This window comes from Pseudonaja textilis, chromosome 1, assembly GCF_049901715.1.
Source record: "Pseudonaja textilis isolate UNSWEBS1 chromosome 1, rPseTex1.2, whole genome shotgun sequence".
Classification (NCBI taxonomy): domain Eukaryota; kingdom Metazoa; phylum Chordata; class Lepidosauria; order Squamata; family Elapidae; genus Pseudonaja; species Pseudonaja textilis.
Window position 1 is genome coordinate 112,890,200 of NC_141990.1, and position 136,548 is coordinate 113,026,747.

At 39.0% G+C, this 136,548-nt stretch overlaps 1 long non-coding RNA gene across 1 annotated transcript; it reads right to left on the reverse strand.

Moving 5' to 3' along the window:
* Window positions 1-1,208: 1,208 nt before the first annotated feature.
* On the reverse strand, window positions 1,209-108,215 carry LOC148127773 (uncharacterized). The gene is made up of 3 exons (XR_015739827.1): window positions 108,089-108,215; window positions 38,173-38,399; window positions 1,209-1,468 (listed from the first exon to the last, which is right to left on the reverse strand). It is a non-coding gene; the product is annotated as an uncharacterized LOC148127773 (long non-coding RNA).
* Window positions 108,216-136,548: the final 28,333 nt, after the last annotated feature.

A 136,548-nucleotide genomic window follows, 5' to 3' on the forward strand; every position in this document is an offset into this window, starting at 1 on the left:
TGAAAGTAAGTCTCTTATGAATATTTTCAAGGTTTTGTTGTTGTTTTGTTATTAATTTTAAGACATTAAAATATATTTATTTTTCCTCAACTGATTCACAGAAAGAAAATTCCAGGGTTAAGAGAAAAGTAAGGAAGTAAAAACTATAGTCTACTATACTTTAGAAGTAGACCGATAACTTGATTTCCAATTACAATGGATGGTCTATCAAAATCTTCCAATCACAGAGCTTTAATGAAGGATATAATGCATGGAAAAATCCAGGCTCCTTGGTAATCTGGTCATACAGAAACTCAACAAGAGGTTTGGGGCAGTCACTTGGATTTAGATATGCCACTGGTTCTTACTTAGAAAATACTGGATGCTAGCTCCACATTCATCCTTCTGATTTTTTGCAGGTTTCTTTTTCTAAGGAAGGATTTATGTAGGCTACACTTTTCTAACAATTTTGTAACCCAGGCCCACACTAAACCTAAGGAAGAAAAAGAAAAGATATGATGAGATATTGAACATACCTATGAAGACATATTGTACTTATCCATTCGGAGTTTTACAAGTTCCTTTTAGTAGGGTCATCCTTATTTTGGACTGAAGATAATTTTAAGATCCATTGCCAAAATCTTCATATAAAATATTTTTTAAACAAAGTTACAGGGTTTAAACATTTTCATTCAAATGGAAAACTCATTCTTGCTTGAATTTGTTCATCTTAAGCTTGGCAGACCATGATTTTCTTGGAAGGATTAACTCTGCTTTCAAATCATATCTAGTCCTGGCAAGAAATAAAAAAGGTTATTTGTGTCTTCCTTTAAAATCTATAATGATAGTGTAGTTATTTGCGGTGGAGTGTATACCTATGGCATGTATTTATGTCATTGTATGAATGGACATTTTTGGAAAATGTAACATGATGAGATTACTTAAGCAGACTATATAGTGGAAAAAGTTGTGGAGGAAGATCTCAGCTTAAGCAGTATGTGGAAAAATTCCAAAATGAAGACCCCAAGAAGACTCCGCAAAGAGATAGCTTTTAAAACAAGGAATGGTTCCCAGATGAACTAAATAACATTCAAGTGGAAAAGCATCCAGTTGGATTGGAATATATTTCTACCTGGACAACCAGACATTGAGTTGGGCAGGTATATACAGGCATAAATCAACCAATTTTCCAGAAGCCAACAATAAAAATTGTAAACCTGTAATTGTTTTTTTTTTACATATCTTGAATCCATGGACATGATGCTAACATTTGCTGACACTCTACAGCCCTCCGTATATGGGTTCCAATAAAACAGAATATTTGTAGCTCAGGGTTGAACTGGGGAGTCTTTGGTGCTCTCTGAGCTTGATTGTTTTCTTACAAATGATTCATCATTTGACTAGGCAACATCTTCAGTGCAAGGGAATGTGGGGTTTATTCCTTGGTCTGTTAGCTTTTGCAACAGTATGGTTTTCCTCTGGTTAGTTCCTGGAATAAGAAGGGATGAATTGATTAGAGGAAGCAAAGGACAATTCAAAATGCAAATGCAAATGCAAAAAAACATTTGTCAAAACCTGGATGATTACTAGATGGGAGCAAAGAGTTAGATTTTCTATATTCCTTTGCTGTTATCTCATGGCCATTTACTTTTCTGCAGTCCAAATGTGATACGCCTTCTGATTGGCTGCAAAAGCCAATTTTGATACAGTACCACTGGTAGGGTGATATAACTGGGTTAGTAGCTGACTGGAAGAAATGGGGCATCTCTCATCTATCCCAGAAATTGTTGTGCAATTACCGTGCTTGACACATTGAATGTCTGGAGGAAACACAGGATATAAATCTAAATAAAAATTAGTCCATTCTATGGCTTCCAAGATGAAAGTGCAGGTTGTCAAAAGGATGCTGCTATCTTATTCAAAATCAATAAGCTATGAGAAATCAGCAAAGCATTGAGTTTGGTATAATATTCAGGATGGGATACATATTCACTAAATTCCTTGATTATTGACTATTCCTTAAAGGGGAAAAAAAAAGAAAAAAAAGAAACTCCATACCCCAGAACTCAGAAGGCACTCCGATGGAAATCTTCCTTGCAAAAGAGTGGCAACTAAAAATCAGCTTAATTGGTGGGCAATTGCATTTTAAGAACTGAGTCAAATTAACTATTTTAAAGCATGGAATGACTGCTAAACATAACAGATAATTCAATAGATGATGTTTCTCAATCTTGGCAACTTTAAGATTAGTAAAGCTGAACTCCTTCAGTTCCCAAGCCCACTGGCTGGACAATTCTGGGAGTTGAAGTCCACACTTCTTAAAGTTGTCAAGGTTGAAAAACATTGCTGTAGAGTCTAGACCACAGGGGACTTCAAATGTGACAGCTTTAAGACTTGTGGACTTTAACTCCCAGAATTCCTCCTCCAGTCATGTTAGCTCAGGAATTCTGGGAGTTGAAGTCCACAAGTCTTTAACTTGCCAAGTTTGAAGACCCTTGGTCTAGACATATATTGTGACATAATTACATGAATGACCTTTTCAAACTATATAATGACAAAAGGTGAAACAGCATAAAGCAATTTACTGATTGAGAAGGAAATACAAGCTGAGGAACAACCTGTGGTATATATACAGACCTCATCAGAGAAATGCATTCATGGTCTTTCTCAACAAACAAGGTAACTTCCTAAACTGCTTTTTTGGCTCTTGGTTTGCATATTATGCTTCATGTGAATATTGAATTAGCCCATTTTTAGAATGTGGCCTACAAAGAAGCCAAGTAGGCTAGGCTCACACAACCTTCTAAGGCATAAATAAAGAGAACCAAATTTAAAATAGCTAAGTTTTACAAAGGGTGCAAACACAGCAACTAGGTATTTAACTAACATATGTAGAACCCCAACCAATTGTCTGAGATTCTTGCCCTCATCCTGAGTCTGCATTAGTCACAATCGTATTCTAATAAAATTTTAATGAGTGGCACAAGAACATATCTTGAAATGATTCATGCATCTGAAAGAAAAGTCTGTTTTCTTTCTCCCTTATCTCTCAGAAAGTCTAGCTATAAACTAACCACAAACCCACTCCATTAGGAATTATTTAGAAGGATTGCTGAATATTTCCCACTCAAGCAGCCACTGCGTTTTTGTACTGCCCGTCCCATCAAAAAGAAAAAGCTCTAATTCTACACATAACCGATCTTTCTGCTACATTAAGATCCAAGAAAATATGGTCCCAAATGAGATCAGAAATTGTAATGTCAAGCTTCCTGGAGATCAGTGGATCAGTTGATACCATTCTTCCCCCACTCTACCTTACAAGAATTAGCAAAGATGAGAGGTTATTCATTTATCTAGGATGCTTTGAACACAGCTTACAGTACATGGCAAAACAGCAGACACACGAGCAATAGCTTATATTTTCTTTAAAAGAAAGAGTACATCCATTTGATGACACCAATAGTATGTGTTTAAATGGTGGTGTCTGGAAAGGTGTTAACTTTTCAGTAGAATTTCCCTTTGGCAGACATCTGTGGTCTATGGATTCCTCTGAAATTCCAAAGATTTTATGGGGGATAAAAGTCTTCTCAATTCTTCCGACTGTCAAAAGCAATTTCCATCTTGCCAAGCCTTCCAGAACTCACATTTATTTTCTCATAAACATTTTGAGTGCTTGAAAACTGGTTCAAATTAGCCTAGCAAGCTTGAAAGAAGCAGAATTTGATGATGCGATACAACAACTCTCTTGGGCTAATCGATAGACTGTAAGTGCTCTCTAGAGATTTGCAAAAGCTGTTACCTAGTTTACAGTGCATACCGATGCAGGTTTTATTTTGGTACAATGCATTTTAATTTTGTTAAACAATACTTTCAGCATACTCTTCTAATTTCTTTGAAAATGTTCTTTCAAAGAGATCCATATGGTGGGAAAGATAATGGGAATTCACCAAAGGTTTGTTTGTATTTAAGTAGCTGATTTTCAAGGAAGGGAGGATGAAACAAGCTACTGGTCACTGGAATAGCCTGACTGTACGAATCGTGCAATAGTAAAGAATCATAGTGATAATCATGTTGACTTTTTCCTTTGTGGTGGTACAACTAAGTCCAAAATTACTACCCCCCACCCAGTGGTGGGATTCAAATTTTTTCACTACCGGTTCTGTGGGTGGGGCCAGGTGGGCATGGCCAGATAGGCGTGGCCAGGTGGTCATGTGACTGGGTGGGCATGGCTATGTGGTCATGTGACTGGGGGTAAAAAGTCTTTTTTTTTCTTGTTTTCTTTCGCAGCAACCCCCACGCCTTGTTTTTGGCCTAGTGGGCCTCAGGGAAACCACCTGGCTGGTGAAAAAAGAAGCATTTTGAAGCCTCCTGAGGTAAGTACAATGCTGGGGGTGGGTGGGGGAATCAGCTTTGCCATGCAATTTAGATTAGCTACAAAGCAAGAAATCCAATGATTTCCCTGCTTTCCTGGCTAATCTAAATCACGTGGCACAGCTGATCGTTCCTTAGCTGATTGTCAGAAAGACCAATTTGGCCAAACCGATCACATTTTTTTTTTTTACTACTGGAGCCGAACCTGCAGCTTTTCACCTCCACCCTTACCTTTGTACAAAGTAAAAAAAAAAATCACAACACTGCACTAGTTCATAGTTTTGGTTGAATACAAAGTATGCAGGGCCAGCAGTGTGTTGCAGCTGCTCAAAGAACAAATGCATTTTTGGACTGCATCAACAGGGGTATAATGCAGAGATCATAAGAAGTTATAGTTCTGAGTGGTGCGGTGGCCTAGAGGTAGAGCTCTTGCCTCACAATCAGGAGGCTATGAGTTTGATCCTAGGTAGAGGCAGATATTTCTCTCTCAGGGGAACACTGAGTTTATATCTGCTGAATAAAACTCCGCATTGGCGACAGGAAGGGCATCTGGCTAGTAAATATTCAGCTCGATTCAATTGCTCAGACTCCACCCTGCAAGGGTTTAAGGGGTCGTTAAAAGAGAATGATAGGAAGTGATAGTTCTGCTCTGTGCTGCACTGGTCAGGCCACACCTGGAATATTCCATCGAATTTTGCTTGCCGCGATTCACAAAGGATGCTGAAGTACTGGAAAGAGTGCAGAGAAGATCAACAAAGATGATAATGGGATCAAAAGCTAAATCTTATAAACAGCATTTAAAAGGACTAGGTATGTTTAATCTAAAGAAAAGAAGGCTAAGGGGAGATATGATAGCAGTCTTCCACTACTTGAAATAAAGTAACTAAATTAGTAGACCAGCAAAATACTGTGGACATAATATATTTAGATTTCAGCAAGGCATTTGACAAAGTAGACCACAACCTATTTCTTAGAAAGCTAGAAAAATGTGGAATAGATAGCACCACCACTAGATGGACTTGCAACTGGCTGGCAAACCATACTCAATGAGTAGTCCTTAATGGGTCAAGTCTACATGGAGGGAAGTAAGCAGTGGGGTGCCACAGGGTTCTGTCTTAGGCTCAGTACTCTTCAATATCTTCATTAACGACTTAGATGAGGGAATAGAAGGGGAATTTACCAAATTTGCAGATGATAATAAGCTGGCAGGAATAGCTAACATCCAAGAAGATAGGCTCAAGATCCAGATGGATCTTGACAGACTAGGACACTGGGCCATATCTAACGAAATGAAATTCAATGTAGAGAAAAGTAAAGTCCTACACTTAGGCAAGAAAAACCAAAAGTACACATATAGACTGGGTGAAACCAGGCTCAATAGCAGTAACTGTGAGAAGGATCTTGGAGTCTTAGTGGACAACCAGCTAAATATGAGCCAGCAGTGTGCAGCAGCAGCCAAAAAAGCCAATGCAATCCTAAGTTGTATTAACAGAGGGATACAATCAAAATCAAGGGAAGTACTAATATCACTCTATAAAGCCTTAGAAAGACAACACCAAGAGTACTGCATCCAGTTCTGTTCACCACATTACAAAAAAGATGTTGAGATGCTAGAAGAAGTACAGAGAAGAGCAACCAGGATGATTAGGGGACTGGAGACTAAAACATGTGAAGAACCATTACAGGAACTGGGCTTGGCTAATCTGGTAAAGAGAAGGACCAGGGGAGACATGATAGCAGTCTTCCAATATTTGAGGGGCTGCCACAGAGAGGAAGGGGTCAAGCTATTTTCTAAAGTGGCTGTAGGCCAGACAAGGAATAATGGATGGAAACTGAACAAGGAGAGATTTAACCTGGAAATAAGGAGAAACTTTCTGACAGTGAGAACAATCAACCAATGGAACAGTTTGCCCTCGGAAGTTGTGGGAGCACCATCACTTGAGACTTTCAAGAAGAGATTGGACTGCCATTTGTTAGAAATGGTGTAGGGTCTCCCGCTTGGGTGTGGGGTTGGATTAGATGACCTACAAGGTCCATTCCAACTCTGATTAGGTTATCTGTTAAGGGAATTTTCTGACCAGGAAATCTATTAAGCTGTGAAACAGCCTGTCTCTTGGAATACTGGGTGCTCCATTACTGGAACCATTTAAGCAAAGGATGGAAAGCCATGTGTCTGGAAGGGTCTAAGGATTTAGGCTGTGGGAACAAGTTGGATGAGGAGAGCTACAAATATGCTGCCAACACTGATCCTATGAATTGCTCTGCCACTCTGTCATCCCATCGAGCCCACACCAGTAGTTTGATAATTAGAATATGCTAAAGCAATTTGTCAGTTGCTCCAGTGAATGTGGACAGCATTCCAATAATCTATTAAGGAAGGTACTTGGCTGAAAAATAAGATGTTAGCCTGCAAAGAATTGGTTTTTGACATGCTATTTTTAGATAATCGTTGCAGTCTTACCTCAGGATGTTTAGAAATGGATTTCTTTGGGATCTGTTTTAGGATTTTTCTGGGTATTTATATCAGGCTGACTGATCTGTAATTTATTTCTTTTCTCCTTTAAAGATGGGGATAATATTCAATTGTCTGATGTTGTACCTCTTCTTACTATATAATTTTACTATACAATTTTCTGATTTAATCCTTTGGTTTTATGAAATCTGCTTATTGTCAAGCACCTTCCTTTGTCTCTTCAACCTCTCACTTACTTTGATCAACTGTTTACATAACTAGACATCTGACACAGCTCCAATTTTATGATGGGATAACATTCACATACCTTTTACTAGGAACGCCTTTCCCTATTTTTCCCCAAGGCACAAGATAGTAGAGCAGCTGGGATCTTTTGATGACTAACGAGAAGATATAGATAACTGACAAATAACTTTATTTACCCTATCACACATTCTCATCCCCCCTTTTCTTTCTCTTGTGACTCACTGTTGGTCAAACATCTAGTTTAGTATCACTATAGAAAGATCGTCTATCATGAAAGAAATTAAACTTTGGTTTCAGATCTTTTGTACTCTGGCTAGTTGTTGGGCTGGTTGCCTTGCATAATTGATTAATATTATCACATTAAATGTTTACTTCATTAACCAGCATCCTTATTCTTTTGAGATCAGCTTTTCTAACTCTCAAAGTTTGTCTTTTTAATTTTAAGAGCTTATTAGAAGGGCCATGAAAACTGGACAGTGGGGCAGGGTGCTAATAGAGCACTGGTGAAGTTTATGTTGTTAAGAAAGTTTAAGAGCTTCATTTTTGCTACTTCTTATGTAGGGTCTTATGAGTTTCTTTTGTTTTAATTGGTTTGCCAATCAGAGTGCCTTTGCTAGATAGGCAGCCATATAAATATGATAAACAACTACATAAGCAGACCAACAAGATGTGGGCATGACTCCCTGAATAAGGGCTTCCTGAATTGTCTTTCATAGATGCTGGCTCTAACTGTTTTAGTCACCTTCTTTCCACAGTTATTTCATTCTCCAGGATTTCTGATTGAGCTCAAGCTTCAATTCCTCTTGCCCCTGGCTTTGGCAAGTGCTGTGGGGAAGACACTATTAGTTTACTAAATTTTGTTTACCAAATGTTGCCAAAATTTGTCTTTTTCGGTATTCCCGTCTCAAAAGGCTGCACGGGAACTTCTATTTGCAATGCTTTGGATGGTGGACACTTTGATACAACACAACGTGTTTCAAATTGAAGCAAATCACATTGCTTCTTTGCTTCATGGAAGAGATTTATTTAGTAAGAAAAGTTATCTGACTCACTTCTGTATTTCATGGCTCTGGATACTCTTTCTTGGAGACCCATTATTCTTTTTGTTTTCTATATGTGCCCTTTTCACTTTCGGCTCTTCACTAATCTTTGTGTCATTACATTGAATTTCTCTGCAGTTTTCTGTCCTGTTCCCTCCTAATCACATTGGAATTGTGTGGAGTGTGGTTTTTAAAATCTCCTTTTGAAAGAATTCCCACATCTTAAGCTCCTCCTCCTAGTAGCTTATCATGACATATTACTTACTTAACCTTTTCTTTGAGTTATTTAAATCCATTTCCTTTTAAATTTTTTTAAAAATTTGTTATTAAACATAAAAGTGCAATGTTTACATAGTGTGTTGTCTGGATACAGTTAATTTTGAGAATTAGAAATAATAGTAATAATAATAATATTCATAACATTCACATAATAATACTTGCTTATCCATTTTAGTGACTCTTCTATGTAATTAATTATTTCTTATGCTTTTAAATTTCTAATTTCTGTTTCTGCTAGTTAGCCATTGATAAAACAAATCGGTTTCTTCCTTCGGTTGCTTCCTTCTTTCTTCCTTCAGTTTCTTCCTTCTACTTAATTTTGAGGGTTAATCTATCCATTTCTGCACATTGTAATTTTTTTTTAAATTACATTTTCGTCTGCAGAGATTTCTTCACTCTTTCATTGTTGTACAAACAGAATTCTAGCTGTGGTTAACACGTGTAAAATTAAATATGTATTCCCTTTTATTGTATTTTTCTGGTAGTAAATCAACTTCCTTGAAGATGCATACTGGTCAATAATAGCTTTCTTCCAATGTTCCATGTACAAATGGTACATAGCATGGCCTCCAGTGGTGGGATTCAAATTCTTTTACTACCAGTTCTGTGGGTGTGGCTTGATGGGGTGGCATGGCCTGGTGGGCATGGCATGGCATAGCTTGGTAGGTGTGGCTTGGTGGGTGTGGCAGGAGAAGGAAACTGTAAAATCTCCATTCCCACTCCACTCCAGGGGAAGGATACTGCAAAATCCCATTCCCGCCCCACCCCACTAACCTGCTTTCCAGCTCCGTTCTCCTGCGCAGGGCAACAACAACAAAACAGATCCAGCCGATCAGCTGAGACTTGGGAGGTAGAGAATAGAAGGGGGTGGGGCCAATCAGAGGTGGTATTTGCCGGTTCTCTGAACTACTCAAAAATTTCACTATTGGTTCTCCAGAACTGGTCAAAACCTGCTGAACAGCACCTCTCATGGCCTTGCTACTTAAAGGACTGCCTACCTCCTATAGCATCTGCCTGGCCAATTCAATCTTGCATTATTGGCACTCTTCAGGTTTCTTCAATTAAACAACATCATATTTCAGTACCCTGGTAGTGTACCTTCTTGGTAGCTGCTTCTTGTCTCTGCATCAAGAGTCCTCACTAGGATCTGGATGGCCTTAATCGACTTTCTGTTGCTTAAGAGGGCCACGAGGACCTGCCTGTTTACTTAGGCATTTGATAGAGAAATAGAGACCCCTAACTTCATTCTATCTGGTCTATTGACTTGCCATCTTTTATGGATTTTATTTATTTTCTTTGATTATTGTGAGCCACACAGAGTTGTTGGGAGTCGGGTGGCATAATTAGCTAACATATTACTCTTGGCTAATATCACACCAGTGATAACTATGTACTTTTAGCAAAACATCTCATATCTTCCGCCATTCTTAAGTGATCATGATTTACAAAAGGCTCCTATTAATCTGTTACTACTATACTCTCTTTGAAGCTGTTCATGGAGCACCTTTAACTGGGCCCGGTGCACGAAGTGGTGGTGATAAACATATCACACAAACTTTAAAATTGCCCAGCAAATTAACTCAAATAAGAGTAAACTAACTTCTCCAGATTAACAAATTTGACCTATTGTCTTGCAACTATTAACATTAGTACTAAAAATTCATCTCACCCAGAGTCCACTGGTATTATGCATTTAAATACATACATACACACATACATACTATGTAATCTATGATCAAGTTTTTCTGAACAGATGCTGAAGACAGGCTATCAATGACTACTATACTGATAACTGTTGATTATATTAAATACTGATTGCTGGGCAGTGATAATGGAAGCTGCAGCAAAGATGGATAGGGAGATAGTTACCCTCCATTCTAGACATGTGAATATGAGATGGATGAGTCTAACTCAGTAGGATTTTTCCTTATGAAAAAAAGGCTCACAATAATAGAATCTGAGAAATCAAGGACAACTTACATCTTAAGATAGCACATTAAGATAGGCACATTCAATTACTATACATCTCATTGCCCAGATCACTGCTCCATATTCTTTGTGCTTTATTTTATTTTCATGTCATTTAATACCTCCACCACATTTTTTTTTCTTCAGGCAGGAAGTTCAGAGGCTGTCTATGTGCAGTTCAGCATCAAGTGAAGAGATGCCTGCAGTGTTTACATTGTTATTTCTATGATTGCAGCTAATACAATTTTTTCTCACTAGTAATGGGGATGTGGTGTCAGGACTCCACTGTTTTCCCCCACTCCCTTTCTGCTGGCAGCTACAGTATCTTTTTAGTTGACATATGGATTTTCTCCCATCGGTCTCATGGAACAGTTTTGAGCTGCAAGCCGTGACTTTTTCTGTTTTTCTCATTGCCCCACGGACTGCTGACCCCGGAGCCATTTTGGTCAGATGAGGTAATTTGGCTTTAGTCGCCTACTATGCTTGAAAGACATTTTAGCCTGCACCACAAAAGAATGACTCAGCAGGCACAATAGCAAGGGTTTCATCATGGCTGGAAAAAGTGAGGATCCTTGGTTATCTTCAAATGATACCATTTCCAAGTTTCCAAGGGATTTAGTTATCATTTTCCCTCCCTCCTCCCTGCCCCAAATTAAGCACACATTCAGTACGTTATTATGGTTAGTCACATTGTCAGCCAGATGTTTAGAGGGGATTTGGCATTTTTTCATCTATCTGTTGAGTCCTTCCCAAAGACCTGGGATAGACAGATTGTATCATCTGATGATATTAAAGGTATTGTGGCAGGATGTAAGCTATTCGAAGTAAAGCTGCCTTTGCAATTGACTGACGGAGATTTTGTCAATGCCGATGGTATGCAAGTAATGCTACAGATGTTTTGGGATTGCACTCAAGGCACCTATTACTATTGATACTATCTTTGCTTTCCTTTTTCACAGTCATTCTACTTCTATTTGCTGCTTTTTCTATTTTGTTATCTTCGTCAGTTCTTTCTCTTCTGCTGTCTCTAGGTACTGCAACTTCTAGTATCCATACTTGTCTTTCTTATCGACACTTAAATCTGGAGTGTGTCTGTTTGAATTCTAAAATCTTAGAGCACTTTAGTTTCTCCATCTTCTATTACTTTATCTATTTTGTAATAATTATACATACAACAATGTTTATACACAAGTTGCCAGTTCTTTAGCTACTCTTGGCTTTCACACACACCGAGTTCTTCCCAAGAATCTAGGATGTCCTCATTATTATTATTACTTGAAAAACCAAGATGCTTTCCAGTACTTGCAAAATATACTTTAAGCCTTCAGTTAATCCTCTGAACAGAAGCAGCTTTTCAGAAACAGCATTTAAAGTCTTTATGGTTACATCCTTTGCTGGAGGATTCTTCTATTCTCTCCTAAATAAATAAATAAGTGACAAATACCAGATATCTACAGCATTAGAATTAAGCTTTTATCACTAATTGCACAGAATTAAGTCATCACATGTCTTAGTACTGCAGGAAGGAGTCAGACCAACTGGAACTGAATATGGAGGGAACTGGATATTCTTGTGAGAGAAGATTGAGGAAGGATCTGATTATACTTTCCATTTGAGTACCTGCCTCTTACCCACCTTCATCTCTCATTTGTCAAATAAGAGGGTAAAGTACACTTGTCTATACTTTTGAAGGCATTTGCCCTATTTGCACACCTCTGTATATTCATTTATATACTTTTAGCAAAGAACTTTACTCCGTGTATGTATATATATCTAAAAATGCATATATTCGGGGGAAATGCTTCCTGAACTTGAATAACCCATAACTTGTATCGGTATAGACCGAATTCTACCAGAGATTATTGAAACTGGGTGAATCCTGATTCAGGGCAGATGGTTTGGCTTTCTAATCTAAAGAGACTTCTCAGCCTTATGACTCATTGATAGAATTAGTCATAAATAATTAAACCAGAGTGGTTGTGCTCTTCAAAATGGTTAAGGAAGTTCTTCATGACTTTAAGAAAAGATCAGCAACATCTGTGGGAATTTGCAGATCCCTTATGGTTCATTGAAATAGCACTGGGTTATAATATGTTTCCCACCATACTCCACATACACAGATTCCAGATGTTTTTATTGATTGCATTTCTATCCCATCTTTCTGTTTCTTCAACAAAGTGCTTGCAGCACAGCAGTGAAAAAAAATGCAACATAAATGTAGATGCTAATACAATTAAAATCAAATGGAAACAAAAAATAATAATTAGTGGTTTAGCCAAAGAGATTTGTTTTTACTATTTATTTAAATAGTGGGATTATGGGAAGGAGAAAAAACATCTCTCCCTAAGGAATGTGTTCCACAGTCATTGAGTCATGCAGGAGCAAGGATTTTCTTACTCATCAAATAGCTGACCTTGGCTTAAGTAGCCAGAAAAGTCCATAATAGAAGAGATGGTTCTCTGGTTAGTCAGATCTGTAGACATTAAAAACTTTAAAGGTCAACATCAATACACTAATTGTTCCCAGAAATCAATTAATAGCCACTACAAATGCAGGATTATATTATGCACCTCATCTGAGGACCAACAGCCCAACTACCACATATTGCATTTTACAGATACTTTTCAAGGCAAGTCCCACATATGACATGTAATAATCATGATAGATTATAACAAAAACGGGTTGTAACTAATCTATGGGCAGCTAACAATCAAGGAGTACCCAAATTCTGAACATGTTTCTACTGGGGGAGTATAAGACTATCGAGAGGAAACCACATCATAATTCCAGAATCAGCGTTATCCTTCAAAACAGCACATTGCCTTTGTCAGGTTTTGAAATCCAGAGATTGTTCTTCCCCATTATTGAGATTATACAACCTTCAAGTGTATTGATTGTTTTCTTCGAATTAGAACACAAGGAGTCATAGACTTGGCTGTCATCAACATTCCGATGGTATCCACTCCAAAGCTTTGAAAGGCTACTCTCGAGAGTTTCATGAGAAGACAGGGTAGAACACTGAGAGCCACCATATGTCATAGTTGTTGATGTCACACCACCTTCTGGACATGTCTCAACAAGGGATGGTTGGAAACACTGAAACACAGTCCCTCCCAAGCTCAAATTAGTCAGATGTCCCAGAAGGATTTTTTTAATTGATGGCATTAGAAGTTGCTGAGAGGTCCTAAATAATTAGCAGAGTTGCTGAGAGGTCCTAGAGGAGTCAGTATTACACACACACACACACACACACCACCCCCCAATATACACAGTTACATATAATATTTATTATTTAATTTAAATATTGTTAAGCCATTTCAATCATACAACCTAAGATGCCTATAACAATATATTTAAACAATACATCACTTGAATCCAAATAAATAAAATTACAACATTTTCAACAATATACTTCACTTAAAAATGAAAATGAAATTCACAACAACTGTGCAATATTTTATCTGCAATTTATATTCAAATAATGGTGTCATAACTCATTGATTGTTCAATCTCTTATTTGCAATCCTAAATCTCTGCAACAACTGCAAATCAAATCAAATCAAGATAATCCCCACTAAAATTGTTTGTTATTCAATAGTCTTTAAAAGACCAGCAAAGAGGACTTTGGGTTAGCAGAGTAATTGAACTAAGGTTTTTTTTAGAGACTAAGGAAGATGAAATAGGAAAAATGGCATAAGGCAAGAAAAATTTTGAAAATTACAGACCAATCTCTTTATGCTGCATCACCTGTAAAGTCATGGAATCAATTATTAACCAATCCATTATTCTCCACTTAGAGACAAACAACCTACTCTCTAATAAACAATTTGGTTTCAGAAAAAAAAACTATCCTGTAATCTGCAACTCTTACACTGCAAAAACATATGGACTACACAACTTGATCAGGGCAAAGCAAAAGATGAAATCTACATAGACTTCTGTAAAGCCTTTGATTCAGTGGTACACGGCAAACTACTCCTAAAACTAAAATCTTATGGTATCTCTGGACACCTGCATAACTGGATAGAAACATTCCTATCAAACAGACAACAAATAGTCAAAATTGGGAGCACCGTATCAAATTCTGTACCTGTCAACAGTGGTGTCCCTCAAGGCAGTGTTCTAGGACCAACTCTCTTCATACTCTACATAAATGACCTCTGTGATCATATTAAGAGCAACTGCATTCTCTTCGCTGTCTATGTAAAGCTATTCAACACCACAGACAATACTGCTACCCTTCAAAAAGACCTCGACTATGTATCAGAATGGTCAATCAAATGGCAACTTCAAATCTCAACAAATAAATGCTCTGTCTTATATATTGGCAAAAAAATTCAGAAAATAAAATACAGGCTGAATAGTCAAGACCTTGATCCAAACCTGATCTAAACTCTGTCAAGGATCTTGGAGTACTCATCTCTAATGATCTAAGTGCTAGAGCCCACTGTAACTATATAGCCAAAAAGACGTTAAGAGTTGTTAACCTAATCGTACGTAGCTTTTTCTCTGATAATATTACACTATTAACTAGAGCATACAAAACATTTGCTAGACCAATACTCGAATACAGCTCACCAGTCTGGAACCCACATTACGTATCTGATATTAACACAATTGAGAAAGTCCAGAAATATTTCACAAGAAGAGTTCTTCACTCCTCCACTCGTTGCAGAATACCTTATGCCACCAGACTCGAAATTCTAGACCTAGAAAACCTAGAACTACGCTGCCTAAGCAATTGACAAACCAAATAAGTAAGTAAATAAAAATACTCATTCCCTCTGGAGCATCATCCCTACAGAAATAAGATTGGGCCCCACTGTGACATTCTTTTGAAAGGCTCTGAAGTCCAGGTTTTCACCACTGGGCCTGAGGACCTCAAGGTAATATGAAGAGTTTGGTTTGATTGTTGTCACCAAGTGGGGTGATTGGCTTTGTATTGGGATTTTGTTTCTGTAAGCTATCCAGTGAGTTGTCACCATGAGTGAGTTGAGCTATACAAATTTCTTAATAAATAAACAAATCTCAATTTTTTTCCCTCTGACCTTATTTTCCGGTTTATTTCCTAAAAATAATATTTAAAATATTTTTTTTTTTTCCCCTTTTTTTTTTCCCCCCCCCCCCCCCCCCCCCTTTTTCCCCCCCCACACAAAAAAAAAAAAAACCAAAAAAACCACACCCCCCCCCCCAATCCCCCCCCCCCCCCTCCCCCCCCCCCCCCCACCCCTTTCCTAAAAATAGTGGTGTTTGATTCAGTTGGTGTGATTATGTGTTGCCAGAACATAGAATTAGAGGCTGACCTGCAAAGTCAGACACATAATAAGCCAACATTACCCTGGGAAAACATGGAGTTACTTAATACAAACCATGAAAGGGAATCTTTCTTGTACTCACCTGCACAGAGGTTCAATCATAGATTATCCAAGAGTTTGGATAAGACTTTCTGTAATCATCCCTTCTTATTTTTATTCAGTGGCTGTTGTGGAAAGTGATCTCTTATGTCAAGTGCAATTTTGCATAATTCTATCATAAAAAGCATCACTATTGTATGATACAAGATGAGGCCAGGCCAGTAATGAAGGAACCTGTCTGCTTCCGAGTCTGACAATGAAGATACTTAGCTTAAGATTGCTTGTAGCAGCTGTTGTCTCTTGTATGAGGTTTTCCCCACATATACTGGATATTGTTGGTGGAAGAGGAGATTCAGCTCTGGAAAGGTGCTCAACCGGCAGAACTTTGCAGGGTTTCAGATGAGCTCCTTCCTAGCCCAGTCTATGATTTCCCAATGCAAAACATCCATGGATACATGTGAAACCATATGGAGACAGAAATGTGGGCAGTGGCTTATTTCTATAGCTGGGATGAACTTGTTTTTATGGTCCCTCCCCCACCCAACATGTCAAGATACGTGGCTTGAAGTTTTTCCTGGGTGCCATTGTGCTATTGTTGTGCTCTTGTTGGTTTTTGATCTTGTGCTCACTTCCCAGAGTCACAAGTGGACAGCTATACAAACCAATATATTAGTTATTTTTCCCTTTTAGATGCCTGATATATTTTATCTTTCAGTCTAGCAGGGAAGGAGAACTTGGTCTCACAGAAGGACCAAATTATAAAAGCAAAATGATTTAGTTCCTAGTGTGTTAAGATATAATATGGTCCAAGTATGACATAGCATATTGTACAAACCCAGTGACTTGTGGTTTATTAAAAAAAACATAGTTAAATCATGACTCAATACAAGATATTTGAATCTATTGTATAAAATGCATCTTCCAAGGAGATGTATAGTAATACTGACTGAAATGTGCTCTGATAATTTTTTGAAATTAACTTTTCATGATATTTTAAACCAAGAACTGTCTTAATTCACCACTGATGGGTTTGCATAAAATGCTTTTGTATGGTCAACCACTGTGTACACAATAAGGCCATTTTTTTTGGTATTTCTGTGTCAAGATGAAACTCATATGTGGTTGCTTGCTTGTGGCTTAGTGTGTCATACAAATACAATCCATTCTCTTTTTTTCCAGTGAGCCTGGTGGTTGGTTGTGGTAGAAGTCTAGTAAAGAGAATCCTGGGAAATGCTATTCCAGGAGACTGAATTAGCATAAAATTTCTGAGTGACATAATTTTAGTCTTAGTTTATTTAGATTTGTCCCACTTAACATTTGGTTTGTTGTTTTTCTTTGAAGGCGTTGGTCCCTACAGTTAGAATAATGATGGGAATAATGTGTCATTTTTAGCTTAGATGTTCAAACTCAACTAAATATGATAGCATTTCTTCTCTATGGTAAAACTGAAAGATGGTGTAATCAATAAAGGAGAATATTTGTAGCTCGGAGTTGAAATGAGGGGTCCTTGGTGCTCTCATAGCTTAGTAATTTTCATGCAGATGTTTCATTAGCCAACTTGTTATCATCATCAGTGCTGTAATCACCAGAGGATGGGAGTCTGATTTTAGCACTAGCACTGATGATGTTATCTAGTTTGGGTAATGAAACATCTGGAAGTTCAGAGAGGACCAAGGATCCCTCAGTTTTGATTTTAAAACAACAAATTGCTGAGTTTGTACCAAGGCTCATAGTAGCCTTGGGAAAGAAATAGAAATTCTTATAAGAGATGAGTCCTACAGTTCTCAGTTCTGATTGGGGAATGACTCTCCTAGAATGCAGGGGCTGCATTCAGATGACAAAAGGACCAGATTGCAACCATTCTGGGGTAAACACTGGCTCCAGGGAGTTGGCAGCATAGAGCTATTGATGGTCTAGAGAACTACTGATGGCCTGAAGCAGTATACATAATGAATCTTTCTTCTCTTTTCTCCTGCAACAAACCTGTGAAGTAGGTTGGGCTGAGATGGACTGCCTGTCCAAAGTCCACCATGGCTGTGGTGAAAGTTGAGGGTTGAGTTTCCCTGAGGCGAGACAAATATCTCAACTACAATACCAGGTTGATAGATGGACATGTTCTTGAAGTGAGGATATCAATTAGCATGTCAAGTGTGGGAAATCAGGAGTCCAGGCAGTTCAAATGAATATAAAAGTTTGTTGCAAGCTTGAGCTATCTACAAGAGCCTTAACTACTAACAGACAAAACAAATTGGTGGTGGATAAGAATCAATGGATTTCAATACTGGCTGGACTTAAATCTCTTGTGGGCATGAAGGGACACTAATGACGTGTTTGATCCCTCCCTTGAGCTCAGCCTAGTCATCTTCTACATAATACTTGTGACTATAATCAAACTAAGCTTCTGTAAAATACACATCTACTGTTGATAATTGAAATCCTAGAGTATAGATTCTTGGGTTCCTTTTTCTTAACTGCTTTTCTAGCCACTTCACTGAAGTGGTTAGACAACACTTTTCTCCACTCTTCATGGGTGTATCAGGCAAATATTTAACAATATCAGCAACTAACCACCTCTCCTTTCCCTTCCTCTTTGCGGAGCCAGTTCCAGATAGCGTATTAATTTCCTTTTATCTTTTTCTGTCCATAGGTAGCCTTCTTTACTTTCTTGATCATAATGGCTGCTCAGAAATGAAAGCAGGGAGGAGAGAAGGCAAAAGAATATTTCTTTTTTTAAGACAGTGGATATATAAATGAACTGTCATAGTTAAAAATTACAGGAAGCAACTCACTTCCGGGTTGAGCCTCCTCGCTGACGGACCGTATATCGTAACTTTTTGCGGCTACGGTCCGTACACTTTTGTTGGAGAGCCCTGATCATCACGATTAGGGGCTGAAGATGCCTTGGAGTGGTGGTGGAGTAAAGGGAAGCCACAAGCCAGGTTGAGGGGAGCCGCATCTCCCCCCCGGGCTTGGTCTTCCCCCCCCCGAAGACGACTGCAGTGGTGGTTTAAAATGGCCACCCTGAAGAGGAGGACTCAGCTGGACTAAGATTTGTGCAGGAAGGAAAAAGAGGTGGATAACATCTGAACTGGGACAACTGGACAATACAACTAAACAAAAGTATCCCAGGATTAAGGTAACATGGAATTTTTAAGAAAAGAAAAGTGAACGGCGAAATTACAAAGGGACAGGAAAAAAAAATAAGAAAATATTTTTGACAGCTAAGCGGGGCTTCAAACCAGGAAAGGAAGAAGCCGGAACTAAAGATTTAACTAAATTAGACTAAAATATTTTGGCAATAAACAGGCATAAAACAAAGCTGGACTTAAGATTGTCAAAAAATAATAATAATAAAGTTTACAAATTGGAGACTGGACTGTGCTGGAATATTGAGGTTCAAAAAACCCTAAATAAAAAAAATAGGGGAAAAAGGTGAAGACTTTGTATAATGGAGAGTGCCACCATTTGACAAAAACTTGAGCTCAAACAAAAGGGAAAGCATCCTGTTTCTGAATGAACTTGTGTGGATATAATGTTAAAGAAATATTGAAACAAAGTAAGAATCTTAGAAAGTGAAAGCAGAACCAGAATAAAGAAAAAAGCAAGGAAAGACTGACTGTGGGATTGATCAATGTTTTTGGTATAGAATGGAATAATTGAGAATTTTAGAAAATTGAAAGAAGAAAGAAGGAAAGTAAAAGTGTTTTTTGTGAACTTTAATGATCATAAAATATAAGAGTGTGTAATGACAATATCTCTTCGGGAATTAAAAATGGAACTTAAAAATATGAGAGAATTACGACAGGAAAGAGGAGAATCACTTTGTTCTGTGTTAGAAAAAATGGAAATGGTGACTGAAGAACAAGAAGAAAGAGCTTCAGAGGAGGAGGAGTCAACTCAAGGAGAAGGCATTTTAAATAGACAATTAACACAAAGAACGCTACAAAGAAGTGGGGAAAGAAGGAAGGTTAAAAAGCTGAGATTTAAGAAGGCAATCAAAAGGGGGAATACCTGTGAAGTCAGGAAAGGCAGAAAGACCCAGCAGAAAAGGGGAAAGGAAGATATTAAGAAATAGAGGAATATAAACTGTAATGAGAAAAGATATGGGGAAAAGAGGGGGAGGAGAAGCAGTAAGAAACAGGTGCATGAAATAAAGAAATATGGAAATAGTAAAACTTTGAAAAGAAATTGTTTTTTCAGAGATAACGGTTGATGAATTAAAAAGAGGATTCTGCAGGGTGACAAGGGGTAATAAGAATATTTCTGCAGTTAAAAATATTTAGAAAATAGGGTAATATAGATACTGATAACTCTTATTAAAAATTAAGGGAGGAAAATATGCTGCAGAATCCAGATGAAAAGATGTAATGATTATTATTGTAGCTTCTTAAAAATAATGGTTTATTGGGAATCAAGATGAGGGAATAAAAGTATATTTTAACCATTGAGGTGTCACACTCAAAGCAGTAAAAGGGGGGGAAACCTATACTTGTTTTTTTTCTTTAATGTTAAAACTTGTATTAATCTAGAATTTATAAAACGAATCTGTAATGGAAAGGGAATATGACAGACTAAAGAACCAGTTAAATTAATAAGTTAATATAGACTATTAAAAGTAAGGAGAGACATTGGTAACCATTATATTATTATTATTATTATTATTATTATTATTATTATTATTATTAGGCAAACACATATTGTTTATCTTCATTTTTAAAATAAATATTAAAGGATTATATTTGAAATAATTGAAATGAAACAAAAAGATGTCTTGACTGAGATGAATGAAAGAGGTTAGAATTAATGTGTTTGTTTCTCTCCTTACTGAAAATTTGGAATGGAAAAGGTAATAATAGAATTAAATATGCATATATGAATGTATAATTGCTGTAACATTTGTATGTAAAAGTGATGACCTGGAAATATGTTGTCCACCAAAAAGAGACTTTTGTTTTTATGTGAAAAACTGAATAAAATTTGTTTAAAAAAAATTACAGGAGGCACCTCAAACATTGAAAATTACAATATTCATAAGGATCCCAATGCTGACTGGGGCCTCTTTCAGACAGCCATTCTTGTTACTTTCAACATAATCTTCTTAGAACCTTAGAATCTTCTTCTTAGAATCATTCTAATAATTCTATTAACCACAGTAAATTGTCTTAACCACAGCTGCACAGAAGTCCATCAGCTGACCACCAGTATTCCCTCCAGGAACCAATGGGGAAACTCAATGTTTACCTCTTTCTTTCCTTAGCTGTATTTGCTTGTTTGGTTAAAGCCAACAAACAACCACCCTCATTTCCAGCTGCTTCTCTCATTGCAAAGACAGGTTACAGCTTGGACGATTTGATTATGGACGACAGAAAGAAACTGGGAGGAAAGTTCTGCTAGAAAAGCCAATAAGGAAATGTCTACCATCAAAAGGTTAGAGACTTTAAAAAAAGTCATGTTTTGCAGTTTGTATTGAGCCCAACTGAGCTGGAAGTAAATTAGCTCCAAGGTTCTCCAGCAATGCCAAAGCCCTATGAGGTACTCCTCTGAGATTCAGCTAAGTCAACAGTGGTAGAATAAGGTTCCTGCAATATCTCACTGTGTGCAAAGCAATGAGGAAGTGGATGTCAGAATAAAATACATTTTATTAAGCAGGAGAGAGAAATAAATTGTTCCTTTGCTTCACTTATATACAAAGGTCCAGCTTTTCAGTGAGATTTTTTTTTCAGAGGTTCAATTCATTTCAGACCAGCATCTTGCTCTTGAATGGTCAATTTTAATATTTGGTTAGAAAAAGTCAACAAATGGTTATAACACTTCGACATTTAACTGGAAATAGTGTGGCAATAAATGTCTGTGGAATTAGTCCATTTTTAAAAGACCCACCACCCACCCCTCGGCTTTTTAAAAACCCAACTTTAACCTTCCATCTAAACATAATTGTGTTTGAAACTGCAAATGCATTTTTTAAAAAGAACCAACAAGTTTAATTGGAACATTGATTGACGTAGATATGATAAATGACAACAATATTAGACCAGGTCTTTAATGTAAGCAGATACGGGATCTTTAGGATGTCCCAGTTAAATTATGCATTGGTATAAACTCCCAGTGCATTTGAGGTAAACATTCTGATGAGAGAAGAGGGATCAAACAGGAGTCCCGCTCAGCCCTTGACAAACTGGAATGCTTGAGGGAAACCCTCTTCAAATCATAAGTCAACTTCTGAGTCAAATGAGGTGAGCAGCAATTACCCGTCCCAGACAGTAAGATTAGGTGTGTGAACCAATGATTCACCTTGGCAGAGACAGCAACTGAATTTTCCATTTACAAGGATATCCTGTTATTTTATGGCTTGATGACTGTGTTTACCTACAGCCACTATTTCTGGCTCTTCTCCAGAACCTGCTCCACAATGGGAAGTGAGAAGGGTGTAGAGCTGGCTGGGACAGAAACATAGGAAACATGGCTTTGAAGCCACAGATGAAGATGAAATGCTTCATCTTCTAATTTTGATCCTCACTTGTGAGGCAGATTTAACATACATACTTGTGTTTTTGACAGCCATTCTGTCCCCCACCCCACTTCAGATTCAATTGGCACATCCTGGCATACATTATACCTCTTCTTTGGTAATCATAAAGTAGGCTTTGGTAATCATGTACCCTGATGTTTTAGATTTTTGACTTCCATCAGTCAGGGGCAGGAGGCAGAATAGAAGATATTATTATCTCAAACATCTGGGGAGAACCAGGTGGTTAAAGATTTGTTTTTTGTTTTGTTTTTCTGACTCCTATATAAACGCTTCATTGCATGATGCCTCTGACTTTACAGTCTCCATCCAGCTAGCATCCTCCCAATTTTTTTTTCTACTCCCTGTTGAAGCTAACTGAATCTATGGTCATCACAACACTTTCTGGTGAGATTTTTAGTTTATGCAATATTTTAGACCGTTTTTCCTGTTCTTTCCTTGAAGGAGTCATTTACAAAGTGTCACCATTCAAAGGGGTGACATGGAAGAGAAAGGAATAGGATGAGGAGAGGGGGAAAATCAGATCTTAATTCTTGGTTACAAATGTCTTATACTTAATTTTCTGTGTGACAGAGAACAACAAGCAAACTTACTGCAGATTCTCTCTCTCTCTCTCTCTCCCCACTCTCCCTTTCTCCCTTTCCTTTCTCTCTCTTTTGCTCAGGTGAAACTAGTCTTCCAATGGGTAATAGTTTTTGATTCCCTGGGCACTGACATTGGTCAATCACTTATATCTCATTCAGGTAAAATTTAAATTATTCGAATGTTCCAAACTTGTTTAAAGTTCACCTGGTTTGAATTTCCCATTAATATATTTGAGTAAAAAAAAAACAATTTTCCAGTTTAAATCTTTGAGATGTAAGATTGTGTTATTTTCTAAGGCATAGGTATTCCTTAAAAAAAAAAAAAAGATTGTATGTTATATTTTAAATCAGGAGTCTCCAACCTTGGTAACTTTAAGCCTGGCAGACGTCAACTCCCAGAATTCTCCAGGCAGCAAAGGAGTTGACGTCTGCCAGGCTTAAAGTTACCAAGGTTGGAGACCCCTGCTTTAAATTAGACATTTAGTATTTTTATGATGTTACTAACAGACTAAAGAGATACAATTCTGAGTTTCTGACAGGTTTCAATGTACAAGTTCTAAAATATCACAAGCTTATCTGGAAGAAAGCCTAAACAACTGTGCATATTTAGTACTCACTGAAATTTAATTCCAGATCTATCCGCGAGAAGACCCTAACTTGCCAAAATCTGAGAAGAGTTCTTTCTTCTACAAACCTTTCCCAAAAAGAAGGACCACTTAAGAAAAATGTAAATTTGATCTTTTTCTGCCACTTCCTTTGTGGAACACAGTTCTCCATGCAGACGGTAAATAGATAACAATTTTCTGCGCAAAGATAGGTTTTCTTCCTGCATTCTCAGACCTGTAAGAAGCAATCTCTCCCTTTCTCTATCAATGAAAAAACGAAATTGTCGGTTCCTGTCTTCAGAATGTTCCTTTCTCCCAAGTAATCTATCTCACCAAAAGCATAAGGTAGACATAATAGTTCCTGAAATTTTTCATTTTATTATTATTTTTTTGTACAGGTCTGTTTGCTTCTCGTCAGCGCTGATTTTTTTTAATCTGCTATAGCTTCTAGATAATTCTTTTTTTGGTTAGAACTTCTTTCTCCTTCCTAAAAGAATATCACCAAATCAAGGATCACACAGTACAAAATGTGATATTATCATTATTCTGAGAAACATATGATATTTGTTTTGATGAATATGCTGGGAGAACAATGGATGTTCTTGGCCAATTGGATTATTGTGAGTTAGCTTACATGGACAAATTGTTTTTATTTCTCTTAGTGCTGTCTTGCCAACTTGCCAAATCAGAATGCTCCAATTTGCTTGAAGAAGAGTATGTATGTATGTATGTATGTATGTATGTATATGTGGATCTTTGGTTATTCAGGTTTTCTCCTGCTTAAAATTGGAAGTATTTTGGCAATGTTTTGACGAAATCTCATTCATTGTCTTCAGGCTTTTGTCTTTGGCTTTGTGCTTCTTGGAGTAATGTGAGCTTGCAGCTGTTTTCTCTTTTAACTGCCAGTGGGAGTGTGACTTGACTGGGTGGGGGTGTGTTCTTATTGGTTGGGGGCCTGGCTGTGATCTGATTGGTTGCGGGGTTGGCTGTGTTCTGATTGGATATATATATATATATTTTATATATACTCTGAGAAGCAAGAGCTGAAGACAGAGGCCTGATGATGATGAATGAGACTTCATCGAAACGTTGCCTAGATACTTTGAATCTTACGCGGGAGAAAACCCGAACAACCAAAGATCCACATACAAATACCCGCGAGAACCTCAGAATATATATATATATATATATATATGGATCTTTGGTTGTTCGGGTTTTCTCCCGCGTAAGATTTGAAGTATCTAGGCAACGTTTCGATGAAGTCTCATTCATCATCTTCAGGCTTCTGTCTCCGGCTCTGTGCTTCTCAGAGTAATGTGAGATTGCAGCTGCTTCCTCCTTTTAACTGCCAGTGGGGGTGGGACTTGATTGGGTGGGGGCTTGGCTGTGTTCTGATTGGGTGGGGGTGTGTTCTCATTGGTTGGGGGGTTAGCCGTGTTCTGATTGGTTGGAGGCGTGTTCTGTTCAGGTGGGGGCTTGGTTGTGCTCAGGTTAGTCTTAGTTGCTGGGGGATTTGAGCTGGTGAGTTGTCAGATGCCACCACCACACTTCCATGTAGAAAACAGACTCCCACCCATTCAGAAAATGAGACACGACCATGGACCAGAAGCTGCACTGCAGCTGCATCACTACCCACTTCAAACCCCTCTGAGCCATACATGAAGCAAACCGACACCCACTATGAAGATGCAGCAGGACCACGAACTAGAAGCCAAACAGCAAGATCACAACTCACCAGCTCAAATCCCCAGCAACTAAGACTAACCTGAGCACAACCAAGCCCCCACCTGAACAGAACACGCCTCCAACCAATCAGAACACGGCTAACCCCCAACCAATCAGAACACAGCCAAACCCCTACCAATGAGAACACACCCCCACCCAATCAGAACACAGCCAAGCCCCCACCCAATCAAGTCCCACCCCCACTGGCAGTTAAAAGGAGGAAGCAGCTGCAATCTCACATTACTCTGAGAAGCACAGAGCCGGAGACAGAAGCCTGAAGATGATGAATGAGACTTCATCGAAACGTTGCCTAGATACTTCGAATCTTACGTGGGAGAAAACCCGAACAACCAAAGATCCACATATAAATACCCGCGAGAACCTCAGAAAATATATATATATATATATATATATATTCTCTCTTCGGGATGTTTGAAATTTCTTTCCAATTTCTTTTGATAGCGCTTTTGAACTTAATGCATTGTTGGAAGTGATCGAGAATGCTAGTTTCTTGATTCCTGTTAACAGCTTTCCATCACCTTGAAGCTTCCCTGATTGCTCCCATTTCTAACTCTGAAAAAGTTTGAGAGGCGAAGATCTTTCAAGCTGCATTTAATTTGGGGGTGGGATGGTGGTGGGATTTAACTGAAGGATGGGAAGCCAAGAAAGCTACAGACTGCTAGAGAAAGAGTTGTAAGGTATTAAGATATTCATATTTTTATTTATGTATTTATTTGTCAAGCAAGTATTAGATAATAGGTATAAGTATATAAGCATGGTTATGAATACATGAAATGGATATGAATAAAAAAGAAACAATAGGACAGGCACGGTAGGCACGTTGGTACACTTATGCACGCCCCCTAATTCCTACTATTTGGCCATCTTACAGCTAAATAAGCGCAATGAAAAATTAATGAAAAATTCACTTATAATTTCTTTCCCTTTGAAAAGAATTTTCAAAAGAATTAGAAATAGCTGTTAAGAGAGAGATGTGCATAAAATCACACAACAATCCTAAAATAATCCACAAAGTAACACTATTTCACAGCCTGTATAAACACACGCCCTCCAACCACTTTCTTGATCATTTCAACAGGTAGTTCCATATTTTGGATATAGCGGTAGACACAACCTTTTTAGGTTAAACAGAAATACTGGTGCCAGAAGTAATTCCATAATATAACTTTTCCACAGCAATGTTTTAATTGCAGGGTTGGATTTGCTGGGGGAGCTAAAATTAGAAGTGGCTGAGTGGATTTTGATAGGAAGGGCAACATTTTCTCTTTTGTTTGAGGAAATTACATTCTTGGGAGAAATGTGAAACCAAGAGGACCAAAATGACTTTGTAATGTTTTCTTCAGCTATGGGATAGAGGAGGAGGAGGTTGTGCAAACCAAAGGCCATAGGCTTACAAAGATCTATTTATATACAGGGCAGACATTACAAAAGGGAAGTCTAGTTTAAAACAAAGCAGCATACTTTTCAACAAAAATGTTCTTCCAGATAGCTGTGTTCCCATCTGCAGAGCAGATAGCTGTTCCAATTGATAGCCGACTCAATATTGTCTTGAGTTAATCTAACCATTTCTGATTGTCCAGAAAATTGGAAAATGATGAGGCTGGGATATATGCATATCAGAAAACAATCAGCCAATTAAAAATGTATCTGAAACTATCCCCCAAATGTTGGAAATGCAATAAAGAAATTGGAACATATTATCACTTATGGTGGAATTGCGAAGAAGCCCAAATATATTGGTTGAAAATTAGAAATTGGATAGAAGAGATGTGTAAAATTAAAATAGAATTTAGACTTGAAATCTTTTTACTGGGAATCAATGTGGGAGATTACAATAAAGATGTAACATACTTAATAGCCCATGTCACTACTGCTGCAAGGTTAGCTTTTGCTCAAAGATGGAAAGGTAATGAAATGCCAGATGAGATGGAAATAATCAGGAAAATTTGGATGTGCACTGAAATGGACAAATTAACTCAAGAATTAAAAAATAAGACTGAATCTGATTATTATAAAATTTGGGAGAAGTTTTACCACTGGTTGAAAAAAAGAAGGAATAAGTGTATCAAAGATGACTAAAGTTTGTATATATATATAAACGAACACAATACCGAAGCCTGATGATGGCAGATGAGATTCTGCCGAAACGTTGCTACAACTTTAAAAGCACAACTATAATGACGTGGGAAAATACCTGAACAAAGCTGAATACCATGTATGTATGTATGTATGTATGTATGTATGTATGTATGTATGTATCTATGTATCTATGTATCTATGTATCTATGTATGGTATTCAGCTCTGTTCGGGTATTTTTCCACGTCATTATAGTTGTGCTTTTAAAGTTGTAGCGATGTTTCGGCAGAATCTCATCTGCCATCATCAGGCTTGTGTAGTGTGTTCATCTGTGAGTCAGGCTTTCACAGCCGTTTCTGTTTTAAATTTGGTGCTAGCCTACTCTGTGTTAGAATGGTTTTTTTATTCATCCTGATTGGTTGGGAGTCTTGGTCTGTATTTATTGGTCTTGGAGTTTGATGTGTTTTGCTTGATTGGTGTTTCTAATATCTTCTGTCTGTTTTGTAGCATATTTTTTGGTCTTGATTGGCTGGCAACATTGTGTTTCCTGTATTGGAGGCTTTTAGTGCGGCTTGGCTTAGAGTAAACGGATGGCTATCATTTATTAAGAAGCTAGGAGATATATATAAGTTTTCGCGGGTACTTACATGTATGGCATTCAGCTTTGTTCGGGTATTTTCCCACGTCATTGTAGTTGTGCTTTTAAAGTTGTAGCAACGTTTTGGCAGAATCTCATCTGCCATCATCAGGCTTCTGAACAAAGCTGAGTGCTGTATGTATGTGTGTATATATATATATATATTCTTAAGTTTTCGCGGGTACTTACATGTATGGCATTCAGCTTTGTTCGGGTATTTTCCCACGTCATTGTAGTTGTGCTTTTAAAGTTGTAGCAACATTTCAGCAGAATCTCATCTGCCATCATCTTATATCTTATTATATATATATAAACAATCAGCCAATTGGTGCTTGTCCCTTTGGGCCAATAGTTAAATATTGGGCTATGCCAGCAAATCAATGCTTGATTGAATTTTTGTTTGTTTGTCTCTTCCCATCATCTTCATGCTGAAATGTACTGCAAATGCTTTCCTTGCATTGTAAAAAAAATGCAGCTACTGTTTAAGGCTGACCAGGATAATTAACCAATTTTTTCATGCCTTGGATTCAGCAATAAGTTCCTTTTGAAGCCAGTACATTCTGTACATAGAAGAGTAAGCTGGATACAGTCTCTTCATGTACTTCATTATGCACTCAAGACAGAAAAATGCTTTTACTCCCAAAGAACATTTGTTTTAACAAAATGGCTTTTGTCATGAGCAGGAAAAGCTGGCAATAGCTCACTATGTTCTCCTGTACCTGATGATGATTTCATAGTTTAAGAAAGAGGAGGAATCCATCCTTAATGAATGTCTATCCCATGTAGGAGATTTCATATTTAACAAAATACATTTAGGGTTTGGGGCATACCCAGGCAAAATAATTCCAATTGCTTATCACACAATTTCCCCCCATGGCTTATTCCTTCCAAACATTTGTACTCTTTTCTGATTGTAGATTCTAGATGTGCAATGACACAACTCTGAACTGAACAAGGTTCTCTGCTGCTTTTCCAAAAAATTCCTGTGAAGCTGAAACAGATCTATTGTAATAATGGGGGTCTGTCTGATTTACTGATTGACACTTGGAACAACTAGTTTATCTCTATATTTTATACCTGATTGAAATGTTTAAACATTCATTATAAGTTCATAGGTTTAGGAGCGGACTTTCTTTTGCTTCATGGGCAAAGATCTAGGTCTATATCATAATATATATTTTAATTATGTTAGTAGTACTGGAAGTTGTGGCTATGAGAGCCTTTTTCCAGCTCTGGTGGCTCCACCATTGTGTCTTTCTCTGGAGCAGAAGATGCTGAAGTCAATGAGTCATGGTCTGGTCCTTAGGGCTGTCTCCCTGCTGACTAGTAGAGTTAATTCAGAAAAATGATATACAGGCAATCTTTGACTTACGATGGTTCATTTAGTGACTGTTTGAACTTATAATGGCACTAAAAAAAGTGACATTTTTCACACTTATGACCATTGCAGCACCGCCTTGATCATGTGATCAAAATCTAAATGCTTGGCAACTGACTCATATTTATGACTGTTACAATGTCTCAGGATCATGTGATCCCCTTTTGCAAACTTCTGACAAGGAAAGGCAATGGGGAAGCCAGATTCACTTAACAACTACATTACTAATTTAACAACTACAGTGATTCACTTAACAATTGGCAAGAAAAGTCATAAGAAAGTGACAAGAGAGGTTGTAAAATGAGGGCAAAACTCACTTAACAAATGTCTCACTTAGAACATAAATTTTGGGCTCAATTCTGGTTGTAAGTCAAGGACTGCATATCTATATCTATGTCTATATCTCTACATCTACATAACTATATTTATCTATCTATATCTATTTCATATCTCCCTCTCTCCCTCTCTCTCTCTCTCTCTCTCTCTCTCTCTCGGATTAGAACTTACTATTTCCTAGTTTCTAGGCCAGTATCTGACTCCCTAGAATCTTCCAGCCTCTATCCATAGGCTGGGAGTAGTAAGTGTTTAGTTTGGCAAGATTCTGTCTGCTACTTGAAAACAAATAAAGAACTGAACTCTGGCTGAACTGTTCCTCATTGTTTCTGGGATTGCTTTGACAGCCTTCCATATAAATTGGTATTTTAACTGCTATTAATTCAAAAATTATTATAAGGTCATCCTGAAAACTACATTTAGCCATGGTTGATTTAATCATGGTTTCATGGTTCATGTATCACAGTACGTCAAAACTAAATGAAGCACATTAAGACCATTTCTCCATTAGTGTCTCACAATGTCTTTTTATGTTACCCAAGAAGCAGTATAAAATCTGGTTAGATGTCTTTAAGAGATATTTGTAGCAATATTGAGATCCAGATAATGTACGTCTGAGGGTCACAAACCAGTTATCTGTAATAGTAAATCTTGGTAAATCCCTGATCATTTGACACAACCACCTAAATCTACTGGGTAGGAGAAATAGGGCTTTAACACCCTTTGCTGTTTTTAAGGAGGTTAAATAGTCAAGATGTAGAAATTGAAACAATTTCTTATCATTTAGCATTAATGAATGATGATTCAGGGCTCTGGTCTCCCTTTTGGGAAATTTTGGGAGATTAATCAATCTTACATGAGATAAACAAAATAAAAATAAAAAAGATAATGTAAAACAATATTCTTCTAGACTAGAAGTATTAAAATACCGACACTAAATGTGGAAAGAAATAGTTTTAAAACTATCAGATCATAATAAAACAGCAGTTTGCAAATTTCTTAAAAATCCAAAAGAAATGCAATAATTTGGACAGATCATAAATGAAGAGCCTTACCCTCCAAATCCTTAAAAGGACCAGACAACAAAGTATTACAAAGCACAAGGATATACTCAATAAAAGTGAATTGAATATGAAAATGAATTAAACAACTAAATTAAACAATTGTACAACCTGGATAGAGAGGAGACAATAGAATAGAATAGAATAGAATAGAATAGAATAGAATAGAATAGAATAGAATAGAATAGAATAGAATTCTTTATTGGCCAAGTGTGATTGGACACACAGGGAATTTGTGTGTCCAATGAGCATAACATAGAAAATAGAGATGAAAAACCTAATGTTAATTTCTGGCTGCATAAATTCATCTATTTCTTTAGAAACTGAGGACTTTCTGAAGCAAATGGTCCCCAGCTTCAGTTTTTGGATTCCTCTAACTCCTTATAGGTTTCTACATAATAGATCAAAGGGTCCATCAAAGGCTCCCTCTAACTTTTGTCCATGATTTCTCTGCCTATCTACACAGATTAAATTCCCAAGTAGCCTCAAGAGCTCTCAGTGAGAGTGCTAAGACCAGATGACTGCAAAGAAATATAATCCTTCCAACCCCCCATCCTATCAGAACTAATCCACTCCCCCAATCCTGCCAGAACCAATGAAGCTTCTTGAATGAGAAGCAAAACATCTTCTTCTTCACGGAAAAAACAGTCCAGCTGCCTCTTGAAAAAACACTTTTGAGGCAACTATGACCTGGATAACTGAGGATTTCCACAGTGTCTCTACCACACACTGTCTTCTATATACAGTATCTAGGAGAGAGATGGGCTGAGATAATTTGACTCTGGGCTTATGTTGTGGCAAACAGCCATCTCTCACTTGTGGGAGTGTGGGATTGTGAGTTTGAATCTCCAGGCTGGCATGAAGCTATGTTTACAACAATGTGGTCGTTTGTTAGGAAATCACCAATGTGTAAGCTCAGCCATCAAACCTGCAACGTGAATAATCTTTCACAGTGTTGTGACTGGCTCATGCGTAATGATCGTGGTTAGCATTTTGAAAAAGCTGTAATAGCATGGGCTGCCAGGATTCCTTTGGCTGTTTCAGAACACATGGCTGGGATGCAGCAGGATGGGGCAGTTGCCTCCAGGTTAAGCCCTGATTTGAGCCAAAATCTGGAGCGACTTCTTCTATCTGTCTTCCTGCTGCCCTTGATCATTAAAGATTTTAGAGTATTTAGATGCAGTGGTAGTCTTACGTTTATGTTCATTACTTTTTAGAAATGGTACCTTTTTGAAATGGTACCATTTTCCTAATTAATTTGGCTCTAGATTTCCTCTGGTTTGGAACAAGTTTTGGAATTTCAGAGTAGTTGATTGGAATCCATGGTGAGTTCTAAGAAAGCAGAAGCTCAGGTTAGATCTAGGGAAATATTTGTTCAGTATCAGAGGTTAGTGCCATCAATTGATGATTCCATAAATTGGCAGTTCCCAAGACTTGGTAAACTTACAGTGAAATGGGCTTATTTATTTATTTATTAACTGTCCTTAAATATTACATTTCGATTCTTACTATGTTACAATGCCCCTGATTATGACATCGAACATGTAAACAAGCTAAATCACTACTAATAAGGGCAACATCCTGCCCACACGCTTTTATCTTTCTTGGTGACTTCAATCTACCTCATATTAACTGGACCCTAAATGAATGTACAACTGAACCCATATATGCAACCTTCTACAATGCTGTTAAAAATCTGGGACTGGAACAACTAGTAACCAACAATACTAGGCTTAACAACTGCCTTGATCTCATCTTCTGCAATAGTTTGAATTCAATTTATGGAATACAAATTAAAGAATCCTTTTTCAACAGTGACCACAACATGATTGACTTTTGTCTCAACATACGTCCACACAAAAATCATCACAATGACATGATCCCCAATTATAACTTCAAAAAAGGCAACTATGATCTTATAGACAATGATCTCTCATCTCTTGATTGGCAATTTCTATTCACTGGATGCAATACTATTGAAGACCATTACAACATATTTTTACTTGAAATCAAAAGAGTCATCAAACTATATGTACCAACAACAACTCCCAAAACAAAACAAAAAAAAAGATTACCCATAACAATAAGGAAGCTTCAATCCAAAAAGAGATCACTCTGGCGGAAAAACAAACCTGGTCACGTTGCCAATTTCAAAAGCCGATACAAAAATTTATGCCACCAGATAAAGACTGGATGCACCAATTATCACATTAAACAGGAGGAAAATCTTCTATGCACCAATTCCACCCGAGCTTTCTACAATATTGTAAACAACAAACTAAAAGACTCAAGGTCTATCCCACCCCTAAAAAGACCTAATGGTAAAGACTGCAATGACGACACCATTAAAGCCAACCTCTTTAACACATTCTTTGGCTCAGTATTTGTAAACAGCAATGGATCATGCCCAGTATTTCCTAGTCAAACCACAGACAACTACAATGATCTAATACATATCGATTTTACAGAAGACAATGTTGAAAAAGCACTACGTAATCTAAAACCATCTCTATCTATTGGACCAGAGGGAATATGTGCCTACTTCTTAAAAAAGCTACCCACAGCCATAGCTGAACCTCTAAGCATAATCTTTGAAAAATCTTTCAGGACCAGTTCCTTGCCAAAACTATGGTCACAAGCCACGGCCATCCCCATCTTCAAAAAGGGAGACCCCAGCCTAGTTGAAAATTACAGACCAATCTCTTTATGCTGCATCACCTGTAAAGTCATGGAATCAATTATTAACCAATCCATCATCCTCCACTTAGAGACAAACAACCTACTCTCTAATAAACAATTTGGTTTCAGAAAAAAACTATCCTGTAATCTGCAACTCTTACACTGCAAAAACATATGGACTACACAACTCGATCAGGGCAAAGCAATAGACGCAATCTACATAGACTTCTGTAAAGCCTTTGATTCAGTGGTACATGACAAACTACTCCTAAAACTAAAATCTTATGGTATCTCTCGACACCTGCATAACTGGATAGAAGCATTCCTATCAAACAGACAACAAATGATCAAAATTGGGGGCATCCTATCAAATTCTGTACATGTCAACAGTGGTGTCCCCCAAGGCCATGTCCTGGGACCAACTCTCTTCATACTCTATATAAATGACGTCTGTGATCATATTAAGAGCAACTGCATTCTCTTCACTGACGATGTAAAGCTATTCAACATCACAGACAATATTGCTACTCTTCAAAAAGACCTCTACTATATATCAGAATGGTCAAACAAATGGAAACTTCAAATCTCAACAAATAAATGCTCTGTCTTACATATTGGAAAAAAAATCTTACATATTGTCTTACATATTGGAAATAAAATAAAATACAAGCTGAATAGTCAAAACCTTGTTGATGATCCAAACTCTGTCAAGGATCTTGGAGTACTCATCTCTAATGATCTAAGTGCCCACTGTAACTACATAGTCATAAAGGTATTAAGAGTTGTTAACCTAATCCTATGTAGCTTTTTCTCTGGTGATATCACACTACTAACTAGAGCATACAAAACATTTGCTAGACCAATACTCGAATATAGCTCACCAGTCTGGAACCCACATTATGTATCTGATATTAACACAGTTGAGAAAGTCCAGAAATATTTCACAAGAAGAGTTCTTCACTCCTCTACTCGTTGCAGAATACTTTATGCCACCAGACTTAATTCTAGACCTAGAAAACTTAGAACTACGCCGCCTTTGGTCCGATCTAAGTATAGTATATAAAATCATACATTGCAATGTCCTACCTGTCAATGAATACTTCATCTTCAACCATAACAATACAAGAGCACACAGTAGATACAAACTCAAGGTAAACTGCACCAAACTTGATTGCAGGAAATACGACTTCAGCAACAGAGGAGTCAATGTCTAGAATACTCTACCTGACTGTAGTTTCTTCCCCAAACCCCAAAAAACTTTAACCTTAGACTGTCTACTATTGACCTCACCCCTTTCCTAAGAGGTCTGTAGGGGGCATGTATAAGCACACCAACATGCCTATCATCGCTGTCCTATTGTTTCTTTTTATTTTTCTTATATGTACCCATTTCATTTACTCATAACTATGTTTATACCTATACCTATTGATTGACAAATAAATAAATAAATAAATATGATAAGTAAGATTCACACAACAGAAAAATCACTTCTGCAGATAGTAATTATATAACATAATCTACATTTGCTCTTAGATACATTCTAAATAAGCAGGAACATACCTTTCATCCTTATTTATTCAGCAATGAATGTTAAGTGGGACAATTTCTTCTAGGTTTATTCTGGGAATAAATACACTTTAAAACCTTGCAGCCACTCACACCCCACCCCGCCAAATAAGTATAGAGTTCATAAATTAATGCTATCATTTTTCTTATCAGCTTCTTTCTGGTAGTATAGTATCTTAAGTATAGCAGAGGATATTATATTCTACATCTCATTTACTCAAAGGACCCATTGATTATAAACAGACAAATACTATGGGACAGAAAATATTTTTAATCTCTGTGTTACGAGGAAGGGTCTTCTTAATTCTTTATCTACTTTAGTAAAAAATGGTAATTTCATCACAATCTCTCTCTAGGATTACTTTCCCTGATGGGATGGTCTCCAGAACTGTTTTCCATTTCTTGCCATCATTCTGACTTGGACCTATTATACTTGTAATCTAAATAGGTCAGGAGGCACCAGATTGACTTGAAGTCCTTCAGGACCTTGGACTTAGTGTCAAGTCAAGAAAAGGACTTGATGATTTCTTGATGGCCAAGGTTGGTAGAAGTTCAAGTCTAAAACCTCTTACGGCAGAGATGTCAAACTCACATCATCATGGCAGTGTAATGTGATGTATCATGACTCTTTACCCCTTCGCTAAGCCAGGCCTGGGTGTGGCCAGTATGTAATGCATCCAGACCACAGGCCAGGAGTTTGACATCTCTGTCTAATGGACACAAGTTTATCCGTCCTTGGAGTATTCTGCCCCGTTGTTCTTGGCATTAAAATGGTTGAGATGTAACAAACAAATGTGCAACGAAAGTGGCAACTTTTACAAGGACCTGCACTTAAAGCAGGAATGAATAACATTAAAATAATGTAGGGAAACATGGACCTTCCAATGTTGTTGAACTACAACTTGCATAATCAGCAATTGTTGGCCAAGCCAAGGGATGTAATATCTGGAAAGAATATCTGGAAACCCATAGGTTGTTAGGCACCTCTTAAACAAGTGCATGTAATTATCCAAAATCCTGATGAGATACAGAGATAATTTTTCCATCTATTGTGGACATAATCCAGAGTGAACTTTTGAAAAACCTGCTGAAATCTTTTGCCCAAGTTAGGGAACACAAGCACTGATGTATTGATGAAAAAATCTGGTTGGGTTACTCATCTCTATTTTTGAATACTGTTTTCAACAATTTGCAAAGAATGTGAGCTCTTTCCCCTCCCAAGATCCCTCGGTTCCTGTTTTAGTTTGCTTTTGTTTATTTTCCATCTGAGAATAGTCTCTGTCATAAGTGGGTAATAGGAACAAATTATAATAAATAAGGTCAACAGAATAATTTCCCTATCCCAGCCACCAATTTGTTCAGCCTTGTAAAAATTCTTTGCTACTTGGAACAGTGCTATTCAGAGGGGAACACTTTTTCTATTTAAAAAAACATCCCCTGGCTGATTTGTTGATGAAAATTGTGGACTCTGTGGGACTTTTGGAAAGCACACAGTTGTCTAGTACCAATAAACTTTGAAAAGAGCATGATGAGCCTAAACTCTTTTGGAGCAACAGAGATGAGTTTAGATGCAGGAGCCCTTCTTTTTTTGGCAGTATTTGAAGTAGGCAAAAGAAGAAAAATGCAGTAATTTTTAAAAGAAAATAATTTGTGAAAATTGTTGACAGAATCTAACATTCTCCCTTACATCCTGTATTACAGTTGTGCTTGCTTATTTAGCATCAAATCATCTTCCATTAATTTTTAAAATATACTGATTAGTTTTAGATCAGAAGGTGGCGGAAGAATTCTTTAGGGATGTTGTATTCCGCAATCTGAAGCTTCTAGCTATTATGGATAGTAACTTCCATTGTTTCCAGAAAGCACAGTCAATAATCTTATTATGCAGAATACCTCTTTTTGCCTAAATTCTAAAATAAAATAAAATAAAATAAAAATTTGGGGCTGCCATCCACAAGAGAGAAAAATCCTTAGTCCATTATAAAGGTGCTTGCTATCATTTCTCTTGGCTATGGAAGCTCTTCATAGTTCCTACACAGCCTGAAATTTTAGAGTAGACTATGCCTACGCTTACATTAACCCTTGTCTGCTTGCACATAAGCCATGTTACCATTTGGCAAACTGCCATCATTTCACCATTTAAGCTTCTTAACAACCTGCCTTATTTTGATTTTTAGAAATAAACTTGAAATCCAAGTTGTTGTTGGCTTCAGATTCTAAGCTGCAATTTGCAATTTTGACATTGGTTGGGTTCACACAGGTTATTAGGGATTGTTTTTTTTGTTTTATGTTTTACAATTCTCTCAAAGTCATCCAACTATCATGAGCAACAAAATGGATATTGCCACTAGAGGTGTTAGCATGTTCCAGTTTTATTTCATTCATTCCAATAGAATTTAGAAAGACCTGAATTAATATAGTGAAATATTAAGGCTGGATTGTAAGAATTCTCTATTTCTTTAAAAATGTTTTTATTGCAGTTTTCAAAAATACAAATCTCAATCATATTCTTAACAACATTTTGACATTGACAAATACATACATCCTACATACATTTATTATAATCATATTGATAATCTACTAAGGTCTCCTACTTTATTTACCATAATCCTTCTTCCTAATGTTTATATCTGTTTTTTAACCACTCATACCATTTATCCCATTTTGCATAATATTCAGAATCCCCCTTGTCTTTCATTTCCAATCTGAGCTTATCCATTTCAGCACATTCCAGTACCTTTTGTATAATCAAGTCTTCTGAGAGGATATTGGCTCTTTTCCATAATTGTGCGAAAGCTATTCTGGCTGCTGTCAAAATATGTAATATAATATACTTAATCTTTTTACTATATTGGCCTGTAATTATTCCTAGTAAAAAGAATTCCAGTTTGAGTTCAATTTCTTGTAGCCAGTTTTTTATTTTAACCCAATATTTCCTGATCTTGGGGCATAGCCATCACATGTGATAGAAGGTACCATATTTTTGTCCACATTTCCAACATTTTGGACTTGTGTTGGAGAACATCTTAGCCATGACTTGCAGATAAAGGGTTTTAATTATCAGTACCCTTATGAATAAGCATGGTGTCATTAGCAGTGCAAGAAAAGCATCTAGAATAGGGGATTCTGTTTCGCAGTTTAAAAGATAATGATTATTAAATACTGTAGGACAAACAAATAAAAAAGAACTCTCTAAGGTAGGATTTTGCAGTCAGAAGTTACTATACCTTTAATTTAGGTTTAATGACCATTTAGATTTAATGACCATACCTTTTACTGAATGATTGATTAGATGTCATCAAATTGTTTTGGATATCTAGCAATTGCAGAGATGCATTTTCTCCACGAAGATATTTTCATAACCAGGTCTTTCAGGTCTCTCAAAGGTGGAACTCATCAACCCCAGTAACTGAGTCCATCCACCATGGTTGCCCTTTTTTTCTCTTTCCTTCGACCTTTCCCAGTGTTCGAGCCTTCTCCAAAGAGGTTTGCGTGATCTGTACAAAATGGAATATTTCAGTCTGGCCATTTGTACCTTGAGTGAGAACTCTAATAGTGACATTAACTTTTACTTTTTACCATAGTAACAGATTGGAAGGGACCTTGGAGGTCTTCTAGTCCAACCCCCTGCTCAAGCAGGAAACCCTATAACATTTTAGACAAATGGTTATTCAATCTCTTCTTAGAAATCTCCAGTCTTGGAGCACCCACAACCACTTTTGTATAGTCTTGCTATTCAATACTTTTTCAGTGGAGTCAGAGTCTAGTGGATCTTTACCACAAGTGAACAAAATCCTGTTCAGTCATTCCTCAAACACACTTCAAGGATACTGAAGGACATTTACTATGTATTGCTACATTTACAAAGTTTACTTGGCTGTGTTTTTATCTTCAAAATTGATTATGGAGTTTTTTTTTTAATGTTCTGGTGAACAATAATATATCCTTTATGCAGTTTGTATAAATACTAAGAAATGGAAAAGTTTAGCACCAAAACAACAACAACAAAGTTTTGAATAGGCATTTTCCTTCTTATAATTTCAATACAGAAGATCATATACAACGATTCAAGGTGTGTCCTCTCTGTGCTGTTTTTGCACAGTTTCTCTAATTTGCACGAACTCGATCTGTTCCCTTTTCCAACGTGGTTGTTGGTTCAGTGGAGCTGAACTTTGATTCTTCAAATGAAAGGGTCCCCCCCCATGTTCTTTCCCCCCCTTTTGCTTAGTCTTTACTCTTCTATAACAGGAAAGAGTTAATAAACAGTAACACTCAAAAAAATAATAATAGACAAGGTGGATTGCAATGTGCACCATAAAAATCTGCTCCAGGAAATTGTTCAGGACATTTTGAAGGAATCGAAGAGTGCAGTGAAGAAAGAGAAAAACAAATTGATCCATTGTTTGGAGATCTGAAATAGTTGGGTTTTATTCCAACGGCAACTAGAGATTAAGTTGCATTTCTACCTTCAAGTATTTGATTAAACCTTTTCTAAAATATGAAACTGAGATTTTCTATATGACTATTAGCCTTTTTCAGGCATTGATCCTGATATCTGCTGAATGCATGATGACCTGCAGAAGTACATCTTGGGCATAGCTGTGTGTATAATGATAGGGCGAATGTGGAAAAAGGTTTCAAAAGTGTCCCAGGTATAATTTCAGCAATCTATGGCACAACTCCTTGCACAAGAAGAAAACTTCGCTTTCAGGATGTATTGCTATTCCTGCAACAGTCAAATTTATGGGACATTTTATGATATAGCAGTTAAGTAATAAAATAAATTACATTGCTCTCTGGGTATGCTATATATCATTTGCAGTATTTTATGTACATGAGATATTTAATTGGGACAATAATTTGTTTTCTTTCCAAATTTCCTTTTGCTTAATTGATCAACTTTTGTTCAGGCTGTATGGTTTTCACAACCCCACGTGCAGAGAGATAACGGGTTTCAGGCATCGTTTGGTTTTCTACTTCCCTTGTGGTCAAAGCAATTGAGGTAAAATGAATGTCAGTTAATTGAGAAACCTTTTTGGTCAACTGTCACAGGCTGGCTGAGCTCAGTTTATTAAGTCAGACTGTAACTGTAAGAATTCAGCAATCAGCATAAAGAATGGAGAGAGAACCATTGCTTATCCTCGCTCTGTTCTAGCTTTCCTGTCTTATATGCATACATCTTGAGCTGTGGTGGCGGAGTGATTAGAATGCAGTACTGCAGGCTACTTCTGCTATCACCAGCTGCCAACAGTTTGGCAGTTCGGGTCTCACCGGCTCAAGGTTGACTCAGTTTTCCATCCTTCTGAGGTTGGTAAAATGAGGAACCAGATTGTTGGGGGCAATATGCTGACTCTGTAAGCTGCTTAGGGAGGGCTGTGAAGCTCTGTGAAGTGGTATATAAGTCGAAGTGCTATTGCTATTGCTATCTTGTTTTCTTCTCATTCACACCCCATCCCTCATGATCCCACATCTTAAACTAGTAACATACTTCCAGGAGCATCTGCAGGAAGGGTCAACAGGACAAATTGGCATGCATGACTTGCCAATCAAAACAAATCAAATCAAGTTTATTACAGTCAAAGACCAGAGACCAGAACAAATAAAAACACTCAAATGAATATCCAGTTAAAAATCCTAGAATAAAATAATAATATCAAACAAAATTGATATTAAAATCACAATTTGGCATCCAGTCTGTCAGTTACTTATAGTCTAACTATACTATAATATCAACTCATAAACTGTGAAAGCCTGTAGTCATTAAATACTAAAGTGCAAAAAAAAAAGTAATGCAAAAGGGTTTGCTACATTAATTGTATAAAATAGCTATGGTGGATTAATCACATATTTCCGATGAATCACCAGTGCTGCTATGCCAGTTCCTTTTATCAGATGTGTGGTGTGTGCAATATATGTTTAAAAGTGATGTGTCAGGCACAAACAATCTGGCTCACATGGACAGAATTCAAGTTAACTACTTTATTATGTTCAGCCTGTAACACAGGAACCTTCCCAGTCTGGTTAGCATGCTCTTGGGAGTAATTGGATTAGGTTCCCAGGAATTCAAGGAAGGCTGTTTCTGGCCCTTTTACAGTTGTACAGTGATTCTAGACTAGCTCCACACTTGAGCCCTCTTCTCTGCCAGGCTGGGTTCTTCCCAACAGGATGAGTCTTCAATTGCTTGAGCAAACCTCTTGTTTTGATGCTATTGATCCTCTGCATATTTTAAGCCAAAAACACACAGGTGAAAACCCAAGGGCTTCATGGATTCCCAAAGGTCTTGAAGTGTATGTAACAATTTGTGTGTGTTTTTGAGTCAGCGAGATTAGCCACTGAAATCGAGCTGATTCCATTAACAAAAAAACAAAAAGCCTCATACCTAAATTGAATTATAGGTGATGGGAAACAACTGGGAAATCTCATGGATGTAGCCTGCACTGAAAAGAACATCTTGAAGAAAATGATGGCAAATAGTACTATGGTACTATTGTCAAAAGGTACTCCTCAATGTATGACCACAACTGAGCCCAAAATTTATGTTTCTATAAATTTATGTTGCCTCATTTTATGACCTTTTTTGCCACAATTGTTAAGTGAATCACAGCAGTTAAGTTAGTAACACGGTTATTAAGTAAATCTGGTGTAACCATTGACTTGCTAGTCAGAAGATCTCAAAAGAGGATCACATTATTTTGGGACATAAATATGAGTGACTCAGTTATGACTCATAAATAGGAGTTGCCAACGGTCTGAATTTCGATGATGTGACCACAGGGATGCTGCAACAGTTGTTAAGTATGAAAAATGGTCATAAGTCCCTTCTTTCAGTGATCTGGTAATTTTGAATGGTTACTAAATGAACTGTTATAAATTGAGGACTACCTGTATATGGATGTGCCTATGTGATTACCAGAAGTCAATCTTGACTCAAGGGAGACTTTCCATATTTTATTCAACAAAAATGGAATATGTAGTGTGACACGAAGAAATATCAGCAGACATAAGAAACCTCAAGGTTTATAAAAAAGCTAAAACTTCAAACTTTTACAGCCAGAAAATGCTGGCTGCCTGTTGTGTGTGAGGTAAACAAAAAAGAGGCAGGGAGAATACAGTCTCAAAACCGTACATTATTATTTCTTTGGACAAGAGCTCTTAGCTTCTGTACCACATTTTGATGCATCCTATTACTCTTAATCCTTTCTATGGCTTTGATTTACTTCAAAGACTTTTAGCCCTGAGTTTAATTTACCCAGTAATCTGTTAAAAAAAAAAAGTGAGTCATTTATATATTTTCATTCTGAGCACCATCATTGGATTTTCTTAATTTGGGAGTGAAGGTCTGAATGAATTCTTCTTCAATTCATTAATTGCTCGTTTCACAATTAAACAAACCATTTCCAGCCTAAATCAGATTTAGCCCTGCTAGACAAGTTCCACCTACATCTCATCCCTTTGGCTGGTCCACTTCAGGAAACACTTCCTTTTACACAGACTGACTTGATAAGGTGTATTTATTTGAGTGATCTTACACAGACGCTTCTCTCAAACAGTTATGTTAGGAAAGCAGGCACTGTCATTTAGCCCAACTAGATTGAATTAGTTTGTTGGGTGTACATACCAAAAGAATGGAAGGAATGACATTCCTGGTCAAAATGCAGTTCTAATTAATAAACGAGAATATTTGTACCTGAGGGTTGACATGAGAGATCCTTAATGCTCTCTGAGCTTCCTTGTTTTCTTGCAGACATTTCATTACCAAACTAGGTAACATCATCAGTGCACTGATAATGTTACCTAGCTTGGGTAATGAAACGTCTGCAAGAAAACAAGGAAGCTCAGAGAGAAGCAAGGACCCCTCATGGTTTTCATTATAGCTGTCCATAGATGAGAGACAGTTGTATTATGTAGCCACACCACAGCTAATGCCTTCCTTTAAGGAAGGCCAGAATAAGAAACTTTTGGCCCTCTAAATTTTCAGTTACATATGTGTGCAGTCAGGAGACCTGTTCTCCTTTTAACTCCAATTTATATCATGATTTTAAACATGGGATTTTGGCATATCCAAGTTGTTTCTTGCCTCTTTTCTAAGACTTTTCAAAGAATTGGACCTTATGTAGTCATCACTTTATTTAAATATTGAGACATGATGGCAGACAGATAGATGAATTCATATTTTCCCCCAAGTTTATCTATTACAGAGAACTTTGAAAACTTCAGAATAATTTATAAAATTAGAACATATCCTGCAGGCTAATTATTGGACAGAATTAATCACTGGATGAACCACAATCCAGAATTAATTACAGTAAAAATTCAGATCGTGATGGATGATGTACTAAAATTATACATTACTTATAAATGCTAAGTAAGAAGAGCCGTCTACTAACACGCTAATGCTAACCATATTGATTTAAATTCGAGCCATGTCATTCCAAGCCATTGTATTTAAGAAAGGAATGCATCACTATCTAAGTAGCATCAAGGGGATATAAGAGTATAATGTCTGTCTCATTGACTCATTAGCATTAATTGGTGCATTGTTTGCATAAACAAGGACCCAGAAATTGTTTGGCTGCATCCTCTTCTTATTCTTTTAAAAAGTCTTATTATGTCTCATTTTCATTGCTTAAAACAAGTCTGATATGCACTGGTCTCATTCAGTATTTTTCATATCCGTTTTATAAAGCAAGGATGGAGAAGACTTAAGAACATCTATAGCCAGAAGTACAAAGGGTATAAAAGGGCCATTGATGTTCTTTTATTTGTATATTATTATATAAATTAAAAATTAAATTATTATTACAAATTAAAGTATATTATGGAATTATTGAGTCTATCATCTGTACCTCTATAACTGTCTGGTTTGGTTCTGCAACCCAACAGGACAGACACAGACTTCAGAGGATAATTAGGACTGCAGAAAAAACAATTACTACCCACCTGCCTTCAGCTGAGGACCTTTATATTGCACGAGTCCAAAAGAGGGCTGTGAAAATATTTACATCACATCCCAGACATAAACTGTTTCAACTCCTTCCCTCAAAATGACACTATAGAGCACTGCACAAGGGCAGTTTTTCCCCGAAAGCCATCACTCTGCTAAACAAATAATTCCCTCAACACTGTTCAACTATTTACAAAGTGTACACTACTATTACTTTTAATCTTCTCACCATTCCTTCTCACCGCTCCCCTCCCACTTGACTGTTTCCTAGTATGATTTGATTGTTGGTTGTACCCTATGACTATTATTAAGTGTTGTACGTTATGATTCTTGATTCTTAATGAATTTACCTTTTCTTTATGTATACTGAGAGTATTTACACCAAGACAAATTCCTTGTGTGTCCAATCACACTTGGCCAATAAAGTATTCTATTCTATTCTATTCTATTCTATTCTATTCTATTCTATTCTATTCTAATCTTCCCATTTCCAATTTACCTTATATCATTACAATTATTAATTGGATGGACACCCACTCCTCCATCTCCCCTGAAGCAAGGCAAATGTATATAGTGTTTCCTCTTCCTATTTTACCTTTTCCTCATCAATCCTTTGAAGTAGGTAGGCTAAGAGGGAGAAGGGGGAGGGAGGGAGGGTGGGAGGGAGAGGGGGGACTGGCCCAACATTTGCCAAATAACTTCCATACCAAGGTCGATTTGAACTACGGTCCCTGATCCAGCTCCCTACCACTATACCAGATGGATTTTGCCACTACTTGCAAGTACTGTGTTCTTTTGTGAAGAGAGTGTTTCAAGAAGCACGACTATCCTAGCTAGGAACACTGTTTGGTTCAATCTGTAGTAACATCATGAACTGGTTGGATTGTTGGATTAGTCTTTTCCTGTATCTGAAACTAGGACATTTAGACATTGCTGATTTCAATCTCTCTCTCTCTCTTTCTCTCCTTCTATTTTTATTTTTATTTTCTGCCATTTATATGGCACCCGCTTCCCAAAAGGCTTGCAGCAGCTTACAATGCTACAGAAATAATAGAAAGAAAAAAGAAAATGAAAAAAAAAATGGTAACCAAAACCCAAGTCTAAGAACCATCACTTTCCACAGTCCCAAACTGAAGCGATGTAAGAAAGACTAGATTAGAAGACCACTTTGGTACTTTTTAGCTTTATGCTACAGGACAATTAACTACTTAACAGTGCCTTGACTGTATTAGCAGCAACCAAGCCCATCTATACTATTTTTTTTGAAAACACATAGACAGTTCCATGTATACCTATTTAATCATTTAAATAATTTATAACAAAATCCACCTTTTGAATTGATTTGCACTGAGAAATCAAAGGAAGCATCCAAACTATATTTTAAAATTAATAAAAGAAAACCCAAACCAACAGAAGTATCCAGGGAGTGGGATTAAAAAAAATCAAGATTGCAGCAATGTACACACACACACACACACACACACACACACACACTCTGTGTATATCCCTGACAGTTGGCCATCACCATTTAAAAACCGAAGCAGTAAAAATGACAGATTCAGCTAACATTTTAATGGGATACAGCTAAGGTTCTCCCTTGGTTTATCAATACGGCTACTGATGTCTCCCAGAATTGTCTTTTGTCATGTGGTAGCCATTTTGGGGATGAGCAACCCCAGTCTGGATGCCAGTGGTAGCTTAAGCACCCACAACCGTAGCTCAACGTAGTTCCCAGTTGTCCTGCTAGAATAATCATTTTGAGATAAAAGGAAAGGAGGCTACTGGCCATTCCTAGAGAGAGGATGTCACAGTTGGATTACAGTTGAGCAGATAGCCTCTGGTCCAGACAATATTTTAAGGTACAAGGTAGTTCCTGTTAGCAAAAACTGCCTGAAACCTACTTGGAAAAAAAAATGAGGCTAACTAATCTGACCAAAGAATTCCAGGGCCCTGCAGCTGAGAGATATCTTCCCTTGATAAAACCATTATCTGTTCAAAACAGACAACTGACAAAAGCTGAGCCTACACCTAAAACATTCAAATTACTTATTAGAGGGAGAGCAATCCTCCATGTAACTGACCCATATCACCTTTTTAAGCAGAAGAGGGAGGGGGTTTTCCTAGGCAATGATTGAAGTCCTATCTCAACTCAAGACAGCTTTCGATGTTACAGGACCAGCCGTCCCCTAATTGTATCTTTTCTACTTTGCTTTGAACAATTTATACATTCTGGAATATCACATCACCTGGAACAGTTGAACTTGTGGCATTAGATTTCCTTAGAAATGTGAGTAGTTGCAATTATTAAGCTTATTGGAATTTTTTTTTGTAAAAAAAACCTGTAGTGGAAAATTAATGGCCTGGATGATACTTAGCATACTTTGTGTATTATATCACAACAGTGATAATATCATTTCTAACCCTTGGATGCCATAAGTCATTGGAATAAGTATGGGGAAGTCTGTGGATAGTTTTTCAGCTACAAATCTATGACTTGGATTTCTTAGTTCTCTGCAGGAATTCAGAAGAAGGGAAGTAAAGTGCAAACCAAAAATATTTACTTAAACCACCCGCTTGAGATGCACACCTGTAATACTTTAGGTAATTGCTAAATCTATCCACCTGAATTTCTGAAATTCCAAGTGTAAAGTGGTAAACTCCTAATTTTGCATTACGATGCCCCTTTAATGTTGTGGGATTGGTTGTGGAGGTCAATCAGCTGTATTTCTTGGGAAGTGACAGAAGGCACTGTGATTTGGACATGATGGTCCAATTCAAGAGAGTCAGTGATGGGATTCGTTTTTTTTTTTACTACCGGTTCTGTGGGCATGGCTTGGTGGGCATGGCATGGGAAGGATACTGTAAAATCTCCAGTCCAAGGTGGTATTTGCTGGTTTTCCGAACTACTCAAAAGTTCCACTGTGCTGGCTGAGGAATTCTGGGAGTTGAAGTCCACAAGTCTTAAAGTTGCCACGTTTGGAGACCTCTGCCTTAAAGGCACAAGCCATCTCTTCTTTACATTTTCCCCTGTTAAATTTTGTACAGTTCATTTAGGCCCTCAGTTTTGAACCTTCTTTTTCTTCTTCTAAAATCTTAGCCACTCTTCCTAGTTTTGTGTCATCTGGCAGTGTGAGATCATTGTCAATCCTTTCCTCTTGATCATTAGCAAAACTGTTGAATGGCACAGATTGGAGGGCAGAGTCCCATAGCACTCCAGTTGATACTACTCCCTGGGCTGGTATGGAATTTATTTATGAATATTGTCTACTGTAGGTGCAGTTATTCAGTTAGTTATCCACCCATCAAAAAGTTTATCATCCAGCCCATATGTCAACATTAATGAGCATATCATAACAGATTTTCTTGAAAGCTTTGCTGAGATCTAAATACATAGTGTCCACAATATTTCCCTGAAACAGCTAAGCCCTCAAAGACAGAGATAATGTTAGCCTGCCAGGATTTATTTGTAACTCCCCCTGCCTATTTTTTTTTTTGCTGGCTTTTGTTAATTCATGCATTCCAAATGCTCACAAACATGTTGTTTAATCATCTACTAGAGGTCAATGCCCGGCATAGATATCAGGTCTATAGTTTCCCAAATTGGTCCTTTTTTTTGTTGTTGAAGGTAGGGACAATATTTGCTTTCCTTTAGTCTTCTGAGGCCTTGTCAGCTCTATCCTTTGGAACATAAGGCTTGCCACACATTGCCAAAGGAGACCAAAAGGCCTGTCTGATTCTAGTTACCTTCAGTATTAATAAGGCTGCATGATCTGATCTGCAAACCCCAGACAACCCCAGTGAAAATTTAGCATTTTTCTGGTCCTCTTTGTGATCATCTACTGGCTACCTGGGTTTGTGTGTGTGTGTGTGTCCGTCCGTGTCCCAAAGTTGCTTTTTCAGAGGCAACTGGACCTTCTGTTTTTCTTTGAAGACATTTCGCTTCTCATCCAAGAAGTTTCTTCAGTTCTGATGAGCTAAAGCTAAAGAAGCTTCTTGGATGAGAAGCAAAACGTCTTCAAAGAAAAACAACAACAAAGTCCAGTTGCCTCTTGGAAAAAACACCTTTGGGACAACCATGACTTGGATGACTGAGACTCTCCATAGACGTGTGTGTGTGTGTGTGTGTGTGTGTGTGTGTGTGTGTCTGAAATCATTATTTATTTATTTAAATATATGTATTTATGAGTTTTTGAACCCACCCATCTCCCTCGCATAGAGACTCTGGGTAGTGTGCAATAGAACACTTACAGTTAGTCCTCAATGTACGACCACAACTATGGCCACAAGCCCAAAATTTCCATTGCTAAGCAAGGCAGTTAAGTGAGTTTCCCCCCATTTTATGACCTTTCTTGCCACAGAGGTTAAGTGAACCACTGCAGTTGTTAAGTTAGCAACGGGGTTGTTAAAATTGAATCTGGAGTCCCCATTTCTTGTTAGAAGTTTAAAAAAACAATCACATGACTCTGGGATACTGCAAGTGCCATAAACACATGCCAATTGCCATGGGGATGCTGCAATGGTCATAATAGCAATAGCACTTAGACTTATATACTACTTTATAGTGCTTTACAGCCCTCTCTAAGTGGTTTACAGAGTCAGCATATTGCCCCCAACAATCTGTGTCCTCATTTTTACCCACCTCAAAAGGATGGAAGGCTGAGTGTTGAGGTAATTCTCCGTTAGGAGAATGAGCGCACACAGGGAGATGTAGTCAGAGTGGTGAAGAATAACACACAACCAGCACACAGATACACTGTATAGTAAAATGTAGGCTTTACTTCCAGTAAATGGCTAAGCAAAGTCCAACAGCTAGTCCAAGTCATACATGGTTATAGCAGTCAGTATTCAGTCCAGGGATAATCCAATAACAAAGTCCAGTATCAAAAACAATTCAGTAAAAGACTCACATCAAATCCAAGAATAACGATGATCAGCAACAGTCAATAAGGAAATGCAGGAACCAAAAACAGCAAACATTAACCAACTAGCAACTAGCAACACTCTCTGGGAAACCAGGTTTCTGGCTCCATCTTATGGCTATCCTGGTTTACATATTTCCAACCCATCTGTTAGGTGACTTACATTCCTAACACTGAGTCAACCTTGAGCCTTTTGAGACACGAACTGCCAAACCGAAGTCAGCTGGCAGTCAGCAGAAGTAGCCTGCAGTACTACATTCTAATCACTGCACCACTGTAGCTCTTAAGTGTGAAAAATGGCTAATTGACTTTTTTACACATATTTGCACATATCACTTATGATATGTGCAAATATATGTAAAAATGTCAATTAAAAAAATACAAATATATAATTCATTCAGAAGTTTTTAAAGACTGTAGCATAATTGAAACCAGAGGCTTTTGGAATTAATGGAAGGCAACTATAAAAAAGTAATGGAACTTTTTTTCTGTATATGACAACGGCAATGAGATTATTATATGTTCAACAGTGGAAAGGTGCTATATTGCCCACAATGGAGGAATGGTTAGTGAAGATGATGGAACTTGCAGAGACAAACCTACATTTATGGCTGACTGGAAATCCTGTATAGAGTTTTTGTATGGAAAAAAACCACTTATGACTTTTGGTTTCAATGATTGAAAAAAATGAGTAATTAAAAAGGTGAATTTTTTTTGCAATCATAAAATCAGAGATAACTTTGTACTCAAACTTGTATTTGCTGCAGAGGAAATTGGAAAGCTTTTAATTTTTTTATTTATCCCCTCTTTTCCTTTTCCTTTTCCTTTTTCTGTTTCTTTCTTTGTATCAGTTTCAATAAGATTGTGTGTGTGTGTGTGTGTGTGTGTGTGTGTGTGTGTGTAGAGAATGTAACATTGAAGTGTAAGGAATTATACCATTATTCTATTTCATCAACAGACCATCTCAGGGAGTTCTCAGACAATCGGTAGTCTGCACACCACAGTTTGGGAAGAACTGCATTAAAATGGAAAAGAAGTAGCTGTTTTCAAGATTGCTGGCAAAAGAAAATAATGGGATCATGTTTACTGGAGAGTCTTTCCTTGCAATAAGTTTTGCAAACTTTCAATAGCATGCTAATTGCCATTGCAATTTAATTAAAGAATAATAACTGTGGTAGAAAAGGCAGGTTGCTTCAAGAATACCAAGACAATGTGATTAGCTTTTGGCCCGTAGTTTGGGATGTCATACCACCACTGGAAGGAGATGATGAAAAGCACATGCAGGAAGTTTCTGGAAGTAATAAAACCCATAACTACTTGCACATGGTGACTGACCATTTGGAAATGAAGGCAAAGAGGCAACAAATGAGATTGTGTTTCTTTGAAGGAGTTTACCAGTTCATTATCCTCAGACAGTGATAGATCCAGCAGATGATATGACTGAATTGAAACTGCATGAAATTTCAGCCTTGGAGGACTAATACTAAGTGGAGAGAAAACTTCTATCAAGGAAATTGACATGTTTGAAGTTCTACTCAGATTTTATTTATTTATAATTTATTTTTATCCCTCTTTTATTATTTTTATAAACAACTCAAGATGGCAAACATACCCAATGTTCCCTATTTTCCCCAAATAACAACCCTGTGAGGTGGTTTGGGCTAAGAGACAGTGACTAGTTCAAAAGCAACCAGCCAGCTTTCATGCCAAAAGTGGGACTAGAACCAGTGGTAGTATTCAATTTTTTTTACTACCGGTTCTGAGGGTGTGGCTTGGTGGGCATTGCTTGGTGGGCATGGCAGGGGAAGGATACTGTAAAATCCCCATTCCCTCCCCACCCCACTAACCTGCTTTCCAGCTCCGTTCTCCTATGCAGGGCAACAAAAGAAGACCCAGCCGATCAGCTGGGACTTGGGAGGCAGAGAATAGATGGAAGTGGGGTCAACCAGAAGTGGTATTTACCGGTTCTCTGAACTACTCAAAATTTCCACTACTGGTTCTCCAGAACCTGTCAGAACTGGCTGAATACCACCTCTGACTAGAACCCAAGGTCGCCTGGTTTCTAGTCTGGTGCTTCAACCATTAGACCAATTGTCACTGTTGTTATTTTCACAGTACATTTCTGGTTTCACGACAGTGGGAAGAATTGGACTCTGCATTGGGACAATGTCTGTCTGAGGTAGGAACTGGATGTTTGCAACATATTACACTTACACCAAATAGTTTCAAGAAGCAATGGAGGGAAATTCATGAAGGAGAGAACCAACCTAGGAGAAATTTCCTGACAATTAGAACAATTAATGGAATGCAATGATCTGCCTCTAGAAGTTGTGGGTGCTCCAACACTGAAGGTTTTAAAGAAAAGATTGGACAACCATTTGTCTGAAATGGTATATAGGGTTTCCTGCTTGAGCAAGGGGTTGGAATAGAAGACCTCCAAAATCCCTTGCAACTCTATTATTATGTTTCAATATACTCTCTCCAAGAGGGTGGGATGGAAGTCATGTAAAACCTTGTAGAGGAAGGCATGGAATAGTGTAACATCCATACCTCTTTCCTCTGCGAACTTAGGAGAAGGTGGACTGTATGTACCATTCTGCTAGATTCTGGTCCATCAAGTGATTAGCAAGTTTTATTGTAGGTACTAGCAATAAACTTTACACAATGGACTTGGCAGCATTTTCCTGCATGTGTCTTCCAGAGTTTTGAACTTGCATCCAGACAATGTCTTTCTCCCCATGTCTAAATGATATTTAAAATATGCAGAAAATACTTCAGAACATCATCTACTTTTAAAAAATGGATGTTTAAATGCTTTAAAAATGTTTATTTTAATATTGTTTAGCATTGCTGTTTACCCTTTGGCAGAGAATCATTTGAAAAAGAGCTTTGGTAATTTAGGCAGAGAGCAGACAGGGGATTGTTGGAGGGAAAGGCCAAGATATCTGTAAAATGTATTGCTCTATTTTCCTTCTTTGAAAGCTGCTGGCATGTGACTCTTTCAAGCCAGGGCTTCAGTTGAAACAAGTTTTCTATGACCACAGACACGGTTTGCAGTGCCAGAGAATATGTGAAATAATAATTCAAAATGAACAGGCTTCCTTCAAATATTTGGAAGGACAACAAGACAGCTCCACAGATGTGGATTATAGTTTCTTGATTAGAACAGATGACTTGCAGATTTCAACACAATATTTCCCCTTTTTCTTTTATAAAATTATCTTTAGAAGTTATAGGGAAAGAAAGAAAGCACAGACAAGTTCAGGGAAATGCTGTGGTGCTTTCTGTGAGGCTTTCGTGGTGAGATGGGCACTGCTAACCTAGGCGCTACCTGCTGGAAGGGGGGCAGAGGCCATTCGAAGTCTGGACCGACCATAAAAATCTGGAGGCCCTTAGGACCCTGCAAAAACTATCACCCAAACAAGTCCTCTGGGCTCAATACTTCAACTGATTCAACTTCGTGCTGAAACACATCGGGGGAGAAACTTTCTGCCAGACGTCCTCTCCCGCAACCAAAAGTTCCCCCCTCCGGGATGTGTTTCATGTGCTGCATCTTGTAAAAATTCTGTTTTCGGGGCTCAGACGTTCATTTTTACCAGATTGTAACTATGTAGCCTCACAGTTAATTTTTTTTTTAAAAAAAATCTTTATTTATAAAAAAGTATGGTAGGGAGAGTTTCCCAAACTATCTTTGGATACAAGATGGGTCACAAATAAATTTCAAATAAAGTTGTCAGCGTTCTAGCAATCTACAAATCCAAACCCTACACCCATCATCACATCACATGCCCCAATCACCATCTGCCCCAACTTAAGACTTCCTCTACGTATGCGTAGAGAAAAGTAAAGTCCTACACTTAGGCAAGAAAAACCAAAAGTACATATATAGACTGGGTGAAACCAGGCTCAATAGCAGTAACTGTGAGAAGGATCTTGGAGTCTTAGTGGACAACCAGCTAAATATGAGCCAGCAGTGTGCAGCAGCCGCCGCCAAAAAAGCTAATGCAATCCTAAATTGTATTAACAGAGGGATATAATCAAGATCAAGGGAGGTACTAATACCACTCTATAAAGCCTTAGTAAGACCACACCTAAAGTACTGCATTCAGTTTTGTTCACCACATTATAAAAAAGGATGTTGAGACTCTAGAAAAAGTACAGAGAAGAGCAACCAGGATGATTAGGGGACTGGAGACTAAAACATACGAGGAACCATTAAGGAACTGGGCATGGCGAGTCTAGTGAAGAGAAGGACCAGGGGAGACATGATAGCAGTCTTCCAATATCTGAGGGGCTGCCACAAAGAGGAAGGGGTCAAGCTATTTTCTAAAGCATCCAAAGGCCAGACAAGGAATAATGGTTGGGAACTGAACAAGGAAAGATTTAACCTGGAAATAAGGAGAAACTTTCTGACAGTGAGAACAATCAACCAATGGAACAGCTTGCCCTCAGAAGTTGTGGGAGCGCCATCACTTGAGACTTTCAAGAAGAGATTGGACTACCATTTGTCAGAAATGGTGTAGGGTCTCCTGCTTGGGTGGGGGGTTGGACTAGATGACCTACAAGGTCCCTTCCAACTCTGATTATCTGTTATCTGCTATGCACACAACAGCATGACCTTGCACTACAAAAAGAATGTTATTTTGTCTAATTACATATACTCCAAGAGATTCCACCCTCCCACTTTCCTGGGCTCCAAATGTGGTAGCATGGTAGCATCCGGTTTCAATATGGCTTCCAAAGCTGACAAAAGTATTCTATGGGAATTTGGGAATCTCTCCCTGCCATACCTTTTTTTTTGCAAACTGTCTCAAAACCAGCCTTGGGCAAGGAAGTACAACTCCCTCCTAGCTGCTAAATTTTGAGGGGAGGGTTTTTAAACCATATATGCAACCTATACCCTTGGAGTGTGAAAGCTACATCTCTCCAGGTGTCTTTCAGCAATATCTCCATTAGACTGGATGAAGGAACTGAGGCATTGGAATTGAGCAGCTTGTGGAAGGACAGGAGTCTCCTGCTTTTATTGTAAATGGGAAAAGACTTTTCTCCTAAGGCAGTGGCAGCCAGCCCTTTTCATGTAACTGTTTTTATTTGAGTGCTTTTTAAAAAAATTAGATGTATTAGTATGTACAACTTCTCGTGCAAATTCGTTCCACGGATTAATTGTTCTCACTGTCAGGAAATTGCTCCTTAATTGGTTCCCTCTTTGATTAATTTTCATGTATTGCTTCTTGTTTTGCCTTCAGGTGCTTTGGAGAATAGCTTGATCCCCCCTTCTCTGTGGCAGCCCCTCAAGTGTTGGAAGACTGCGATCAGGTCTCCCCTAGTCCTTCTCTTCATTCAGTTAGATGTACCCAGCTCCTGCAAATGTTCATTGTATGTTTAGCCTCCAGTCCCCTAATCATCCTTGTTGCTTTTCTCTGCACTCTTTTTAGAATTTCAACATTTTTTTTTTTTTTTTTTGGTAATGTGGTGACCAAAATTGAATACAATATTCCATGCCTGGTCTTACCAAATCAGTATAAAGCGGTAGTAACACTTCTCGTGACCTTGATACTATCCCTCTGACGGAGTGGAAGAAAACATGCCTTGAGACGCCTTTTAGGTGTACAGCTGTAGTTCAGAGTTGCATCTATGAAAGGACAAGGCCAGGAAATGTAACGGAGTGGGAAACAGAATTTCCATAAACCATTTTTGTTTCAACTGGCTCCAACATAAGATGTCATGATGGGCTGAGTTTGCTCTTGATCTTTTCCTGCTAGTGGGCTTTGGTGTGTGCCTTTTCCAACAGGGCCGCCCTTGAAGAACAATTGCTACTTACAATTATATGTTTACCATTCTTCCAGTAAAAGGATATGCAGGCCAGGCCACAGGGGGGTGATGGAGTAGAGGAATTGGCCTCTGGCCAGAGTTTACGGCATAGGAATCTGTCTGGAGCTTAGAGCAGGGAGAGAGTAAGCTCTTCCTCAACTTGCACATTTTATGTTCAAGGCAATTTCGGAGCTCTCTGTACAAACACAGCACCTTCTTATTATCTGTTGCCAACTTGTACTTAGCATCATGATCTTAAAAAAAAAAAAAAAACTCCCCCAATGTTTTTTGGCAGTAAAGAGAAATGTCGAAGTCAATTGCTTTAAGTTAGTTCAGGTGTTAAAAAGGAAACACGCAAAAGCAACAAAGAACGAAGCCAGCGGAATCTTTCCTGTCCTGACTCTGCTGAAGCTGAACCCACCATGGGGGAAATCTGGACTGAATAGAAAACTGGCAGATGATTATTTCCATTGTAACCCCGGAGTGTGGATCAGTGGGCAAATGTCACAGCGCAAGACCATCTTAAATGCATATTTGCTTCCGAAGTCTACTTCACAGCACAGATTCTAGTTCTGCTCCCAATCAGGTTGCAACAAGTTGGCTGTCTGTCCGGCCTGGCCATTTCATGGGCTGCCCTGCTTAGTTCTGCAATACAGTTAGTTGGATCATTTCTTGAAGACTCAGCCATAGTTTGCAGAGACCGAATGGACTCGTGGAGATGTTTACTTCTTCATGGATATCGGACACCAGTCCACTCCACGCAAAGATACGTTTCTTCAGGGCTGGCATAACCATAGCAGGCAGGGCTCTCCCACTTTGGCAACTTTAAGCCTGGTGGATTTCAACTCCCAGAAGAGCTGAAGTCCACCAGGCTTAAAGTTGTCAAGGTGGGAGACACCTGATAACAGGCAACAACTGCCTTAGGCAGTAGGTGGTAGAAGCCGGGCAACAATGGCAAGAGTGTTGGGTGCTTGTTCTAACCTCCCAGATAATTCCCTTTCTGGTGGGGAGGAGGGACACAGCAGTTTATGCTGCACGGTTTATCAGGCCTACTGCCCTCATATGTATAGTAAGAGAGCTTTCTGTTGGTAGCATTTGATTAAATTCCAACTTCTATACGGGTAGTCCTCAACTTACAGCAGTCCCTTTAGTGACCTTCAAAGTTGCAACGGCACTGAAAAATGTGACTTATGACCATTTTTCACAGTTATGACCTTTGCAGCATCCCCATGATTATGTGATCAAAATTCAGATGTCTGCCAACTGGTTCATATTTATGACTTTTGATGTGGCCCAGGGTCACGTGATCAACTTTTGAGGTCTTCTGACAAGCAAAGTCAATGGGTAAACCAGGTTCACTTAACCACCGTTACTAACTTATCAACCGCAGTGATTAACTTAACAACTGGGGCAAGAAAGGTCGTAAAATGGGGCAAATCTGCTTAACTAACATCTTACTTAGCAACATAAATTTTGGGCTCAATTGTGGTCATAAGTTGAGGATTACCTGTATATGACATGGGGCTCAGGCAGCGCCTTATCCTTTGCTTGAAGCAATAACATATCTTGAGGAGTCTCTTCTTGCTTTCTTTTATGGTGATTGGATCAAACTTTCAAAATTTATCTGCCTGTATCCTAGAAAGCAGACTTGATTGATTCAATTCAGTCATTCATTCAATTTATAAGCCACTCATCTCACTATCCAAAGTTGATATTATGTAGAATTGATAAAATATGGCTCAAAGAGCTTTATATTGGATGCTCAATGCTTCCAAGCACCTTAAATTGTGTCCTTCATGTGTCTGCAGGATTGATGAATCCAATATTTCCTGTATGTGATTCTTTTTTTTCTTTTTTATTGCAGGTTCTTTGATCTCATTTAGGAATATTTGTTTTTGCTTTTGTTATGATGTAATTGAACAGCATTCCTATCCTTATGCTTATCCTCCACAAAACCTCATCTAATAAATTTATTTGGATGAAGGACCACTTGGAAAGCCTATGCTGACATTTTTGGAGAGGAAAAAAAACAGGTTTAAGATGTTTAAAAGAAAGAAAGAAGGAGCAACACTGCTTTGGTTTTTCCCTGCTTAAAATTACAGCTTGAAAAATGTCCTTTATGTTTAGTCTGGATAGATAGCATGGAAATGTTCACTTACTTTCAGGTTTGTGACTGTTATTCAAGAATAACTTCCAGACAGTGACAATTAGATTTATATACTTCTTTGATTTACTTCCTGTAGCTAAAAGCAGGAAATGACTGCCTTCAGGTACAGATCCACACAGTCAACATATTGTGTACTGTATATGGATTCTTTTTAAAAATTGGACTGGTAAAATCTTATGCCTACATCAGAATGACAGTCTGGGAAACTAACAGTCCCATCATGTATGAGAACAGTTTGGAAGCACACCTTTCTAGTGTGAATTGTGCATCTTTACCTGTGTTTTTTCAGGTTGGAAATCACCCCACTTTAATCCTCCATGTGTACATGAATACTGCTTTGAATACTGCATCCAGTTTTGGTCACTACACTACAAAAAAGATGTTGAGACTCTAGAAAGAGTGCAGAGAAGAGCAACCAAGATGATTAAGGGACTGGAGGCTAAAACATATGAAGAAGGGTTACAGGAATTGGGGATGTGAAGAGAAGGACCAGGGGAGGCACGATAGCAGTGTTCCGGTATTTGAGGGGCTGCCACAGAGAGGAGAAGGGGGTCAAGCTATTTTCCAAAGTACCCGAAGGCCAGATAAGGAATAATGGATGGAAACTGATCAAGGAGAGATTCAACCTAGAAATAAGGAGAAATTTTCTGACAGTGAGAACATGTGTTACATGGGATACGTTCAAGTGGGATGCACTAAGTCAATATGTGAGAATGGTTCCCTTTAAAGACAAATAAGTCCCTTTAAAGACAAACAAGTCCTACCAACTGTTGAGTAAGCAACAGTTGGTAGGATAGCAGCTTGATTGATCTCATGAGTCTGTACTGTGCTTCTTTCAATTTAGGACTGAATGTCCCATGGAAATAACACACTAGGCTAGTCTCAAGGGTATTGTTTCATAAATTGTGTCTTGCTCACAATGAGGTGACCATTTCACAAGGGGCAGGTGGCAGTATGTTTCTTTGAAAGCTACTAGCCAACAACTGAATATATTTATTTTAAAGAATTTGCAAAAACAGCCGCTCTCAAACTAGTGATTTGGGGTAGCTAACCATTCCTAAAGATATAAAATAAAGCAAAATAAAGTAATCACATACAGATAGTCCTAGACCTACAACCATTTGTTAAGTGGCCCTTTACAACAGCACTGAGAAAACTGACTTCACAGTTATGACAGTCATAGCAACCCCACAGTCTCATGACAGCTATTTGGGCATTTGATAACTGGCATTTATTTACAATGGTTGCAGAAATCCAGGGGACACATAATAGCCATTTGTGTCCTTCCCAGTTGATTTCCAACAGGCAAAGCTAAAGGGGGAGGCTGGATTCACTTAATGGCTTTGGTGATTTGCTTAATGACCATGGCAATTAAAAGTCATATAAAGTTGATGTGGTCACATGATAATTCACTTAACAACGATGTCGCTTAGCAATAGAAGTTCCGGACCCAATTGTGATCATACGTTGCCTGTACAATGCAATAGGGGCAAGACTCCAAACCTATCCCAACACATCTTAACTAACTAATACGCTGGAGCCAATACTTGGGCAAGCAGTCGGGAATCAAGGCCTCCTAGAAGGCTAACAGGATCAGGACCATCTGAATCTTAGGAGGAAGGTTGTTCTAGAATGCAGGCTGCTTCCTGGGTCCAACTACCTGATAGTTTTAAACAAGGAAGACCTGGAATTGGATCTTCTGAGATTGGTAGAAAACATCATGATAAATGGTCTCACAAGTAAAGTGGCCCCACATCATGCAAGGCTTTATAAAAGACATGCATACATACAGTACATACACACACATGTATATATGTACATACATACATTCTCTCTCTCTCTCTCTCTCTCTCTCTCTCTCTCTGTTATACACACATACATTCTCTTTATCTCTCTCTCTATATATATTACATACTCATACACACACACACACACACACACACACACACAGAGAGAGAGAGAGAGAGAGAGTAGTAGAGCAAATTAATCCAACTAGGACTGTGATCCAGGATTGGATGCAACTAGTACACAAGATGGTTTTGTGCAAATATCTTTTTGGCATGGCTACTAGCTGCTCCTTGAGTAGAAGCTATTAGTAGGAACCCCCCCTCCTCCTCCAGTCATATTAGCTCAGGAATTCTGGGAGTTAAGTCCTAAAGTCCTAAACTTGCCAAGTTTGAAGACCCTTGTGCTAAGTCAAGTATACTTCACAAAAATCAAATAGGGCCAGACAGGATGTACCACCTCCGTCTGAACCTGAGGGCCTCACCAGAGGTGGTATTCAGCAAGTTCTGACCAGTTCTGGAGAACCAGTAGTGGACATTTTAAGTAGTTCAGTGAACCAGCAAACAGCACCTCTGAAGAGGTGGAGATTTTACAGTGTCCTGCCCCTGCCACACCCACAGAACCAGTAGTAAAATAAATTGAATCCCACCTCTCTGCCTCACCTTTATTTCATCCACCATTACATGATAATAGATACATTTAAAAAATAGTTAGTACTGAACCATCATGAAACCTTGCTCCAATGGGCTTGTTTGGCACTGTGAAAGTGTGATAGATATGGTTTTACAAACAACTGCCATTACAAAGGTGTCTATCAGAAAACAACTTCCACGGCCATCATGGCCAACAAGAAATATTCCTTTAACAGAAGCATAATTAATTCCCACACACCTTCTTGGGTGCTGCTTTCCAGACTACCTTGTCTTTGTATTTTCTGGAAACAGGAATGGGGGAATTGGGAACTTGAGTAAAAGCTTAAAAATTAGTAGCTTATTTATCTATTTAAAGTTTCCACTCACTCCAGGCACTCAATTCTGAGGCGCTCTTCCATCCAGGCACATATCAAAATGCCAATTTGCTGCCCCAGTGATGTTTCAGAGCAGACTTTTCCATGTCTAGCTGAAGCCGAAGTTCCTCTCATTTTTGCAGACTCCATAGAACGGCCCATTTGGCCAATGGTTTAGGTTTAGGTTTAAAAGAGAAAGAATTCTTCAACAAATGGAACTCATGTACATGGTTTCCATAACCTCAATTTTACAATTCAGCATTTCTGAGGTCAATAATTTACAGTAATAAGCAGTGGGGATGGCACCAGGTTTGTGTAGGCTGAGTTAAATTTGGGCTAAAAAAAAAAGAGAGAAGAGACGGGGAGCAATACAGGTTATAATTAACAAGAATTGAAATGCACCATAGGAGGAGGAAGGTCTGGAGTCTGGGTGAACCATCAAGCACAAGCAGTGTGACAGGTTGTTCTCTGCTAAACGTTGGTGGATACTTCTGACAGTTTTGGAGGCTTTGTTTTCAGCTTGTCTGAAGAATAACCAGCAGTTGGGAAGCACCACCACCAAACATTTCCCAATGTGAAGAAATAACGTCTTGTTGTGCATGCTCTCTGGATAGCCGAGCTTGTAGTTTGGATAAGATCATGAGAGTTGGGCAAGGAAAAGTGTCAGTTACTACCCACAGAAGATAGAAGTTCTGCAATCTTACTTTTCAAACTGCTCAGTGATAGTCAGGGGAAAAAAACCCCCATCTTTTCCTTTTGAATAAAAGTTTCCTGTGTTGTTTTACCTTATCATTACTCTGTTTTGACTTATCAGCTGTGCTGTTGATGCAAGTTGCAATGGTCATCATAATTAAAATGGCATTCCAATTATATAAAGGAGAAGCAACTCTCTTGCATATGCATGTTCCTAAATGCTTATCTGTGTGCTTGCTTGTTTATTTTAAATTATATTAGTATCTAGTGTTCCATCTGAGAATTGGCCTAAGAGAGATTCTTGGTTTAGTGGAAATTTAAAATTTGAGCCTGAGTTCAACAGATTATCATGCTAGCACAGTTTAAAAATTACACAATAAATGATAACAAAGAGTATATATCTGCAGATATACAAACTTCTGAAATTTAGTTACTGTATGTATGATAAAGGCAGCTTGCGTAAAATTTTAAACAATAGAAGTAATAAACTGAACAGCAACACCATAAAAAGGATACCTATAACAAAAGCATACTAAACACCATTAAAATAGGGCTATCAGATCTGGATTGCAAAAATCTGAATGTCCACAAGATGGCAACCAAGGGTTTGTATTTTCTGCATCTGTTTACTGTCAGTGATTGCCTGGACTTTTGTAGCACAGATATGATTAAAAGGCCAAGTAATTAGGACTTTGGTACTGTAAAGAGGAAGGAAGATGATCTTGACAGATATATTCAGGAACTGTTACCTAGACAAAAGAATCAAAAGCAATTTTTAAAGCACAGAACAATGTGATAACATTCCAGAGTGGCTCAAGCAAGAAACCTTAATTCACTGAACTATAAGAATGAAGAGAGACACATCACAATTAAACTTGCAAAAATTTGGAACATTGCAATATTTATGTGAAAAAACATGGTTGTTTTCAACAAGGTCTGTCTGTTTATTTTTTTCTCTTTAAGTTTGCAAGGTAGACTATTAGCCTGTTTGTATCGAGCATCTTCCACCTCTAGACAAGAATATTTCCATCTTAAATTTCTGTAGCTTCTTGTTATTATTGTTCTTAAATGCTTAGTTGCTGGGTCAACTTGCTCTGCACTGGACTTGCCTAATTCTGGTTCCATCATGCAAGCCAAGGTTTTGTTCTTTGGCTGGCTCACTGAATATGAAAGATCCAAGGGAGGACTAGAACCAGAGTCTCCACATATAGTTCAGCACCTTACTCTCTAAATTGTGCTGACTCTCAAATGTTTGCAGTTCATAATATTGTTTACATTGTTTAGTCCTTCCTAGCTTGAGATCTTCACTGCTTTGCATTTTCTTTTCCTTTGGAATTTGTTTTTGGATACAGTCATAGTAGTTATGGACATGCTGTGATTATGAATGAATACAAAACTGTTGGGGGGAAAATTAAATTATAATCATATAATATCTAAAACACCTGATACTCCGTTAGACACAGCATTCATTCATTCATTCATTCAATTTTGATAGCCATCCAACTCAACCACTCAACTCTGGATGGTTTACAATTCTAAAATTATAAAACTATTAAAAGTAAAAATACATCTGCAAAATAAGTACAAACAGCTGCCATGATGTTTAGTCAACTAATAGTAAAGTGAAGAAACCGAGCCCATTGAACATTTAATGGTATTAAATGTGATAGGCAATCACCCTGAAGCAGTGTGGTTCACTCTCCTAGTAGAAGAAGCACCAAGATCTCACAAATCTAGGTAGATATGTGGTATTGAAACATTGAAGGGCTCTTCAATCTGGTTGCTAGGGAACACTTCACACTTAATGGTGGTCCTTCAGAGGCAGAACTTTCATAGAGAAAGCACAGAGGAACTAACTAAATAGCAAATTTAACCCTTAGCTGGTAGCCGTGAAGTGCCTTCCTTACAGTTTCATTTTTGTTTTGTACTATTTTCAATTGTCCTAAACAAAGTTTGTTCTACTCATAAGAATTTCTCATGATAGCTGGAGATAATTTTTGCTTCAGATGTGCTGATAGATCATTCTGGGCTTTTGCAAGACTGTGCCTGTTATGTCCCTGGAACTCTAAGGAGTTCCCACTCAGGTCCGTTCGCGTTGCGGGGGCGGCTGCCCCCTCGCTCATTGGTTGGTTCTCCCCAGCAGCCAGCTATAAAAGCAGGCTGCGGGGTCCAACCAGTTGCTGATCGCTGCGAGCCAGTTCCAGGCTTGGCTAGCACGTTCAGTCCTTTATTATCTCAATAAAGTATTTGTTGCACTCATGCTCTGGTCCAGCCTCTCATTACCCAAACTTAACACTGGCGACGAGGATGGGATGGCTACCAGAAGCACAATGCAACCGCTGAATCACTAGCCGCCGATCCGTAGCCAGAGAGAACGATCGGCAGGCGATAAGAGCAAACGCTGATCCGCAGCCAGAGAGAGTGGTCAGCAAGCAACGAGAGCGAACGCTGATCTGCAGCCAGAGAAAGCGGTCAGCAAGCAGTGAGAGTAAGAAGCGTCTGTAGCCGCTTGTTAGCCAAGCTACAGGGAAAGTGAAGCGCTGCGAGCTGCAGCCGCTCGTTTCTTTAGGCGCGAAATTCAAACGGCTGTCATTTGAATTTCTGCCCTAAAAGTACAGCGGTGCTGTAATTCAAAGTCACTGATGCCCACGCAGGCGCGAATTTCAAAACGCTGCCAACGGCCGGGCAGCCCTAACCTCGTGTTTAACCCAGAGAGAGAGAGAGGCTTGTAAAAAGCCTCTCCAGAGCTGAAGTCACTTGACTGCCACAGGCACAAGAAACCTTCCTGCTGCTGCCCCAGAGAGATTTTTTCCAACAGATTATACAACCTGATTTCCTCACTATGAATTCCAATCCAGTCTTCCCAGCGTTCAAGCCGGATGAGGAGAAGTGGGAGTCATACAAGAACCACTTTAACCATTACATTGACGCAATTGGGCTGGCTGATGCAGGGGAGCACCGGAAAAAATCATATTTCCTGATCTACTGTGGAGCCATCGTCTTTGACACTGCCACAGCACTCGTGGCTCCACGTGAGTTAAAAAACGTTCCATGGTCAGAACTGTTAGAAATCCTTACTAACCACTATTCTCCCAGACCCTCACAGATTGCCAGGCGATTCACCTTCCGTATGAGGAAGCAATCAGACAAAGAGACCATCAACCAGTATATGGCCGCCCTCAGGACTGCAGCACTCCATTGTGGGTTTGGAACCTACCTGGAGGACATGCTCCTCGATCAGCTAGTCTGCAGAGTCAAGGATCTCCACCTCCAAAGGCGCCTACTCGCTAAGAAGGACCTCAACCTCGCACAAGCCGTCGAGGAGGCCCTGGCAGCAGAGCTGGCAGCACACTCAGCCACCGAAATCCATGGTCCTACTTCCAAGCTAACGACAGTTCCAGTCCACTCCGAGGAGGTGGTCATAGAGGAAGGCCCCAGTGACGAAATCGACATCCACCGCCTCACCAACGCCAGGCAACCGCAGGTAGGAGCCAAGCAAGAAAGCATCAGTCCACCCAAGCACATCACCCTGTGCCTATCCTGTGGTGGATCTCATCCGAGGGCCACCTGCAAGTTCAAAGGAGCCACCTGCAACATCTGCCACAAAAAGGGGCACATCGCGAGAGTCTGTCAAGCCTCTCACAACTCGGCACAAAGGCACCCTTCCTTCTCATATTCTGGACCTCAGAGGCAAGTATTGAACTGCCGCACTCTCACCACCATGCCAAGCACACTTGCCATACCATTAGTAAAATCTCTCTCTCCGTTTTGTTAGAAGGTAAACCTTGTCGCATGGAGGTTGACACTGGGTCAGCGCTCTCAATTATCTCGTGGAGCACCCTCAAGAGGCTACAGCCCAGCCTATCTAGAAGCCGGCTCTAGAAGTGCCAGTTTAGCCTGAAGGACTACCAGGGGAAGGACATTCCTGTAATCGGCAGAGGCAAGTTCCTTGTCAATTTTAGAACTTTCAAAGGTCACCTACCTCTAGTGGTAGTTAACGGCAACCTCCCCACACTCTTGGGGCTTGATTGGTTTCCCCATCTCGGCCTAGGGCTAACAGGAGTCCATGCTGTCTCAACCTCTGACACTGACTCCTTATTCGCTGATTACTCAGATGTATTCAGCGATGAGCTGGGGTGTTATAACGGTACCCCTATCTCATTCTCAGTCGACCCCCAGGCAGTCCCAATCAGGCTAAAACCGCGTAGAGTCCCATTCGCTATTCGGCCTAAATTAGATGCGGAATTGGATAAATTATTAAAACAAGGGGTCATTGAGCCAACAGATTTCGCCAAATGGGAGACGCCCATTGTCACACCCCTCAAAAAAGACGGTAGCCTGAGAATTTGCTCGGACTACAAAACCACAATTAATAAGTTTTTACAAGTTAGCGCTTACCCAGTGCCCGTCATTCAGCATTTATTACACACTTTTGAACCTGGCAGCATTTTTGCCAAATTGGACACGTCTCAAGCGTATCAACAGTTCCTTGTTGACAACCAAACAGCAGAACTCCAGACCATTGTCACCCACAGGGGTGCTTTCCGGTGCAAGCGTCTCCAATTTGGCGTAAGTGTTGCCCCAGGCATTTTTCAATCCCTCATGGAGCGGATTTTGCAGGGCCTCCCTGGTGTAGTACCCTACTTCGACGACATCTTAGTCTCGGCCAGGGACAGACCCCAACTCTTCCAGAGAGTTCGAGCAGTGTTAGAGAGGTTCAGACAGCATGGCCTCAAATTAAAAAAAGAAAAATGTGCCATTGCCACTAGACAGGTGGACTTTCTGGGTTATAAAATTGACGCCTCAGGCATTCACCCCCTGGAGTCCAAGGTTAAGGCAATTCACGAGGCACCCACTCCAACCTCCAAAACAGAACTGCAGGCCTTCTTGGGGCTATTGAATTTTTACGCATCCTTCCTGCCCCATAAAGCATCAGTGGCAGAACCCCTGCACAGACTGTTGGATAAAAAATCGCCTTGGCACTGGGGTCACAAAGAAGACTCCGCTTTTCGCGCCGTCAAATCACTACTCATGTCAGAGGCGGTCCTTATTCAGTTCGACCCCAACCTTCCATTAGTGCTAGCAGCAGACGCATCCCCTTTTGGAATTGGGGCAGTGTTAAGCCACAGGCTCCCCAATGGCTCCGAGGCTCCCATCGCTTTTTTTTCCAGGACGCTCTCTGCGACAGAGCGCAATTATAGCCAAATCGATAAGGAAGCTCTAGCAGCTGTCGCAGCAGTGAAGAAATTTCACGAATTTCTCTTTGGCCACTTTTTCGAGCTGGTCACAGATCATAAGCCTCTCCTGGGTCTACTAGCTGGGGACAAACAGACCCCTCAAGTCCTGTCTCCTAGAATGACGAGATGGACCCTTTTCCTAGCGGCATACTCGTATAGACTCATACACCGCCCAGGTAAAACATTGTCCCATGCAGACGCCTCAGCCGCTGCCCCTGCCGGCTCCAGCTGAAGACCCTGCACCGGTCCATGCTATCTTTGAGGTCATCCAATTGGACCTCCCCATCACTGCCCTTGACATTGCGGCCAAATCCAAGACTGACACAACGATCGCCCAGGTACTGGACTGGGTGAGGAGGGGGTGGCCGGGCGGTGATGTTGAAAACAAATTTACACCTTTCAAGACCCGCCTACAGGAATTATCCAGTTTGCAGGGCTGTTTGCTGTGGGGCACTCGAGTGGTCATCCCGACCTCACTGCGTACCCGAGTTCTGGAGGCATTGCACGAGGGGCACCCTGGCATCGTCAGAATGAAGGCATTAGCACGCAGCTACGTATGGTGGCCGGGCCTCGACGAAGACATCATCAGATGGGTAAGCTCCTGCCATCCCTGCCAGGAATCCCGTCCAGCCCCTCCAATTGCCACCCCCACTAAGTGGGAAAGCGCCAGCGCTCCGTGGTCCAGAATTCACATCGACCTAGCCGGCCCGTTGCACGGAAAAATGTTCCTGGTGGTCGTGGACTCCTACTCTAAGTGGATTGACGTGGCACAACTATCCACAACCACCACCCTAGTGATTACCAAGGTATTAACTCGCCTGTTTGTAACACACGGGCTTCCAGACTCCATTGTTTCCGACAATGGCCCCCAGTTTGCATCAGCCGAGTTCAGCCGTTTCGCTGCCAACCTGGGCATCCGCCACATCTTCACGGCCCCATTTCATCCTGCCAGTAACGGATTGGCTGAAAGAGCCCTTAGGACCACTAAAGAAGCTCTAGCTAGGTTCAGCAAGGACGACTGGCACCACAAACTCTCCCGTTTCCTGATGAGCCAGCACTCAACTCCGTGCACAGTCACTAATAAGTCCCCAGCTGAGCTCCTGATGGGCAGACGCCTGCGGACTGTATTGGACAGGCTTCACCCACATTACTGCCTGACTCTCCCTCGCTTCCACATCGGGGGTTAGGCATTTTGTCTTACAGGAAACCGTATTCGCGAGGAACTTCACTGGAGACCCTCTGTGGATCCAGGGCGAGATCGTGGCCATCACCGGACCCAGGTCATATCGGGTCAGACTGGAGGACGGCCGAGTCTGGAGAAGGCACCTGGACCAGCTGCGAAGGCGCCACAGCACTCTCGTCAGCAGTGACTCAGAATTACAGACCGGGGCGAGGCCACAGCATCAACCCCACATCAGCACCAATTCCGGTGACCTGCTTACACCAGCAGCCGATCTAGGGAATCCGAACACGGACAGCGACGTCCAGATGGCTGACCAGTCCGAACCAGTCAACGGGAGCACGTCCCCAGCGACCAGCCCTACGAGTCCCGAGCCAACCCGAACCGAGGGACGCGTTCGTGACTCCCTACCGATCCTGCCTTCCCTACAGACTCTGAACTGACAGACAACCCACCAGAGTTGCGCCTGCTCTGGGCGCCAGCATAAACCTCCTGCCTACCTCAAAGACTATGCGTGTTCGCATCTGGGGGAAAGGGTGTTATGTCCCTGGAACTCTAAGGAGTTCCCACTCAGGTCCGTTGCAGTTGCGGGGCGGCTGCCCCCTCGCGCTCTTGGTTGGTTCTCCCCAGCAGCCAGCTATAAAAGCAGGCTGCGGGGTCCAACCAGTTGCTGATCGCTGCGAGCCAGTTCCAGGCTTGGCTAGCACGTTCAGTCCTTTATTATCTCAATAAAGTATTTGTTGCACTCATGCTCTGGTCCAGCCTCTCATTACCCAAACTTAACAGTGCCTATGATGAAAATTGCAAGCCAGCATAGATAATCTATTCACTTCAAATGGACCTGTGGTTTTCTTTCTTCAGATATATATTTTACCTGTTCCAGTATTCTGATCCATGATTGCTTCTGTACTGTATAATATTTATTTTTTCTTCTTCTTCTTCTTCTTCTTCTTCTTCTTCTTCTTCTTCTTCTTCTTCTTCTTCTTCTTCTTCTTCTTCTTCTTCTTCTTCTTCTTCTTCTTCTTCTTCTTCTTCTTCTTCTTCTTCTTCTTCTTCTCTTCTTCTTCTTCTTCTTCTCTTCTCTCTCTCCTCCTCCTCCTCCTCCTCCTCCTCCTCCTCCTCCTCCTCCTCCTCCTCCTCCTCTCTTCTTCCCCCTTCCCCTTCCCCTATGTATATCTAATATACCCAAACAGAACATGAAATAAAATTACTTACTGCTGTATCTCCTGCAGGCTCAAGGGGATTTTACCACTTTAGCAATAATCATTTTTGTAGCTTATTTTAAATTACTTGCATTTATTTTACTATGTTCTTTCTAATATGGCACAGAGGCATCAATTAAATTCATAAATAATAAGTTGATAATAACACTGCAAAAAATCAGAATGTTTTAAATTATGATTTGTTGAACAGGCCATAGTGGCTAAGTTAATAGTAAGCACAATGGCTGGATCTATATATCACATTAAAACAACCCCCAAACTACTAAATGCTGTTAGTAAACTGGGCCAAATATGTACAGCAACAACTGTAGAATCAGGCTTCAATGCAACAAAATTGACAAAAATGAAGAGGGGTCGAATACTTTCTGAATGCACTGTATCAAAGCAGAATATTTCCGTACGATTTATTTCTGCAATTCAGTATCTGATGACTGAAGCCGGGTCTGAAAACAGTTTCCATTTCCTCCTATCTCAACTGAGCTGTATCTACAGTCACAGGAAAGCTAGATATTTTTTGCTTGAAACAAATCTTGTTGGGAATTCTTACCTCGCTTTCCTCTCACTTCTTTTTGCATAAAGGTTCAATCACTATAGCCCTGGTGTTAGCATTGCAAGGGATAGCAGAAATTAAGACAATCATGAGGTGGTCTCAATTGCTTTTCAGGGACTGTGGAGTAGGAAAGGGATTCGTTTGGAGTGCCAATTTTTCATACCTACCATCCCTTTGCTTTCAACCCTGCACAAAAGCTTACCTTGCAAGGATTCTTGGTTATAATTAACATAGTTATTTTGAATGCCTTCATGGTATTCTCCTGGACTAAATTTGTTTTTTCCCCTACACCTTCTGTCAAAGGAGGGGATATTTTTCTGATAAAGGGTTATTGGAGTTATTTGGTGCAGTACCCAGAGACTTTCGGAGGTGTTGTTGCTAAAATAATGGTCCTGCTATTGCTGTTTTTTTTTTGTATATAACAGATTATTTATAATCTATTAGCTGATGCTTAGATGAAGAGAAGTGGAAGTGAAAGCATTTTTTTTCAGAGGTTTTTGCTAGTTTTCAAATGCAATCAATGCTTCTTGATTCTGCTTGCTTCTTAATTCAGTCTGAAAATCCTGCAATCCCACTTACAAACAAAGAAGCTTCATAGAACTTTCTTGTTTGAATAGGTAAGTATAGGATAGAAGCATGTTGACAGCAATTTATCCAAACATTCTGTGTGACAGGAAAAAAAAGGCACCTGCAGATATTTTGGATTTGTCAGGGAGAATATCTCCTGCAGGCTCAAGGGGATTTTACCACTTTAGCAATAATCATTTTTGTAGCTTATTTTAAATTACTTGCATTTATTTTACTATGTTCTTTCTAATATGGCACAGAGGCATCAATTAAATTCATAAATAATAAGTTGATAATAACACTACAAAAAATCAGAATGTTTTAAATTATGATTTGTTGAACAGGTCATAGTGGCTAAGTTAATAGTAAGCACAATGGCTGGATCTATATATCACATTAAAACAACCCCCAAACTACTAAATGCTGTTTGTAAACTGGGCCATATATGTACAGCAACAACTGTAGAATCAGGCTTCAATGCAACAAAATTGACAAAAATGAAGAGGGGTCGAATACTTTCTGAATGCACTGTATCAAAGCAGAATATTTCTGTACGATTTATTTCTGCAATTCAGTATCTGATGACTGAAGCCGGGTCTGAAAACAGTTTCAGAGCCTACTTCTATGTAATTTGTGAGGTGACACAACGTGATTTGTCAAAGGCTTTGTTGATATACGGTACTTCATATCATCCCTAAGTCACATTTGACAGTTCCATTTGCCAAAAAAAAAAAAGTTTCTTTGCTTGAGTTGCACATGTTCAAATGGATCTGTGCCTAAATTCCCCCTACACAAGCCTAGACAGCACCAAGGACTCCACAGTGCAACCATAAATATATTCTCCTCTATTGAAACATGTGGAAAAGCCTCTTTCAGCCCACCTGGCTCCTTACATACACCTGAGATTAGCAGGCTTGAGCATTGCACATGTTCAGAAGTTTATTCTGGTATCAAAACTAGATGAAGAAGCTTCAAATTGAGGTAATAGAAGCCAGGTGCCTGCTTTGTTTTAAAGGTGATTCATTTAGAAGCTTTCACAGACCTGTGGCTTAAATCTGTGCAATGAAGCTGCAGCCTTGGGTGACTCACTTGAGGAGGTGTGCAAAACAACATTATTTTCAGCTGGCACCCCAAGTTATATCTGAATAAGCATATTTTAGAGATGTCTTGCGGAGGGGAACTCTATCCACTTCCACTTAGTTCCACCAGCATTGGAACAGGGCCCCCAAAGTCTTCCATACAACTAAAATGAAAAAGTTGCTATCCCTGATGTGAACATACAGTGTATGCACAATTATTAGGCAAGTGGGTATTTTGACCTTATCATCATTTTATGCATATTTTCCACCTCTAAGCTGTATAAACTTGAATGCTTAGTGCAGGGGTCCCCAAACTTGGCAACTTGAAGACTTGTGGACTTCAACTCTCAGAATTCTCCAGCCAGCTATCTGAAGTCCACAAGTCTTCAAGCTGCCAAGTTTGGAGACCTCTGGCTTAGTGGATATAAGCATTTCAGGTGATGTATTTTTGTGTAATGAGGGAAAGTGTGACCTAAGGAGATCCCTATATCAAGGTGTGCATAATTATTAGGCATCTTCTTTTCCTCAGGCAAAATGGGCCAAAAAAGATATTTAACTGACTCTGAAAAGTTAAAAATTGTAAAACCATCTGTTAGAAGGATGCAGCACTCTTGAAATGGCTAAGATATTGGGGCATGATTACAGAACCATCAAATGTTTTGTTGCAAATAGTCAACAGGGTTGCAAGAAATGTGTTGAGAAAAAAAGATGCAAATTAACCGCCAAAGATTTGAGAAGAATCAAACATGAAGCTACCAGGAACCCATTATGCTCCAGTGCTGTCATATTCCAGAACTGCAACCTCCCTGGAGTGCCCAGAAGTACAAGGTGTGCATTACTCAGAGATATGGCCAAGGTAAGGAAAGCTGAAACCCGACAAGCACTGAACAAGACCAAAAAGTTGAAATGGCAAGATTGGGAAACAGTACACTTCTCTGAACAGTGTCTGGGAGACTGTGGTTGCTGCAGCACAAAAAGTTGATCATCAACAAATCAAGAAACGGACAAATTCCATGAATGGAAGGCTTATGGCTGTTATTAAAAAGAAGGGTGGCTATATTGGTCACTGATTTTTTTTGTGTGTGAAATGTCAAAAATGTTTATTTGTACATTTTGAGTTGTTTGTTTATTGTTCTCACTTTACCGTATGCAAATAAATAAGTGAGATGGGCAAATTTTCATTTTTCATTTAGTTGGATAATAGTTCAGCACACTAATAGTTGCCCAATAATTTTGCACACATAGATATTCCCCTAAGAAAACCCAAACTTCACTTTTATTTTCTTAAATATTCAGATTTGAGATTTATTAACATTTTGGATTGACCAAGGGCACTTGTAGTTGCTCAATATTAAGAATTAATCATCCAAAATACAACTTGTCTAATAATTGTGCACACAATGTAAAAACACTTGGTTTGCCTTAGTTGATTGGGCATGCAGAAACTGGCTTTACCTGATCAAAGGTGATTTCAGGGTATACTTTAAAATGCTTTTGATACCACCCTAATATAAACAAGATAACAGGGCTTATATTTGGGTTGCATATTGAATGTTTTTCTTCTTAATCTTTTTCCTGGTAGCATAGTACCTTACATGAGGAAGAGATACCATAGATTCTGTCACCCATTTACATTAGTCAATTATGAACAATTAAATTAAACAATTACATTAGTGGGTTAAAAACAAGTAAAACACTGTCTCCTTTCTTTTTCTTTAATCTTGTTGGCATTGGAGTAAGGAAAATGAAGAAAACTAAATCTCAGGAATTCAATTAGCAACTCAAAAACATACATTGAAATTACATGTTGAGAATATTGTGATTTAATTACTCAGCCAAAGAACTCTTTAGAATTGCTAATGAAATACATGCAGCAATATGGTTTGATATTAGGATATTGGATACAGCTGAAATGATAACTTGAGGCTTAACTGAATAATATTGGTACCAAGTAGTGGGGTTTAGTATTGCTGCTAAATAGTTAAACATCTGAAAATCTATTTGGCCAAAATTAATAAAAAAAGCTATTTGCGAATTATTGTTTTACAGATCTGGAAGAATATAGTAGTAGATATTTCAAGGAGAATATTGAAACTGCTTTGGTTAGGAAGAATTGTGGCTGTGAAGGTGACTGTTCTGCCATGGCTTGAATTTCTGTTTTAAACAATTCCCATAAAACTTTAAAATAAGATATAAAATGACGGGCAGGACAAGTAACAAGTTTTAGATGACCCAATAAAAGACTGAGGATTAAATTCAAGCTATTACAGGATTTGAAAGGCTGATGTAGTCTGGCAGCTCCACATTCTAAGATTCTATAATCAGGCTAGCAGCTTGGACTGCAGATTAGAGCATGTCCATCTCACCTAATGGTTGGTTGGTCTCTAATAGTCTGTCCAAATATCTCTGGGGCAATGCAGACAGAAATAAACAGTCTATAAGAGATTGTGCAATCATAATCGGCATGTTAAAACCCTGGGATAAATGCAGAGAATAAATCAGTCCAAAGGATACCCTCATGCCTCATTACTAAATATTTTTCATGAAGAGGAAAGCAGAGAACTAACCAATTAAATTGCAACGTTTGATTATTTTATAAGACAAAGATGAATTCTGCTGAGATTTTGGAATGCTCAAAGCCTTCCAGCCGGTTATGGTAACTTCAAATAAAAACTACGTTTAAAAAATGGCAAAAACAAGGGAGAATACTTAGAGACCTTACTGAATTCAAAAGCTTCTAACTTGCAAAATAAAGCATTTACTGGGCCTAATTCATGGTTATGACTCGGGAAGTGAACAAATTAAACAGTGAATAGTTAAATGGATGCTGAATTTTGATACAGTAATTGATATTCCACAATGGCATTTCAATTAAATCCACATTGAATGTAACTGACATCAATAGTAGAACAATATACCAGCAGTGAACATCTTATACCTGTTTACAACAAAGTATACAACAAAGATGCTTTACTGCTGATGTATTACTCCAGTTATTGATTGCTAAAATGGATAATTTTTTTGTTCTCCAAAATTGCTTGGAGATGTAGCAATCAGATTGGATAATTTTTGTATAATTAATGGAATGCTATAAAGTTCAACAATTCGGGGAAATGATTTGTAATTAAATGATATAAATTCTAAAAGGTGAATTTCCTTTATAATCTAACATGTTTTTATTAGACATTACTAAGCTTTATATCCACACAAGTCTACTAAGCAATTTTTCTACATGATAACAGCTGGAAGGATGCATTGCATTTCTTACTAGAAAGTACCAGAGGTGGAATTCAGCAGGTTCTGACCAATTCTGGAGAACCGGTAGTAGAAATTTTGAGTAGTTGCAAGAACTGATATCGGAAGTTTTGAGTAGTTCGGAATATCACATCTGACTGGCTCCGCCCCCATCTATTCTCTGCCTTCCAAGTCCCAGATGATTGGCTGGGTCTTCTTTTGTTGCCCTGGACAAGAGAATGGAGCTGGAGAGCAGGTTAGTGGGGTGGGGAGGGAATGGAGACTTTACAATATCCTTCCCCGGGAGTGGGACGGAATGGAGATTTTACAGTATCCTTCCCCTCCCATGTCCACCAAGCCACACCCACCAAGCCACACCACACCCACCAAGCCATGCCCACAGAACCGATAGTAAAAATTTTTGAATCCTACCACTGGAAAGTACCTATAGCTTCTTTAGAGGAGGGCCTATTTGAATCCTGGAGATATGCTTTGATGTTTATAACAACCTTTCATATAAAAATTAAATTTGAGATGGTGTGTATTTCAGCTTGGAAACCAATTTTATATTATAATTCTGCATGTAGGATGGTACCATATCTTAAATCTAGGTTTCTCCGAATGGATCAAGACTTGATTTTCTAATCTTTTTTTTGAAAAGTTTATTTGGGTTTTCACAAAAACAAAATACAAAAACATCTTTTTTGAAAATAGCATGGTCCCAGGTTATCATTTCTTCATGCAGACACAAAACTCAATTTCATGCTCATTTTTATATTTTATTCCATATCTATTTACCATTTTATATTTTCTACATAGTTTTTCCCCTCTTCTAATTTTCTCAAACTTTGTTTTAATTATCTCAGTTCAAATCATTATAGTTATACTTTTGTCTGTCCTGTTACAGTTTCACATTATCTTTTCTTATTAAGCAAATTTTTCCCTGTAGTTACCAATTAGACTATGACACCTTTATATCCTTTAATTTTATCCATTCAAGCTCTTATTTAAGCTTCAGTGTATAGCTTTAAGATTATAGCATTCAAGATAATACATAACTTCCAATCGAATTCTGCTTGGTACATTCTTAAAATAGACACTAATTTTAAAAAGAAAAAAAATTATATATAATATATATATATATATATATATATATATATATATATATATATATGTAAATAAAAACACATTCCATTCCAATTCAATTCTATCATTAATATGTATTAAAATCTTAATATCTTTAACATTTCTTTTCAATTGAATATCATACTTCCTTGGGAACGCTTATAAACTTTCCATAGTTAATTCTTTTTTCCCCCATATTTCTCATATTTTTATAAAACATTACTAATAATTAAAAATGTTTCCTTTTAATTCTCTCAATCATTTTAATTCATTTATTTATTAACAAACATCCCACTGCATTACAATAAATATTTTATCCATCATCATATTTTCAAAAGTTATTTCTATTTGTAATATAACAAAGCTATCTTATGTACCTTTGCAGAATCCCTTTTACAATTAAATTTTCCCCCATTGTCTCTAAACAAACTTATGGTTACAATCCTTATATCTTTTCCCTGTTTCTCCATTTCTTGTTTCTGTCTTTTACAACTTCTTTTCCTTGCCTTCTTCCCCCTCTTATTCTCCCTCTCCTTTTTACCCCCTCGTCTCTCTACTTCTAACTCTCTCATCTGTAATCCCCTCTTCTGTTGCTTTCTAATATTATACTTATCTTTCAAATTGTTCTTCTTCTTTTTGGTTGTTTTTTCTAATCTTAAACCTTTCACTCTCTTTCTCCCCTTTTCTCCCCCCCCACTTAAAATTATTTGATCATTAAAGATGGCTTCTTCTTTGTCCCAGTCTTCTTGTTCTGCAAGCGTTTCCTGTTGCTTCTCATAGTTCCAGATCTCCATTTCTAAGAATTGAAACATGAAGCCAAAAGAACCTCTCCCTTCTTGTGCATCTTCTTTCCATTTTTTAAGTTCCATTTTCAGTTCTTCTACAAGTGATACCATTTTAAAAACTTTTAAACAACCACCAGTTAATTTTAGTCATCTAGATGCAAAAACCAAAAATCACCAAGTAATCCAAATAATCCAAGGCTGTTTCCACTTGCTTCTTTTTTCCACTTTCTCTTCCTGGGGTTCTATTATTTTGTTACCAAGTTTCCATTAAAATGTATCTTTGAGGAATCTTGTCAAAATTTCACTGTATGTTCCTTTTAATTACAGTTCCATTCCTTAATTCCAGGCAGTCTCCTCCATTTTTCCAGATCCTGCCCTTCTATATTTTTTTTCTCCTTTCCAGCTTTTAAAAACTTTTAAATGTCCAGAAATCTTTATTATCCCTTTGACTTTTATTTTCAGCTTAAATGCCTATTAATGTCAAAGTGGATTTTTTTTTCCAGTTTCTTGCTTAAGTGTCTTAGCTGTCAGTATAAGGAAGGGAAGAAAAAAACCTAATCCTTTCACTTCTCTCTCTCCTTCTCAGCTTCAAAATCTTCTTTGGGAACAATGTTGTTAAGTTTAAATTCCAGGGTACCTTATTTGTTGCTTTTGCTGTTTGACCCAGTCAACCAAACCTTTCTCTTCTTATCTTCCTCCTGCACATTTTTTTCCGGTCGAGTTCTTCTTTGTGGTGGCCATTTCTGACCACCGCTTTGATTTTTTAATTTTGTTGGTTTACTCTATTGTTATCTTTGTTCATCATTTAGAGCAGAGGTGGGGAATGATGGACTCTTTATGACTAATGGACTTCCAACTCCCATAATTCCTGAGACAAGAATTCTGGGAGTTGAAGTCCACAAATCATAAAAGGGCCATTGTTTCCCACACCTGATTTAGAGATTCACAGGTAAGACAGGCAATTATATAAATTTGTTTAATAAATAATTAAAACAGTCTTAATATTCAGGCTTCAATCTGTTAAGTGAGAACATAGAATATATATTCAGTTGGTTGGATAGAAATTATTGTAATTTTTATTCTTATTTTACAATTTATGCTATGCTAATTATGGCTGTTGATGCTTATACATTATTTGGATCTTAACAGTAATCTGTAGTTTTTAACATATATTTAATTATTTAAAGCTAATTAATAAAATATTGAAAGTATTAACCTAATTCTATAATGCTTGAACAAAATTACTATATAAAATTAAAATGCTGTTTTGCAATAACCTTATTTGAAGGAATATATGAAATGTAAGAGGTTTCTCTTTAAAGAGGGAAATCAACAACAGTCACGGAACAATTGTCACAAGGGCCCACCAGTATCTTTGTTTTTATTTTAATTTTTAAACAATTTTCTTATATGCTTTCTTCCACATTTTTGTTATTATTCCAGCAAGTTGTCTACTGGTTCTCAACCTGTGGACCCCTGGGGAGGCTGCGATGTTGTCACGGAGGGTCCATGAAGGATTGAAGAAATGTTATTTTTTAAATGTTGGGTTTCCCCCCTCTGATTTCCTTATTTATCTAGGAACATGAGAAAATGCATTTACTTTTGTCAGCAATTTGCAGCACTGAGGTTGTTGAAATAACACCATTTCCATTTTCTTATGAACCCTGGGAAGAACCCCAATCAGGGCTACTTTCAGAACCAATTCATCATTTCCTGAGACTCTTAAATTATCTGTGCATATTGTAAAACCAGGTGGCTTTACTGTTTCAAATCTGATACCTCTGGCCTTGCAGTAATCTTCATTTTCTCCAGAATCACCGGCTTTCTTTTGCACCTTATTGGTCTGGCAGTCTTCTCTCATAACAGCGCTCAATTTGTTTTTCCCCTTATTGTATCATGTAAAGCCTTCAATAGTATCTCAACTACTGCACTCTCTATTGTTTGTTTTAGCAGCCCAAAGAAAATTTCAGTTTCTTTTGTTTGTCTTTTTCTTCTAGAGGCACTTCCTTAAGTGTCTTTTCTTCTAGAGGCACTTCCCCAAGTCTTCCACAAGTTCTTTTGCAGTCTCTTCTGCTATTATCTTTGCTTCCCTGTGTGCTCTACCAATAACCAGAAATACTTCATCAGTTTCTTTTGCTACTTCTGCCTTTTTTTTTCTTCCACAGCTTCTCCTGCTATACCTCTTGCTTCCTAGTGAGCATCAGAGATCTAGTTAGCTATCCCACTATCTCCCAAATGTCTTTGTTTCCTGGTAGTGGCACAAACACACATATTGTTTGATGTTGATTCCTCCCTATAATAAATGTTATGAATGGATGTTTATTATATTTATTGTGCTTCAAACTCCTTTCTGCTCTGCCACTGTCATACAGATGTTTCCTTCCTGGTCCTCCCACCAGGTATCTGTGTCTACTATTCTCATCAAGTTTTGGTGACAAATCATTAAGGCAGTGGTGGGATTCAGGTGGTTCACAGTGGTTCGACTGAATCGATTGTTAAATTATCCATCCCTTGCTAACAGAGTGGATCCTGGGTGCTGTGCTGCAATGCTGTACAGGCAATGGAGTGGCCGGCATGAGAGAAGGAGAAAGCCACTTTCCCTCCTTTCCTCAAGCTGGTTTTCTCCATTGCCCATTTCTCCATTCAGCGCAGCACATAGAATCCACTTTGATAGGTGTGGGGGTAATTTAACAATTGGTTCACCCAGGGTTAGGGTGGTCCTCATGGGAGGCTCGTCCCACATGTGCGGCAGAGCTGGAAGATGGAGATAGGCCATACCTCCAACCAACAGCCAACCTGACCCTCAGCAAGTTGGTTGTTAAATTATTTGAATCCCACCACTGATTATAATTTGCTGCACATGATCTAAGCTAAGGGCTGATTTTCCTTTGACTTTTCAAAAGAGAAAATTTCTCTTTCTGTGAAATTACTCTGTTTCGGATCTACAAAATCTGAACCACAACTCCTCTTTTTTGGGGGGCGCAAAGTGGTCAGCTATCTCAGCTATCCTCATTATTCATTAGCATATCTGTAGTCCCTCCACCCATTTTTAATCTTTATTTAATAGGTAAAATGAAAATAAAATTGCCTCAAATTTACTCAATACATCATCTTTTCAATATTGTCTACCTTGGTCTAATCTATTAGGGATGTCTGTGCAGGTTTTAAAAATATCAAGATGGTGGCTACAACCCCATAATCAAAGTTCCATCCCTTTTGATATAAAGGACCAGGGCTATAGCCATCTGATTGTGGTTGCCATCTTGACGCCCCCTCTCCACAAACATTGCTCCCTTGTATCTAACTATTTTTTGAAGAGTTGAATAGAAACTCCACATAAAATGCCTACTTTGGAGTTCAAATCTAAACAGTTTCTGAAAATAATAATAATAATTAGGTCCCATTGTTAACCTTCTGTATACAGTTTGTTTAAAGATAGCATTTCTGGAAAAGTTTATTGTATTTCTCTGTCCAGTCTGGTGGATTTCCGGAGTCTTTTTCAGTTTGTGTGTTCCAGTAGTGTTCCAGTAGCTGTCTGAAAATTTGCCAAAAAGGTGTGAGCATTTCCCCAGGCATACACGAAGAAGATCCTTGGAAGTATCATTATATTTTTGCTGCTCTAATCCTTAAATTTCAACATTTCCTTTTCATGCTGATGTTGAGCTTCTCCATCTCTCAGCTGGAAAACGTTCGGCTCCTTTTGTTCCCTTAAAATCTGAGAATATTGGCTGATTTTAAGTTTTGTTTCTTTCTGTGTTTTTTTTCCTCTCTTAACAATTGCTTTTTAGTCAGTAACAGTCTTAGATCTTCCACACTGACTTCTTTACCCTGAATAGTGTGTTCCTCACATTCTTTATTAAAGCATCTTTTCCATTATTCAGAGTCTGGCAGTGCTTTCTGTTTTTAGCTATGCCCCCTCCTCTTTCTGTTCCTCTTCTTTTTTTCCCTGTGGAACTAATGTTAATATCTTTCCCGTGTTGTTTGTGTCGTATTTTTCTTTTGTCCTTTTTACAGCATTTTCCACTCTTTAGAGATAGATTCTCACATTTCCTGCTCCACTTTTTCTTCAGGCTTTTAATCAGGGTCTCCGCTCCCCCTGTAAAATTTATTCCATCCTTAGGATAAGATAAGAAGATAAGAAGAACTTTATTGTCATTGTACAAGTACAATGACTTCTGAGTGGAAATGAGATTATTGGGTCAGAGGTTTAGATTGGGGACCAAGGCATCTATGTCAAAATCTTGCTGTGACTCCCCAAAATGATAAGCTCAAATTATCCTCACAAAATGATAACCATAATTTTTTTTTACTCTGTTGTTTGTTATGTATTGATACTATTCTTGTTTCTTTTCTTGGTAAGATAACGTCTTAGACATGAGGAGGGCTTTGCAAAATCTTCTATTCCTCATTTATAGTCATGCCCCTGGTGGAGACTGACTCTGAGGAAGAGGAGGAACATCCAACAGGGAGTGGAAGTGTTGTTGTTTACCCTTTTGAGCGCAAGAGTCTTCATGTGCATAGTGTAAAAAATAATATTTATTTTGTTGCTCTTTGATTATTTTTGAACTGTTTTACATTTCATTGCTTTTAATTTTATTTTTAATATTGTGAACTTTCATCAGCTAGACATTTGAAAAGCATTGCATTTTGACTTTACAATCCCCAAGGTTTAACACATTTTTTAACCCCTAAAGGCTTGGATTTCCAGAGAATAGCATACACAGCCCTAAATTAAGGTGCCTTCATTCTAATACTCTCTTCTCTGATTTATAATGTAAGCTTTCCAATTATTTTTTGAGAATACCAATTGTTATATACATTTAAGGCACATTAATTGGATGAACAAACATATTAATGTTTTTGTTTCAATCTTTCCAAGATATGCCTGAATAACAAGCATTTCTAATTTCTCCTCTGCCTCCCAGGCATATATTCTATTTCTCAAATATTAAAGGAATACTAATTGTATAGGTTTCGTGATGAAATCATAAATTACTTGCAGGAAGAAACTGAAGACAGCTTCAAGAGAGAAAACTAAGAGGAAGCAGTGGATAGCTGGAGAATAGAAAGAGAAGGAAAAGATAGAAGGGGATGCCAAAATTTACAAAAGAAAGAGTCTATGAAAATTCTTCTCTAATTAGCACTATGAAGGAGTTCTCTTCATAGAAAACTGAATATATATTTGTAATACAATTTTATTGGGAATCACATTTTAATTGTTCACCATCTTCTGGTTTTCTAAGTAAATGTGATGACCCAGAGTATATCAGAAATATAACAAAACCCAAAACGTAACTAAAAGTCCTCTAATGCCTTCAACTTGGCTTCACTGTTTAATTGTTCACAGTGGAGGAGTAAACTATTTTCAAAATAATATTTCAAAGGAAAGAAACACAGTTCAAATTCCAAGAGCCGAAATATCAAAAACAAATAGCACTGAATAAAGTTCCATGACAGACCAGGAAAGATAATTGCCCACTTCAGGAAGATAACCAGTCTGGGGACTTCTGGTTTGCAGGGCTTCGGCGGCATGTAGGAATCCGTGATCGTGCGTGGTTTCTGCCTGGGCTCGCCACTGGAGCATCCCGAGCCAGCTGGCTTCGGGGCTAAGCCACCCCGTAGAGGTGGTGAAGAGTGGGGAGATTCCAACAGGGTCGAGGAAAGCCACATCTTTCCTCCCCAGCTGCCTAAACTCCCTTTCCCGAAGGCGGTAAGAGCAGCAGTCAGAAATAGCCGCCTCAAAGAAGCACTCATCTGGAAAAGAAAGTGCAGGAGGAAGTTAAGAAGTGAAAGTTTTGGCTGACCGGGATAAGAAGCAACAACTAAGGTATCCTGGAATTTAAATTTTATAAAAGATACATCGCTCTCAAAGAAGATTCGGAAGCAGCGAATGAAAGTGAAAAGGGAAAGGTTTTTTTTTTCACTCTCCTTCCTTATGTTGACAGCGAAGAGAGATGAATGAGAAATTTGGCATCAACAGGTAATTAAACTGGAAAATCAAATGCCAAGGGGACAATAAAGATTTCTGAACATTAAAAATTATTTTTGTTTTACTGTAAGTGGGAAGGGAGAGGAAAAGAATAAGAGCAGGATTTGGAAGGAGAAGGCTGCCTGGAATCCAAAAGAATCTAAAATTAAATCTTAATAAGACTTCTAAAAGATACATTTTAACTGGAACTTTGTAACTAAATAGTAACCCCAGGAAGAGAAAGTGAAAACAAGAAGAAAGTGTTAAAAGAAACAGCTTGTGTGTATTTGGATTGCTTGGTGACTTTGGGACTTCTGGAAATTATATTTGAATGATTAAAAACACTTGGGTGGTTGTTAATTTTTTTTTCACAATGGCATCACTTGTGGATGAACTGAAAATGGAATTTAAAAAATATAAAGAAGAGGAACAAGAAGGGAAGGGCTCTCTTGGCTCCGTTTTTCAATTTTTAGAAATGGCGATCTGTACCTACGAGAAACTACAAGAAAAGACTGTGCAACAAGAAAATTGGGACAAAGAAAAAGGCATCTTTAATGAACAAGTAACTTTATCTGGGGAAGAAAGGGGAAAGCGGGGAAAGAGAATGGAGAATTTAAGACCTAAAAAAACAACCAAAAAAGGGAAAAATAAGGTGAAAAGTGGATATAATGTTAGAAAGCAACAGAAAAGGGGAACACAGAAGAGGGAAATGGAGGTGGAGAGACAAGGGGGTAAAAAGGGCAGAGAGAAGAAGCAAGGGAGGAAGGAAGGGAAGAGAAGCTACAAAGGTGTGGAGCAAGATGTAAAGAAACAGGACTTATTCAGAGATAATGGGTAAAAATTTAACTGAAAAAGCGATTCTGCAAAGGTACATAAGATTGTATGGTTATATTTGTATTAGAAATAATGTTAGAAAATTGGAAACAACATATGATTAAAAAGTGGAATAAAATACTCAGTGTAACTTAGTGAAACTAATGAAATAAATGAGAGAATTGAATTAGGAAGGAATGGGAACATTTTAATTACACAATGTTTTAAAATATAAGTAAAGTGGGGGGGAAAGTAACTATGGAAAGTTTATAAGTGTTCCCATAGAAGCATGATACCTATTTGAAAAGTAATGTGTAAAATGTTTAAGATTTAAATGAATATTAATATTAACAATAGAATTGAATTGGTATGGATTGTTGTTTTAATTATATTATATACTTATAATTTTTTCTCTTTTTAAAATATAGTGTGTAGCTTTAGAATGTACTAAGCAGAATCCGAATGGAAGTTATGTATTATATTAAGTGTTATAAATTTAGGGGAAAGATATAAAGGCGTCATACTCCAATCAGTGATTACAGGAGAAATTTTGTTTAATGAGAAAAAATAATAGATAGCTGAAACAGGACAGACAAAGAATATAAGTATAATGATCTGAATTGAAATGAAATAAATAAATAAAATAATATTAAGAAAGTTAAAAGAGGGGAGAAGCTATATAGAAAATCTAGAATGGTAATAAGATATGGAATGGTATATAAAAATGAGCAGGAACTTGAATTTGTGTCTGTACGAAGAGATGTAACCCGGGATCAAGCTGCTTTCAGAAAAGATGTTTTATATTTCTATGTTTTATATTTTGTTTGTTTATGTTTGTTTTTAAAAATCAATAAAAAAATTTTTTTTTTAAAAAAAGGAAGATAACCAGTCCGTTGGAAGAACACCAACCAAGATAAACCTTCTTTAGGAATAAAAATTGTCTCCAACGTCTGTTAGCACAAATTTCTTAAAAAGAGGAAACTTGTAGACACAAATGAATCCTCTAGGAAGTATTCCCAAAATAGGCAATAGTTGAAAAGGCCTGGTCCCACTGAATGCTAATTTTATATGCACAAAAGACATAATTTTAACCATAAACTCATTAGCAGATTTATTTGTGATTAAAGTAATTTTTCTGGTGAGCTTTGCCATCTCAACAACTGACTGAAGATTGGAGTAGCGGTGGAAGGTAATGTCTTTCCTAAGACTGTGATAATGTCCTAGAGGACCCCATGAAATAACCATGAACTCTCATGGTTATTCTGATTTCTACCATGTGCCCTCTGTACCCATGGCCACATGAGATTAAGTAAAGATGAAATAGAAATTGGTGAGGCTGGGTAAAAGCCTTTCCAACTCTGCATGCAGTAGTTCTGATCCTTCCCTAGATTTGGGGATAGGCAAAGTGCTCATATTTTGAACAAGTCTTATCAAAGCATTGGAAATACAAAGCACAGTGAGAAGATTGGGGACTATGGGAACTGAAATACTTCTCCAACAAGCAACATGGAACTTTTTGTCAATTTTATAGGTATTATACCACCTTGTTCTGTGGCAGACTGCAATTTATTACAATTACAAGAACCATGGTGGCGTAGTGGTTAGAATGCAATATTGCAGGCTGACTCTGCCCAATAGACTGATTCTGACTGGCTCAAGGTTGACTCAGTATTCCATCCTTCTGAAGTTGGTAAAATTAAGACCTAAATTGTTGGGGGCAATATGCTGGCTCTATAAAGCAGGGAATTCTGGGAGTTGAAGTCCTCCAGGCTTAAAGTTGCCAAGGTTGGAGACCCCTGCTATAAACCACTTAGAGAGGAATGTAAATCACTATGAAGAGATATATAAGTCTAAGTGCTATTGCTATTGCTATGAGCAATTGGCTCTTCAGCAGGAATTGCATCCTCTGACATGTCAACCAACATAGCAACAAGTCCTCATATTAAAATTTCTGCAGAAATCTGGTTGGCCTTTGCAATCTGGACTTTCCAGATTGTTTGGATTTGGGTTCCCATAGGCCTCAACCAGCACAGCCAATGGTGAGGGATTGTGTGGGAATTGTTGTCCAAAAACATTGCTACCCCTGCTCTGGTCAGAGTATCCTTTTGCCAGATTTCACAGGGGATATCAGAAGAGGTTTATGCGGTTGTGTTGTTTGAACTGAATTTTAACATATTTCAGTCATTAAGAAAGGATTCGGCTGCTTATAGATTGGTTTGAAGCAAAAAGGTTTGTACATTCAACATAGACCCACCTTGGATTTCTGCCCAAGTAGTGTTTTATTTGGTCTTTTTAGAAATAGCCATCCAGATTTCCATCCTGTTTTCAAAGTCATAAAATTCACCGCAGAAGAGCAGAATGAAATGGATGCTGCATTCTTGAAGTGGATGATGGGATACCACATAAAGGTGTCTGCCCTCTGGAACAACCTCAGCCAGATCACCCTATATTTTTCAAGCTAAGTACTGCAATGGGTAGATAGGGCATGAGTGAGCATATTCTTTTTTATGCCCTTCCCTCAGATGTGCTGAAAAACACAATACGTACTTCGGGTGGAAGAGAGAGACCATTTTGGTACGTATGGATAAATCAGGCCCCAAAACCAATAGCAAAAGCCAGTGATCTTGAATGAGGAGACGCCCTGTAATTTGCTATTGGCATCAGAGCTCCTTCGAATTTCAATCTTTATTCAAAAATTGTATGCATTTAAGCACAGGGATCATCACAAAGACGTTTAGACCACATGTAAACAAAACAAACATTGGCGAGACAATCCTATGCAATCCACAACTTGAAAAGAAAAGTAAGCTTTTAATTCTGCATTTTCCCAGGCTGCTGGTAGTGGCTGGGAGAAGCAAACTCTTCCTCTCCCTCTCCTCCCTCCCCCCTCCCCCTCCCTCCCTCCCTCTCTCTCTCCCACTCCCTCTCCCCCCCTCCCCATTTCTACTTACCAGTTTAGTAGTAGAAAGGAATTTGTTTGGACATGAAGTCTAGACACTGTGATTGTAAAAAGAACAGGCACACTTGGTAATCTCTAGGCTGATAGGGAATATTCAGCTAAAACTATGTATTGCTCAGGAAAGGGAAAATTAAGACATAATTAAGAATCTTCCCTTAGTCGGTGAAAAATTACCCAAATTCCAGAGTGCATAATGTTTTAATTTCATAATGAAAGACAGTGATCAGTCCTGTGTAAAAATAAGTATCCAGAGCAGAAAAGATGTTAAGGGCTAATCCACATGATGACGGTTTTCCCCTTTCCCATAACCAGTTATCTTGATTTTGTGTCCTGCCTTGATCTTGTTCAGAATTCAAAGCCAAGCAAAATGGCACATTTGAAAGCATCTGTCTCTTTCACAAAATGGCCAAGAAAACCCAGGGAAAGGTTTGAGTGCCTGTGCAGCTTCAGAAGTTGCCACCAAACTGTCAAACTGAAAAGGATAGAAAACCACTGCTAAATGTATAGGGGGTAATCATAGTAAATTAATTATTTAGCTAAATTTCATATGTAAAGTTATTTGAATTCAAATGAATTCAGTTATTTAGTGATACACACACTAATTCTTTCATTCTTTTCGGTCTCTGTTTCTTTCTCATATGTGTGTGTGTGTGTATATGTGTACACACACACACACATACATATACACATATACACGTATACACACATACATACATACACACCCATTCACACTGTTCATAAATACATATATAATCAGTGCCGGCAACAGGACTAAAGTGTTCAAGAATATAGGAAGGTGTAGAGTAAATAAAATTAAGAAGAATTATGTTTTTGTCCTGGTCCAATTTATGCTTTGACTCTGACCTGCGAACATTTATAAGGGTGCCATGACTTGCTACTCAAGGGCTGGATGTGGCTCTCAGTCTAAAATACTTGTCCATTAACCATTTGACATATAGGACATGACCAGGCTGAGCCCAAGTGGGTGGTAAATTGTATCATAAGTCATGAGACCCAGTGCAGCCATGAGAGATCTAAGTCCAGCCCAACTTGAATGCCTTTCTTATCTCCCACTCATTTCCCTTGATACATCTTTATACTCGCTTGAACTGCCAGGATCTCCTGATTCCCCCAGTGCTTGACATGGCCTTGTGTCTTTCCTTGGACTTGGGATGGTTTTCCTGCCAGAGTCTGTTATAAAGATGCTTCTAACACAGGGGTGGGCAAACTTTTTGGCTCGGGGGACTCATTGACTTTTAAAATTTGACAGACGGGCCACCACCTGATGTCGAAATGCCTGTCATTACAAGTCAAAATCAAATGAATGCAATCATTCAATCATTCACATCAAACCTTAATTCTGCACCAATCTTCGGCGGACCGGATTAAAAAGACCAACGGGCCGGATGTGGCCCCTGGGCCGTAGTTTGCCCACCGCTGTTCTAACACCATTTAGCATAATGGTTATGACATTGGAGGTTTTTCATTTTAGGCTCATTTTCTGAGGATGAGTCCTCCAATAAATCCATGGAACTGGAATTTTCACAGCAGGCGAAGGAGATTCTCTAAGGAGATTCTATGTGTAGCAAATACGGAAGCAGTCTGCTTTCAACAAGGAAAAAATAATAATGGCAACCAATGTTATAATTGTTTGGGTATTATATATCAGTAATACTACGAACACTAATGCCTTACTAATGCCATGTACCTAAATGGAACTTACTAATGCCAAGTATCTAAATGGAACTATGACTAAATGCTACACCATGGAGTAAAAGCTTAAACAAAAAATGAGTCAGTCACGTATTCAATCAGCCATATTAAAGAGTTCCTAACAGACGTATAACTAAAGAATTTTTTGATCAATTTTGAGCTACACTTTCTTTTAAATGAAAGGAAGAAATTATGCCCAGATTCCATAAATATGGGTGGTGTAATTGTGTAACATAAAGCAACAGGTGCTTAATAATAACTAAGAAAGAAAGAAAGAAAGAAAGGAGGGTGCTTTGAAAATGAATAGCAGAGTATTTAATGTCAAGATGTTTGCAATGTAGAGAGTTTTGATTACTCACAGAAATTAAAAACAGTGGCTGATATGAGGAAGAGAGAAAATAAATCTTAACTAAATATTTTTATGGTTTTCCAAACCAGTTGTACATTATTTTGATGTAGCTTGAATCAATGTAAGCAATTTTTTGAGTGAAAAGTAATATGGAAAAACATTGCTTTTTGCTGCTTAGAAATTATTATTATTTGCATGTTTCATATTTTTAACTGTTGTTTTTCATTTTACTTTTTAGAGCGCTATTAGATATCCCTTCTTACAACTATTAAACACCAGGACTTAGCTCCTAAACATAATGCACTGTCTATAGTAATCTAAAGTGAGACGATCTATCTATGAGTTCAGTTCCCAGCAGTGGGCTTGGATTGGTAATACATTGTTTCCTAATGAAACTATGACTAAAAATACCCCACAGGATGTATGAAATTGGAGAAATAGGTTCTCCAATAGTTGGTGGTAGAAGTCATGTGAACCTCATACGTGGGAGCATGAGAAAACATAATAACACCAGCAGTGGTGGGATTCAATTTTTTTTAATACTGGTTCTGTGGGTATGGCTTGGTGGGCATGGTGTGGCTTGGTGGGCATGGCAGGGGAAGGATACTGTAAAATCTCCATTTGTTTCCTACTCCAGGGGAAGGATACTACAAAACCCCCATTCCCTCCCCACCCCACTAACCTGTTTTCCAGCTCCATTCTCCTGTGCAGGGCAACAAAAGTACATCCAGCTAATCAGCTGGGACTCGGGAGGCAGAGACTAAATGGGGGCAGGGCCAGTCAGAGGCGGTATTTGCTGGTTCTCTGAACTACTCAAAATTTCCACTACTGGTTCTCCAGAATTGCTCAGAACCTGCTGAATACCACTCTTTCATTCATTTTATATAACATTGTAATCACCCCTCAAGTTTAGTATTAAAATATTGTAGGAGAAGGATTGGCAGAAGCAGGGAGAGGGGGTGAAAAGAGGGTTCACCCTAGAATCACTATGTAGCTACAAACTAAACCCAACCCCCTCTTCATTGTCTTTGATCCTACCTAACTCTAATCAGGTGCTGATCTTTAGTTGAGAAAATTCTTGTGCATAGGATTTTACCAATAAATCAGTCAAATTGAACCTTCATGCCTTTTGCATCTGATAAATATCCATCGTAAAATTTTTGATGACTTAACAATAAATGGCTGTGTGGATATAAAATAAGTGCAATATGTATTTTATACAATTATAAACAGTCAAATAGAATATGTGTCTGTCTGTCTCTGACTCTCTGGGTCTACATGCATATTCTAAACTTTGTTTTTTGTTTTTTTAATTTGGCCACCTTCATTCTCTATTATCCCTCTGAAATAGGCTGATCCAATCAATAATGTTCATGTTGTCTTTAGTAAACAGCTTTCAACATAATTTCCCGGCATGGAGGTTAGCTGATGGGAAAAGTTGTAACTGTTGACTTTACATTATATAGTTAGCTATTAACGCAAAGGAGCTCTGACATTAAAATAAAAAGGAAAGGCTTTTAAATTGCTTAGATGAGGAATATGAACTGGAAGGATTTGCTGACAGTTTTGACCAAGAACAGCCAAAAAATTGGGAGCTTGTGGAAAGAAGCAAAGAAGAAAATCTGGCATTATATTGCTTTAAAGATGTCACTGATTTAAAGACATATCAAAGCAGGACTGTCTGTTCAGGAGACTAAATAAAACACACAGTACACGTTTATTCTATCAGAATAACAGTTTAATAAAACGTGCAATACTGCCCATAATAACAGCGATATTAGCCAAGAGGAGCATATAATACAGATGAATCAAGTGATTACTGGCAGCTCTAATTGGAATTTATGAGCAAAATATACTTCGTGACTGGGCACAATCTACTGCTTACACTAAGATGATAGTCAGAGGGGAAAAATAGATCTATATGTACAAGGAGGTTCTTGTCCTACCAAAGAGCAAAAGTAAACATTTGGACAAGTGTTAAAGTCCAGCAGAAACTGGACCATATTGGATCATATTGCATGTGTAAAAGTGAATGGTAATTACTTCTAGCTGGGCAAAGAATAGAAGCTGATAGAATTCTACAATCTGTATTTCTTCTTATTTTGTCAAGGGGGATGAAGTGGTTGTAGTAGAGATTTGAAAAGAGACAATGCTAAAGTTCAAGAAGACCAACAGCTTCCGGGGATGACTGAACATGGGAGGCCGTTGAGTTACAACTGACAATTGTCAACCCTATTTTGTGAGTTATCAACACTAAACTACCAAGGTGCTTTTTATTCTTCATTTAACTCTGGCCTATAGATGTAGGTCTCACAAAGTCTTCTGCTGACCTATTTCTCAATCACCAATGGGAAGTGGGGAGGAGGAGGTCTGTGTGGTTCCCAGAGAGTGACAAAACTCTTGGCTTCTGAGCTGTGATGGTGCAGTGGTTAGAATGCAGTACTCCAGGGCTAACTCCACTGCTCACTCCAGGAATTCAATTCTGAGTGGCTCAAGATTAACTCAGCCTTCCATCCTTCCGAGGTCGGTAAAATGTAGACCCAGATTGCTGGGGGCCATATGCTGACTGTATAAAGCAACATAAAGTGGTATATAAATCTAAATGCTAGTGCTAGTGCTATTCTCTGATCATGGGCCACAATAACACCATCCATAACCAAATCATATTACTGTTCTATGATTTTGACCACTTTTTATTTTATTTATTTGTATTCTGTCTTTATTATTTTTACAAATAACTCAAGATGGAAAACATATCCAAACACCTTCCTCCTCCTATTTTTCACACCACAACAACCCTGTGACATGGGCAGGACTAAGACAGAATGACTGGCCCTAAGTCACCCATCTGGCTTTCATGGCTAAGGCAGGACTTGAACTCATGGTTCCCTGCTTTCCAGCCTGGTGCCTTAACCACTAGACTAAGTGGGTTAAGTTTTGTCCCTTAACACAGCTTTCCTCCTATTAAAGGCATTTGTCTTTTTAAAGTTGCTATGCAGAGATAAGGATGCCATGCTGCTTCAGCTGGCCATCCTAACAACAGCTAGCTTACTCAGGGCTCAGTCCAGGGGGGGTTTCTACCAGTTCTGTTCACCTCTCTAGAACCGGTAGCTCTGAAGAGCAGTAGACATAGAACCGGTTCTATGTCTGATGATGTTTTTGCCCACCTGCCCACCGGGGCTCTTACCTGATCTTTTTTTCCTGATTTTTCAACTTCAGCTGCCAAAGAGGCACAGCTGCAGTTAGAAAAGCAGGAAAAGAGGGCTGATTCAAAGGCTGCTTCTCTGCAGGCAGCTGCTGATGAGGATTTACAGGCGCACGGCTCGCAGCCTGCAGGGAAGCTCGTAAATCCCGAACCGGTAGTTAACCCTGTCGTATCCCACCCCTGGCTCAGTCATTTGATGGGAAATGTGCCTGCTGGTTTTCTCTCAGTTGAATAAGAGCAATGCAGCTGTGAAAATAAGAGAAAATAATGCTAAGTAGCATCAAAGGAGGATTTTTTAAAATATATATATATAAATGAGATTATAGAGGAGGTTATTTGCTTTAGGAAGCGGAGTTTTTTCCACATATAATTAACAGTAAAAAGGGAGTGTCTATGGAGATTCTCAGTTATCCAGGACATGGTTGTCCCAAATGTGCTTTTTCAAGAGCCAACTGGCCATTCTGTTTTTTCTTTGAAGACATTTTGCTTCTCATCCAAGAAACTTCTTCAGCTCTGAAGAAGCTTTTTGGAGGAGAAGTAAAACATCTTTAAAGAAAAAAACAGAATGGCCAGTTGGCTCTTGAAAAAGCACATTTGGGACAGTAAATAAAACATCTAAAGGAATTAGGAAGAAGTGCAAATGGCTCCAAATTTCACTGCTTAAAAACTATTAACTTGAAGGTTAGCTGTTGCTAGGAAAGAACAGCTTGCCTTGCAAATTTATACCCAAACAGGTGTCTACAGGTACTTGTCACACTGAAACATAACCCTTTCTTTTCCTGTCCAGTTGCCATTTCCCCTCCATCCAGTTTTGGTGTCTCTGTTTTCTATTCTTCCTTTACCAACGTGATAGTGAATGGTTAGTACCAATCAGTTATGAGGATCAATGAATTTTGTAAATGCCACATCTTGTTTTATACATAATTATTTTTAATCAGTAATTAACATTGTTTTTGGCACGTTGCTGCCTTTTTCTAATCCCCTGGGAGGTATAAAAAAGAACACTCCTCGTTTGCACATTCACTTGTTGGCTTTTATGTATCTGTGCAAAATGGGGGAGGAATATCTTCAGGGTGGTTTCAGTTGGAGTTGGCAAATGAAAGTGGACAAATTGAGGAAGCTGAACTTTGCATAGAATGTTACACTGTTTATAATCTGTTGTGTCATCTCTTCCTGCATATATATATAGGTATATGGGATTTTGTCCTGTTGAATAAATGTAACAGATTAGACTTTCATCTCCTATTCTCTCCTAAATGAGGATGGCAGTGTTCAATTATAATATTGAGCCAGGAATCTTTAAACCATGATTTTTTTAAAACAAACCCCATTATGGGTTCTATGCCCAAAACAAAGACATCATGTTATGGGTTCTATGATGTGTGAACTCAGATAAAAAATTGAACATACGATTCTGAGTACTCCTGCTGGGAAACAAATGTGATGATCACAATGAAAAACAGAATGCCACCACATAACTTGGAAATCACCTTAGAGATACTGTATGTAGAGACACTTGTGCTTGTTGCTATAGTGACAAGGCCTCCTTCCTCTCCTGCCTCCATTTTGACCACTTGCTTTTCATTTTTTTAAACCTATCTGCCCATTAGGTCGTTTTCCACAGTTTCTTCCCCAATTTCTGCTCTCTGGAGCAACCAAAGCAGAAGGATGGGATATTCACACCCAACCGCAACTGCTTGTTTCATCCACTTGCTTCTATCACTAGTACCTCACACCTCTTTGTTCAATTTCAACAGAATCTTCCTTTATTACCACAGGTTCAGTGAATTTAAGACATCCCTCCCGAATTGGCAGGTATGTGTTTGTGTATGTAATACCTTCTTCTATTTTGCTAAGGGTTTGCAAGCCACAAGAAGCAAAAAAGGAAAAAGAAATATGAGGAAAGGATCATTGCAAAACTGTAAACATTCAACTGAAGTCACAGCAGGAAGCATATTCCTTATCCGTTTCTTGAAAAATATCAATATCTTTCCAAGTACCACTTTATATAGTTCCTCTTGATATAGAGTTAGCAAGAATTCAATGTTTATCAAGGGAAGTGGTGATCGTGATCTCCCTTTGGCCTTATCTTCTCCTAACATAAATATTGGATTAATGTGCAGTAACTGACCATTGGATTCCTCCCAAAACAAATATCAATATAGATAGTTGGTCTTTTAACACAAGCAAACCAGGACTGAAAAGACGTTGAATTTCCATCTGTTACTCAGCATCAGCTAAATTTTACCTTACAATATTGGATAGTAAAGAGAACTAATGTTGAATTAGTTAATTTTCCAGAGGCAATAGTACTATTATTTGTCATTATTTAGGCACCCATCAGCAAGAATCCAAATTTTTACAAACCAAACCAGAGAGATCTGCTTCAATGCACATAATTCAATGTGTAGCATATCACAGATTCCACAGCTTTTTGTGCATGCTTCTGGAATTGTTGGAAACTTTATTCCAGGGGTCTCCAAACTTGGCAACTTTAAGAGTTGCGGACTTCAAATCCCAGAATTCCCCAGCCAGCATGGTGCAACTTCAATTCTACAGAGGAAGGAAGGAGGGGTTTGAGTGGCATGGGGAGTTCTGACACTGATATGAGCAGCCATCCAATGACCTTATCACCTTCTTGGGGTCTCTGCTTATCAAAGTTGCTTTGAAGTGGGAAAGCTAACATTCCTTTGAGTGTCTTACTTTCTCTGCTGTCAAGCAGTTAGAAGCTGTCACTTGCCTCTACTTTGTACAAATGGATATGCTACATTTCCTCAAGCCCTTAAACTTGCATTTAAAACATCTTTAGTCAAGGATTAAAGGAAGTTCACCCTATGCAGTAAAACATGTCTACCCAAAAGTTCCTAATAGCTGTAAAGCAGTTAACAAGCAATTTCTGAAAGTGATTAAAGAAATGTGCAAGCCCAGTGTCCTTTTCAAGGCACAGAAAGCTCTGTGGTTTGAGCAAGATGGGTATTCTCTCATCTCTCAGAGCTTTAAATTTGCTGGGGATTGCTGTGATGTGGTCTCTTCATGAGGAACAACTGTATGGAGCACTTGTGGGTGATCTCAATTTCTCTTACTGTCTGAAGTGGAATTAGGAAGAGCTGATCTTTTATTACAACAGGCTCAGTTGTCTTCAGTTCGCTATTGTTTTTGGAATAAGCAGATTGAATGATTAACTTAATGTAAATCTAAAAGCGCATTGACTTACATTATATGTGGGGGGAAAAATTAAAAGGGCATAATTGATCAATGTGTTTTTAACCTCAAGAAAATTAAGCCCTGACTTTTCCTAGAAGTTTTCACCTCAAACATAAATGGCCATTTAGAAAACATAAGGGCTGGGGGTTTGCATCACCACAAGCCACAAATAAGCAAACTGTATGGTGGATTAATATGTGATGTTAACCTACTGTTTCTTCTGCATATCATTTAGGGAAGAGCCTTTTCCAACCATATTGGAAGATGTTCCAAAATTAAACCTATTACTATACTCAACAGTAACTCCTCCCATAGCTGATCATAAGTAAAGGTCACCTCCTAATGGCTAATGATAAGCTTGAACATACAGTGTTTAATTTTGAAATACAGTGAGCATGAAGAAATGCAAAACTGATTTCCATATTGCAGGTTCATTATGAATGTTGGTAAGTTCAGAAAGGAATATCAAAGAAGAATTCAAAAGAGATTAAAATGCCCTCTTTGCATGTCTTTGCTATACACTTAGCAGCAACACACCATCTTTCCGTTCCATATCTCAGAAGAGCTTGCACATCTGACCCAAAGGTGGTATTCAGCAGGTTCTGACCAGTTCTGAAGAACCGGTAACGGAAATTTTGAGTAGTCCGGAGAACCGGCAAATACCACCTCTGACGAGATGGTGATTTTACAGTATCCTTCCCCTGCCACACCCACCAAGCCATGCCCACAGAACCAGTAGTAAAAATATTTGAATCCCACCACTGATCTGACCCCTTGATTTATGATGATTCCTCCTCTTAGCTCCTTGATGTGGCAAGGATGCACAATGAAGATATAGCCGTCTACTGCCCAAATTACATTATAAATGTAAACTGTAATGTACACATGTAAAATGTGAAGTGTTTGACAATATTCCTAAAGCTTCTTTCAAAGTTCTTGGCAGAAGACTAGGCATTTATCCTGAAGCAGTTTCAGAACAGCTTCAAATAGAAATCTAAAAAGAAAGATTCACAAATGTTGATTTAAACAAAAGTTTATGGAGATTTTCAGTCATCCAGATCAGGGTTGTCCCAAAGGTGCTTTTTCAAGAGGCAACTGGACTTTCTGGTTTTTCTTTGAAGATGTTTCGCTTCTCATCCAAGAAGCTTCTTCAGAAAATCCAGTTGCCTCTTGAAAAAGCACCTTTGAGATTTAAATAAAAAGTTTTAGCAACCCTTGGATACCTATGATTTCAAATATCTGATGCTTCAACTAGATATAAAAGTTTTAAAAATCTACAAGTATTTTAAAAATGGTACTAGTAAAGGATGAGCTAAGTCCAAGAATTCTTTCATGCAAGATCAGTTTGTTGTACAATTGGCAATGTCATTACCAATGTAGGGCAGCTTAATATATGCATTATGTCTAAAAGACCAAGTTGCAGTTTATGCATATTAACAATTGGAAAAGGCTTGGAGTTATGGAAATCAATATTTATTGGAGCCCTTGAGCCAGAAAGCACAAGAATAAAATACATAGGCCTGTAAATAATAGTAAGTGGCTTGTCATTACCTTCTTCTACACACATCCACTTCATGGTCTGTTTCTATTGTTTCCCTCTGGGAGGAGGTTTAGAAGTATTTCTAGCAGGACTTCCAGATTCTATAACAGCTTTGTTCCCTATGCCATCCGTCTGGTAAACCTGCAAGATTTGTTTCTTTTGCCATGTACATGTATACATCCGAACAAGACTGTGTTGTTTCTCTGTGTCATATAATATATGTGGGTACATGCATAATTTCGTATTTTTTGTATTTTGTATTTTTATTTATTTATTTGTTTGTTTATTTATTTTGTCATGTTTATGTTTATATTAGACATGGAGACCCTTTGAGAGCTGTATGCCACATAATTTCATTTTAATGTATGCCAATCAATGCACATGCAAAATGACAATAAAATATTCTATTCTATTCTATTCTATTCTATTCTATTCTATTCTATTCTATTCTATTCTATTCTATTCTATTCTATTCTATTCTTCTTAGAGCAGAGAGAGAATGACCAGCCCAAGATCACTAGCTATCTGTGTTCCCAAGCAGTACCCTAACTTCTGATCTCACAGTTTCTAGCCTGGTACCTTAACTTGTACATCAAACTTTGACTTTACAAACATGCAGTATGAATAACAAAAGCTAGGCAAATGGATAGGAGCAGAGAATCAAGAACTGTACAAAATATCAAGAAAATGCAAGGTAAGTCCTATACCAAAAGGACTTTGCACTCTGATTCAGGTGACCCTGAGAGCACAGATAACCCCACCCCCCAAGTAGCCTCAATGACTCTCAGAGAGAGTGCCAACAACCAGATGACTGCAAAGAATATAGGAATATAAATCCTTCCATTCCCCCCACCCCTTCAGTCAGAACTGAAGAAGCTTCTTGGATGAGAAGCAAAATGTTTTCAAGGAAAAAACAAAGAAGAAGAGATTGGACTGCCATTTGTCAGAAATGGGGTAGGGTCTCCTGCTTGGGCGGGGGGTTGGACTAGATGACTTACAAGGTCCCTTCCAACTCTGATTATCTGTTATCTGTTAAAGACTAGTTGCCTTTTGAAAAAGCACCTTCGGGACAACCATGACCTGGATGACTGAAAATCTCCATAGAGCTTTGTTTAAATCAACATTTGTGAATCTTTCTTTTTAGAATTCTATTTGAATTCTAGAATTTCCATAGAGATCCTACACCAAAACTTGCTCATGGACAAGAAAAGGGAAACAACCCAAAGCAAGATGGTCTGCATGGAAACCCAATAGTATTAAAGAATACCAGCTGTGTAATGGAAAGAAAACCATATGTGGATGGAGAAAAGCAAACAACCGATTGTTTCAGAATGTTTGGGAAAATATAACAACAAAGCCCAATGGAGCATGATATCTTCCTACACATGAAACCGTAAGGTTAAAAAAATGGCTTTCCTAGTGTGAAATAAATAACAAAATCACATTAAAAGACATTTACCTTGAGATAACCAGGTAGCCCACTCCCATTTTTTCTCTCTCTACAGAAACTATGATAATTTTGTAAGTATCCCTGTAATTATAAGCAGGGAGTACTTATCAAATTTAGCATTTGCCTGAGATGTAGCTTGTCCCAGTCTGCCTATTAAAGATCATGAAGGATAGCCTCAGTCACCCCGTTTTGTGTTAGGAATAAAATCAGTTCAATAAAATTGTAATACCACTTCAGTGGGTCCAACAAAATTTCACAAACACCCTGTAGAACAAGAATTGAGAACAGGTTTCTTCTTGTTCCTGTCTGATCATAGTTCACAACCCCTGAACTTTAAAACCAGAATGGCAAAAATTCATTTTTTTCATGGGTGATGATTTTGGGCCAGTAATTTTCTCTATGAGAATCAAATAATGCACAGTCCCTTGTAAACCGGCCTGACAAAGGGTTGTTCCATTTTGGTCTAGTGTTTTGTGTGAATCCAGCCACTGTGGTTTCTAAACTCAACCAACAAACCAACCAACCAACAAACCAACCATGATATGTGTAGCAAATCAATATAAACCAGCATTCTACATTCCAAAGATAGGAAAGAGCCAGTTTGAGAGCCAGTTTGGTCCAGTGGTTAAGGCACCAGGCTAGAAACCAGGAGACTGTGTGTTCTAGTCCTGGCTTAATCATGAAAGTCACCTGGGGCGAGGCACTGTGTCTCAGCCCAACTCACCTCACAGGGTTGTTGTTGTGAGGAAGATAGGAGGAAGAAGATATGTTCAACACCTTTAGTTATTTGTTAATAAAGTAAATAAATAAACACAGTAAATTACATTAAAATAAATGCTTTGCTTCCAAGGGACCATTTAACTTTATAATGAAGGAACATCACTAAATTCCTATAGGCCAAAGCCAGATATTCCTAATCATACAAGAGGTCAGAGAGTTTTGAGAAAAAAAAGGGGGAAATGAACACTAAGATTGACCTGATATTATTAGTTCAATATCCATTTTATTTAGAGAAACAGTTGTATATATTCCTCATTATTCAGAGTGCCATCACCTTGGAAAGTTTAAGAAGTGCCCCAAGGGGATATGTTTAGTACTTGTCTGATTTTGGTAAGAAAATCATTCAGCCTGTCCAATTTTATCATTAGAATGTAAAATTGCTAATCTTTCACAGATTCAGACTGCTGGTCTTTGGCTCCTTATCTTGGCTTCGTGAAACATTACGCTGTTTCAGATGGAGGAAATGTTAAGAAAAACAAAAAAATAAAGCAAGAAGAAAGAAATGGATTCTTGGCACCCTTTCAAGCCCATCTCATTTTGCTCCTTGCAAGTGGGGACATGTTAGCCAGGAACAGCTGTTAATCCAAAATAATGCATTTTGTTTTGCAAAGTAAATAAACGATCACTTCCCAATTCTTCCTCTTATGCCAATGCAAGGCTCTTTTGCAAGCAGATAGGCACCTAGACTCCTTTCCAAGGAAGTGGCTTCCTGCTGAGAAGATTGTTCCCATTATTAATCTTCTACCCCAGCAGTGCCATGATGAACGAAGTGACCTGGGAGTTTTGGGGGAGGCCCTGCCTGTTGAAAAAAAAAAAAAAAGCATTCCAGGTAAGCAGAGCCATAGCAACTGGCCAATATGCCCCAGCAGATTCAGAATTTGTCACAGTCAAGAGATTGAAAGTTAGGCTGCACATTGTTTTTTCTTCTTCCCGAATGCCATCTGCCAGGAGCTTTTTTGATCTCAATAGTTCTTCATTCAACGCCCAGCAGCCTGAATAAGTGGGGATATAAAAAATGTATCAAATGACTTCGCCTTTAAACTTTTTTCTGTTCTGTTCTCCAGGTTGCTTTTCTCCTAGCTTGTTCTTCAGTGTCATTTTTTTTCAACCTTCTCTTTTTAAAAAAATAACTTTTTCAGATACCTTTCAAGGGAGAATTCTAATTAGTGTGTGGAAACATCAAAACTAGATTGGTGGGTGCATTGCCTTTCTTTTCCTTTTCTACACTTAGGGAAACATTCAGTCCTACAGCTAAACATTTACCTAGTTTCTTATCCTCAGTTTATTTCAGGTCTACCAACTTCTGTCTATCTATTAGAATTGTGAAAACAACAGAGTGGCCCATGAGTGTACACAAAGATAAGAACAAATCCCTTTATAAATTTCCTTAACTGTGTTGATGTGAAGTCATGTATACAGAGGCTTCATTGTGCAAAAGCAGCAAATGACCTCAGGGTATTTTTTTTTTAAAGTATGCAATTGATTGTATTATTAGATTTAACCTTTCCGCATCTTGCAACTTGGAAATACTATATGTTCATTTTTCCTTCCTTCTCTTTTTCTTTCTTTTTTTAAAATCAGAAGATCTGTCCAATAGTTTATGTCCAGCTTAGATGCCCTTTAGTAAACTTGAACGGTAATCAAAGTCCTAAAGAAACTTGTCTGATGACATTTTCAACAGAATGAGTCACTTTTAAACTTGATAAAAGGGTGTGTTTTGCTGTCCAGAAGTTTATCGAGATCCTGGGGGAGAGGCATACATTTGCATTTCTTATCCTGTTGGAGAAAATTATATACATGTGTGTGCGTGTGTGTGTGTTTATATGTATATATATATGTGTGTGTGTGTGTGTGTGTGTGTGTGTGTGTGTGTGTGTGGATGTGTATATGTGCATGTTTCTGCTAATGAAAGATAAATAATTCCATATAATCAGAAGGCTGTCCTGTCTGTTTAAAAGCAGTATCCCCTGTACTCCAAGAGTTTATTGTGGCCCTAATTACAGACGTCTGGGGAAAGGAATGAGATCCATTGCCAACACTTTCCATAAGACTCAAGAGAAACATTGTCATTTGGGTTACACTATACGGCTAACCTGCCCTGAATTCAACTACTTCTCATGAAAAGCAATAATTCTTCTCTCCTCTCAATTGTAGGTACTAAGATGGGATGACAGGAAACTTTTTAGAAAAAATCTAGATAAATTTTGGCACATTGCTCCTCCCTTGATAGCCTAGCAAGAGAGGAGGCAATACCAAAGATCCTGCAACTCACTTTTTTTTTTTAACAAGAGGGGATTAAATAAAAAATAAGGATTATTGAATTAAAAGGAGAGACAAAGATGCATGGCCCATAGCAGGAAAGTGACATACCTTCAAAAAGTGTGTTCAGGAGAAGGCTTTGTTTTGTTTTGAATACTATCAAGAGTTACACTTCTTAAAATAAACTTTGCACCAGTTCTTCATACATGTCCATGGAAACTTATTTGTGATTTAGAACAATGTCTGAAATATTTAAATCCCTCCTGCACACACAAAATCTAACATGTAGCTCAAGAGGTGAAGAATTAATCAATTTCCTATCATTTCACAAGCATTCCAGCATGAGCTGTTTCATCAAATGTCATGGACATTTGTAACAAAATGGCCTTTTGTGGTATATTGCCTAATAAACATATTTTGCATGCCATTTTCTTAACAACTTCCCTCACCTTCCATGTGTGTTCTCGAGTTGGGAATATTTTCAGTTGGATGCCAATGGACTCCAGCAGTTACATACCCACGTAGGCTTTTGTGGTTGTCATTTACATTCTTAATGTAAAAAGGTGCTTCATGTTGTATGTCACATTTTAAATCAGCACGTAATTTTTCTCATCCTAAGATTTGTAGTTTTGAACTTTCAGTATAAGCCAGGGGTGACAAACGCATGTCATCACGGTGGTGTCATGGGACATATCAGGATTTTCCCCCCTTTCACTAAACCAGGCATGGGCATGGCAGCGCATGATGCATCTGGCCCATGAGCCAGGAGTTTGACAGCCTTGGTATACACTACAGAGTTATTTCACCACACAATGATTGTCCAGAGTTGTCAAGAGCCAGTCAGTATAGAAATAAAATAAAATATTTATTATTATCTGGATGCTGGGCTAAGACTAAATATCCCAAATACATTAAAACATACAAGTAAATAAAGAAGGAAGGAAATTCCTTTAAATGTTATGCTTGTGAAAATACTATCGTCTAATCAGGATGAATGTAACGTTTTCTTTGTTCCCATGAGAACAGATGAATGGCTATGGAAGTGGTCAAGAATTATAGTCCCTGCCATTATGAATCCTATGAGAATCAACTCTTACATGGAAGATATGGCTTCTTTGGGTGTGGTGTTTAATTTCTAAGACTCCCTGTACATATTAGCCACAATAGGGCATGGTTATCTAACACTCCTGTAATTGGGGAAAAGTGAGAAGCCAGCCCATGTGCTCTGTGCAAGACAGTAAAGTGTTAACTCCAGCTGTCTCTCATAGTAGATGTCTTATCTCTGTCTGCAATTTCACGAGAGTTCTTCTGAACAAAGAATGAATCCATTGCAGGGGATGTACACGAGGAAGTGCTTCTGTAACAAAGGAATATTTCTTCCCTTAGGAAAAATGCAGTTTGCCCACCTGTCTCAGCTAAATGCTCTGCTGAATGTCATGGGTGTGGGCATAGCAGTCTCTGGATGATGGAGTTCACAGTATCTTGGTTGTGAAAAGTCCCACTGCTTCCCCCCACCCCCAACGGTGCCCATGATTGGGACTTTTTAAGAAACATGATGCTCCTAGGGCAGGCTTCAAAAGTTTTAGCAAAGGGTTCTCTGCCCAGTTGCTGGGTGGGCATGGCCTATTCGGCCTCCTGCGGTGGGTGGGGGGAGCATTTTTTACCTCCCCGGGCTCCGGAGGCTCACTGGAAGCTGGAAATGGGCCCATTTCCGGCCTTCCTGAACTTTTGGGAGCCCATTTTTCGCCCTCCCCAAGCCTACAAGAAAACCCTGCACTTGCCTGCATCCAAAACGGGCCACGTGAGGACTCCTGGAAGGGGCATAGTGGGTGAGTGGGGCCAGCCAGGAGTGGGATTTGGGGGTTCTCTGAACTGCACAGACACTTAGCTGGGGGGGGGCTCCCAAACTCCTCCCACCCCTGGCTGCTCCCTACCTTTAATCCAAAGCGGCAGTTGAGACGCTAGCATTTCCTTAAATATTGTGGCATTTCTGATTCTCGGCGCCAGTGGCCATGAAACATGGCAATACTCCTGAAGGCCTTAATCCTTGGGCACATTTCTTCCATCATTTTGGAATCTTAAGGATTTTATCTCCCACAGGTTATTTTTCCTTGTCTTTTAGAAATCCACTCCAAACTCTCCTACTCATATTATTAGCACAAACCAGTTTGCATAATGTATCTTGTTCTGTATGTGGTGGGGGCTGCAGGGTGGAGAACAATCTGAAAAAAGTTTTGCATGATCAACTTCAATTGGATGCAATGTAGGATGTGGAAAAGCAGGAGCAAGGCACTTCTGACCTTCAAAAGTCTTGCTAAACTACAAATTCACATTGTTTGATTTTGAATGCCCTTTATATCTTAGTAAAACATTTCCAGACTACAAATTTATTACATTAGCGTCATTGCAGAATCCTCTTTTTTGCTATGGATAATTAATTTGCTTTCAAAAGGTGGGGATGTATAATTTCTAAACATCTTCTGATTGAATAAATAATACAGTGTTATTTGACTAAGATAAGCTGCCCCATTATGCATGTCTCTATGAAAATATTGTTTCATGAAATCTCCACCTCTTTTTTTTAACAATAAAAAAAGGCTTAAAGAAATCTCTCCAGACTGAACCTTCAGTTTTCCAAACAAATAATTTTCTGGGAATTGGGTTCTTTTCCATCAGAAGAAAAAAAAAATTCCAATATTTATTTTTATTTTTTATTTTTATATAAAATATCTCTTTTGCTGAACAATGTGGTTCTAGGTTTTTACATTTCAATACAAACATTTCAATAAAAACTTGATCATAATTATATATTCATCTTTTGTATTCAGTTTCATATTGTATCATTACTTATTCCATTTTCCTTTCAATATTTTCAAATATTCTTATATTCATTACACTTATTTTATCCAATTCCAATTCATATCATAACTTATTTCATTTTTCTTTAAACATTCTCATATCTTGTTTTACACTATAATCTAAGATTCTTATTTCATTCCCATATTCATTACACATATTTACTTTTAGCTGTCACATTTGCACTTTTATTACATACTATTATTCTAAATAATCCAACAGTTGTCCTCTTTAATTGTCAATTCGAGTTTGCCACCCCTTTGCCTTATTCTTCACCATTTTTTACTCTTTAGATCCTTATAAAGATTTACCATAATATAGTCATTTTTAATTATCACATTCTACATTATTAACAATAATCTCCTGCTAGATATCACATTTGCATAACTATAATGATGTGGGAAAATACCCGAACAAAGCTGAATACCATACATACATACATACATACATACATACATACATACATACATATATTTTCTTAAGTTTTCGCGGGTACTTACATGTATGGTATTTAGCTTTGTTCGGGTATTTTCTCACGTCATTATAGTTGTGCTTTTAAAGTTGTAGCAATGTTCCGGCAGAATCTCATCTGCCATCATCAGGCTTCTGTATAGTGTTTGTCTGTGAGTCAGACTTTCACAGCCGTTTCTGTTTTAAATTTGGCGCTAGCCTACTGCTGTGCCAGAATGTTTTTTCTTCATCCTGATTAGTTGGGAGTCTTGGTCTTTGTTTATTGGTCTTGGAGTTTGCTGAGTTCTGCTTGATTGGTTTTTCTAATATCTTCTTTCTGTTTTGTGGCTTTTTTTGTCTTGATTGGCTGGCAACATTGTGTTTCCTGTATTGGAGACTTTTAGTGCAGCTTGGCTCCGAGTAAATGGATGGCTATCATTTATTAGGAAGCTAGGTTTCATTTGGGTGCCTGGCTGGCGTGTGTTTGAACTGGAGGTATAGGGAGGGGGAGTCTGTTTGTGCCCAGGTGTTTGCCTGGCTTGTGGTGTGGCGATTTTTTTGTTTGTGAATGCAGGCTTCCAGATAATTGACAGTCTGGTGGAGTCATCTCTTCTATTCATGCTTTCAGGTCTTTTTTCAATCTCTATGGCTTCTCTGATAATTCTGTAGCTGGGGTTTTCTATAGTGGCTAGGGTTTTGGTGCCATTGAAGTTGATGCTATGACTTTCATATGCTGGACTAGTGAGGAAATGCGTTCCAGCTTTTTTACTACGTATTTGTGTTCATCCAGGTGGGTACTTATTCTTCTATTGGTCTGTCCAATGTATGTGGCAGGGCATGATGCACAGGAGACTTCATATATGACTTGGTTTTCCAGGTCAATTTTATCTTTGGGTTTTCTTAGGATGGCTGCTATTTTTCTGTCTGTTTTGAAGGCAGTCTTGATGTGATACCTGTGTAGTATCTTACTGATTTTGTCTGTAGTACCTCTTATGTAGGGCAGGAAAGCTGTTCCATAGTCTTTTATATTTAATTTCCACAGTCAGTGTCCATAATCTTTGTTTCCAAGTTCCTTCTGTTAATTTCTTTTTCAACTTTTTCCCAAAGTCACCAAATAATCCCAGGGCAATTGTTTTACATATCTTTTTTTCCTTGTAATATCCTAGTATTTATCTTTTCAGGGTTTTTATTTTATTGTAATGGAATTCCTTTTATTTCCGTTCAAATTCCAGTTTTTAAAAAGATAAAGCACTTTTCAAAGAGTCACTGAAATTTTTCCTTTACCATTAGGTGGCGATCTCAGTTCTGTTTCCATGTTCCACCCTTTCTTTTCCTTTTTTCCTTTTTTAAAGCTGTTATTAATTTCACTAATTCAAATTATTAGCTATTATTTCTTTTTAATACATTCAAATCCAGCATTTAATTATGCCTATTTAGTGCCAAAATCCAAATAATTTTCCAGTTTAATTTCTAAGCTATTTATAGTCTAATATTTTCCTCTAAATTATCCACCTCCAAATTAATTCTTTTCAAAGTCCAAAGCCAATTTCACAAGTTTTCAATTTTCTTCAATCTCTCTCTGGTTGCCGCTTCTACAATCTTTCATAAAAATATTCTTTGTTTCTTAATTTCAGGGTATCTTAATTTCTATGTATTTCACCTGGTTCACACACAGCTTCACCGCTCCAGCACAGTCTTAGTTTCCCAGATTGACTCCCATCCTCACAGTAGTTATTTTTGACCACCGTTACAATTTGTCTTCAGAGGGGGTTTTACCTTGTCAGGGAGGGGAGATCTGGCTCCCCTTGACCCTCCAGGTGGTCCCCCTTTTCTTCACTGACCTTCCAGGGTGGTTCTGGTCTCAATCAGGACCCCACAACAAGCGAGCATAGACGAAACTGCACATAATTGCGGATTCCTCTCCGATGCGACGGAAGTACAACCGGAAGCCCAGAAGAAAATACTTTTTGACAATTAAATTTATGAGTGTGCACTGGCCCTTTTACGTAGTTTTCAAAGTAACTTGCTTCTCTCTTTCCCCCCTCCCCCAAATGGATAAAATATTAGGAAGGAAAACAGAACAAAAATCCTACACTTTTAGAGTTGGTAGAAAAAACTATCTCAGCTGGTGTAAAAGACTGAGTCGAAAACGATTAGAGATTTTTTTTCTATGTTAAAATCTGTTATTTCTGTTTTGTGTATATTCTTAGCAGTCTGTACTATTGAACAGAACTCCGCTTTTGAATGGCTAACATTGAAAGGAATGGAAATCAAGATGCTATTCCAGAGTGAGTAAGGTGCCAGATTTCCTTGAAACAATGTTTGAGCAATCTTGCTAGATACCCACTGTCCGATATTGGCAATAAAATATGGAATATATTATTTCAGACTTTCAGGAATATCTTTAATTTAACCTTCCAATAAAGAAGGACTAGATCATCTGGGTGTGCTTCTTGTCTGGACTACATTGCAAGGCTGACATTAATTTTGTAAGACTGAAAGTTTTTGTCCGCTCTTCTCTTTTTAGCCTCCAGAAAACCAGGAGGTCTCTTCTGAAATGCTTTCTATTGCTTTGCCCACCACCTGCAGACCTAGCTGTGTCTTATCAGACCAGACTGTAGGTCTTTCTCCTGTCCTCCACAGTCATTGTCACATAACATTACTTTCCTACTGCAAGGCACCTGTCAAGAGAATGTCTGGCCTCTTTACCTTGATGACAAGAATGGTGCCATCCCCATGTGCTCAGAAGTTTTGGAGAAATATTAAAAATTAGATTTTAAATATAACAAAACAAAATTTAAAACTTGAACCTGAAACCTTTCTGCTAAGTATGAAAGATTTAAAAATGGAGAAAAAATATCAATATTTAATTTTGCACATCATAACTGTGGCCAGAATAACCTATGCATAAAACTGGAAACTGTCTTTCATTCCTTCAGAGGATATGGTAATTAAAAAAATACATGAATGTGCTGAGATGGATAGCCTAACCAAATTGTGAAAAAATAAACAAGATAGTGACTATTATGAAATATGGAACATTTGGTATGATTTGTTAAAGAAAAGGTAATATTTTATATTTGGATAAGTTATGGAAATGACAGAAGATTTGCATTTAATTATAAACTATATAGAGAAATTAAAACATTAAAAGAACAAAGGAGTTATTGTAACAAGATCACGTCAATAATAAAGATAAAGAAAAAAAAACTTAACCATTGCTCAACATACACTGTAAAATGTATGTATGTATATGTGTATATATATATATATGATGAACACTATACAGATGAACACTATAGAGAAGCCTGATGATGGCAGATGAGATTCTGCCGAAACGTTGCTACAACTTTAAAAGCACAACTACAATGACGTGGGAAAATACCCAAACAAAGCCGAATGCCATACATGTAAGTACCCACGAAAACTTGAGATATGTAGGCATCATCCTTCCAGTTACTATAGTTTCCCTTGTGAGTAAAAGCTTCAAGGACTGAAAGTCAGGATTCAGGCCCTAAAAACAGTAGCTGATCTCACTCATAGGGCAGAAGAGACAGAAATGGATGTTTAATCTAATATAGACAGAGGTATTCCAGACCAGCAGAAGTCAGATCAAAAAATGGCTTTGAGTATCATTTGGAGAGAAAGGCAGGAATTCTACTAATTTATTAAATAATTACCTTCCTAGCTTCCTTCAACAACACAGTGCTGCTCAGATTAGCTTGTAGGCCAGCCCACTCTTTTCTCTCTTGAAACAAAATAAAAGGGATGTGTGTAATTTCACAAAAGAGGTCCTTCCAACATAAAAGTACCACATGCCAAGCTGCCCCACCACCAAGAGTTGCTTTACAAAATAAGATGGTATTAAACAAAACAAACCCTTACAGCCTTAACAATATCCATATCCCAAACACTCTTCTTCTCATTCTTAATAAATTGAATTGTTCCTGCCATCAGAGTCAAACTCCCCAAACATTTCTATAAAAACACTTACATTGGCAGAATACAAGGAAGCTGGATAGTGACTCTGATGTCAGGTATATAGCAAAGTCGATGTATTCCCCTCCTTCCCCTCACTTTCTTGAGCATAAAATCAGTGGGGTGTCAACTCTGAAGCTGACCTGACTGAGGCCATCTTGGGGGCTTCAGCATTGTTACAATGGAGATGACGGGGTAATAGAAAAAGCTGGGGTTTTGTAGCCAAAACAAAATAGTTTCTCCTTGGAATCAAGGACATTCCCAGAGGTGGCTGAACAGGGGAGGAGTGAAGTTACCAAGTAACTGGGCAGCACCTTGATTGGACCATGTGACTGATTGTTTGGGGAAAGGGGGGAAACTTTTAGTTTTAATTCGGTGAAAACTGTGGGAACCTTTAGAGTCAGTTTTCAATGGTCTGTGCCAATACGATATATTCAATAAAACTGTTCTTTGAGGAATATGCCTGCCTCTGAGTTCTGTTTTGCTATGGATGTATTACTTGGAACCAGAGGTGGTATTCAGCAGGTTCTGACCAGTTCTGGAGAACCAGTAGTGGAAATTTTGAATAGGTCGGAGAACCAGCAAATACCACCTTTGACTGGCCCCGCCTCCATCTATTCTCTGCCTCCCGAGTCCCAGCTGATCAGCTGGGTCTTCTTTTGTTGCCCTGCACAGGAGAAGGGAGCTGGAAATCAGGTTGGTGAGGTGGGGAGGGATTGGGATTTTGCAGTATCCTTCCCCTGCCACGCCCACCAAGCCACACCTATGAAGCCACACCAAGCCATGCCCACAGAACCAGTAGTAGAAAATTTTGAATCTCATCACTGCTTGGAACCCTGACATGGGGTTTACAGAGTTAATTCACAGCCTCTTCTTATTTAATCTTCATATGCAAGTAGGAAAATTGCCCTGCAATTCATGCTCATAGACAAACTTTTCCCCTAAGTACATTGGCAATTCAAGGCAAATACTGTAATCTGAAATGGAAACCTAAACACTTCTGGAAAAACCAGTTTTGTCCCAAAAGTGTCAGCATTAAGCTGTGCTCTTCATAATATTTGGCAACTAACTGTGAGATTTCAAACAGAATCTTTCCAACTCAAAAATATCTTGCCATAATCTAAAACTGATTTAGAAATTTAATGTAGGAATGTGTATGTATATTAGAACTGGCCAAATAGGCCTCACAGCTCGTACTCTTGCTTATTTGTTTAGCGACCGTTCAAAGTTACGAAGACACTGAAAAAAGTTCCTTACAACTGGACCTCCCACTTATGACAATCACAGCGTTTCCCCCACCCCACCCACCCCATGGCATGACTAAAATTTGGGGCCTTGGCAATTGACACGTACTTACAATAGATGCCAAATTTACGAAGGACATAATGGCACGTGGTCTCTTTTGTTGTTGAAATCCATAGGAATGAAAATGTGTGGTAACAAAAGGACAAAACTCAGATTGAAATAATTCCACCTGACGAAAGTCTAACAAACGAACAGGGAAAAGCAGCACAAGCACGTAGATTAAAAGCACTGAAGCACAGAATCTATGTACACAAGTTACAAAAGTATTCCCAGGGGCCAGTAACTTGTACTAGAGGTCAACACCATAAAAAGTTGCTTTGAAACCATGTTACCTCATGGCAGCAAGACTATTAATTTAGGGTTTATTGCTGGAAAAGATAGAAGCCTTTGCAAAAGCCAGCAAAGTGCTTCATTACAGGCTATCATACTGACCCAGAGCCCCCTTGCTTTCAGCATGGAGAACATAATTCATGTTGCATTTCATTCCTGGCTAGAGGAGTCCACAATGGCAAGAACTGTGGTTTAATTACATCCTGTTGTCTCTTTCTCATTGTCCCTTTGTTGCCATGTCCATCTCCATTTTCGTCATGGGAGTCACTAACGGCTTGATTCCACAAGTTTATTCAGAAATGAATTTTAGCAACTATGGTGGAATTGACTGGAACATAATGACCATAAAAGGCTGTATCCCTGGCCTATATTTGTTTAGGACTATTTATTGGGCAATCTGTGGCCATTAGAAAACCCACTTTTGGTATCACTACCGCAGAGGTGGTATCCAGCAGGTTCTGACCAATTCTGGAGAACTGGTATTGGAAATTTTGAGCAGTTTGGAGAACCAGCAAATGCCACTTCTGACTGGCTCCACCCCCATCTGTTCTCTGCCTCCCGGGTCCCAGCTGATTGGCTGGGTCTTCTTTTGTTGCCCTGCACAGGAGAACATAACTGGAAATCAGGATAGCGGGGTGCGAAGGGAATGGGATTTTGCTTCCCCTGCCATGCCCACCAAGCCATGCCACATTCACCAAGCCATGCCCACAGAACTGGTAGTAAAATTTTTTGAATCCCACTACTGCACTAATGGTATCCAATCTTGCTACTACCACCTTAATTTCTCAAATTTTCTATTTTTATTTGTATATTTTATTTTATTTGTCAATTTCTTACAAGATAATAGGTATAAGTATAAACATAGCTATGGATACATGGATACATGTCCTACAGTCTAACATTCATAGGTTTGCAGTTGAAGCCCCACTGTAGTATAGAAGAGTATTAACTAGAATGATCATATTTCCCTGTCCTGTGCCTTTTTGGAAGAATTGTGTTTTCAGCAGCCTGACAAATAGGGTGGTGGTCTGATGGTAATGCAATCTTGATAACAGAGATGCCATGTTTTTCTCCTATACTTTAGGATGGTGGTTTAACTTATCTCCTCACGTGCCTTCTTTCAATTGCAGTGAGGGACAATTGAGACAACAAAGTGCAAAGTTTGTGCATACGTGTGTACCTACCACTGCATACACCCTTGGAAATTCTTTTTTCCTGGATGAAAATAACCTTTTCTTCTATGAAACAAATGCAAAATTATAATAAGGCATAATAAGGCAATAATAAGACTTTAGTTTTTTTAAAAAAAGATTTTTGCTGAACTTTTTGTCTGAAAAAATATATTTACAGTGGCTAGTTTTGTTTTTTGTTAGTTCTCTTTGGCTTCCCTGGCATCTGTCTTGTCCTAGCTGTTTCTAAAATGTGCTGCCAATTTATTTTTTATGCCCCCTATGAATTTAATTAGATTTAATAGAACATGTTCAAACAGTTTATTCATGGCTTGATGGCTGTAACTCTATATGGAACTTCTTGAAATCATTACTGCCTATTTTTTTCTGAGCCTAGATGATTAATTTTGCTATCTGAAACAGAATACATATATTGTCCCCTATGTCAGTTGCTGCATCAGAGTTCAGTTCTTGCCTTCTTTATCTATTCACGTACACTTCTTCCCAAATTAAGTCACCAGACTAGGAAGGAAAGTTAAACAACCAGGATAAAGATGAAGAGATGCTTTCTCAATATTCAGAGCTCAGATGAGTAAGTTCAGGAGACATTATCAGTAAGCAAGATCTGCAGACACTTTTTCTTGTCAACTTGTAATTCTTTTTTTAAACAAAATGTATTGCCGCAGTAAAAAGGCAGAACATTCTTGGCCTCCTCCAGGGATTTCCCCCACAAAACACCTTTACTGTATCCCTGAATTGGGTCTGTACTATGCTGCTGCCTGAACACCTTCAACACATAGCAGTCCAAGGACTATGACTGGTGGTTCCATTTGCTGAAACATCTACCTCATCCGACATCCACACCTCACAGAAATTACTCTATGTATTGAAAGTTTGGGTCCTATCCCTTGGTTTGTCCTGTTGTACAATTGACTGTTTTGTAAAATCTTTTTAAAATCTTAAAATCTTTACTATGATTGGATCATTCCACTGTTGAACCACTGGGTAGTAGGAAAAAAAAGCCAACTGTTTTGCATCTGGCTGCTGCGTAGAGACCATCTTGATGTGTTCAGGAGAGAGATACCACTGAACAGTTGAGAAAGGGGTTTCTCTTTGGGATCAATGTGTGAATTCCAAGAACATGGAATCAGGGTTTCCTTGGAAGTCACAGCATCTGGGAAGAGAATCCCCTAAGGCAAGACTACCCCAAATATAAAAGCAGAGGGGTTTTAAAATTATTATTATTCCACTTTCAATTACATGTCTAAAGCCACGAATAAATTAATCAATTTCAGAGTTTGCCCTCCTTCGTCCACACAGGTAACAGACAAGAGTTATTTACATCTCTTGCTTGCTTGCTTTATTGATTATTAACACAGGGGCAGTCCACACAATGAATCGAAACAAACAGATAACAAAGAATTGTAAAGAATCAAGCTTTTTCAGCAATGGTTTCCACGGTGTTTGCTTAACTGGGAACAGTGAAGTTGGTGTTAAGAAGAGGTGGTCTGTGTATTGCCTGGATGATTGATTGATCATCCCAGTGGCAAATGAGGGAGGAGCTGTGATTCCAAGAGATCCATCAGACTGGAGGAGAGAGTGGGGCAGGCAAACAGATCAGTATCAACCAAGGAGAATATTTGTAGCTCAAGGTTGAAATGGTGGGTCCTTGGTGTTCTCTGAGTTTCGTTATTTTTTTTGCAGATATTTCATTCTTCAAATCAGGTAACGTCATCAACACTGATGATGACACACAGTTTGGATAATGAAATATCTGCAAGAAAATAACCAAACTCAGAGAACACCGAAGACTCTTCAAAGAGATTAGTGTCTGAACAAAACCAATTGGAGTCAATAGACTACCATCATGGAATTTAATATTTCTAAACATCCCCTTGATGTACACCAACACATTCTGCATTATCACAAGTAGTCTCCTGAGTCAAGATACTAGGGAAAGCCCCATTTTCAGCACTTTAACACTTTTTAGCACCGTAGCATTTCTTCGGGTTATCTCAGCTATGGAAGGATTCTGAGATACAAGTAGAGGCATGTGGACACAAGTTTGGGAGATGATTAATGAGACATCCTTAATCCAAGGCATGCCTACATTTCCTCCTTATCTGGAATAGTCTCTTTCCAGGATTACTTCAATGAAAGAGGAAGACTATTTTGCCCAGTGTGACACTACAATTTTTAATTAATCTTATCTGTGAGATACTAAATTCTAGGTACTTTTTGAAATTTTTTATACTTAAGCTGGATTTCCCAAGGCATCAAATCTTTAAAAAGGACTATATACCCAGTCTATTTGGCAGCCTGTATTTTTTTCTTTCTGCCTGCCCATAAAAATAACTGAGAAAGTATCTCTTAGAATGACCCAGGTTCTGCCATTCAAAATCTTCCTTAATTACAGACTTTTTCTCAAAGATAATTTAGAATGGGGCGTAATGCATGGCTGTGTTACACTCTACCACTCTCTGAATTTGCTGTAACTTGTTATTACTACACTAAACTGCAGTGGTCTGTTCAAAGACTTTTCTATAAATAAAGAACCTCCTGGTTGGGCAGATGTCAATCTCCATCAACAGTAGCTCCAACATGGCTGTTCTCCACTTTCTGTTGCAGCCCAGGAAAAGTTTCTGACTTAGAAGGAAGCTGATAAGTCTTCAGCGGTCATAAAATCCCCAAAAATGTGACAAACCGGGCAACAATAGTTTGCTCATGGAAGTAGCACCTGCCACCCATCTGGCTGTTCATGTTATTTATTTCTCAGAATGGGAGACCAAAACAGATGTGCATGTGTTATGGAATATCCAAGAATAATGGATATTTTAGTTCTCAACTTCTAAAGGACAGCAGATTGGAGAAGCTGTATGGCCAAGCTGTCAAAGAAGTTTCACAGCATATTCTCAGTTCAGCTGATGCATATATGACATGGCAGACTAATTTGCTTTCCTGTAGAGTGCAGCATTATTACATAATATAGATGCCATGTCCTAATGAATGCTGGACAGAGAATAGAACAAAGCATTATTGTATTTCCTTAGTTTATAAAGGAGTCAAAAGAGTGTGTGTGAAAGCCAGTTGGTCAGTCGTAGGGGCATAACCTCTGCTGTATAAGCCTCTCTGGCTTTCCATGTTTTAATTCATCTATAAGCAAAGCCACCAGGAAATTCTTCCTATTTGGGCTTGTTCAGTAGTAGTGCTACTGTAATCACTACTCCTATTTACTCATTTTTTTTCCTTCTCTTGAAGATAATCCAAGAAATGGTCCATCCAAATTCTCTACTCCAGAATTGGTGGAGAATTTTAAAAAGCTATTTGCACCCAGTTTTCACACAATACAGTGCTACATCCTCAAAAGTTTTCCAGCTGTGATTAAGATGTAAATTACAAAGTTATTTAAGACTTCTTTCTGTCTGGGTCTCTAACCTTGTCTATTCATCCACATGTATCTTGATATCTTTAACCAGTAAAAGAAAGATGACAATCCCAGTTTCTAGGAGCTGATGGTGAGATCGGGTGCATGTAAACTGTCAAAGAAAGTATGCCTCAAAGTAGCTCAAGTTGAGGCATACTTGAGTACCTGCTGAAGAAACAACATGTAAGTCTACATGTAAATTTAATAGCTTGATGCACCTTCCCTTTTAATAAACATGATGGAGGAGAAATGATTACTTTTTGACTCATTCTTAATTGTTTGTTGTTGTTCTTGTTGCATGACAGATACTGTCATGCAACTTTGTGGATAATATAAGGTTTTGGTTCGTTGTAAAGAAAGCACTGAGTATAATGCAAATGAAAACATTTCATAAGTAATATAGAAAGGTGTCATTAATATATAAGCATACAAGTAAAAAAAACCCTATGTCCAATCATTATATAAACCCATACATTATCAAGCAATCTCAGCACCCTTGCCTTCAAAATTTCATCATGGAGAATTTATATTTTATGATAACCGATTTCATATTTATCCCTATGAAAAGGATGTTCTTTGTTCAAAGAGTACTATGTGCATGACTTTGGCCCTGGATTACAATATTTCAAGTTACAAAAATTATAACAAAAAATTACATTTATCCAAGGCTTACATCATGCCTACCATCCCTGTCCTATTGTCTCCATTTATTCATACCTATTTCCTGTATTCTTTCTCATGTTTATACTTATATCCATTACCTTGTAAGTGATTGACAAATCAAATCAAATAAATAAATAAATCTTGCAGTCATTGTCTTGTAAAATTGTTCTGCTGAGAATTTTCACAGTGAGTTGAAGGGTTTTTTTCCCCTAATTAAATTCCTGGATATAGTAGTGTAAAAATTACATTAGTCCAGTTACATTTAAAAAAGCTGGTAGAAAGATAAGAAAAGAGAGTGGTTGAATCTCAGAAAAGTAGTTGTTAAGGAAGGGCAGTTCAGGTTCCCTTGGGACAATCTGCCTTTGTACTTTGTCCGTTTAAACCGGTTGTCTGGTGTAGCTGTATTTGCTATAATTGCTACAGTTTGTAATTGCAGAACTGTGCATTGCATATATACCCTCTCATTATGGTATGGGGGCAGAGCATTTCCAGTAATTCTGGGTCAGCTGAAGCTTCATGTTCCTTGATAGGGTGGTGGTACCATCTTGTAGTAGCTTCAGCTAGGATCTCCAAATAGAATCAAGCCAAAGCAAATGTACTGTAATTATTATATTAAAAAAACTGGGGTCTGTTGCTTGCTCTGCATACTTCTATCAATAATCCATGCAAAGCATTTTAAAGATCTTTGTGGGTCTGTAAAATTACCTCTCTAGTTCCCCAATAAAAAGCAACCTCTCAAGCTGTAGCTTGAGGGATAAATATACCCAAGTAGTGCAGGGATCATCTCCTCCTCCTCTTCTTCATAATATAGTACAGTGTAGTATAGTATGGTATGGTATGGTATGGTATGGCATGACATGGCATGGCATGGCATGGCATGGCATGGCATAGCATAGCATAGCATACATAGTATAACATAACATATAACACATAACACATAACATAATCAATATCCTCCTCCTCCTCCTCCTCCTCCTCCTCCTCCTCCTCCTCCTCCTCCTCCTCCTCCTCCTCCTCCTCCTCCTCCTCCTCCTTGGTAGGCAGTCTTGACCATGGAGGAGGGTGCTGCTCTCTGGACATGTCCATGCCAGTGGAATCGGCCTTCTCTCATCTTCTCTATAATTGGTGTCACACCAAAATGTTGTTGAATGGTTTTTGATGTGGTCAAGAAGGGAGATGCCCAATATCCAATGGAGCATTCGCATTTCCATGGCATGGAAATAGCTTTCAGTCCCTGTTGTTGCTGCCCAGCATTCAGTGCCATACAGTGCAACAGGGTGGATGGTTGTCTTGTAAATCTTACATTTAAGACAGGTTGGCATTCATCTGTCTGTCACATAACACACCGGTGAGTTCTTGCCAATGCATTCCGTGGTGCAGGCACCTTCATTGAGTCAAATGAGAAATCTACTTCTTATATCTTTTGCCCTCAAAATAGACAGATTTTGAAACTTTCCATGTAATTTGGGCAAGTTGGATCACAATAAGTACTAATATCAACATTATCTGAGCCACCTGAGAAAATCGGAGATCCCTCTAAAGTGGGTTCTTTCAACAGGCCTCAGGGTGCCTGTGAGGTGGCTACATTGTGTGTTGGATGCTAGTTCGTTTTTCCATAGTCCTATTTAGATTTGGGTTTAAGCAGGTTCTAAATTCTTTAAAAATTAAATTGCTGTATTATACTATTGTTTTACCCAATTGTTTTATTGTACACTACCCAGAGTCACATATGTGAAATGGGTGGCTATATAAATTGAATAAATGTATAAATAAATACATGCTATAAGTTATGTATAAACACTGCAAAAAAATTGAAAAAAAAATTCTGTGGAAAGAGCAATAAAGTGCAGGATATGAGCTGACAATGAAAACCAGAGAGAGATAACTGAGGCGTTTTTGTTTACATAAAGACTGGTGATGATTCTTAAGTAATGTCAGCAATTCTTCTGGATGCCCAGAAGCCTGTTCAAAACTTTTAATGGTCCATTCCTCTTTCTACTGTGGGCATGACTAAACATTGGGACTTCCCTCAAGTTAATCAGACTTTACTTCTAAGTAACAGAGTTGAAGTCATACCAGTCTGACCACAGTGTTTTTTCTGTCTTGCCATCATCTGTGAAAAGGGTTTTTTAGCATCTTAGTTTTCTGAAAATCTTAGAGGAAGACTACTTCATCTCAATGATTCACTAGATCTGAGTGGTTTAATAAGAAAATAGCTTTCGAATTGCTGTAAGAGTCTCTATAAAGATTACCATGCAAAATTGGCATTCTGTCTCAATTTCTTGGTAGTGAACGAAAGCTTAGTCAGTTCTTATACCTTTCTAATAGCTGGTGGTTCTAAGTAAACTGGGAAGTGAAACAACCATCTGAAGACAGATCTCTGCTTTGCTTTGCTTTCAGTTTCACAATAACTTTCTGGAATTTCTTTGGGAATATTCTTGAGAATAGTCAGAGAAGAGATTGAAGAGGATACACTATCAATGTATGCTTTCTATTCTTACATTTACATTTTCAGTTTCTATTTGAGTAGGAATATTTTCAGCCTGTATATACACAATTCATATTCTTATTCATATCCTGTAATGTCAGTGACTTCTCGTCATGATGGACAAAAGGATTTCACACAATTCTCCTGGCCTTCTTGGGAAAAGTGAACGTCCTGCCTGATGACCAGGTTCAAAATCTGGATACACTGACTAAAGAGAATTTCTCTCATGTTCCTCTTTTCTGTTCCAGAGTCAAAACAAAACAAAATCAGCTGCTGCCAACTCCTTCCTCTTCCATCCTTCGGTTCAGAGAAACTTCTGCTCTAGAGGCATAGCTCATGGCTCAATTCAGATCTCTTCTGGGTTGGAAAATTACAGAAGTAATTTCCAGTTTCATTTTATACCCACTGCTCTTCTCATCAATCCCTGTCTCCAAATCAGGAAGAGCATACATCCCACTCAATTGAGCTAGCAAAACAACAACAAACCCATAGCTTGATGTTATTTTATGAAACATCAGCAAACATCAAAAATTGATAGCAGAATAGGATTAAAGGCAGGCAAAAGCAAAGAGTATGAGGCATGAACAAGAGGCAAGAATGCATATTACTGATATCAGCCAATGAAGCTCATGGGGAAAAAAAATACTGCGGGCAATTAGCATGGACAAGTCTCAAAGGAAGCGGCCTTAGTTATACCAGTCTCAGCCCTTTTTTTGTGCATAAGAATAGAAGAATAGAGATGGGAAGTACTGATTCTTCTTTGGTGGACCGGGATGATGTATTCAAGATCACAAGTTTCCTTCCTCCAAATGCAGTGCTATGGCTTTACAGGAACAAACAATTAAGACTTGCCAATTGAAGATGCAATCAATTTTTTTTCACAGGATGCTGGTACTAAGCAAAGAAGGGCTACTTCCTGGGTCCTGTTAAATGACATTGCTTGAGCAACAAGAACTAAAGCAAGTCAACCTTGATTATCCAGGGCAGGCTGATAATTGCAGGAAACAGAAAGTCCCCCTGATAGCTAAGCCCTAAATCTTATATACCTTTAAAGGGGATAACTTTGAGTTTCAACTGGAAGCATACTGGTAAAGTGCTCATGGCACTGTTACGTGAACATACTGAGGGTTGTTACCGTACTTGCCAATGCATTCTGAACAAGCTGTAGCCCTTTAAGGGTAGCCCTTGTAGAGTGCATTGTTAAGATAACCAAGGCATGAATGACTCTGAGGGTTTCCCAGTCCAGAAAAGAGGGCAACAGGCACACACATTGGATTTGTGTGAAGGCCTTCCTGGAGTCATGAATCCAGATAACAGGTAATCAGAGTTGGAAGGGACCTTGTAGGTTATCTAGTCCAATCCCCCACCCAAGCATGAGACCCTACACCATTTCTGACAAATGGCAGTCCAATCTCTTTTTGAAGGTCTCAAGTGATGGCGCTCTCACAACTTCCGAGGGCAAGCTGTTCCATTGGTTGATTGTTCTCACTGTCAGAAAGTTTCTCCTTATTTCCAGGTTAAATCTCTTCTTGTTCAGTTCCCATCCATTATTCCTTGTCTGGCCTTCAGGTGCTTTAGAAAATAGCTTGACCCCTTCCTCCCTGTGGCAGCCCCTCAAATATTGGAAGACCGTTATCATGTCTCCCCTGGTCCTTCTCTTTACTAGACCAGCCAAGCCCAGTTCCTGCAACTGCTGGTTGTATGTTTTAGCCTCCAGTCCCCTAATCCTGGTTGCTCTTCTCTGTACTTTTTCTAGAGTCTCAACATCTTTTTTATAATCCAGGAAGATCTTCTCCCCTCCCAGCAGATTGTGCAACAATCCTGGGGAGGTCAGTGCAAGGAAGGAAGAAGACGAGAATGACTAGTAACAAGGTGGAGAAAATATATGTTATTGCTAAGAAATGACACCAATTTGATTAGGCTGCATCATCACAATCACAAATGCTGCAATAAAAATTTATTTAAAAAAACAACAAAAGAATTATGTTCTAAAAGGTTGGTATGAAAAGTTTTAAAGGAACTGTTGGACCATTTCATTTTGTTACATTGTTAAGCTTGATGAATGGAAAATATAAATGATCTATGGCAGGAGTGTCAAATTCAAGGCTGGTGGGGTGTTTAGATCTGGCCCATGGGGCCATCTTGGAAAAAGCAAAGGACTGGCCCGTGGTACTTCTGCCAGTGAAAAGGGTGCACATGTGGCCTTCCCGGGCTCTGTTTTCAGCTTCAATGGCCTCCTGCAGCCTTCTGCCTGTGAAAATGGAGCCCTTGCAGAATACTAGCAAAACAAACTACTAGCAAAAGTGGTGTTTGATCACACAAGTGATGTTGAGCTGGTCACACTCACCCTGGCTGTGCCCACCTCAGCCCCCCGCCCACAAGGTCAAACACAACCCTGATGTGGCCTTCATTGAAATCAAGTTTGACACCCCTGAGGTATAGAACAATGTAAGTTGCTGTCTGTTGAAGGGTGTTACCTGCTATGTTGCTGAAGAAAAAGCAGTGCAACAAAATCTCTTTTATTTGCATTATCCTGCTTGCACACTAATGCCCATTCCTCAGAATTTCTTCATGATGGCCAGTAATTACAGGAACAACAATTGAGAACAAACAAACACTGATAATCTTATCCTCCATGAACTTGATCAAATTCTCCTTCATTCAGGGACTTCACAATAATGTCTAGAGTTGAATTACATGAGGTGAAAAGTATTTCTTTTTTCCTTACCGTGCATTTTTGGTGATTCTATAGTGATCAGTGGGGCCTGTGATTCAATAATTGTTGATTCTGAAAAAACTTTCCTGCGATGTCTTGTAGAACATGTTGTTTTCCAAGGTAGAATAAAGTCGGTGAACCATTTTCTTTTGATGAATTAATAGGAACTCCAATATGTTACATTTCAGTCTTTCTTGCTGCATTCTAACCACTATGGTGGCTCAGTGGTTAGAATGCAGTATTGCAGTCTAACTCTGCCCACTGCCAGGAGTTCGATTCTCACTGGCTCAAAGTGAGGTTGGCCTTCCATCCATTGGTAAAATGAGGACGCAGATTGTTGGGGGGCATTCTGTTGATTCTGTAAACCACCTAGAGAGTGCTATATAGCAGGGGTCTCCAACCTTGACAACTTTAAGACTTGTGGACTTCAACTTCCAGAATTCCTCAGCCAGCAAAGCAAGCTGAGGAATTCTGGGAGTTGAAGTCCACAAGTCTTAAAGTTGCTAAGGTTGGAGACCCCTGCTATATAGCACTATGAAGCGGCATATAAGTCTAAGTGCTGGTGCTATTCTTGGTTATGTTTTTTTTTTTACACACGCTTTTTTTCCTAAAAGTTTTGAAGAAGTGCATTTTAATTTCCAGTAGAAAGCTCAGTCAAAATCCCAACTGAAAGAAAAAAAAAATGCATTTCTAGGACTTTTCTTGTGACAGGCTATATGCTATATTATCTCATTGATTTATGTGTTATGTTTTGCAGCTTGCGAAGGCAGTCTTGCCTTTGTCCATATGTGTTTATTGGAGGAAAATAGACCCCGCGGCTTGCTTTAATAAGTGTCAAGGCACTGTAAATTTTTAAAACAAATGAAAGGCCTTAAGCAGGATGGATGAAGAAAAGCTGTTAACAATGAGGGATTTTGACATCTAATCTTTACACTGGTGAACAAAATCCATTGGAAATCCCTAGCACATTTTCTGGGAGAGGAGAAGAAAGTCTTTTCAGAAACGAAAGCAAAAGATGGATTGATCCTCATGGCCTTACTAACAGGCATTGTGAAAAATAGCTGCCAGGTGGATCACAAATCAGGGATCATTAAAAGCAAATCTCAACCAATTTGTCTGAATGCTCTGGATCAACTGTACATGCAATAAATTATCCCCTCTCTTCCCAGGCTGAAAACTCTCTCCCCGTTTTTCCTCCCAGCAAAACAAACCTTAGTTAAACTTCAGCATCTGCAGAATCATAACAGATGCTACATCTTTACCATCTCAGCCATAGCAAAATGAAGTGCAAAGGAACCAAACTTAATCTTCAAACTTGACAGGTTTAAGACTTGTGGACTTCAACTCCCAGAATTCCTCCTCCAGTCATGTTAGCTCCAATCAAGTTTGACCTAGGTAGCTAAATCATAATTGTGAGAGCTTAATGGTAGGCAACAAATGTGATTACAGGCAATCCTTGCTTAATGACCACCTTACTTTGTGGCCATTCAAAGTGTCATGCCCTTGGTAGAGTCGGACTCTGAGGGAGAGGAGGAAGAGCTGACAGGGAGTGGAGGTGTGGCTCTGGAGGTTGTGGAGGAGGCTGGGGAAGGGCAGAGGCCAGCTGGGCAGTCAGAGGAAGAACCAGGCCCATCCCCTCTTCATCCTAGGACACGCAGGGAGGAACGGAGAAGGCAACAACTTGGCTTACGAGAGAGGAAGCGGCCATGATCCTTCTCATTGGTTGCGGCTGAGGAGAATAGTATATAAGAGAGACAATTACAACACAGTGTTGACAGAAGCAAAGTGTGTTTTATTTTGGGCTGAAGTTATCTTGGTTGGCGTCCTTCAACAGGCTGTGCCTTGTTATCCCCTTGAATCTGGTAATTACTTATCCTGTTCCATTGTGGAAATTTCATCATTGTAGTTTATTTGGTTTTTTTATTTCACCCCTATCTGCTCATTAAGTTTGGACTGTATTGCTTTCTTTTGAAGACTATTTTGGGGTACATTTTATCTCCAACCAAGAATTATTGAACAGTGGGGCCAAGTTGGAGGCATTAAAGGACATTTATTTATGTTTTGGATTTTGTTACTTTGGTGTTACACTCCGGATCATCACACAAAGTTACCAACTTTATGATTGTCCTTGCACTTATGGCCGTTGCAGTGTCGCCATGATGTGGGATTGAGACTGAATGCTTCTCAGCCACTAGCTGTTTATAAGTATCGCAGCAGGCAGTGGTCTTGTGATTGCCATTTGTGCATCTCACAGTGGTTTCTGACAAGCAGCATCAGTGGAGAAGCTGGAAGTAAAATGGCAAGTTGTGGTCATCTGATGTCTCACTTTAAGAGGCGTGGGTGATTTGCTTAATGACCACAGCAGAAGTGATGATCCTCAGTAAGTGATGTCTTGCTTAACAACTGCATCACTTAGAAATGGAATTGCAAGTCCCAATTGTGGTTGTTAAGTGAGGACTACCTATATATCAATAGCAATGGTATTTTTCGTGGGTGGGTAAGGCTATGTTTTATTGACAATTCAGGGCTTATTTAGATTTTTTGTAGCCCAGATATATTATGTCTAAACTTGGGCACTGATCACAAAATGATCTTGCTCTTATCCTGAATGGTCATTTCACTTCTTCCTTTCATTTCCTCCTAGGTATCTCCCATTGTCCTGTTTCTCTGCAGATGGTGCACCTATTTCTCTTCTGAAGGGAAATTAGCTTTGGGACCCCAAATCTGGATTGGCCAATTTATGCGTGGGAGGTTTCTTCTAAGACCTTCCAGATTCTACTTCCCCTCCCTAAAACCACTGATACATTATAAAGTACACCTGTGGGGATTCCTTTCTCTACAGCTAGAAAAGAGTTCTGGTACGAAACTGTCATAGGGCCTCAGTCATAATAATTTGACTATGAAAAGCTGGAAGAATCATTAAGTACTTTCGCATTTCCCAAGGGATCCTTCATTGTGTCAAAGTCTTAAGCCAAGTGATGATTTCAAGCAACGGGTTCCAGACCATGTAGCGGTTGCCTCACTTTTCTAGACAACATTTGGGGCATGTGTAAAATGCTTGGATGTCATGGCAAAGGCACCTAGGAGAAAGGCAAAAATTCTTCATTGCAACCTTTGTCATATATAGAAACACGGCCTGCAGGTTATGCTTTTTTTTTTCTTTTGCATTGAGGCAGATCATTACATTTCTGTGAGATGAAATAGCCTCTTAAGGCAAATCCTGGTCTACTTATATAGGTGTAAACGCATGATCTTCCTTTTTCCAATATGCACCTAAGCTGCAATCCTGTACTCCATAGATGAGATATCTATGGCTTTCCAGGTATTGCTGGACTGATACTCTGTGTCACATCAGCTCACATTTTTAGTGGTGAGGGATGCTAATAAGAAATGTTAGATGTGCTGGATAAAGCTGATAAGGGATGAGCACAGGAAGGTTGGAAGTGTCTCAGAAATAAAATATTGGAAATAGAACAGCACATTATTTTTGCATGGAAAAATGACATTTTTGAAAACTACTGTGGATAAAGAAGAAACATTTGATTAAGCTAAGTGTTGAAAGGACGTGGAAGATGGGTGTAATTGTCAAGGAAGGATACCAGCAAGTAGCTGCTATCCATAGAAAGGTTAGAAAGGCTAAAGTACAAAAAAAATGAAGTTTACAAGGAATGTTACAAGCAATGAAAAATAGTTTTTTTTACTATGTTGGTTGCAAAAGGAAGAAAAAAGAGAGAGCTGGGTTTTTCTAGAATAAGAATTGGTGATAAGGGAATGGACAATAGTTTTCAACTCCTATTTCGCTTTGGATTTCTTAACAATATTCAAATGGACCTAAGCAGAACAGTTGATAGAAGGAGGAATTGGCAGCCCAAGGAAATGGTTACAAACCCCCTGCAATACATTCTAGGCCAGAGAACTGAACCAGTAAAAGTCTGTAGAGATTCTCAGTCATCCTGTCATGGTTGTCCCAAAGGTGCTTTTTCAGGAGACAAGTGCATTTGCTTGTTTTTTCTTTGAAGATGTTTTGCTTCTCATCCAAGAAGCTTCTTCAGCTCTGACAGGATAGTGAGGAAAGGAAAGATTTATCTGCCTTGCAGACAGCTGGTCATTTCCATCCTTTTAGAGCAGTGGTTCCCAAACTTTTTCAGTCCACCGCCCCCTTGGTGCTACAAACTCATCCTCAATGCCGCCAGGGGCGGGATTCAAATTTCTGTGGGCATGGCCTAATTTGAGGGTGTGGTTTGCTGGTAACGTGATTGGGTGAGCGTGGCTTGCTGGTCACATGACTGGGTGGGTGTGGCTTGCTGGTCATGGGACTGGTGGCGTGGCTTGCTGGTCACGTGATTGGGTGAGTGTGGTTTGGTGACTGGCAAACCAAATACAAGTGGTCCTTACTTAATGGACTGTTGCTTAGCAAGTGTTCTCATTTATGACTGGCCTCTCCAGAACTACTTGACCTGTTTTTGGAGTTTTGACAGCCATGCACACACATATACACATACTCCCTTCCAACCCTGCTGGAGCAGGTAATTGGACTAGAATCGGCAAAGAATCTCTGATTAGATTCTAGTAGTGAATAAAATCTAATCAGACATGCTTTGCCGATTCTTGTTGATTTGTTTTATTTGTATTTCTTTATTTTATGTTGCTGAATTGTATTGACGTGTGTGTCCCTTCTTGTGCACAACCCAGAAGCTTTTGTGATTCTCTGCAGCAAAAATTACTGACCCCTGGCTTTGCTCTACTTTTCAAATGTGTCGGCACTGCCGTGTTCTAGGTGCCGGCCCCGCAGGTCCACCCCATTGAGCCCACTGCACTGGAGGGACCTGCCCAAGCAAGTCCAAGCAGAGCGGTGCACCAATGGGGTGAGCCTGGGAGAGGGAAAGAGAGAGAGAGAGAAGAGAGAAAGAGAGAAGGAAGAAAAGAAAGAGAAAAGGGAAAGAAAGAAAAAGGGACAAAAAAGAGAGGGAATGGAAGGAAGGGACAGAAAGAAAAAGAAATAAAGAAGGAGGGAGGGAGGGAGAACAAAGAAAATGAGATATCTATTCTAGTCCAATCACTAGCTCTAGCAGGGTTAGAAGGGAGTTTGTATTTCTCTTCTTCCTTCTCTCTTTCTCTCTCTCTCTTTCCCTCTCTCAGGCTCACCCCATTGACTTCGTGCACCACTTCGTTCAGACTTGCTTGGGCAGGTGCCTCTGGTGCAAGGGCCTCAATGGGGTGGAACACGGAGGCAGCGGGATGTTTGAAAAGGAGAGCTTAGTTTTATGAGTGAACAAGGCCACAACCTTGTTCTGCTTCAAAGTAGGCTGCACATGTATCAATGTGCAAAAACCACTCTTCTTCCAAATGGAAATACAACAAAAATCATTTAAGAGAAAGGGTTTTGTAACAAACTTTTTCATTTACATGCAAGGCTAATTTCTGTGCATTTACTTTGAAGTAAATCTTTCTTGTCTTCAGGTGGTTACTCTAAAGCCAAAGAGGATATATCAGTTCAGTTATTCAGTTATTCAGTTATTAAAAAATTCTTTCATTCATAAAAATGAAATTAACAAGTATTTATGAATAATGATAGTAAATTTAACACACTAACTAAAACATAGTGCAAAGATAAAAAAATTAATTAGTTCATACTAAAAGTCTTGTCTTTATCTTTTATCTATTATTTTCCACTGATTACAGTATAAATGTAGTTAGTATTATGGGGGAGAGGAACTTTCTTTAAGTTCAAGTCCTCTAGATCTATTGAACTATTACACCCTTCATCATCAGCATTCAAACCATTTAGCCACCTTCCTATAGTTTCCATCATGGCTATCCGATACTTGGGGTGATAGGGATTATAGTTCAACTGATCTGAGGATATTAGTTTGGGAAAACAAGAAGAGAACAGAACTTAAACTTTGTTTAAAGGTAAAGGCAAACAGTTGTTTCCAACTCTAGTGGGTGGGTGCTCATCTCCATTTCTTAGCTGAGGGAGCCAGCATTGTCTGAAGATATGTGGACACCTTCCCACCAAAGTGGTACCCATTTATCTACTCACATTTCATTGCTTTCTAACTGGTAGGTGGGAAGGAGAAAGTTTGTTTATCTCTAGAATCATATAAGTTTTCCAAGGGAATGATAAATAATATGCATGGTAATCGGTATGTTTATTAACAAGTACAATAATAGCTGGTGTGGTTTTTCAGAAGAAGACATTTTGAAAGATTGGCAGCAAGTTTTCTTAAACTTGTTTGGGTTGTTTGACATAGGGAATGCAAATCTGGTTCAGCATTTGGGGAAAATACAGTGGATTACATTTTTCATGAGAAAAATAAAAAAACATGTTTAGCAACTGCTCATTTTCTTTTTCAGGTCATGTGAGCACTTTCTAAATAGGTTTTTACTGTTTCTCTCATTTAAATTTGTCAAGCAGATAATTTTTGAAATCATTTCATTAAAATGTTTGGAAAGCAAAGTAAGCTACAGTAGCCTCATTCTGTATGGCTATGTCTCTTGCTTACGTCTCCCCAGTGTTAGATCTGGGAGGATGGGTCCAAGAATGGAGGCAAGACTCAGATAGCAACAACAGCTCTTTATTAGTGACTTCAGATCTGAGCGAAATATCCCGGCCGCAGCAGCCCCTTATATAGGGCTGGCTGCGGCCAGGCAGCCAATGAAGGCGATTTGAGTTTGCCGCGCTTGGCTGGGCCAATCGCGGCAGCCCGTTTACTAGCCAATCAGATCAGTCTGCGGTGACCAATCACAATCTGCTATTCGTGGGCCAATCAGAGTTGCAGGCTTTCGAGCCTGCTAGTCCGGAACACCCCTCCCCTCTCGGTTCCGTTTAAGGGGCGGAGTTATATAGTCTTGCAGGTAGGCAGGTCTTCGTACCTGTCTACCTGACTTGTGCAATTCCAATTGTCCGTGCTCAATTTCGGGTTCAGACGGACTGCTTGCTGGATCCAACTGGAATGGTGAACCGGTGCCATAGTTGGGATTCTCCTCTGGTGACCTCGGGGTGATCAAGTCATCAGCTTCATTGCTACTGCTATGGCTACCCGGGCTCACTGAACCGGCTTGGCTGCTGCTTCTTGGTGAAGTGCTCGCTTGCCCAGGCTCAACTACAGTTGGCGAGTATTGTAAGCTATGAAGTGGTGATCTTGGGGTTAGTTCTGATGGGAAAGGTGTTGGTTCTATTTCCAGGCTCACGGCTTCCCCTCCCCCCCTGGTGTCGAGGCTGGGGTCAGGGATGGAAGTTGTGGTCAGTCTGGAGCGTAGCTGGTTAATGTGGCATTTCCATGCTCTGCCATCAGTGGTCAGTAGACGGTAGGAGCGGGGGCCCGTGACTTGAGTTCTTTGAGCAGGAATCCAGAGGGGATCCCCTGAAAAGTTTTTTGCAAATACAAGATCTCCTACCTTAAAGGCGCGGTGCTTGCTGCTGGAACCCAGGGGTTTTTCCGGGGTGTAAGCAGGGTGTAACCGGTCTAGAGGCGATCTGAGTTTCCTGGCCATCAGGAGTTCAGCTGGGCTCTTGTTAGTTGTGCTGTTAGGTGTGATGTGCTGGAGAAGGAGCATCCTAGTGACTTTATCGTGGATTTTACCTTGTTCCATTTTTGGGAGAGTTTTCTTTGTGAACTGAACCATTCGTTCAGCCCTACCATTTGCCGCTGGATGAGCCGGCGATGTGAGTGCGTGTCGGATGCCCCGTTCAGCTAGGTATTGTTCGAAGGCTAAGGCAGTAAATTGGGGCCCATTGTCGGATACCAGGACATCAGGTAGGCCGTGTGTTGCAAAGAGTCTGTTTAATTTCTTGATGACTGCCTCCGTAGTGGTTGTTTTCATTTTATTAACCTCGAGCCAGTTAGAATATGCGTCTACAGTTATTAGGAAAGTGTGTCCTTTAGTAGGTCCTGCAAAGTCAATATGAATACACGACCAGGGACCTCTGGGTGTTTCCCATTCTGCTGGTGGAGCATTTGGTGGGGCTGAGTGGTTTTCCTGGCATTTGTTACAGGAGGCGACCCAGGTTTCAATTTGTTTGTCCATACCTGGCCACCAGGCGTAGCTCCTTGCCAGCGCTTTCATACGCACGATGCCCGGGTGTCCCTCGTGTAGCATTTGAAGGACTTTTTTTTGTAGTTTAGTTGGTATGACCACTCGGTCTCCCCATAATATGCACCCTTTTTGTGAGAAAAGTTCTGTCTATCTGTTTTTGAATGGTTTAAAGGTTTCCTTGGGCTCGTTTTCTGGACATCCCCTCTCCACCCAGCCAAGAACTTGTGCCAAACATGAGTCTTTTTTGGTTTCAAAGGCGATGTCCTGGGCCGTTAGTGGAGGTGAGGGAATTGTCTCGATTTGTAGTATTGGTAGCGTGGGAGCTGGGTCATCTTGCAGTTCGGGTAGTGGAGAGAAGCTCAAAGCATCGGCGTGAGGAATAGATTTTCCATGTCTTAGTTGATAGTTGTAGTTGATAGTTGTAGGCAGTTGATAGTTGTAGGTTGATAGTTGATAGTTGATAGTTGTAGGCAGCTAGGAATTCCGACCACCGCATCATTCTGGGGGATAGAATGTGTGAAGTAGGTTTGTCACCTGCCAGGATGCCAAGTAATGGTTTATGATCTGTAATGATGGAAAATGATCTCCCATATACATATTCGTGGAACTTTTTGATCGCAGATACAATTGCAAGAGCTTCCTTATCTAGGTGGCTATAGTTTTTTTCTGTCTTTGACAAGGTCCTCGAAAAAAATGCAATTGGTGCTTCGGTACCATTTGGTAGGATGTGGCTCAGAATGGCCCCCACCCCAAAAGGTGAGGCGTGACAAGTAACAGTCAATGGGAGTGTTTCGTTATATTGTATTAGCACTGCATTAGAAGTGAGAAGGTCTTTTACTTGTTGGAAGGCATGTTCCTCCCGTCGTCCCCAAATCCAGGCGGCCCTTTTATCGAGAAGTCTATGAAGGGGTTCAGCAACAGTCGCCTTCTGGGATAGGAAAATGTTATAAAAGTTAATGAGTCCCAGAAAGGCTTGAAGGTCTGTTTTGTTTTTAGGTCTTGGGGCATTTTTGATGGCTGCCAATTTCTTTTCTGTAGGGTGGATTCCTTGTTTGTCAAGAAGGTAGCCAAGAAATTCTACCCTTTCTGTACATAACTGGCACTTTTCCTTTTTAACCTTGAGGCCAGCATCTTTGAACCTTTGTAGGACTGTTCTGAGGCATTTCTCTAATTGACTTTTCATTGGAGCGACTATTAATACGTCATCAAAATAGGGCATGACCTCTTTTATGCCCTGCAATAGTCTCTCCATCAGGCTTTGAAAAATGCCTGGTGCTATGCTTACTCCAAACTGGAGCCTGTTACATTTGAATGTGCCACGATGTGTAACTATAGTTTGGGCCTCTGCAGTTTCGGCATCAACTGGCAGCTGTTGATACGCTTGGGCCAGATCTAGTTTTGCGAATATTCTGCCACCCCCAAGTGAACATAGGAGATGCTGAATGACTGGTACCAGATAGGCGCTCTACTGCAGTGCGTGATTGAGGGTGGCCTTGTAGTCTCCACAGATTCTCAAGGACCCATCAGGCTTTATGGGGGTGACAATTGGTGTCTTCCATCAGGCGTGGTCAATGGGCTCTAACACGCCTTGTGCAATTAATTTGTCCAGTTGCTCATCAATTTTGGGTTTGAGAGCAAAGGGAACTTGGCGTGGTTTTAGGCGAATGGGCACAATGTCAGGGCGAAGATTAAATGAAATAGGGGACCCTTTGTACTTGCCTAATTTCTTGCTGAAAACTTCTCAGAAATCATGGATGAAGGCCGCTTCCCAGTCATCGTCTTCAGTATGGTTGATGCCAGCCATTCTGATTCCTAATGGCGTGAACCACTGAAGGCCCAGTAGGCTTGTCCGGTCTCTATCGACAATGGTGAGTGGTTGTATTGCAGTATGTCCCTTGAAAGAGACCTGGAAATGGCTGGTACCTGCGACTGGAATACGGTTGCCTTGGTAATCTTTTAGTATGAGTCTCTGACTGCTGAGGTCTTGGCGTTGGATGTTGGGAATCAGCTGCTTGAGGGTTTTCCAGGATACCATGGATAGGGAATACCTGGAGTCTACTTCCATGATGCATGGTTTATTTTCGATGGTGACTTCTACATGGATTTTCTTTGTATCAAGTGATGAAGCGTGGCCGATGGTGATGGTTTGGTGAGCCTCTTCTTGTCTGGGCATGCCATTAAACCATCGGGGTCTGTTGTACTGGTTCCATTGGTTGCTAGGGCGGTCCCTCTGTGTGGTGGGGTTGCCATCGGTTCTTTTCGGGCTGTTGCCTCTCCGTCTGGGGCTGAAACCTCTTTTGTTTCTGCATACCTTAGCAATATGTCCACGTTTTTCACAAAAATGACAAATGGCGTCTAGGAATCTGCACTCGGATCGTGGGTGGTTCCCTCCACATCCGGCGCATTGATAGTTCGATTTACGACCCCGCTGGTCCCATTGCTCACGTTCTGACCGGAGTCTGTGGACTTCTTCCTCCTCGCTGTCTGAGGATGACTCGATATTTTCATGATGGGTGGCTGATGTGTACTTGTCTGAAGGTTTCCAAGCATCGTTGGTGGGTTGGCGGTTGGTCCCGCTGGTTCGGTGCATTCGTGCTGCTGATTTACGAGTGGCTTCAGCTGCAGTGGTGTCTGCTATGGAATCTGCAAGTGAAATGTCTCCTTTGGCCATGATCTTGCTTTGGACAGTTGGGTCTCTCAGGCCAGGGACGATTCTGTCTGTCATGGCTTCTTCTAAATTAGTGAAGCCACATAATCCACCCAGGTTTCTCAGGTCAGCCACGAAATCCCCGACACTCTCACCTTCATGCTGGTACCTCTGATAAAACTCGTGCCTGCGAATGAGAGTCGGTACTGCTGGGGTGTAATGGTTATGAAGGATGGGAGCAAGGGTATGCCAGTCCATTGTTTTGACTTCAGCTGGTTTCGCAAATGCTTTAGCCATTTTAAAAACGGCGGGTCCACAATGCGTTAGAAAAACGGCTCGTTTCTTGCTGGGCGTGGCATTCTTTAGGTTGTTGGACTCTAGGAACATTTGAAATCTGTCCATGTATAAGTCCCAGTCCTCGCTAGCTGGATCGAATGGGGTGGGTGGTATAGCGCTGCTGGCCATGTCGTTGATGTTGTGCTCTGTCAGCCACGTGCTCCTTCAGCTTAGCAAGTGTTCAGCAGACTTCGTTGCCTCCGCATCCCATCCTCGTTGCCAGTATTAGATCTGGGAGGATGGGTCCAAGAATGGAGGCAAGACTCAGATAGCAACAACAGCTCTTTATTAGTGACTTCAGATCTGAGCGAAATATCCCGGCCTCAGTAGCCCCTTATATAGGGCTGGCTGTGGCCAGGCAGCCAATGAAGGCAATTTGAGTTTGCCGTGCTTGGCTGGGCCAATCGCAGCAGCCCGTTTACTAGCCAATCAGATCAGTCTGCGGTGACCAATCACAATCTGCTCTTCGTGGGCCAATCAGAGTTGCAGACTTTCGAGCCTGCTAGTCCGGAACACCCACCACCACTATATTTTGAAGAAACATTCTGGGAAATAAGAATCTCAGAGTGTTGTTTCAAATAATGTTTAGACAGTGCACAGGCAGATTGAGTTGCTCACAGAATCACAGATTCATTCAGATTCTATCTATCTGCCATCAGCGAGCTCTGTCACATTAAATTTTCTAGCAAACAAATTCACAAAATTAACTCACAACACACCATGTATGTAAATATTGGATTTTTTTTTATAAAAAAGAGCAACTTTTACCCAAAATCAGGCAAAGGAGGCAGGCAGATTGAGTTGTTCACAGAATCATTCAGTGATCTACCTATCTGCCATTGGCTAGCTCAGTCTGTCACATAACATTTGCTTGCCGTGAGTCTGCACTGAATAATAGAATCTTCAGTCCTAAGGGAGGTTCGGCTGTGCTTAAAAGCAGAGCCGAAGATCTATAGACTAGCTAGAAAGCAAGAAATCCAACCATTTCATGCTTCCTAGCTAATCTAAATTTCCCGTCACAGCAGAACAGCTGATGGTCGGAAAAAGGAAAAATAGCAATTTAGCAGGCAAGTTTGCCGGGTAAGGAGTGAGTGGGAGGGGAGGGTTCCCACAGGCCATGTGGGCATTTGCAGCCTTTGTTTTTGTGCAGACTGGATTAATTGCTTTGGCGGGATGCTCTGGGGATGAGATTTCTCTGCGGCCTACCAAAATTTTCTCACAGCCCACCAGTGGACCATGGCCCACTGGTTGGTGACCACTGCTCCAGAAACACTGAAGTCCTGAGGGTGGGGTTAATTAGGCAATGCTGATGCAGCCCTTCATGAGAGGCAAGGTTGCCTCCTCATGAGTAGTCTAACTGAGCAGCATTGTACTTGTTTCCTTTCTGCTCTATGTGTCCTTGGATCAGGAGGAGGTGTGGACTCCATCTCCTTCTCACTGCAAATGGGCAATGTACAGAGTATGTTATGAAGTGAGACATGTGCAGATATTTACATTGGGGGAAACAAAACAACTACTTCATAACTGTATGGCACAGCATAGGAGAACAAACCTATCAGGGCCAGATTCAGCAGTCCATCTGCTTTTAAAAGACAAAGGCCACTCTTTTGAAGACAGCAAAGTCCACATTTTGGACACTGAGAACCACTGTTTTGAAAGAGTGGTCAAAGTGGCCATCTATGTCAAAATTGAACAGCTCTCTCACAACAGAGGGAGAGGGATATGACATCATCTATCTCCAGCCTACAAAACAGTCATTTCAGCATTTCCAAGAAGGCTCCACACCTCTTTGCACCACTCAGGTGCCCCTGAGGATACAGATAAACCTCCAAGTGGCCTCAATGACTCTCTAAAAGCATGTAAATGACCAGCTGTCTGCAAGGAATCCTTCCATTCCCCACCATCCAGCCAGAGCTGAAGAAGCTTCTTGGATGAGAAGCAAAACGTCTTCAAAGAAAAACAAAGGAAGTCCAGTTGCCTCTTGAAAAAACACCTTTGAGACAACCATGACCTGGATGACTGAGGATCTCCATAAACTGTCATGACTTGAGACCAGGTTACCGGAGGGACCATCTTTTCTTAATTGTTTCTACTCATCCAATCTGACCTAGCAAGATGGGCATGCTGTGTGCCCTAATGGCTATGGAACACGGGTTGTTGGAACCCAGGTGACCTACCTTTTCTATTTTAGTATCTATCCTACCAAACATTCTCCCTCAGAGATTAAGATGCCCCTTTTGTAAGGCCCTAAACTCCTGGTTCTATGCTACAAGCCCCCCCTCCCCCCCAGTGTCTGAAGGTTCCTTGTGTCCTGGCTGTGCTAGCAACCTTGAATGGTGAGATTCTCCTTGGCTGCTGTGTATTTTAATATTTCTATTTATGCTAAAAGTTTGATTTTAATTTATTAAGATTGTTCACTGCCTGGTGAGTTCTGAGATAGGTAGTCAGAGGAAGGAAGGAAGGAAGGAAGGAAGGAAGGAAGGAAGGAAGGAAGGAAGGAAGGAAGGAAGGAAGTTGTAAGTTGTAGCCCTGTTCCCAAGAGGAGCATGTAGTAACTTGAAGCAACTTATCCATTACTTTATTCACCATTTTAAACCACCCAATAGTTTATATTCTTAAGAGAAGGGATTTGCTTTTATCCATAAGTACACAGAACAGTATAATTGAATTTCCACTTGCCTTCCCTAAGACATTTTTCCAAGTACCTCTGTCCAGGTAGCAATGATTTACTGCTTGGAACTCAATTTGAACTTTATATATATATCCCATGAGACTCCCCAGCAAAGCACACTGGTGACTATGAGTTCTAGTCATGCCCGAATGGAGAAAGTGACAAAAGGGATACCTTAAATTGTTTATGGGCCAGACACAAACGAAGCCAGAATGAGAAAATTATGTTATTGTTTGGATTCCAGTGTCATACCTTTCTAGAGCATAAACATAATTGTTTATCTATGGTAATTGCTTTACTAATTCAGCCACTTCTGTTTAAAAATACTGTTCGACTTGGCAGAAACAAAATGTTCTTTTTAATTTTATTTTAAAGCAGGCTGTAGCAGGATTGTTGGGATGATGGGTTGTGTGCAAATTTGATTTAAAGAGTATTTATTCTTCTAGCGCTAGGAGGAAAAAAAATAGCACTCTTCAGTACCACTCTTCAAAGCAGGGAAATCCAACTGTTTTTACTCTAAGGATGCTCTTGGCTTGAGTGCATAGTAGTCCACAGAATGGTGGGAAGTGACAAAATGGGTGATACGATCTCTTGACATAAACCGGGAGAGTTGCACCACTCATCTGGAATGACTTTTAGTATCCACAGGCGAAGTTTCTATTGTCTTGCCATGATGCACATTTTGTTTTCTCAATTATTGTGCATACCTACGTTTGAAGAAAGATGTCTGGCATGAGAACCATGAGACTTTTTTTAAAATTAAATGGCAATTTAATTTAAACGATTTAACAGTATTTTAATGTTAATGTGATTATGATGCATTGTGTGCCATTGATTTGTTGCCAACACCTAGTGACCACATAGATAGAATTTCTGAATGATGATTAGTTTCTAGGCTGGTCCTTGAGGCCTCAATGACAGTGCACTCATTGCCACTCTAACTGAGCCCATCCATCTTGTTACAGGTAATCCTCTTCTTTTTCCTTCCACTTTCCCCAGCATCGGACCGTTTTCTAGAGAGCTGGGTCTGATTATTGGAGCCTGGTGAGCCTGTGGCTCAAGTAAGAACCCCAGGGTGATTTATTTTATGACCCATGTGTTTATTTTGTTGGCGGTCCATTATATTTTTCAGGAGCCTTCTTCAATGCCAACATTTAAAAGCATCAGTACACTTCCCATTCAGCTTCTTCAAAGTTCAATGTTGACTTCTACAGAGTCACAGAAAATCCCATGGCTTGCATAATCCTGACCTTTCATGGCACCTGAATATCTTTTCCAAAGCCTTTGTAACTGTAAACACCTACAGAAGAAGAAATTATTTAAAAAACATTAGACTGTGCAGAAATGGACAGATTAACACTGAAGATAAAAGAAAAAGGAGACATTGAATATTTTCGAACTGGGCACTTGTTTTATCAATGGTTGGAAAATAGAAATTAGGAGTTTAATATGTTCATGTAAACCAATTGATTCAGACAGGACGCTGTTCACTAAGCACATATTGTATACAAAGAGAAAATATATGAATTTTTTAAAAGAAGCCTTTGTATCTGGTCTAGCGAGGATAATAGAGTTGGAAGGGACCTTGGAGGTCTTCTAGTCCAACTCCCTGCTCAGGCAAGAAACCCTATACTATTTTAGACAAACGATTGTCCAATCTCTTCTTAAAAACCTCCAGGGTTGGAGCACCCACAAGAGTTGATCTCCAGAGTATTTCTTATTGCTTGTTCCTTTACTATGAATGGCTGATTCTCCAGTGTGATACTCCCTTTGTTTTGATTTCGTAGGAATTTTAGCAATAAACTACTCACAGGTTCTTTGTGAAATTTTCGCTCGTTTTTCTTCAAGCACAGCAACAACAGTTATACCGGATAAAGTCAGTGCTGAGATCATTCGCATCTCAGCGCAATTTATCATGTAGCCCCACCCCATGCAGCTAACTAACATCCGCCCTCCCCATTAGTCCTACGTGCCTCCACCCCACAATTCTAAACACAACTAATTAACCAAGCAGTATGTGGTTTAAATCTTGAGCCGCGACTTAACTCCTCCAGTTCCACCCCAATGAGCCTTCGTGTTTCGTTTTGAGAAATGAGAGGAGTCTGAGCGATAAACCTCCTTCCACCCCCACCCTTGTCACATGTTCGTGCCAATCCAGGATAAATGAGTTGAGCCAGGATTGGATCTGCAGGGCTGGAAAATGTTCCCCCACCAAGTCAACACGTTGGAAATGACAGGATCGGATGTTCCTTCCCCAACCAAGATAACATGTCAGGCTTCCAGGGGATAAACCAGTAGGATTGTTGAAACTTGACACCTTACAAAGCTAGGTCGCTAGGCTCTTACAGAAGTTCAGGAAGGTGGGAAGTAATTTTACCTCAGAAGGCAAGAAGTTTCAAAGCTCAGTTGCAGCCACCTGAAGTTCCATAATTGTGCTTTATGACTTTCTCTTCATTTTCCAGCAAAAAAAGACACTTTTGTATGAGCTGGATTTGGATTTATGACCATGAAATTCATTTGACAGCCATGTGATTTATGTAACAACCAACTTGTTTAAAAACGGTCATAAAAACGGTCATAAAATCAAATTAGGTCACACAATAATTTAAGACCACAACAACTTATGACCAAAATTCTGGGCTTAATTATGGTCATAATGCAAGAACAATTCATAGTCCATATGTGAAGTGACTAAGGCATGAGTAACTGTGAGAAGAGATTCATAAATCCAAGGAAAAGCATTGTTGATCCTTTCTCAGTTGAGGATTCTGTATTAATAATGGAAATGCCAGTAAGTTTTCTCTTTTTTCCCCACCAATAATTGCTTCTTTCCAAAAGTTATATGTATGGAGTCACTAATTACATTAATAGAACACCCACATGAATAGATATCTAATAATTAATAGCATTTTGAGGGGAGAGGAATTGTATCTTAAGAAACTACCATTTTATTTACTTTAAAAACCCTTCCTTAATTCTAAGAACATATTTATTTATGATGGAACTGAAACAAATTCTAGAAATTACTTAATACAATTCCTGATATTAGAAGATGTGCAATGCATTACCAATAGATGGCACGCTGACTTCTACTTAATTTGGTTTCTCCTCTGGTCCTCTTTGTCCCCAAGAACAGTCTATGAAATAATCATGCAGATCATGTTATTAGGAAGGGTGTTTAGCTGGCCTGCTTTTAAAAAAATTCCATTGTTCTAGCACTAGTAGAAGAATTTTTTCAACTTCTCCATTACACAGCCATAGACATTGGAAAACAGCCACCAGTTCCCCCATAATTTTCTATTCTGCAAAACATTTTTTGTTCTTTAAAGGGGTCTTTAATAGAACTTAGTTATCAATCTTCTAGATACATTGAAATATGCAATATTTTAATTAGTCCTGGCCCAATTTATTATCAGTTCCAGGCTCCTTCATGGTATAACTGAATGTGACCATCATGCTGTTAGCATTCAAATTCCATTATTCCAAAAACTCAGATAATAAATTCCAGTGGTGAAATCTAAAAGGCATAAAGCATGGGAGATAAGCTGGAACATTGTGAGAAACTATAACTTAAATCTCATAGATTCAAACAATAAAGTCAGACATCTGGATAAATGATGCTGGGAATTAGGACTGAAATTTGACTCAGAGATAAACCAGAGCCAATCACAAGCTAGTCACAAGCTATGTGTTAAGACCCACATGCTCTTCTGTGACTTTAATATTCATTATTTTACAATACCATCAAAAATTGTTAACACACTGGGGACAGGAGTTGGCTAAAAGAATTATTATAGAAATCTGAAAGAATATGCACTTGCTCTGCAACAATATGTTATGTGATTTGTTCTCCCTGTAAATTGCTTCCCCAATTTGAATTAAGGTTTATGTAAATTTTATATTATGGTCAAACCCGGAGATCCAAAGCTGCTTGCAAGTAATAATTCTCACTTGCAGTCAAAACTAATACATTTATTTGTTTGTTGTTTTTACCTAACCTTAGTGAACACATCTAAATGTGATGGAAT